This window comes from Thamnophis elegans, chromosome Z, assembly GCF_009769535.1.
Source record: "Thamnophis elegans isolate rThaEle1 chromosome Z, rThaEle1.pri, whole genome shotgun sequence".
Classification (NCBI taxonomy): Eukaryota; Metazoa; Chordata; class Lepidosauria; order Squamata; family Colubridae; genus Thamnophis; species Thamnophis elegans.
This window is the reverse complement of record NC_045558.1, coordinates 72,678,660-72,822,838: the sequence shown is the minus strand read 5'-3', so window position 1 is coordinate 72,822,838 and position 144,179 is coordinate 72,678,660.

Here is a 144,179-nt window from a genome sequence, read left to right as displayed (position 1 = left end):
GAGGCACTCACCGCTCCCATGGCCTTGTCCACTTCCTCAGGAGAGACAAGTTGAAATTCAATCCATGAAATATGCTCAAGACCTTCCCCCAGTACCTCGGCTGGTACCATGCAATTGGAGTCCAGCTCTGTCCGAATCCGAGCGACTTTATCCGTTAAATACTGAACAAATTCCCCAGCTCCTCCTTGTAAAGGGTCACCTGCATCCCTCCCTTTCAAGAGGGAGCGGGTTATTCTAAACAAGGCGGCTGGGCGCGATTCAGCAGATGCAATAAGGGCGGCAAAATGTGAACATTTCGCCGCCCGTATTGCCATGAGATAGGCTCTGATAAAGGCTCTCATCAGCGCTCGGTCTGGCTCAGATTTACTGGCCCTCCAGCGGCGCTCTAGGCGTCTCTTTTGGCGCTTCATCTCCCGGAGTTCCTCGGTAAACCGAGGGACCCTCCTGGAGCCGCTGCCTCGGAGAGGTCGCAAAGGCGCAATCCGGTTTAGAGCCCCTGCCGCCGCTGCATTCCAGGCAGCGACTAAGGACTCCACCCGATTGTGGACGAGAGTGTCAGGTATTTCTCCAAGCGCCGTCTGAAATCCCATAGGGTCCATCAGGCACCTGGGGCGGAACCACCTAATCGGCTCCCTCTCCCTACAGTGGGGGATTGGTTTCTGAAAGTCAAGCCTCAGTAGGAAGTGATCAGACCATAGCAAGGGCAAGGTCTTGATGCCCTTCAACTCTAGATCACGTCTACACTGCTCTGAGAGGAATATGAGGTCAAGCGTGTGACCCGCTGAATGAGTCGAACCCTGAATTACTTGGGTCAAGTCCATGGCTGTCATGGAAGCCATGAACTCCTGCGCTCCATCAGAGTGTTCACCAAGGGTAGGCAGGTTGAAATCCCCCAGAACCATAAGCCTGGGGAACTCTACCGCCAACTCGGCTACTGACTCGAGGAGCGAGGGGAGGGCTGTTGCAACGCTGTCGGGAGGTAGGTACATTAGCAACAAACCCACTTGACCTGCAAGGTCCAACTTCATCAGCAGGACTCACACCCGACAAGCTCTGGAGCAGGGATCCTACGAGGAACTAAAGAACTTCGGACGATGACCGCCACTCCCCCACCCCTTTTCTGGGGTCGAGGCTGATGAAGCACCTGAAATCCTTCTGGGCACATTTCAGTGAGGGGGACTCCTCCCTCCGGGCCCAGCCAGGTTTCAGTAATACATGCCAGGTCTGCCCCCACGTTTAAAATTAGGTCCCGGACGAGGGGAGCTTTGTGAACCACAGACCTGGCATTTAGCAACAACAGCTTGAGACCAGGGCCCTGACAGTTCTCGTCATCTGGCCCTGGAGTGGAACTAGCAGGGCCGGAAGGAGGGATCTCTGTGACGTAGCGAACCCTCCTTCGCCCGTAATGGCTAGCCCTGAAGTTCCCATTGTACCTGCCTCTCCCCATAGTGACTGTAATGCTCCGGCTCACCCCCACACCCATAGACCCCATATCCCCTCCCTCAGCCTCCGCTCCATCCAGCAGGCGATTTATGTCACTCATTCCGGGACGGGAGGTAGGCCTGGGCCCCCTACCACTTCTGCAATAGCACTCAGTGGAGGAGGCACCAGGCTATGCTCTCAGTCCTCTCATACATACACAGCCATTCATCCATGCATTCCCCACGTAAGTCAATTAAAACACAGAAAATACAGCAATAATGAAGTTTAAAAAAGTGGGTACAGACATCAACCAGACATACCATTCACACCACATTCCTAAAATTTGTGGAGCACTGCGCAAGTGTAATTTAAAATAGTCAATGGTGCGGGGAGGAAAGGGAGAGCTGCTCCGTCCCTCTCCCTTCCTCCAAGTCCCAACAAAGGCACCCAAGGCTGAAGGTAACCTGCAAATTCCACTTAAGATTACATTTGACCAATATCCCGACATGTTTGCTTTTTGTTGTTAGTTCTTTTGGCTTTTTCCTCATTTCCTGGTTTTCAGTGTGTTATTTTATTTATTTATTTGTACCTCACCTTTTTAAAAAATAAATAACTAGCTGGATACCCATGCTCTGCTGTGAAACTATGTGATTGGACTTGATAAATCTACACTTACAGCTTGAAATTTAATGAGTAGTTATAGATTGGCCTCTCCTCTCCCATTCTTTCTCTGAGGCTTGTCCCACAGAAGCCTCTCCTTTCCTATTCCCCTTCTCTCCCCCAGGCTAGCCCCACTGATCCTCTTCTATCCCCTTCTGTCCCTCAGGCTTGCCTCACAGAGGCCTCTCCTATCCTCTTCTCTCCCTCAGGCTCGCCCCACAGAGGCCTCTCTTACCTTAACTTCTTCTCTCCCTCAATTTAGGCCCATTGTCTAAACTCCCAGTCCACAGGCTGGATGAGTCACGCACTGGCTATGGCCATGCCCAAGTGGCAGTTGTAACATAATTCTTTTCATATGTGAGAGAAAGTAGAACATCTAATTCCTTAGCATCAGAGTGCTGAATGTATACATATATACTTACATACACACACACACACACAGACACACAGACACACACACACACACACACACACAAACACACACTATAAGAAATACTAATGATCTGATGGTCTTTAAAAAAAAATCCTTTCTTAGTCAGCACATAGAAGCCAAGAGAAAAATATGTGCCAAATTTCAAGTTTGTAGACTTTACAGTTCTGGAGATTTCATGATGAGTGAGTGGATTTTGCTGTTATTTATATATTTATATAATATCTATATCTATATCTATATCTATATCTATATCTATATCTATATCTATATCTATATCTATATCTATATCTATATCTATATCTATATCTATATCTATATCTATATCTATATCTATATCTATATCTATATCTATATCTATATCTATATCTATATCTATATCTATATCTATATCTATATCTATATCTATATCTATATCTATATCTATATCTATATCTATATCTATCTATCTATCTCTATATATATGTATGTATGTATGTATGTATGTATGTATGTGTGTATATATACATATACATACATACAAACATACATACATACATACATACATACATACATACATACATACATACATACATACATACATACATATATATATATATATATATATATATATATATATATATATATATATATATCTTTGGTTATTCGGGTTTTCCCCCGTGTAAAATTGGAGGTAGCTTGGCGACGTTTCGACAAAGTCTCATTCGTCATCTTCAGGCTTCGTGCTTCCAGGAGCAATGTGAGATCTCGGCTTCTGGTCCTTCTGAGTGTGGGCCTGGTGTCATTCATCATGTTAGGGACTCGTTTATCAATAAGGGCAGGCTTCCAAATGGCTGGCAGGCGGGAGGTATCATCCCGCCTCTTCATGTTGTGTGGGCATTTTTCTATCTCGATGGCTTCTCTGATTATTCTGTTGTTAAAATGTTCAGCCTTGGCAATAGTCCCTAACATGATGAATGACACCAGGCCCACACTCAGAAGGACCAGAAGCCAGACTGCAACTGCACCATCAGCCACTTTAAACCCCTCCTATCCTTACATGAAACACAAACCCCCAACCAATCAGAACACACCTCCACCCAATCAGAACACAGCCAAGCTCCCACCCAATCAGCTCAAACCCCCACTGGCAGTTAAAAGGAAGAAACAGCTGAGATCTCACATTGCTCCTGGAAGCACGAAGCCTGAAGATGACGATTGAGACTTCGTCGAAATGTCGCCAAAACACCTCCAATTTTACACGTGAGAAAACCCGAATAACCAAAGACCTACATACTAACACCCACGAAAACCTCAGAAAATATATATATATATATATATATATATATATATATATATATATATATATATATATATATATATATATATATATATATATATATATGATCAGCGAAAACCTCAGAAAACACACACACACACACATATAGATGGGTCATTGATGGGATTCCAGGGTGTTTCTCTGCCCTAATCCTGTCAGTTTCTATTGTTTATTCAAGGAGTGTGCCAGTTGCATTCCTGCAGTTTTGTTATCACAACTAAGTATTTGCCTGTTAAGTGGTTCTTGACTGTCTGCCCAGAGTTATTAACTAAAGGGAGAGAGAAGGGGGGAAAAAACCTCTCTTGCACTTTCTATTCATTCAGTTTGCCAAACTGCCCCAACAGTTCAACCAAACCAGTGAAAAGTGGCTGAATCCCACCACTGGTTATATCACCCATATTGGCAGGGATGTTTCTGAAGCTGCTGTGCTCATCAAACATGAGTAGACAAGTGGTATACAGTGGCATACCATCACACTTCTTAAGACAAGCCATGTATCCAGAGATTGTGAGGAAATGTGCATGCCTAGAGTTTATAAGGTTTTCATTTTGGAAGGCTAATTTAAACTTCTAAAAAAAAGTCCATTATTGTTAATGTCCCTTAATTAAAACAGAGTTAGTCAAATCTATGCAATATAAGTTTATGATTGCCAGTAAAATATAGAGGTTTATAGATACTACCTCTTAATTTTATGCTTATCACAAAGCTGTATTTCATCCATGGAAGATAATAAAAGGAGTTAATGCTTTTGTCCTTTCTTTAAAAGCGTGTGTGTGTTAGATGTTATGCATACCCACGTGTATATGTTTCCTAGATTTCCGAATTTACAGGGAATAAAACAGTTGTTAATATTCTATAGAATTATGTTTTACAGAATAAGGACCTTGGAGGTCTTCTAGTCTAACAATCTGTTCAAACAGAAGACATTTTGGACAAATGGCTAGTTTTGTTAAGCTGCATAGAAGCAAAACATTGTCATAGGGTTATTTTGATCTTACCTTGTTTATATACTTAAATGCAGATTTTCCAAATCCATTTATGAGAAACCATGATCACTTGCATCATGTCTATTTTATCTCTCTATCAAGGTTTCTGTTGTAAGTAGTGCATTTTATTTCACAGAGAATAACAGTTCTAGAAGTTTGCTTTTTCTATACTTGATAAAGTAATTTTTTACAGGGATAATTCAAATCAACAAGCTTTTAAGTAGCAAATGAAAAACATATTTACTTTACAGAATATTATAAAGTATTCTGATCTTTGACACCTAGAGCAGATTATTTTTTTCAAACACTCATCCTCTATTGCTGTGGCATCACATGCCCCAACCTCTAAACAGGTGATAATCAAGGAACAGATCTGCAAACATCTAGAAACAAGCAAAGTTATAACCAGAAGTCAACATGGATTTGTCAAAAAGAAATCATGCCAAACAAATCTTATTTCATTCTTTGACAAAATGGCTAAATTAGTGGACCAGTGAAATGGTGTGGACCTACTATATTTGGATTTCGGTAAAGCATTTAACAAAGTAGACCACAACCAACTTGTTGGTAAGGTAGAAAAATATGGAATAGACTGCAGGGAGCTGTGATGGCACAATGGTTAGAATGCAGTATTGGAGACTACTTCTATTGACTTCTGGCTGCCTGAAATTTGGCAGTTCACATCTCACCAGGTTTAGGGTTGATTCAGCTTTCCAGCCTTCCAAGGTTGGTAAAATGAGGGGCAATATGCTGACTCTATAAACCTCTTAGAGAGGGCTGTAAAGCTCTGTGAAGTGGTATATAAGTCTAAATGCTATTGCTATCATCCCCGGTTGAATTTGCAACTGGCTGACAAACCACCATTGGAATTACATATACATGGAGGGAAATAAGCACTGGGGTACCCCAAGGTTCTATTTTAGGCCTGGTATTCTTCAATATTTTCATGAATGATTTAGATGAGGGAATAGAAGGGAAATATGCAGATGACATCAAGCTGGCAGGAATAGCCAACAGAACAGGGGTGGGTTTCAGCTGGTACGGAGTGGTATGGGCACACTGGTTGGTGAAATTTAGCATGCCTTCCCGTACCCGTTCTTTTGGAGGCCTGGTTCTGGAATCCTTGCCTCCTCCTTTGGCTGTTGGACAAGCCACGTGGTGTGTGCTGCCCTCTTCTCTTTGACAGCCACCTAGTTAAAAAGCCATCCCCTCTTAAAAGTACCTGGCAGCTGTGTTTTTCCCTGGGGAGCTCCACGGAACATCCCAAGACCGATGCCATCACATCTGCCCTCTTCAGGGATAGGCCCTCTTTGGTGGGCCCTCTTCAGAAGGACAAAGCCCCCCTGGTCCCCCTTGAGTTCCTGATCTTCCCACAGACAGGCTCTGAGTCATCGCTGGCTGCGCAGAGCCTTGCCAGCTCCCTGCCATCAGTCCTGCAGTTCGGGCCAGCGGCTTTGTTCCCACTTTCTCCCTGCCCACTTCCTCTTTTTATGAAAGGTAGCTGCTAGTGGCCCAAAAGACGTCCGTGGCCCCACACCATAGAAAACAGGCACGTGCACACCCCACACAATTACAGCCTTGGAGACTCTCAGAGGGAAGCCTCTGCACAAGCCCAGGCGCCCAAGGCTCTGGGATGAGGGATGGAATCTTTGCCATGGGACAGTAAAGCCCCATCTGCCAGATGCAGTGGGGCAGCCAGGTCCCTCATCCTCAGAGGGAGGAAGGCCAGTTGGGAGAGGGGCTTTGGTCCTGCTGCCTTTGGTGGATGGGGCTTTACTGTTCTGCAATGAAGATTCTGTCCCTCATTCCAAATGTTCCGTGGAAACCCCCCCCCTCCCGGGAAAAACACCACTTCCAGGTACTTTTAAGTGGGGATGGCTTTTTAACCAGGTGGCTGTCAAAGAGAACAGGGCAGCACATGACATATGGGCTTGGCCAACAGCCAAAGAAGGAACAGGAGGTGAGGATTTGTTGGACAAGCCCACGGGCGTGCACTGCTCTCTTCTCTGTCAGCCACCTCATTTCCAATGAAAGTGGTGAGGAATCCATGAGATTTCCTCCCTCTGCATGGATTCCCCATCACCTTCATTGGAAATGAGGCAGCTGTCACACACACACACACACACACACACACACACACACACACACACACAAACAAACACACATACATCTGTAAGGGGGACTGGATCAGCTGGGAGTCTGGCAAAAAAGAAGCCTCTGTTTCTCCCAGCCAGCCACCACCATCCGGCAGGCCTCGGGTTGAATGTTAAAGGAAGAGAATGCCAGCCATCATCCTGGCCTCCTTCCTCTGTGAGCTGCTGCAGCGGAGAAACAGAAGCTTCTTTTTTGCCAGCCTCTTAGCTGATCTAGTCCTCCTTACATATGTGCCTTGCATTGCGGCAAGCACGATGTGTGTGGTGTGTGTGTGTGTGTGTGTGTGAGAGAGAGAGAGAGAGAGAGAGATAGAGAGAGATGTGTGTGCCTTCCGTAGCATGCCCAACACCCGCCGAGTGGCAGAGAAATCGGGCTTCAGCAAAAGGAAAAAAAGCCATTTGAAATTAGCCCTCTCTGCCATTCTGCTAAAAAGGTGGAAACCATGGCCAAGAGATAACAGGACGACTAACCATATTCAGTTAACCCACAGAGCTGTAAGAGGCTGAATTGGGAGCTCTGTGAATTGGCTTGTAGGACACAGAATGCCGTGATCATTGGATTTATTGGGCATCGGTTTTAGTTCATAGAATATATCTACAAATATAATTGGAAGGGATGTGTGTGTGTGAGAGAGAGAAGGGGGGAGAGAGAGAAAAAAAGAGAAAAAGAGAAAGGAAGGAAGGAAGGAAGTGGGAGAGATGCACACCCGAAAGGAAGGAAGGAATGGAAGGAGAGTGATAGAAAAATAGAGAGAAAGAAAGTTAGAAAGAGAGAGAGAGAGAAAGAAAGAGAAAGAAGGAAAGAGAAGGAAAGGACTAAAGAAAGAAAAAAGGAAAGGTAGAAAGAAAGAAAAAAGATAGAAAAAGAAAGTGGGAGAGAGATGAAAGAAAGAAAGAAAGAGGGAGAGACAAAAGGAAGGAAGGAAGGAAGGAAGGAAGGAAGGAATTTATGACCACAATTGAGCCCAAAATTTTGGTTGCTAAGCAAGAACGTTGTTAAGTGAGTTTCACCACATTTTCCAAGTTGGCCACACCCACCCAGTCACATGATCACTGAGCCACTCCCACAAACCAGGCCACATCTACAGAATAGGTTCTAAAAAAATTGAAACCCACCACTGCAAAAAAAAGATAGGTTCAAGATCCAGATGGGTCTCAACAAACTTCAACACTGAGCCCTATCTAACAAAACAAAATTTAATGGACAGAAAAATAAGGCTTTACATTTATGCAAGCAAATCCAAATGTACAGGCACAGATGAGGTGAAACCTGGCTCAATAGCAATAACTGTGAGAGCGATTTTGAGTCCCAGTCATTTAAATGTGAGCCAGTAGTATGTTGCAGCCATCAAAAAAGCCAAGGCAATCCTAGGCTGCATTAACAGAGAGATAGAATCAAAAAAGCCAAGGCAATCCTAGGCTGCATTAACAGAGAGATAGAATCAAGATCATATGATTTATAATGCCTTGGTAAGACCACACTTGGAATACTGCATCCACTGTTTGTCACCACCAGGGACGTGCAATCAGGGGAGGCAGGGGAGGCAGCGCCTCACCACTGTCATCATGAAAAGAAAAGAAAAATTTAAAAGGAAAAAGGCAAGAGCTGAGGTCAGGCTGAGCTAGTTGCTGCCAGAGTCACCGTGGATGACTCTGCTTAGTGCTTAACTGTTTAAAAAAACCTCTAAAAAGCACCCTCTACAGGAGGCGGCAGGAGAACAAAGTGCCTCATCTAGTCTGACTTTATGATCACTCAAGCAGAGCTAAGCAAGGGTTAAAAGCCAAAAAATTCCTGACGTAGCTGAGGCAGGTCATTCTCCCATCTCCTCTCCCGCCTTTTTAAACACTTAAGCACTAAGCAGAGACATCCATGATGACTCTGGCAGCAACTAGCTCAGCCTGACCTCAGCTCTTGCCTTTTTCCTTTTACATTTTTTTTCTTTTCATGATGGCAGGCAAGAGCAGAGTTGAAATCCTCTCTGAAACAGCTGGAAAAGGTACGTGTGGGTCGGAGGGAGGGAGGAGGAATTCAAACTCATCCTCCTGGTGCAACTTTGTGTGTGTGTGTGTGTGTGTGTTTGTGTGTTTGAGAGAGGGATATTGAGACAGTTCTTTAGTTTATGCACTATGTAACACTCTAATACTATGCCTTTGGGTCTTCTGAAATTTTAATTGTCCAATCATAAGCAAAAACAATGTTTTCAATAGAATGAATTTCCACTTCTACTTACACCTGCCAGCCAAAATGCTGCTAGTGGTATTGCTAACATGGGCTGAGGAGGAAAACCTAAATTTTCTGAATCCTGGTGCAACTTTGTGTGTGTGAGAGAGAGAGGGGGGAGGGAGAGATGGAGGGAGGAGGGGAAGGGAGAAGAAAAAGAAAAAGAAAGAAGGAAACATATTTAGCAAAGGAGAAAAACAAATGCTGTTGCTTTATATCGGAACTGAGCATGCCTGGCTGTGGAATTCTGGGAGTTGAAGTCCACAAGTCTAAAAAAATTGCTGCCTCACCAGCCATAAAATTCACCGCACGTCACTGGTCACCACAATATAAAAAATATGTTGAGAGTCTGGAAAGTGCAGAGAATAGCAACAAAATGAGCAGGAGATTGGAGGCTAAAATATATGAAGACGGTTGCAGGAACTGGATACATGTAGTCTAATGAAAAGAAGGATTAGGGGTGACATGTTAGCAGTGTTCTAATATTTGAGGAGCTGCCATAAAAAAGAGGGGGTCAACCTACTTTCCAAAGCAGCAGAAGGCAAGGCAAGGCAAGAAGCAATAGATTGAAAGTAATCAAGGAGAGAACCAATCTAGAACTAAGGAGAAATTTACTTACAATGGGAACAATAAACCAATGGAATGTCTTGACTTCACAAGTTGTGGATGCTCCATCATCGGAGGCTTTTAACAAGACAATGGACAGCCATTTATCTGAAATGGCATAAGGTCTCCTGCTTGAGCAGGGAGTTGGGCTAGGAGATTTTCAAGGTCCTTTTCATCAACTCTGTCTGTCTGTTATTCTGTTAAACTTTATGCCTCCTTAATGCCTGTTACAACCATTTACCTCTTTCCTCACGCATAAAGAACACATCTAACTGCATTCCTAAATCATCCCATTATCCAACAGTGATCCTGTAAATATATTTAACACCAATTAATTTTTCCAAAAAATTAATCATGGCCTTACATTATGATTCTACATGGATTGAAAGTCTCAAAACACATATATCAGTATATTAAATTCTATGAATGTGGCTATGAATGGCTAATAAACTAGCCAATGGCAACTTTAGATAGTGCTGAATTATAATAGCAATATGACACATTCCTGCATAAATTATCAGCAAGTCAAAAAAAAACATAAAATCTTGTTCCATGATTGAAATATTTTAATACTATTTAAATGCATTTCAAGCAGGTTTGTCATGTTTTATAGAAGTATATATTTTATTTATTGTAGCAGGCCTAAATGAATCTATTTATTGCTCTTGAGAACAGTTGACAAATAAGCATCTTCCACTCTAGTCACTTAATTTGTCATCATTGTTCTAGCCTTTATCTCTACAGATAGAGTATAGTGACAGCCATTATGTCACCAGCAAACTCTAAAAAACAGGAATGCTTATATCAGACTTCAAAATATCTCATTTGCTCTCCTTCTGGTTGTCACTTCTGTTTACTATGAGCTTTCCCAGACATGGTTAGAGTCAACTGAAGATAACAATGCAGATGTTATAAAAATCCAAATGGAAGTTATACTGCCACTGAGAGATCCTCATCTTTTTTTCAGATCCAAGAATATATCTCACAAATTATCTTAGAATTGGGATAGGAGTTTCATAATCATCTGGTCATATTTAGCAGGGTCCAAGCACAACCAGACATTTGATCCATGTCAGGGAAAGTACTAGAGATGCAGTAGAGAGACATCCATGCAATTTGATCAGTTTCTTCCAGCCACATGCATATTTTGCCTGTTTAGGACATACAGTATCAAATACTGTTTTTTTTAATCCAACCAATGTGATTGGCACAAATGAGCTGCATTCCACAGACATTGCTAATTTGGCTGTAGAGCCAAATTCATATGGTTATCGATTTATGTATTTCATTTAATCTTAACATCAAAAATGGGACTACTGGTACATATTTACAAACCTATCTTGTATGGCATATACATCCCATAATAGTATAATATAATCACAAGAACACCAGTAAACTAAAAACCAGTAAGCTTAACAATGGAACAGTCAAGCACTTGGTCAAAAAAAAGAGAAAGAAGCATACTTAAAATTTTGAGGCAAAGTTTTTAGGAGAGAAAATTCCAAAAATCTTGCCTGGCCAAAAAAGGTTAGATACCTGTAAATGTCTTAACATAGGCCAGAGAGTGCCTGGGTAACATCACTAGGGCATTTCTTCATTTGGATCTTATTGAACTGAGAACAGACTTCTTTTGATGGAAATGGAAAGGGATAAAGGATAAAACAAAGACAGAGGCACTATTCTGCATAAGACAAGAAATCGTCTACACCTGTTTTTAATGTTCTGAACTAATTTTTAATAGGCTGAACAATTAACATGTTTTTAAAATATATTTTCATCTCAGCATGGGCTGTAATTTACAACATAAAAAATGATGCAAGCAACCCAACTAATTTAGCTTCTTCTTTGCCCTTTCCCTCCAGTTATACCATCATGTAAAATCTTGACTATCATTAAGGGTTTTTTTTTTTTGTTTGTTTGTCTTGGCTGTTTTTTCTACTTGGTGCCTTCAGTGTATCCTATGGCCTGTTATTGGCGCAGCTAACTCTCTGTGCTTGGTTGAGAAGGAAAACAAAACTTGAACTAGAATAAAAAAGTGCATAACATTTGGTGTTTACATTTCTAAAAATGAGCAACTTAAAAACAACAAGTATTATGTTTTTACGAGAAGATTTACTGAAAGCAACTAAAGTTAACAGTTAATCCTAAATATGAGATTATATAAATAATATATTTGTTCAAATTTTTGTTTCAAGATTCCAGATTTAACCCAAGTACTAATAATATCACAATTATTGTCAATATGGTAGCTTCCAATTTTCTGCTTCTGCTTATTTACATCTTAAAATATGCCATTTCCTCCCCTAAAATGTTTGTTCATAATTCTAGCTTGCAATCAGAATAAAAATTTGTAAATTTCAGTTTTAGCTATTATTCCATTTCTTTCATTATTTTGTCCCATATAAGCTTGTGTAGGAACAGAGAAAATTAGTGCTGCTTGGAGATTTCTTAAAATCATAATAATTTTTGATATTTTAAGAAAGACAGAGAAAGAGAGAATTCAGATGGCAATAAAACAAAATAAAAGTTTTGATTGTTTTCTACTAGTCAAGTAATAAGGTTATAAAACATGGTGGGCAATCTACAGTATAGCCTATGGAGATGCATGTGATTCTCAACATCCAGTTTTACAGGTTAATGTAGACTCAATGATTTAATTCTCTTCTGATTCTAATATCTTGCTTCTGAAAATCACAATGTTGGGTTGCTATTAGGATTGAGAATCTTAAAAGCAAAAGAATCATGGTAAAAATAATTGTGCTTTACTATGAATCTTCTTTGAGTTGCATACAAATAACATAACCTGAATAACTTTATAAGATGCATCATTTTCTATTCTCATTTAGTAGCAATAGTGATTGGGAAATAGCAGATTGCTCTTCCCTTTTCTTCTATATCATCAGAGAAAGGGGATTTTATTGTGGTGCATGATGTTCTAAATATCCATTGCAGTGGACATTGAAGGATATTTATTCTGATGTAGGGTTGTTGTGGGAAAAACAGGAAGAGGAAAGAGTATTAGACATATTTACTGTCTCCAGTTATTTATAAAAAATAATAAAAGTGGAACAATTCCAAGAAGGTTCCACATCCATTTGCATTATTCAGGTGATCCTGAGGGTACAGATCAATCTTCAAGTGGCCTCAGAGACTCTCAGAAAGTGTACTAATGATCAGATGACTGCAAGGAATATAAATCCTTTCATTATTCATCAGTTCTTCAGTCAGAACTGAAGAAGCTTTTTGGAAGCAAAATGTCTTCAAGGAAAAACAAAGAAAGTCCAGTCCCTTTTGGGAAAAAAAAACCTCTGGGACAAAATGGAATAAAAATATATATTTCATTTGGATCATTATTATGTTATTTGATAACATTTTCTTATCCTATCATTCTATTGACATGCTATCCAACTCTGAGTATAAATGATGTCTGTGACTTTAAGCATCTAAGGCAAGGGTCCTCAAACTTTTTAAACAGGGGGCCTCAGATTGTTGAGGGACCGGACAAGTGGTGGGTTCCGGATCCTGTTGCAACTGGTACGGTGCAAATGGGCCCTGGCATCCTCCACATGAATGCGTGCAGCACGTACACACATGTGCGCATGCGTCGTTACCTCCTGTGACTCTCCAGCTGCTCAGCAAAGCATCGCGCAGGCGCCGTATGTGTCCCGATTTTCTGGCTTTATGTTGAAAGCCCAGTGGATTTGCTTAAGAAATCCTAACTGGGGCAAAACAAAAGACACCCTGTTTAATCCCTCTCTCTGTCTCAGTACTTTCATTGAAGATATTAAAACATTAAAGCAAGAAAACGGACCCCCCACGCCCCTTTTACCTCATTTTATAAGAAAAGATGACCCAGTACCATAGAGCTCCAGGAAATATTTGGCTAGAGAAGTTGTGAGTGTTCCTTCCTAGATTTTCCGGAGGGGAGGGGCACGGCGGTTGGAGGTCAGCTCGTGTGGAAAAAATGGTGGCAAAGTTTCTTTGAAAAATATTTCCCTGACTAATTTCACCATTTTAATTTGCTCAGTTCTTTGTATTAACATCTACATCATTCTGGATTGACTTGGAGTGCTCACTTGTGCCTGCTGGTAAGTGAGCTGGTTTTTTTTCTTTTATTTTTTAATGTATTTTAAAATAATATTTTATTTATTGTGCATAGGATTTTTTAAAAATAGTTTTATTCTGTGTGGATTCTTTTTTTTAAATTGTCTTAGACTATTTTAAAAAAAGATTCTATCCAAAATAAATTGAAGTGAAACCATATTTAAAAATTCTATGCACAATACTTTGAAATATATTGTGCATAGAATTTTTAAAAATAGTTTTACTTCAATTTATTCTGTGGGGAATAGTTTGAAATGTTTTACTTCAATTTATTCTGTGTGGATTCTTTTTTTAAATTGTCTTAGACTATTGGAAGAAAAGTTTCTATCCAAAATACAAAATACCAGCTGCAGTTATTCACTTAAGAATTGTGGCAAGAAAAGTGGTATAGTGACCAAAGTTACAATGGCATTGAAAAAAGTGACTGATGACCCTTTTTCTCACTTAGCGACCATTTTCACACTTAGCAACCGTTGCAGCATCCTCATGGTCACGCGATCAAAATTTTGATGTTTGTCAACATATTCATATTTATGATGGTTTCAGTGTCCTGGGGTCATGTAATTGCCTTTTGACAAAGTCAAATGGGGAAACCAGATTCACTTATGTTACTAACTTATCAGCTGCAGTTATTCACTTAAGAACTGTGGCAAGAAAGGTGGTATAGTGACCAAAGTTACAATGGCATTGAAAAAAGTGACTGATGACCATTTTTCATACTTAGCGACCATTTTGCTAAATTTTGATGTTTGGAAACAATTTATATTTGTAAATGGTAGTTATGTTGAAATAAAAAAAATATTACAATACTATTTTTGCGTTGTATGAAAATTTTTGTTGCTCCGTATAAAATTTTTAATCAAGCCCCCCCCCCCCCGTCAAAGGTGTCCCTCTTTATCAATCTGAAAATCTGGTCACCTTATGGGAGTGGCTAGGTCATGTGACTAGGTGGGCATTGCAGACACAGTTAATAGTCCATTAAACAATGCCCACAAATTAAACTTTAATTTGTTTTGCTCCTGGGGGTGCTTCTGCTCTTTTGATTGACTTTCCTTTTAGTAGATCATTTTTTCAGTTGTTTAGGAATTTTTTTCACCTCACCCTGTCTCCAGAAGCAATCTGCAGACCAAAATTGGGCCAAAATGGCCCTTTTTTTGGACAAAATGGGCTAAAATGAGCCATATTTTTCCTCCTGGGGTATCTGTGTGCCCTGTTTTTCACCTTCCCCAACCCCAGAACCTCTCTGTAAGCCAAAAGTGGGCTAAAATGGACCCTTTTTGGTCAAAAATGAGCTAAAGTGGCCCAGTTTTTGGCCTCACGGGGCATATGTACACTGCGTTTTTCACTTCCCCCACCTCCAGAACCTCTCTGCAAGTAAAAAATGGCCAAAAATGGACTAAAACAGCCTATTTTTCACTGCCAAAACTTTTCTGCACGCCAGGCCTTATCTTCCAGTTCCAGTCCATGGGGCTTGCAAAAATAAGTCTTGCACTCAGCTGAAGGGTGGGGGCTGGCAGGTGGGCAGGGTCCTGTTTGGGCTGGATTAATGACTTTTAATGCGGCCCACAAGCCATAGTTTGAGGACCCTTGGTCTAAGGTAATAGGTACTCTGCAATTGCATCTACAACCCCTATGTTTCCATCAGACATGGGGTCAAAAAATGGCCTGTTTTTCTTCTAACATGACAACATTTCATGCTTAATTAATATAAATTCTGCAATGAAGCAAGCAGTCTGGAAGATCTGATTATAGACAAATCCTTTATAATGTAGTAATGTGAAATCTATCTAGTCAGTGCTGGGGTATCAACAATGCACAACTCTAATAAATATAAAAGGCTAGGGAAAGTGTTTAAAATATACCATATGCATCTAAAACTGTGCTTGTAGAAGCATGCCACCTTTACTCCATAAAGTTTTTGTTCTGATAAGTTGTGACATGGTCACTAGCTTAATTGGGCTGAGATTGCTCCAAGGATAATTGACTACTATGCAGCCTGTGGCATATCTTTGTATTATATCCAAGCTGGTTTCACAGTCTTCAGAGTTCATGTGTAGTTCCATTCTTTATTTCAGGTCAGCAGGAAGACACTTGATCTGGATTTCCTCACCATTCTCTCCACTATATGGTATGCCAGAAATTAGTATATCATGACCAGAGTATAAACTCAGTTAACTGAAAACTAGGGAGTGGGAACAAATTACTAATCCTCCTGCTGCCTAGACAGATTTATTTTTTAAACTGACATGGCTTAACTTAGCATTATCTAGTATTACCATTATAGTCTGAAATGCCAGAATTTAAAATAGAGTCTATTTCTTGTTAAGTTTCATAGAAAATAGCAGAAGAAAGAAATCTGAAGTTTGTAAAAAGTTGAGTTTTAAATCAAAATAGGATTTTGTGGTTTGGAATGTTTTAGGCGTTGATGAAGTTGCAAGCTGTTTTCCATTCAGCTTTCTGGAACCAATGGCTTTACATAAGAAGCAGGGATGCTTGAATTTATGTCCTTATTATCATTCTATCTAAATAGCAACAGCACTTAGACTTATATACCACTTCACAGTGCTTACTAACCCTCTCTAAACAGTTTACAATGTGAGCATATTGTACCTAACAATCTGGGTCCTCATTTTACCAACCTCGGAAAGATGAAAGGCTGAGTCAATCTTGAGCTGATGAGACTTGAACTGTTGAACTACTACTACAGTACTGCATTCTAACCATTGTGCCACACAGTGGTAAATTGTCCCTTACTCATCCTAAAAATTATTTACAGGGTTGTAAGAATGAAATAAAGGGGAGGGACATTTTGGAAGTAGCATTATAATGGGTTGGAATCTAACTACTAATATAACATTACAATATGCACAAAGGAAAATGAGCCTGTTGAATATTGTGAACATTGGTGGTGGGTGGACACAAACTGAGGCGAGACAGATCTAAACACAACCATTTATTTTTAACAAGCAATATTGGCTAAAGCGCAATAACTACCAACTGGCAATGAATGAACTAACAGGTCTCCATCTGACAGCTCCTTAAATACCCCACTGTCATCCGACTCTGCCTGAGACTCCTCTGGACCTGCGATTGGCAGAGTTGGGCCCGATTCTAAAGGCCCGTCATCCCTATTTGTGGGCAGGTTCCCTCTCAGGTCTATGGCAGATGTCAAGGAGGCTCCGGTGGCCTCTAGGTAGGTGGGCGGTGTGTCCAGAGCATCCCACTCAGAGTGGGGAAAATTTTTAAACTTCCAAATTTGACCATCCATCAACACCACCATGTAAGAACAGGGTCCAATTACAGCCACCACCTTGCCAGGCAACCATAGGGGATGCCCAGTAAAATTCCTCACATAAATGGTGTCCCCCAACTTAAGTTCCCAGGCCAACTCCACAGAATCCAGAGGCTTTTCTGGAGCATAATTAGAAAGTGGTCTGTCTAAAGGGGTTCTAAGGCACCTTCCCATTAGGATCTTGGCAGGGCTTTTATTTGTATTTGGGCACGGGGTCATGTGCTGGGTTGATAGGAACTGATCCGCCTTCTCATGCCAATTCCCTGGACCCATTTTTTCCAGAGCCTCTTTGGATGTCTGGACCGTTCTGCCAAGTCATTACAGGCCAGGTGGAACAACGAGTCAGGGAATTCCCTGACTGCTCGAATACTGTAGAGGTTAGTTGGGGCCCATTGTCTGAGACAATTAGGTCTGGCGAACCATGGGTGCAAAAATCCTGTGCAGTGTTCTGACCACTGCCTCAGAAGTGGTGGATGTCATTAACACAATCTCCAGCCACTTCGAATATGCGTCAACTATCACTAAGAATACCTGGACCTCAAATGGCCCCACAAAATCTACATGGATGCGTACCCATGGGTGGAGGGAGTTTCCCACTTGTGCACCAGAGCTTTAGGGGGCAATGGCCATGTCCCCTGACACTTGTGGCAACCATTAACCCACTCCATTATGGAAGTGTCCAATTTGGGCCACCAGAGATAGCTGAGCCCGAGTGCCTTCATGTGCACTATGCCCAGGTGGCCAGAATGTAGCATGTCTAATACCTTGGTAATGAGGGGCAAAGGGGCCCCCACTCTCTGTCCCTACAACAAACACCCCTTCTGAACTGACAGTTCAGGTGAATGACAGGTGAAATACGAGAGGAATTCAGGGGCTACTGGATCCTGTGGCCACCTCCTAAGGGCCCAGTCCAATACCTGGACATCACCGGATCCCTAGATGAATGCCTGGCAATGTCAGCTGCTGTAATAGGGAGGTGGAGGTCTTCAATCAGGAGCACCTGTAACTCTGGGGCTGGGTCATGAAGGATCTCAGGTAGAGGGCAACAGCTCAATGCGTCCACATGACTGATGTGCTTGCCTAGCCTGTAGGAGAGTTGGTAGTCATATGCCCCGGGGAAAACTGTCCAATGGATCATGCATGGGGTCAGAATCTGTGGTGTTTGCTTATTACCAGCAAGAAACCCCAAAAGCAGCTGGTGATCTGTTATAATTTGGAACTTCTGCCCATAGAGGTAATTGTGAAACCTCTTAACACTAGCAACTATAGCCAGTGCTTCTTTGTCCAAGTGGCTATAGTTGTGTTTGGCTTTTGCTAATGTCCTCAAGAAAAATGTGATGGGTGTCTCGCAGCCGTCCAGCAACAGGTGGCTCAGCACCGCACCCACTCCATATGGAAATGCATCACAAGATAACACAAAGAGTAAAGTCTCACTGTATTGAGACAGGATGGTGTTGGAAACCAATAGCTGCTTCACGTTCCTGAAAGCTTGTGCTTCCCTTCATCTCCCCAACCATGGCATTTTCTGGTCGAGCAGCCGGTATAGTGACTGAGACTTTATGTGGAAGGAAAATTGCATAAAAGTTCAATAGCCCCAGGAAAGCCTGAAGCTCAGCTCTGTTTGCTGGCATGGGAAAGTCTAAAATAGCTTAATTTTGGCGGCGTTAGGATGTAGCCCCCCAGCGTCAACAAGGAATCCCAGGAACTCCCTTGGGAAACATCTATATGACACTTTCCCCTCTTCACTTTGAGCCCCATGCTCTGGAACTGCTGTAGGACAAAGCGGAGATTGGCCGTAAGCGTGGGACAATCAGACACAGCAATGAGAGTGTCATTGAAGTAGGGAATTACACTGGAGATTCCTTGTAAGAGCCTCTCCATCATGCTCTGGAGCAGGCGGGTGCCACACTAACCCCAAACTGGAGGAAATATCTGAATTCCCCTCTGTGAATGATAATCGTTTGGGCCTCAGCTGTTTCGTCGTCTACTAGCAGTTGCTGGTAGGCTTGGGCTAAGTCCAGCTTCACAAATATGTGATCCTTGCTCAAAGAGTGCAGCAGATGCTACACCACAGACAGCGGGTAGGCATTGGCTGACAAGGTCTGGTTAATTAGTGGGAAGGTGCGGTTAATGGTGCACTTATAGTCAGGGCACAGATGAATGGACCCATCTGGTTTGATGAGGGTTACAATGGGGGTCTCCCACTTTGAATGGTCCACTAGTTCAAGCAACTCCTGGACAATTAGCTTTTCTAACTCTGCATCGACTTTAGATTTAAGAGCAAAAGGAATGCACCATGGTTTCTGGTGACAAACATGCACATGAATGTGAAACGAGCACACTATTTGTTGTTAATAGAATGTGCAAAGTGTCATAGATTTGCTTTAATGGTTCAGGTCCTGAAGTGAAGTTATATGCATTTTTGGGGCCTATGTAAAAAGACTGCTTGAGAAGGCCATCCAGGATCATAATATTTGCTTTTTAAAGCAATTTTGAGATGATGCTTCATTCAAGCTTAGTCAGGCTGACACACTCCTTGAAAACTTAAAATTTCAGTCGTAAAGAAAATGCTTGTAATTTCAAGAACGTAGCAACAGCAGTTTGCTTTCTCTTGAAATTTAAGTCCATTTGAGACAAATCCTGTGCAATATCCAAAATTATTATGACAATCTCTTTATTTATTGAAAGGTTTCATTTTTCAAGACTTTTAAACAACCCAGCAATAAAGAGATAGTCTGGTGATTAAATCTCCCTCAAAAATCTTGGACAATTTGAGAACAGCTAGATCAGTGATGGCGAACTTTTTCAGCACTGAGTTCCCAAACTGGAATGTATGTGTGCGCCACAGCCCCATAAACTTGAAGACCACCTGGTCTTCTGGTTTCCTGCATTCACATACATGCCATCCAGCTGGTCTTCACATGCCCCAGAAACCTGAGGATCAGCTGGCAGGTCCGTATGTGAACGCCAGCCATCTTGTCTTTGGGTTTCTGACACATGCATACACACCAGCCAACTGGTCATCACATGTGCCAGAGCACTGGAAACCTGAATACCAGGCCAGCTGGTCTTCAGATTTCCAGGGCTCCTGCATGCATGAAGATCAGTTGGTGGGCATGCATGTGCGTGCCAAAGGAGCAGCTGGCAATGGCACATGTGTCCACAGAGAAGGCTCTGTGTGCCACCTCTGACACGTGTGCCATATGTTCGCCATCACGGAGATACCTCCTTTGCCACATCTATATATCAGCAGAAACTACCACATTCAAACATAGCTAGAAACCAGACCTCAAAACAGTACTGACTCTGGGATTTCTAAAGAAAACCACTCCTTATGCTGTTAGATTTGTCATCATTGCATAGCACACATAGGAATAAACAGATGCAACATGTTGCCATTTAAGACAAATTCCAGGAGAATGAAGTAGGCCTTGGATCTATTTTTATTTTACTTTTGGACAATGCTTCATCTAAGCAGGGCAGATTGAATTAATATATTTTATAAGTAACATATTGGTTAGAATGTTTATTGATTTCCAGACACAATTGGATTTTTCAATCTAGGAAACTTCCATGCAAAAATACTTCACCTCTATAATCTATTTACATATAGTTCAGGTATATATAGACTAAGGAATCAGTTGCCTTTGGAAATGTTAAGCTACATGATAATTTACTGTCTCTTTTTGCTCTCTAACTAAGATTCATGGAACATTCATTTCTATTCAAATAATATGTTCCCTATTAAGTATTAGATTTTAAGTGAAAGCCACTATATCTGTGTCCCAAATAAAGTAATAACCTCATCACATCCAACACTCCTCAGGTAAATGTTATATATATTTAACATTTTTCATTGCATTTATCTGATGAAAAATGGTTATCAGATACAAGGGACATTTCTCCCCAGAAATTCTTAAGTCCTTCCCCAATCTTCCCAAATATCAGGCTGATAGAGGATTATAAAAGCTTGAGGGTCTTTTATACCTTCAAGCTTGAGGGTATAAAACTTTTTATACTTTATAAAGTATATTTTATATACTTCATAAAATATATAGTATATATTCAGTGCTATAATTATTCTAATAATTAGAATATTATTCTAATAATTAGAATATTATTCTAATAATAGAATATTATTCTAATAATAGAATATTATTGGTGGTCGCTGATGCTTGGTGCTCGCTTGCTTGTTTTCTTGCAGATGTTTCATTACCCTAACTAGGTTACATCATCAGTGCTAGTAAGGAGTGATTTTTGCTGTAAGTTTATATTTTAGTTTAAGCTAACAATGTGCGAGAGCAGCCAAAAAAGCCAATGCAATTCTAAGTTGCATTAACAGAGGGATACAATCGTGTTTTGACAAAGCATGCAAAAATAATCTACACAGACATTGGTTAGAATTATAATTAACTTTATGATGTAAAGTACAAGTCAACATCAAGTTGTGCTTAAAACTTTTATTAGAATAATTATAGCACTGAATGAAGTAGATTGAGTGAATATTGGACAGAACATACAAGAAAGTGGAACCTGATGATCCAGAACTAACATACCTGGTCCTACTGTTCCTTGCAGGCAGCAATCTAACACTTAGCAGTGAAAATCTTGTGGTAGATTTCTCTGACAATACACTAGTGTGAAGCTGTTTTATGCAATAGGTTTACTGCATGTAAACATTCATTGGGAGGACACACCCTAATTCATTATTTGGTTTTCATAGATTAAGTGATCTTTGCTGTCTCTGGAACCTTCAATTGCTGTAATTATTGTCTAATGAGAATATACGTTGTAATTCTTTGTACAATAATAGAGTCAAAAGAAGTCTGTGAGGGCTCTTTTTAATCCCTAAAAAAGAACTATGTTCTCAAACAAGGAAGTCCATTAAATATTTTCAAAAGAAAAGTGGCATGAGACCCCCAGGCTTTAGAGGAGAAAAGGCAGCATGCACTACTGTGCTACCTGGGTTCCTGACACTTCTCTCATTTACACTTAATCAGCTTCAGTCCTGATAAACTATTTACCCTGGAGGAATGCAATGGGACGCCAGTTAGTCTATGCATGTATTTTAGCATTCTACTAGACTAAATAAGGAGGACTGCAAGGAAAAACGTTCTGATTGCCATCAGGGAGTCACTGTGACAACTCATATTCAGTTGCTCCAATAACATGCATTTTCTTTCACGGTGAAGTTCACCAATATGTTCTTGCATCAAGATGTACAGTATTAGACACTATAGGGCTTCAGATTAATAATCCAAAATTAATAAAGAGGAGACTGATAAAAAAGAAGTCAGATAAAATTGGCTTTTATTTATCTTGAGCATCTGAACTGTGCCCACAAAATCAGTATCATTGATAAAAATTGCACAATAACATGTCACTGTACTGCTGTAGTGTCTCCAATAACTTCTGCATCACAAAAAAAATGTTTAGGCTAATTTCTCACAAATTCTAGTTTTGTAAGTTCAGATATCAAATGCTAAAATTAAGAATGCCTTTTTAAAGATTCATTCAGTTTCAACAATTTAGACACATCAATTTTATATGTTGTTGAAAAAGGAGGGAGGGAGAGAAAGAGAGAAGGAGGAAGGAGTACATACATCAGTAATCAATTGTTATCTTTTAATAATTGTTTAAGTTTGTGTCATTTTTGCAATTAGACTTTTTTCTCCAGTTCTGATATTTCAATTTGGGTTCTGATATTTCAATTTTTCAAGAGGCTTAAAACACTTATTTCGGACCTGATTTATTTTGATTCAAATATACTAGGTTAAATCTAACGAATTGACCAATTCTTAGTTCAGTACTATTTAATTGATTATTTGATTCTATCTTGCTGTTTTAATCACATCTGCAAGAATTGTTTTATATGTATTGTTTATATATATTATATACATTGTATTTTATAAAAACTGAATATTTTGTTTCAAATTGATTGCTTTTAATTATATACACCACTGTATCACAATGTGTGCCTGTATTTCTAATCCCAAATATGGCAACATAAAATTAACAGAGTTATAATAATTAAACCTATCATTAAAACATTTTAAAATATCCTTTTTTCCTTCTTCTTCTTCTTCTTCTTCTTCCTCTCCTCCTCCTCCTCCTCCTCCTCCTCCTCCTCCTCCTCCTCCTCCTCCTCCTCCTCCTCCTTCTTCTTCTTCTTCTTCTTCTGTATTCCAAATTATTTTCCCATTCCTATAAGTATTTGTTTGCTAGTTTGCCTCTCTGGTTTTAATTAGTCAAATAAAATGTCAAGATATTTGGGATAGCCATGAAAAGAAAATGAAATGAATCTCGAGAGACAAAATAAAGAACACAAAATAATATAGATTTATTTTAATGTTACAATTGTTTATAACAACCAATCCAACAATCTATTAGAAAACAATTTCTTTGAAAGCAGGAATAAGGGAATATAACTGTGAGATTGTTCAGAGATTGCCATTTTACTTCTTCTCATTCTGAATGTTATGAAATAGATCAGAACAATACATAAATAATATTGCATGCTAAAAAAATTAATTAAGATGACAAGTACTGGGGATAGGGTGATTGGGAGATAGGCAGACAGATGAAATCAAAAACCAAAAATACGCTGATATTGAGATGTGGATTTTGCAGAAGGAAGTTGTTAAACAGAATACCTCAGAGCTATTGAATGAGTCAAAAACAGTAGCACCAGAAAGCAGGTGTTCCCTGAAATCATTTATTCCCAGAGGTCATTTAGGAGAATTATACACTATGGTTACCACATTAACTAGACAAAATTAATAATCTGAAAACCAATGCAATTCATTATTTCCATTATGCTTCCTGCTTGGTGGTTTCACTTTGGGCTACATTAATTGTTCTCATGCCAATTCCAAAAGTAGCCCATATACAGTGCAATACAAAAATCCATTCTTCAAGTTATCAGTTTCTGAATCTTAATGGCTCTCTTTGGAACAGAGACTGGTTTACTTTTAACATGTCATTGATTTGATTCCATAAGCATCTATGTGTGAGATTTTATGGATGAGGCTACACATATTTGACTATATAATCTTACCAATGCCACCGTTTACTTATTTACATTCTGCTACAAATGCATACATTATAAAATTTGCATGACTCATACATCTTCATTTTTGCACTATCATGGTTTGCTACCAATATGAAACAGCAATGTGTAGCAGTAGCCAAAAAAGCCAATGCAATCCTAAATTGCATTAACAGAGGGATTGAATCAAGATCACGTGATTCAATACTTCTTTATAAAGTCTAAATGCCACACCGAGAATACTGCATCCAGTTTTGGTCACCATACTATAAAAAAGATGTTGTGACTCTAGAAAGAGTGCAAAGAAGATAATTAGGGGCCTGGAGGCTAAACATATGAAGAATGATTATAAGAATTGGGCATCACTAGTCTAGTGAAGAGAAGGACCAGAGGTGACATGATAGCAGTGTTCCAAAATTTGAGGGCTATCACAGAGAAGAGGGGAATAATCTATTTTTCAAACCACCTGAAGGCCAGACAAGGAACAATGGATTGAAACTGATCAAGGAGAGAAATAACCTAGAAATAAGGAGAAATTTTCTGAAGTGAGAACTTTTGTGTATTCCATGTGAAGGAATAACTGATTGAGGCGAGTAGTCAATACAACGTGAACTGTTTAATTTAACACAGCTAAAATCAACAGATAGGAACTCTTCAATTTGACAGCTATTTATACAGCTGCTGTCAAACTGGCAACCAATTAGAACACACTCTTTTCCTGCCTGAACACTCCTCATTTCTCAGCCAATGGGAATCATCCTCAGTCCTGATTGACACATGACACAACACCACTTTCTCCCCATTCTGTGCATGCATAGTCTGAGAGGTAGGCAGATTGGTGCCGGCTCTTTTCAGAATGTTGTAGGGGTTGGCCTGGCGTCAGCAGAGTAGGCGTTGAGTCAGTTCCCGGAGCTGCAGGATGACGCCATCAGAACTTCTCAGAGTCTCCACCCCAGATTGGAACCGTGGTTCCCCAGGTGAGTTGCCTGTCGAGATGTTGTTGGGCAATAACGGCAGACTAGCAAGTGGTGTAGAAGAACTTGGCCGGCAGGTGGCGTGAAGTGTTTCTAGGTGTTCGCTAATTTGTTGCTTGATTATCTTTTCCAGAATTTTTCTTTACATCAGATGTTGCCTGGACAGAAAAGAAACACTTACAGGACCACCTTAAATCATTCTTTAACCAAAAATGCAGCCTATGAAATAGTATATAAAATGGTAATAATGATTGTGCATCATCTCTGAAATTTCATGTTACATTATTCTGAATATTATTTATACACAAAAATCACAATTACTTGTCTTACAATTATGTATGGCACTGCAGTCTCAGTGGTTATGACACTGGACTGGTTGGCTGGAAAATCAGCAGGCCAGGTTCAAGATCCAATTTCCACAGGAAGAAAGGTAAACAAAGCCAGATGTGTACCAGAAAACAAGGTAAAAGTTTGGAGCAAAAATTGAAAGTGAAAACAATGAGTTAAAAATTAGGAAAGATAAAAAAATAAATTTTGGTGATGAAAGACTTGAAGACTTGTGGTTACAGTCATGTGAAAAAGGAAGTACACTCTTAAAAGTCGGTAAATTCAGTCTCAGATAACATATTATACATTATTGTTTACTTTACAAAAAGAAAGCTAAAATGGAGAAACCATGTGAAAAACGAAGTACACCTTTCTTGCTTCCATAGGTACAAAGACACTAAGTAGCAGTCAAGTACTGGTATTGAGGTCAGGCTGATAGGTCTGTAGTTTCCTGGATCTGTTTTTTCCCCTTTTTTGAAGATGGGAACCACATCAGCTCTTTTCCAGTCCTCTGCAGTTCCCCGATGTTCCAGAATCTCTGAAAGATATAGTTCAGTAGTTCTGAGATCTAATCTGCCAGTTCCTTCAGAACCCTGGTGTGTAATCCGTCCGGTCCTGGTGATTTGAGCACGTCTAGGGTAGACAGGTGCTCACTTATCATTTTCTTCCCTATTTCAACTTGTGTTCCTAATCTGTTTTTTGTGGTGCTGTTTTTCGTAGGTTTTTTCCCTTTGTGTAGACAGATGCAAAAAATGAGTTAAATAGTTCTGCTTTCTCCCTGTTGCTTGTCACCCTCTTGCCATTTTCTCCCAGCAATGGACCAATTGTTTCCTTAACCTTTTTTCTTGTTTTTAACATGTTGGGAGAAGCTTTTTTTTTTTGTGGTTATTTTTTACTTTTGTGGCAAGCCTTTCTTTATTGTGAGCCTTAGCTTTCGTCACTTCATCTTTACAAGCTCGGGCTATTTGCTGATATTCTGCCTTAGCTATGTCCCCCTCTTTCCACTTTTTATATTTATCCTTTTTGTTTTTCAATTTTTCAGAGAGTTCTTTATGCAGCCATGCTGTTTTCTTATGGGAGCCTTCTAGAACATTGGATAGAGGAGACCAAAGTGGAGAAACATGACCATAATGTAGAATACCACGTTTCACAAAAGCCAAACATAGCATATCAGCACAAACATCACATACCAATGGTCAAGCACAGTGGTGAAGTGGTGATAATTTGGATTTATTTGGCATGCATGGCCCTTCCAAGCTCCATTTTTGGCTGCCACGGCCTCCTCCAGCATGCTGCCAGCCCCCACCAGGCTGTAGATAGAAAAAAATAGAACAGAGTTGGAAGGGACCTTAGAGGTCTTCTAGTCTAACCCCATGCCTAAACAGGAAACCCTATACCATTTCAGATAAATGGTTATCCAACATCTTCTTTAAAACTTCCAGTGTTGGAGCATTCACAACTTCTGGAGGCACGTTGTTCCACTAATTAATTGTTCTGCCAGGAAATTTCTCCTCAGTTTTAAATTGCTTCTCTCCTTGATTAGTTTCCACCCATTGCTTCTTCTTCTACCCCCAGGTGCTTTGGAGAATAGTTTGACTCTCTCTTTTTTGTGGCAACCCCTGAGATATTGGAACACTGCTATCATGTCTCCCCTACTTCTTCTTTTCATTAAACTAGACATACCCAATTCCTGCAACTGTTCATATGTTTTATCTTCCAGTCCCCTAATCATCTTTGTTGCTCTTCTCTGCACTCTTTCTAGAGTCTCCACATCTTTTCTACATCGTGGTGACCAAAACTGAATGCAGTATTCCAAATATGGCCTGCCAAGGCATTATAAAGTGGTATTAACACTTCACGTGATCTTGATTCTATCCCTCTGTTTATGTAGCCTAGAACTGTGTTGGCTTTTTTGGCAGCTGCTGCACACTGCTGGCTCATATTTAAATGGTTGTCCACTAGGACTTCAAGATCCCTTTCACAGTTACTACTGTTGAGCAAGGTATCACCTACACTGTACCTGTGCATTTTGTTTTCTTGCCTAAATGTAAAACCTTACTTTTTTCACCATTGGATAACATTTTGTTAGACAGTGCCCAATGTTCAAGTTTGTCAAGATCCTTCTGTATCTTTAGCCTATCTTCTGGAGTGTTGGCTATTCCTGCCAGCTTGGTGTCATCTGCAAATTTGATGAGTTCCCCATTTATCCCCTCATCCAAATCATTGATAAATATGTTGAAGAGTACTGTTGAAGAGATCAGTTCCCTTTCAACCTGGGCTGGGCCAAGACACTGCAGGGTGGTTCTTCACTGTTTCCAGGATGACCCTATGGATCAGAACTTTAGGATTTTAATATTTTTATCAATAGCTATACCTAGTAAGCCTTTAGGCTATTGGGTGAAATTGGCTTCTTGACTTTGAAAAACACAGGAATTGCTTCGAGTGAAATATTTTTTATTCATTAAGTTAATACAATATAATTGTGAATAGAAATATATTCCAAGAGTCTAGTCCTACTGATATCTGTGAGACCATTAATTTCGATCTTTTTACTCTAGATAGAATAAGTTCTTGATCTCATTCATCATCAAGTCTTAAAAGTCATGACTAATTTTTTCCCAATGATTTCAAGAGTACTTAATTGTGACTAATTTTAGTTGAACTGTAGCCAACATCTCTGTAAGTCTGGTATAAAAACAGAAGTGTAATACTTTTGGGATAGATCCAAGGTAGATTTAATTAAAAGCATAAGCAAGGATCCCCTGGGTCAATTAGGCTAATGAAAGGAAATCAAGCTCAAAATCTCCATAGTTAAATGCACACAGTTTCTAATCTCTCACATAAAAATAACAGTAATCTTCATTATATGATTAAACTGCTACAGAAATATCCAACACAAAAATAAATAGTGTGTAGCTGTCTTTTGATGTTGTCACACAGAATCAACTTTTATTTTTTTTAAATCAATTGTGATTTCCAAGAGACAAGAAGATGATAGTCTATTACATCACTATTTTAAAAAGCCATAAGTAGAAGAAAATGAAATTGCCAAACATTTTAAACATGCCAAAAGCAAATAGATACTTGTTCCTTGTTACAGTATGTACAGAATATGCCATTAAGAATATACCAAGAGGAAGAGGAGCACATAGCCAACAAATAACTTAGGAACTTAATTTTTAATCAATCAATCTATCTATCTATCTATCTATCTATCTATCTATCTTTCAATCTAGCTATCATTTATCATCTATCAATATCAACCCAACTTTTAAAAAACATCTATGTATATTCATATTTAGTTTGAAGTTTTGACAAAATTATGGTTTCTTTTATAGATGTTCAGAATGATTTTGACAATATTTCCAAAATACATGTTGCACCTGGAAGATAATAATAGAGACCATAGAACAGAGCAATAATAATTGTCATTTACAAACAGAGAAGTTCTCTCCCAATTCTCTGCTTCTACACTGAGTATGGAATACAAATAAAATCAAACAAGCCATAAGTTTGACTGTGTCATTTAGTTTCCTATTCTAACTTGAAAATTCTTTCAACAAAAATAGAAGATGTAAAACAATAAAATGCACTATTAAGAAACCATTTGAGTTTTTAAAACTCATTTTAATGATTTTTTTCATACTTTCTGGAGGCCTCACTGTAATACTATGTGAATCAGAATAGGTGATGTTGCGACCTACATGATTTCACACAAATAGAAAACATATGACATTATAACTCTAAGAAAATCTTGATCAGAATTTTTGGATGCTTTAAGAATGTACCAGTGCTAACATAATATAAAGGTATACAAAATACAGGACACCTGATAGCATAGAATAGAATATCCTAGCATGAAGCTAAACAGAAAGGAAAGAAGATCTGGACAGTATTATGAGAAACAGCTAAAGGGCATATCCTAAAACTCTTCCAATATTTGTTTATCCCCATTCCAAATATATACCTGGAAGACATGTATTATATCTCTTATCAATTCACAGATATAGTACACTATCTATGCTGTAATAGTGAAACAATTCCAGAACTCATTTAGATCAATCAAAGGATTATGCTCAGTTCAGTTAACCTTTTGCATACTTGCATGTTGTTGTGTATATCAATAATTGAAATGAATACTTTTATTTATACAAGAAACTTTTATCTGAAAGTGTTTTTACTTACATATATTGCTTGCCTGAAAAAAATAGTTAACTGATCCAAATAAAAATTCAGGTCAATATTTATTCTATCAGGCTAATTTGTTATTATGGAATGAAAGCTAGCGTAAAGAAATAATTAATAATAATTATAATACTCATTTTCATTCCGAACAGAATTAGCAATATAGATGCCACTATACAGAGCCTATTAATATTTAATGTAAGAACAGTTTAGTGTTGTGAGTGTATTTCAGTCTGCCAGTGCAGGGCCCATTTTTGGCCACAATGGACTCTTGCAGCCCTGTGCCAAAGAAAATAGTCCAGAGGCTGTCACAGATGAAAATTGGGCCCAGGGGGCAATGCTTGACTCCCGAGCTCCATTTTTGCTGGCAGAGGGCTGCAGGAGGCCATTGTTGCCAAAAATGGGGCCCGGGCGGTGCATACAGCCCTTCCAAGCTCCATTTTTTGCTAACAAAGGCACCATGGGTCAGTCCTTTGCTGTTCCAGAGCAGACCTGCAGGCCACATCTAAGCACCCAGGGGGTGGATGCAGTCCACTGATTTACAGAGTCTTGAATTAAGATTTGAATGGCATGGTTACTTATGGTATAATAAGGTTAAAGTAAATATCGATTTTAAGACATCTTAGACATGCCATTATAAGAGTTTCGAATAAATATAAAACAAGGTTTTCTACAAAGATGCCTCTTTGGGTGTCTCTTGAGGAAGCTTTTTTCATAAAAGAAATAGTGGCACAGCTGGACAGGTGGACTCATGGTAAAACAATATCATTTAATTTGGTGACCCTATCCTCAAGCTTAAGGAAGAGCTATAATCAGAAGGACATATGTGCCATCTTAAAAATATTTACTTGAAAATGAAGGGGCATCTTATACACGGGGGGTGGAGCTGAGAGGAGAAGGTGTGGCCCATCCCCATCCTCCAGCTCCACCATACATGCCGGACGACCCTCCCATAAGGTGACCAGATTTTAACATTGGTAAAGAGGGACATCATTGACTTAATTCAAGACCGGGGGGGGGGGGTTGAATATTTTTTTTAAAAAAAAACAGGACTTTTTAAAAACGCCGCAGGACGTGGGACAAATTGTTCAAAATTGGGACTGTCCCACCAAAAGCAGGACGTCTGGTCACTTTAGACTAGAGGTGCTGACTGAGGAGGAGGAGGAGGAGGAGGATGAAGATGTCTCCTTCAAATGGAAGCATGTGACTGACAATTCTATATATAACTGAATAATAGCTTGGGATGTGAGGTGGGAAGGTTCTTGGAGTGGGGCTGAAAATTTAAAAAAATGCTTTTCAAATACTTGAAATAGAGTGATGCTCTATTAAATACTGCTTGTAGGCATATAAACATCCATATGGGTGTTATATGTGCACTAAAGCAGTGCACCTGCTTTGTATAAATAGCAGTGCGCTCTGTTCTCACACTTTGCAATCTTGGATCAGTGTTGTGTGGAGTTTACCAGTGTGTTAGTGGATGGCTCAAAGTGGGCAAAACAGGCAAATGTAATACATGTGTCAGCTGAACATGGATTGTGTAAAACACCAAAGAAATGCTGTACTAGCATCTCATGGCAGGATCATAGCTGTTTCTCAAATTAATGTTGACCCAGGCAATTTTTCCCTCAGAATTATCACCTTTCCCACCCTCCTGCCTGTTGTATTTATTTGATCTCCACTTACATAGTATAAGGATTGAGTGAAAAATAATGGCTCCGAGGTTGTCAATTGCCATAAAAGGTAGTACTGACATGTTAGAAATGCTGAAACATTGTTTTGTTTTGATTGTTGAGAAGTAGTTTTGAAAAAACATTGGGTTGCTATTGTTTGTGAAATGGAAGGCTGTGACAGGTTCTCAAGCATGCTTTAAGCAACATGCCACAACTGAATTTTTGAGTGCTGAAGTTGCTTCAACTGAAATTCACTGCTGAAAGCAGCTTCTTTATGGTGATGATTATGTTGCCGTAAGTATAATTATTGCTGGGCCAAAAATATAAATATGGTGAACCAGAAAGAGCTGATTTGTATGATCAAAAATGAAGTGAATGTTGCAATAACATCATCAAGCTGATGAATTGATTCAGGGCAATTAAATCACTCAAACGGAGATGCTGCCAATCTTGGTATTTCATAGGAATATGCGAGACACAGTATTCTTCAATATCAGCAGTACAGTTGTGTGCACAGTGACAAAGTATTTTTACTGACAATGACAAACTGCTTTATGATGTCGTTTTATGATTTTCAAACATTTTGTACATTTTTCTGTGTACAACAATAATACTTATATATTTGTTTTTTAAAAGGGTCCTGTTAAGAGGGCTATGTCATTAATTTTGGAGGATGACTTGCTTTTAAATACTTCAAAATAGTGTTGTGACTTTCATTTGTAAATATTTAAAATTTCTATACAAGTCCCTCCACCAAAATATGTATTTTATATTCTAATGAGATACAAGTAACAAATCTAGTATTAATGTTTGCCATACCATGGGAATTAAATATGTTTTGTCTGATGAGATTAATTTCACATTACTTGTCACTTTAAATAAACAAAAATAAAAACATAATGCAGTATTATTGTTCTTATTGGAGTTCTAATAAAAAATTTCTCTAGTACTTCAATCCTGTGTATATTTTCTTAAAAATGGCACCAATTAGCAAAATGTTTACAGTTTACCAATAGACCTGTTTGCCATGATAGTGAAGCTATGAAGAAATAAAATGTAGTCATTTAACTACCAACTCACTCCAGATGCCTTTACCCAGTCATTAGGTCTCAAGTTAATCTACTTCCAAGGGAATGCTCCTGTGAAAGGGAGTATAGTACAAGTTCCTCTGCCTTGGTTTATAAGCATAATAATTAGTAAGATTTATCTCTATGTAAATAGTCATAAAATATAATTATATGAATTAAATGCAGTCTTATTCAAGGATATAATTATACAACAGTTCATTTAGTGACAGTTCAAAGTTACAACGGCACAGAAAAAGGACTTCTACTGTTTTTCATACTTATGACCATTGCAGCATCCCCATGGTCACGAGATTTACATTCGGATGCTTGGCAACTGACACAGATTTATGACAGTTGCAGTTTTCTGGAGTCATGTGATTCCCTTTCGCAGCCCTCTGACAAGCAAAGAATGGGGAAAGCAGATTCACTCAACAACCATGTTACTAATTTAACTGCAATGATTCACTTAACAAATGTGGCAAGAAAAATTGTAAAATGGGGCAAAACTCAATAAATTTCTCACTTAACAACATACATTTTGGGCTCAATTGTGTCGTGCATTGAGGACTACCTGCACTTATCTTCAGTGTTACTTCATTCTGCTGTAGCATTAAATTTCATATAGAACAAGCTTGTTCTTTCAGAATTGTGGAATTGTTATATAACTCTCTACCTTTAGAAAAGTTTCTCTTGAGTTAAACTCAGTTCCTATAATTTTATTGATGTGTCCTAATTTTCTTAGCAGTACTATTGAAATTGCTTAAGATTAGGAATAATTTAAACTGCTCAAAGTTTGTGCAACAGCAAGAAGCTGAGTTCAACACAGAGATGTTATTGACTTTCTTTTTTAAAAAAAATTCAATATATTTTAGACTGTGTTTGTTAAAAAGCTACACCGTGTACGGGCTCTGGGAAGTTGGTGGGGGAAGGGAGGTGGGGTCTTAGGGGGGAGGGGGGATATATAGTATGTGCTAGATTTTAAAGTAACACGATTGCACCTGTATACTGTTGCTCTTTAATTCCAGTGTAAAAATAGGACAAGCTGAATATATTAATAAATAGTAGAAATACACCGAAGGGAGGAGTAGAGGGATAGAAGAAAGAGGGGTAGAGAGGGTGGGAGAGAGGATTGGAGGGAGGGTGAGAAGGAAGGGAGGGAGTGTATTGGGGGAGAGGTGTGGTAGAGGGGGAGGGGAAGTAGGGTAGAGGGGAATGATGGTGGGAAGACGGAAAGTTGGAGGGGGACAAAAGAAAGGGTGTATGGAGGATCGAAGAGGTACATTGGGTTTCTATTTTGGGTGGTATTATTGACAAGAGGAATGGCTGTGTTTATTGTTTAATGTTATATGGCCCCGGTTCTGTACAGTATATGTGTGACTGTATGAAAATGGAAATGGAAAAATAAAACTATCTACACATGAAATTGTCATAGTTGCTTTTGGACAATTTTTAATATTTTCCTATTAAATATACAGTACTGAGATTCCCAGGTGGTTTCCCCTCCAATTATTAGCCAGGTTCAACCCTGCTCATCTTTTTGAGAGCAGGCAAAAACAGCCAGGTTACATCCCTACAAATTGAAAGGTCTCTCACTCCCTCTCTATCTATCTCTCTTCCCTCCCTTCCTCTCTCTCTGTCACTCTGTGTGTATATGTGTGTCTGTGTCTGTCTGTCTCTCACTCACTCACTCAATCACTCACTCTGTGTGTGTCTGTGTGTGTCTGTGTCTGTCTGTCTGTCTGTCTGTCTGTCTGTCTGTCTGTCTGTCTCTCCCTCCCTCCCTCCCAACCTGCAGATGGGCTCCAGACCAGCGGAGCCTCTTCCTTCTTTTTAACCAGGTGATCTTTCCTAAAACATAAAAAAGAACCTTAATTACAGGCTCAACAAAAGAAGCTGGAAAGAGATACTGAAGCCAAGAAGTTGAAACCTGGGACTGGAGAAAAACCTTTTCTATCCCCTTACCAGCCCATCCGGGAAGAAGAGTAACACGAGGGGGATCCCTACCCACACAGATGGGTTCCAGACCAGCGGAGCCCCCCTGGACGTCGCAGCAGCAGCAGCCCCAAGTGCGCCGATCATGGCGTTTTTTGCATCGGGGCGTGCTGCAAGAGGGAGGGAGTGAAGACCTTTTCTAGCCGGCGCAAAGGACTTCCCCGGACTTGCTTTGCTGAGCGGGGGTGATGGGCCGGCACCTCCACCACCAGCAATCCAGAAAAGGTCTTCACTCACTCCCTCTTGCAGCCCGCCCCGATGCAAAAAATGCCGAGATGTTAAGCAAGGGAAACATCTGTTGCTTCAGTAGAAAGGAAATCAACTTCAGAGCTACGACTGGCGTCAGGCCGGCAAAGGCTTCCTATTGACCTCCCCCCACACTTCCGAGTTCCTGACAGATCGAATTATTTCAGCAACATCTCCCCCCACCATGGCACCCCGTCTCCCCCTCGCACGTCACCTGTGCTCCATTCTCCAGCAAGCCTCATGGGTTTTTTTTGCCTTTAGGAATAAGAATGTTTAAAAGGCTTTTTTTTAATTTGGAAAAAAAAGATGATGCAGGTTCTGAAAGAGCTAATCTAAATCGCACAGCTACGCTTTTTCTTCCTCCAAATAATGGTCACCGCTTATTGTAGCAAGTCAGCCTCCTAACTTCAGTCCAGGCTCTGCAATTACCTTCTCTCCCCCCCCCAAACCCGCAGAAACAGGAGGGAATCGGTCATTATCATTAGCACTCTCTCCCATGCCTGGCCTCCCTTTTCTGAGCAACGGGGAGACAGAAGGGACAAAATACCGTCTGGCCATTTGCAAGCCAATCAAGAGTGTGGCTTTGAAAACCTGCGGCGTGATCATGCTGCGCGGGAGCGAGTGTCTCTCCTCGAATATGGAGGACGTAGTGGGCAACTTGTATGTATCCTAGAAAATCAGTAACACCCGCTGGCGGCCCATATCTGCCATGGCCTTGCAGCCTCTTTACATTGGTAAAGATAAAAATTTTAAAAAATGGAACTTTTTAAGAACGCCGCAGGACGCGGGACAAATTGTGCAAAATCATGACTGTCCCGCCAAAAGCAGAAAGTCTGGTCACCTTACCCTCCCATGATAGCCAATCTGGGTGAACCAATTGTTAAGTTATTCCCCCCCCCTCGGCTATCAAGGTGGATCCTTGATGCTTTGCTGCAATTGAGAAATGGGAAATGGAGCAGCTGACATGAGGGAAGGAGGAGCATGGAGAAGAAAGAGGGAAAGCAGCCTCTTCCTTCCCTCACATCAGCCATTCCATTTCCCATTTCTCCATTGCAGTGCAGCTCCATACTGCACCCCCACTGTTGTGTATTGAAGAAAGTCCTCGCTGTTACGAATGACAGCTCGGAAGCAGCCAGGCGCGTCTTAGCCAATCAGACGCGCCTGTCAGTTGCCGAGCTGTCATCCGCGCGAGCTGTAACACGAGCCAGGTGCTTGCAGTATAAAAGGCAAGCCGTTTAAACAGTTAACTGTCTTGTTAGAGCAACAACCTTGCTGATTGCTATATTGTTTCAGCTGTTCCTGCAGCCGCCTAGCCGGCTTTCATTTAATACATTGTTGCGAGTTTTGTTACACTCCTTCAGCTACTGAATAAAGGTTACAGTGTTTTAAAGGACCTGCTTGGTTTTTTCAGTTATAATACTGGCGACGAAGACTGGGGACCTGTAACCTGAAGAAAATCAACTGCAATTTTCTTCTCTCAGTTGTTTAGAGTTCTTCTCACCGTCATGGCTGGTATGCCTACTTTTGCACCTTTTGGAGTCGGAGGTGAGACTTGGGAAGCATTCCTGGAAAGGTTTGAGTGCTTTCTGATCGCAAATAACCGCCAGGGTTATTCTCAAGCGCGAAAGTGCGGATTTTTTCTTACAGCTTGCGGTCCGGAAATGTTTGCCACCGCAAGGTCTTTTGCTGCCCCAAGAGCGGTTTATGACCTCTCCTGGCAAGAGCTCACAGATGGGCTTCAGGCTTACTATGCCCCTACCCCCTACCAAATAGCAAGACGTTTTGCTTACCGCAGGCGCGTCCAAAAGCCTGCAGAGAATGTCAACCAGTTTTTGCAAGCGTTAAGAGTTGCTGCAGCACAGTGCGATTTTCCTGACTTAGAGGCTAATCTTGCAGAACAATTTGTCTGTGGATTAAAAGACATTTTCCTCAGACGCTGGCTTTTGGGCAAGCCTAAAGTCACGTTAGTTTATGCCATAGATGAGGCTCGTGCTGCGGAGTTGGCAGATTCGTCATCCAGCGAGATAGAATGTTACCTCGCGCAGATGACAGTTGCTGGCAGTTTACCAATGGGTCAAGCCTCAACTGCCTTGGTTCCTCCTCCACTACAACAGCCAACGTACATCACCAATTTAATTGATGAGCTTGCCCCTCTTCCAGACTATTTACTTAATTTACAGGTGGACAGGATTGGGGCACAGCCCCGCAGACAGCAACCGCGTCAGCAGCAGTCTATCAGCCGTCCACTTTCTAATTCAAATGCCTGTTTTAGCTGCGGTGGTCCGCATGCCAGGGCTTCCTGCCCCTTTAAGGCTGCAGAGTGCCGCCGTTGCGGAAAAAAAGGACATTTGGCCAAAGTTTGTAGAGCTGCTCAGCCTGCTACAGCTGCATCGTCTGCTCCTCCACCTCCTTATGGGACAGCTGCTTCAAACAGAAGTCCTCAGCCCCGCGCGTCTGCTCAGCGACAGGATAATTGCTTCAACGTCAAGCAAGCTGGCCTGCTGCTTCCTGATGTCTCCATCAATTCTTCCTCAGAGGGTACGAACAAGATAATTGTCACTCCATTGATCGAAGGTCAACCTTGCAACATGGAAGTAGACTCTGGAGCTTCCAAATCCTTGTTATCTTGGGACAAATTTTCTCTTTTGTGCCCCCATGTTAAACGCTGTCACCTTTCTCCTCCTGACTCTATCTTAAAGGACTATCAGGGGTCTAGCATTTCTATTGTTGGTTCCTATAATGTCAGAGTTTCTTATGGGCAGCATTGTACAACTTTGCCTGTTTTAATTGTGCTTAAGCCCTTGCCATCCATTCTAGGTTTGGATTGGTTCAGCCCACTGGGTCTCTCAATACATGGAATTCATTCCATGACAAACACTTCTGCTGATGTGGCATTAGTTTTGTCAGATTACGCTGACATTTTTGATGGCCAGCTGGGCCGGTACAAGGGTAACCCTATCTCTCTCAACTTGGATCCCCAGGTTGCTCCCATCAGACTGAAGGCCCTCAGGGTGCCTTTTGCTTTAAGGCCCAAGGTTGAAGCTGAGCTCGACAAGCTCGTGGCACAAGGCATACTGGAGCCAGTCGACCATTCACCGTGGGAGACCCCAATTGTCATTCCAGTGAAGCCCGACAGCTCCATTAGGGTCTGTGCCGACTACAAATCCACCATCAACCTCGCCTTGCAAGCAAACCCATATCCAGTCCCTGTTGTACAACATCTGCTCCATTCCCTGGGGCAGGGTTGTATTTTTGCCAAACTGGATATGGCGCAAGCCTACCAGCAGCTTCCTGTGGATGACGATGCGGCGGCTGCCCAAACCATCGTCACCCACCGGGGGGCTTTCCGTTGTCGCCGCCTACAATTTGGCGTATCCGTTGCCCCGGGGATTTTCCAGAGTCTCATGGAGCGGTTGCTCCATGGGCTTCCAGGAGTGGTACCATATTTTGATGACGTCCTGATCGCTGCAAACAGCCGATCAGACCTCATCAAAGTTCTAAGGAAAGTCCTCGACCGTTTCAGGGGCGCGGGACTTAAATTGAAACGCAGCAAGTGTTTCTTTGCTGTTCCCCAAGTGGAATTTCTGGGCTTCACAATTGACGCCCAGGGAATTCACCCTACCCCTTCAAAATTGGCAGCTATCAGGGACGCACCTGCTCCAACTTCCAAGGCGCAGCTACAATCGTTCCTGGGGCTTTTAAATTTTTATGCACCTTTCATTCCACACAAGGCATCACTGGCCGAGCCCCTGCATCGGTTGCTGGACCGATCAGCGCCTTGGCAATGGGGCAGCCGCGAAGCACAAGCGTTCGCAGCTGTCAAATCCCTGCTGATGTCAGATGCAGTCTTAGTCCAATACAGTGACAAGATGCCTCTGACTCTAGCATGTGATGCCTCGCCCGTGGGTTTGGGAGCCGTTCTGAGCCATGTCCTGCCCAATGGTTCAGAAGCTCCCATAGCTTTTTACTCCCGGACACTGTCATCAGCAGAAAGGAATTACAGCCAAATTGACAAGGAGGCTCTAGCTGCAGTGTCAGGAATTAAAAAATTCCACGATTACTTATACGGGCGGCATTTCACCTTGTTTACAGACCATAAGCCACTCCTTGGGCTTTTGGCAGGTGATAAGCCGACCCCTCCTATTCTATCCCCAAGAATGACACGATGGACGGAATTCTTAGCGGCGTACTCCTACGCCTTACGATACCGTCCGGGCAAGCAGATAGGGCATGCAGATGTCCTGAGTCTCTGCCCACTTCCATTGAAGGAAGTTAAACCAGTTCCTTGCCTTTCAGTTTTGGCAATTGCAGAGATAGAATTGCCTTTGTCTGCTACAGACATAGCAGCCCACTCTCGGTCTGACCCTACTTTGGCACAGCATTCCACACCTTGCCCTCTGACACAGAAGAGCCCCGCGGAGATGTTGATGGGCAGGCGCCTGCGGACCACCCTGGATAGATTGCATCCCGTCTATTCAGGAATTCAGTCTGGCAACCTGGGGCCTCCAACCCCATCCCGTTCTTTCCAACTGGGGGATCTAGTTTGGGCTAGAAATTATGGAGGGGACTTGAGATGGGTTCCAGCAGTTATATCACAAATAACAGGACCCGTTTCCTATAGGGTTGACTTATCCGATGGATCCTCATGGCGAAGACACCTGGATCAATTGAGGAAACGGAAGACAGCAGCCGTAGCTTCTCAAGCGGATGTTCAAGGGTTTCAACTGCAAGTTCAACAAAATCTAGCCGGTGTAAATGCTCCTCCCATTCCAAGGGTTCCAGATCCTTATATACATAGCCCAAACCCCTCAGAGGCAGACTACCAGCCTCATGCCCCTCCAGCATCATCTGCCACCATGTCTCATCCACACACTTCACCTTTTAGTTATGCAATTCCTCCACAATTACCACAAGGACATCGTTGCCAGGATCCGCCTGCAATAGAATTAAGGCGGTCTGAGCGAATCCGTCGTTCCCCTGCTTATTTAAAAGACTACGCGTGCTTGCGCACAGCTGGGGGGGAAGAAGTGTTGTGTATTGAAGAAAGTCCTCGCTGTTACGAATGACAGCTCGGAAGCAGCCAGGCGCGTCTTAGCCAATCAGACGCACCTGTCAGTTGCCGAGCTGTCATCCGCGCGAGCTGTAACACGAGCCAGGTGCTTGCAGTATAAAAGGCAAGCCGTTTAAACAGTTAACTGTCTTGTTAGAGCAACAACCTTGCTGATTGCTATATTGTTTCAGCTGTTCCTGCAGCCGCCTAGCCGGCTTTCATTTAATACATTGTTGCGAGTTTTGTTACACTACTTCAGCTACTGAATAAAGGTTACAGTGTTTTAAAGGACCTGCTTGGTTTTTTCAGTTATAATACCCACTACTACCCAGATGCTCTGTAACAGGATTACAGTTATTGGTATTTTTTTCTGTTGGTAATAGAAGATTGTTGCTCAGGTATTATAGGTTTTATACGGCCATTTGGAACACACCACACTGTGACCAAAAGGGGGCAGGGAAATTGCAAAATCAAGTTTCATAGATTACGGTTGCATAAATAGGAACTACTGCTGCCTACCTGTCTGCTTTAAAAATTAGGGGAGGAGGGAATGGGCATTTCTGTAAAAATGGTGGTGGTTTCGAAAGCAACTTGATCACCTGACTCTAAAGAGGTGATTGAACTTAGCCCTTACCATTTTCAGAGACAGTCAGAGCAGTCCAGCTAGCAACAGTCCTGAAAGCACAAGACCTCATGGGGGGAATTGACCTGTAGCAATCTCTCACACATGTGGACCCTCCATACAGATCTGCCCTTCCCAGCCCTCATTGCAGTCCCCAGGTTCCCTAGCAAGTGCTGCCCACTGAGACTGCTTCTGCCTATGTCCACTAGTGACCCACAGCCCCTGCACTTCAAAAACCGCAGGTTAGGCTGGCCTTGGAAATAATCATTTCACAGGCAGCCAGATCTTGGGTCCATGTCAGCCACGCCAGTAAAGGAGCTGGGCAGAGACCAACAGGACTCACAAGGGGGTGACAGCCGGCAGTAAAGGAGAGAAGGAAGGAAGGGGTGAGTGGGTTTGGGCATGGCAACCCTGACTCTGAGAGGGAACTGAGGGTGGAGGGAGGGGGATAACTCTGACTTCTCTCACACCAGCAGTTCCATTTCCCCATTGCAGCACAGCACTGCATCACAGAGCTTGCCCCACCCACCACTGCCCAAATGCCACTTGCTTCCCCCAAGCATTTCTTTGCCCACCTGATTTCCAGCTCCATTGCATTTCTCCATCATATTTCTCACCATCGTGTACAGGGAAAGAAGCCTATAGAACTAAAATAAAAAGTTCAATCAATCAATTCTAACTTTGTGAGATCTTTTTTTGTTAAATTTTTTTCTGTTGAATTTTTTGAGCACATTTTTTGAACACATTGAACACAGAGGTATTCTTATTTTATTTGTTCATTTCATGTGGTGTGTTTTATATATGTATTCTGCTTTTAGTGAAACTCCAATCAATCAATATAATAATTCATATAATAATTCATATAATGAATTATATGAACTTTCTTCATATAGTGAAGAAATTTTCATGATAGACTGAAAATAAATACCTATTTAATATATTATTTGTTCCTTTATGAAATTAACTGCCATTTTTGCCATAATTGTGACATTCTAAGGATTAGATAATTTGGAAAGGGGTTTAAAGGGATTTTGCTTAGTCCATAACTTTATTAATTAAAGGATTATTAATAGAGGTCATTAATTGCAGGATAAACAGCCATTTAGGCTAGTATGTTGGTGGTATATTCCTTATCCCATATATATCAGTGTTGGAAAGACTGGAAATGTTGGAAGGATTGCATCTGGGTTTGCCAATCTTTCCTCCTGCATTGCTAGCCCACACCAGAAGTTTGGAACCTGTGATGATATGACTCTCCCCCGCACCCCCGCCACATCTTCTTTCATTCTTCCTGGCTAGATACACAGCAAAAGCTGAAGTGATAAAAAGCTGTATTCCAACTCAAAGAACAAATCAGCTAGATGCTTAGGCATTCAGGTTTAAAGATGAGACTGGTAGGATGTGCTTATATTATTCATAGCATATAAAATTAATAATCTATTATAAGGATATGGATTTTTCAAGGAAAGCACTATAGGTAAAGAATTTTTTAGCTGAAATCTCAGGTTGGGTGGGTTTCAAAGAAAAGAATCAAATAGCAAGTGTTTAAAATCCCTTTCTTTATTTAAGACCATAGAGTCCTAGAAATGTGGAAGCTGTAGTCTTCATGGATAAAATATTCTGACTTGGTAACAGTGCCCCCAAATTCTAAGACATCTGATTCTATGGGGGATGGGGGTGGATTTTATATTCTCTGGGTTTTTTTTTTTTGCTACAGAGAAAGAGAGAATTCCCATAATGTGCATTGAGATTCAGCAGCCACGGGACTTCCTGGGGGCGTGGCCTGTTGCCAAGGAGGGCTCCATCGAGCTCCTCAGAGATCTGGTCTGTATATCTAAATAAGATCATAGATAGCACCCCTTTTTGGCTAAGAAAGGAGCAGGGAGGATAGTTCCGTAGGCTAGGGTCTATTCGTAAACCACAGCCTTTTTCTCTTTTTGGGCTGTGGAAAGAGATTAGATCCAGCCGGAGTGGAGCTTTTATCTCCAGCCAGTTCTTCTCAGCTGCCTTTTTTTTTTTTGGCAGCCCCAGACAGGCTAGCCCCCCCCAGGACAAAACAAAGTTTTTTCAAGCTAGAGTTGATACGGGCGGGTCCCACCCCTGTGAGATTTATGCTTTTATTACTACCTTAAATACCAGCACCATTTGTCTTAGAGACTTCTTTGTCTAAATGGACTTCAAAATGGCGATTTCTCTCCGTGGATGATTGATAGTGGATGTACTTAGCCGGTTTTATCTTCCTGCAGACCGCTCCTTAACAAAATAAACTCTTCTTCTTTGGAAATAGAGGGGAGCGAAGCGCTGCTTACTTGTTTATTTATTATGGCACCCAGGTCAAAGAAGCGTCTTGCTACAAATGTGTCTAAAGAATTTAAAGAATTTTTACTGGAACCACAGCCTTTGTCTCCTATGCCCTCTACTGGAGAATTTTTAACACAGGAATATCTCTTTAAAATGTTTAATGCCTTTAAACAAGAAATTAAGGAATTTGTATTGGAACTATATGATGATTTAAAGTCTAAAGTTAATCAAATGAAGGCGAATACGTTTGCAGCCGTGTCTGCCCTGTCAGATTACTCTGCTGAAATAGAGAACAAAGTGGAAAGTCTGGAGAAGGCTAATTTTAATTTGACTACCAATATTCAAATTTTACAACAAAAAATTAGAGACAATGAAGAACAGCTTATGATGATAAATTTTAATAGGAAGGCATTTGCAATAAGAGTCAGAGGACTCCGTGAAAAGGAGCAAGAGAATTTGAAACAGACCTTTGCTGAAGCCTTCAGCCATGCGCTGGGAAGCCCGGGACTTAACTTTGATTGGCAGATTCGGAAAATCTATCGCCAGAACTCATTGATAGCGGAACAGCGACAGCTCCCGAGGGACATAATTATACATTTCTCTACAAAAGAATCTAGAAATGCGATTGTACAAAAGTTTCATAATAACAGTCTCCGAGTTGACGGCCAGGACCTGATTGTTTTCAAAGATATTCCTTTTCAGATGCTGAAAGCAAGAAGGGACTACACCTTTTTAACTAAGGAGCTTAGGAGTCAACAGATTCGATACAGATGGGAGGCCCCTGCCGGTATCACGGTTACATTTGAGAATCAAAGATTTCGTCTTAACTCTGTTTCGGAGGCTCAAGATTTCTATTGTAGGACTCTGAAGGCGGGACTTCCTGACGCGCTTGGAAGAGAGGAGAGACAAGAGGAAGGAGAAGGCAAGCAGCCGGCCATGTGGCTGCAAGATGGAGGGGGTAGCCCCTCCTCCCTCGGAGAAGCAGAAAAACGGAGATCGAGAATTTAGACATTTCAAAATGCTTGCTAAAGTTGAGGACTGAATGGGGGTTTGAGACCTCTCTCCGGTAGAAAAAGCGGACTAATTTTTATCAGAAGGGAAAGCTGGGTGAAACTACTTTGAGCTAGATTTTAAATTAACGTTAGCATAAATTTGATAGTGGTAAACATCAGACAAGCAAGGGATGAGGGTAAAATTTACATTGTTTAAAGCTTATTAGAACAGAAAGCCGGTTGGGATTATCTTAAGATAAGTGTAAAAAGAATGCGGAATGATTTATGTTGTTTAAACTTTGTTAGAAGGGACTACTTTAAAATAGAAGGTTAACTGACTCTTGCTGAAAGTATTATTTGAATACAAGGAATGATCCATGCTATTTAACTTTTATTTGAAGGGAAAGTTGGTTGAAATCGCTCTGAGCTACATTTTAAACAAATGCTAGTATAAATTTGATAGTGGTAAATATCAGACAAGTAAGGGATGAGGGTAAAATGCATGTGGAATGAACTACGTTACTTAAATCCTATTAGAAGAGGAAGTCGGTTGGAATTATCTTAAGATAGAAATTGATTCCTGTGTAAAGTAATATTTGATCTACGCTGCTTAATTTTACTAAGAAGGGGAAGCTTGGCTAGATTATTTTGAATTACTGTTTGAAAATGGGGTTAAGAAAGATCATTTACGCTGTTTAAATTTTACTAGAAGGGAAAGTTTGATTACTCGTCTGTAAAGTTATATCTGAATATATGGCATGAACCACGTTGCTTAAATTTTATTGGAAGGGATCACGAGGTTTAGGAAGAGGAACGGGAGAATCTACAGAAGGTTGGGGTAAATAGCAAAGAAGTAAGAGACGAGAATAAAATACAGATAGAATGATTTATACTATTTAAGCATAGATAAAGATGGGGGGCTGAGATCAACACAAAGAGTGGTTTCTTTTTTTTTCCTTTTCTCTTTTCTTTTCTTTCTTCTTTTTTTTCTGTTTTTCTTTCTTTTGATATATTACTTTTATTTTTTTTAATCCATATGTATACAAGATATTTTAGACAGAAGGTAGTGCCAGGTGTGGGCCCTGGGAAGTCGGGAGGATTAGGGATGGGGATTTGTGGGGGGTGGGGTGGGGGGGTGTTAACATAGTCTTAATAAGAACAAGAATGTATTTATATACGGCGGTTCTTTTTTTTTCTTTTATTTTTCTTTTTTTTTCCTTGGTTCATTTTATCAGATCAAACAACACTCGAATAAAGGCATACACCAAGGAGGGAGGTAGAGGGAAAGAAGAGGGAGGAGTAAGGAAGGAGTAAGGGGAATGTAAGGAGGGTGTCCGGGGAGTAAGGGGAGAAGGAAGGTTTGAGGGGAAAGGGAAGTTGGAGGGGGTAGATGGGGTGTATGGAGGATGGAAGGGTTAGGTGGGGTTGTGAATGATGAGTTGTGTTTCCTTTTTATTTGTTTGTTTTATTCCCTTTTTCTTTTTTTTCTTTTCTTATAGTAAATACCCTGTATATAAGTGATTGCAAATGGAATGTGAAAAATGAATAAAATATATTTTAAAAAAAAGAGAGAGATTCAGCAGCCACCATTAGTTGGATATCTAGATTAGTGTCCTATCTAATTGCTTGTCCTATTTATAAATAGGTTTCTCTGAATCTGAACAATGTAGCACTTGTCTAGAAACAAGCTAAATAAATTATGTAAAGGGATTTAATTATTTGTTTAACAGGCAACCTTTGACTCCCCAAATGCCAGTATAAGTCCAATTGATGAAGATATAATAATATTTATCAAGCCTTGCTAAACTTATCATGAGAAACTAAGTTGCTGACCTTTGACTAGTGAAGAAGAAATGAAGGAATAAAATCAGTAAAGAGAGTGAAACAAAGCTAGATCTAAGAGGACTCTACTACACTTGGAAATGGTATTCATTTAAAAACACTTTGCTTGTCTTTTCATTCAGTACCCAATCTAACTCACAAAACCTCTTTAAAAAGAAAGCATTTTTCAATGTAGTATGAGCATTGACATATCTTGCTTTAAGCCCACCATCACTATTTGACATTTATAAAACACTGGTGTAATGTTATATTGGATCATGCCTAGTTGAATCACTGACGTGAGGGGTGGGCAACCTTAAAGAGTCACTTAGGCCCCTTTCCCACAGAAAACAAAACACTGGGAGTCACATAAACTGGGTGGCCATGGCCAACTCAATGTCACTCACCCCCACCCAGTCACATGACATTCCCCAGCCATGCCTAACCAGGTTTTGTGGTTCCCCGTTTTATTTTCTATGAGAAATAGGTATCTCCCTCTCTCTCTCCCTCCCTCTCATCTCTCTTTCTTCCTGACTATCTCCCTCTCTCTCATCTCATTCTCTCTCTCATCTCTCTTTCTCTTTTTCTCTATCTCCATCCCTCCCTCTCATCTTTCTTTCTCTCATCTTTGCCTTTCTCTTTTTTTTCTCTCTCTCTCTATCATCCTCTCCCTCTTGTCCCTCCCTCTCTCTCGTTTCTCTTTTTCTCTTTCTCTCTCTTTCTCTTTTTCTGTCTCCTCCCGCTCATTCTCTTTTCTTCCTCATCTCTCTCTCTCTCTCTCTCTCTCTCTCTCTCTCTTTATTTCTCTCTCTTCCTTGCTCTCTCCTTCCCACTCCCCACCTCCACTCCCCAACCCACATACCCAGGGAATAACTGTAAGGAAATTTGACCACGTTCTCTCTGTCTCTGGAATGATACAAAAATACCTTGCATTGCAAAAGGAGTGACTGTCAGTCTGTTACATCATAGCACTATGAGGTTGCAGCTTAGATCACCACACACACTTCTGAGAACACTCACACAAGCATGCATACACATCCTATAACTCAGTCCAAAGTGGCTGGAAAATATAGTCTCTGGGCATAGGAAAATAAAGCAAGCAGAAACATAGCTCTTGCTGGGGCAAAATTGCTGAAATTGGGAAAAGCACAGGCAGCAGAAAGGGGCACATTTCAAAGTTGGCAGCTTGAGTCTAGAGCTGCTGAATGGCATCCCATTGCGAGAGCCAGGCCACACCTCTCCTCCATTCAACTAGCCAATGGGGGCACTTCTTCCGGTCCATCTCCCCCTCCCGCTGGGATGAGGGAAGCGCTTCCCCATGCCACCCCTTCTTTCTCTTGGCTCTACTGACAAAGGAGGAGGAAGGCCAGGCTTGGGGATGGCCCACACCCTGCAAGATTTGCCTTGCAATTCTCTCCCAGCCCTCTTTGCTGGTGGCAAGAGCAAATGTACTGCAATGAAGGCAGAATGCTGATGTCGTGCAAAGGCAAGTGCAGAGGTACTTTGCTCCCACACTAAGGCTCCGATCATGCCATTGCTGTGACAGGGCAACAGCTCTTTTATCCCTCTGCCATGACAGGGTGACGGAGCAACAGCAGAGGACCCAATGAGCTGCATGCAGTCCAGAGCTGCATGTTGCCAACCCCCAATTGAGGCCAAATTGATGGGCAAGTTTCTTTTTCTTTGTTTACAAAGAGTCTGTTTTCAGTAATCAGATCAATCATTTAGTTTGCAGATTATTAAGATTTATAGGTAGGTTAATTCCAGAATCCAGAAGCAGATTATATAGTATGCAATTGCTACTTTACTTGTCTTCAAACTTTTCACAGCAAGAGAAGGAACTGTCAATAAGAAAAAAGAACACTATAGGTGAAAGTGAGTGATTGTTTTGACTATCAGGAAACAGGATCAAAGATATTCTACAGCAGTGTGCAATTAAATCAGAAGATATCCTGATTTATGCCACTCAAGCCTAATAATTCTGTACACTGAAATCAGTTCATGTCATTTTTGTAAACTCATTCATGATTTTATGAATGAGTTTACAAAAATGTAAACTCATTCATAAAATCATGTAAAGAAGTCCTTTCTGTGCAGAATGATTTCCAGAGCTTGGGGTATGAACTTAGTAGTATAGGTTGTAGGCTTATCTTCTCAGAGGGTTATACCAGTATATAAGGAACAAAAAGGGAAGGGCCAGCGTGTAGCAGAGTTTAATGTATAGCTAAAGGAGTGGTGTAAAAGGGAAGGCTTTGGTTTTATTAGTCATGATGCCTGCAGCTGGTCCAATGAAAAACTGTACAAAAGAGATGGTTTGCACCCATCCAAGAAAGGGACTGAGTTACTTGGCATTAAATTCACAGGTTTCCTGGATAAACATTTAAACTGAACAGCGGGGGACAGAGAATTAATTGATACAGAACATTTCTGTCCCTAGTAATCTAAAATTCATAGGGTTATCAGTACATGTAACATAGATGTTTGTGCGGGTAAGATTATCAGTCCTGCTGTCAAGCAAAACCAAGCATTTAATAGTGAGTGCCATACCATGTGCACAAATCATACAAGTGGCAAGAAAATAGGGGCAGTCAGGCATAACATGGGTTATGTAGACAGTAAACACAGGATCAATCAAAATTGGCTTAAATCTCTATATGCCAATGCACAGAGTATGAGGAATAAATAGGGTGAATTAGAAATTCAAGTAAATGAGGGCAGATATGATATTATTGTCATTACAGAAACTTGGTGGGATGAAACCCACAATTGGAACATACAACTAGAAGGATTTAAATTAGACCAAATAAAAGAGGAGGTAGAGGGATCAGCCCTATTGGACTTAATTCTCACTAACAGAGAGGAAATGATAGAAGGTGTTGAAGCTACAGAAACCTTGGGGCCAACCGGTCAGGCAATACTGGAATTCAACATTATACAAACACAAGTAGTAGAACAAATCAAACTAGAGTATTGGACTTAAAGAGAGCTAATTTCAATATACTTAGAGAGAGCTTGGGAAGAATTCCATGGATGAGAATCCTCAAGGAGAAAACAACTCAAGAAGCTTGGGAATTTTTGAAAACTGAGATTATAAAAGCCCAGTCTAGCACAATACCAATGAAGAAGAAAAATAACAGCTCCCAAAAGAAACCAGCATGGCTGCATAAAGAACTCTCTGACAAATTGAAAGACAAAAAGGATAAATATAAAAAGTGGAAAGAGGGGGATATAACTAAGGCAGAATATTAGCAAATAGCCCAAGTCTGTAAAGATGAAGTGAGGAAAGCTAACGCTCACAATGAAGAAAGGCTTGCCACAAAAGTAAAAAATAACAAAAAAAGCTTCTTCTAACATGTTAAAAACAAGTAAAAGGTTAAAGAAACAATTGGTCCATTACTGGGAGAAAATGCAAGAGGATGACAAGCAACAGGGAGAAAGCAGAACTATTTAACTCATTTTTTTTGCACAGAAAAAAACAATCCAACCTACCAAAAACAGCACCATAAAAATCAGATTAGGAACATAAGTTGAAATAGAAAAGAAAATGGTAAGTGAGCACCTATCTACCCTAGACATGTTCAAATCACCAGGACCAGATGGATTACACCCCAGGGTTCTGAAGGAACCGGCAGACAAGATCTCAGACCCACTAAACTATATCTTTCAGAGATCCTGGAGCACTGGGGAACTGCCAGAGAACTGGAAAAGAACTGATGTGGTTCCCATCTTCAAAAAAGGAAAAAAAATAGATCCAGGAAACTATAGACCTATCAGCCTGACCTCAATACCAGGGAAAATTCTGGAAAAGATAATCAAGCAACGAATTAGCGAACACCAAGAAGTAAACAAAGTAATAGACAAAAGCCAACATGAGTTTGTCAAAAACAGATCATGCCAGACTAATCTTATTGCATTCTTCGACAAAGTGACAAAATTAGTGGACCAGAGGAATGCCATCAATATAATTTACTTGGACTTCAGTAAGGCATTTGCTAAAGTATACCATAACCTACTACTAGATAAAGGAGGCAGCATCTGCACAAGATGGATTCATAAATGGCTGACCAACTGCACTCAATGTGTAGCCCTCAATAGAACTGCATCTCCATGGAGGGAGGTATGCAGTGGAGTATCCCAAGGCTCTGTTTTAGGCCCAGTACTCTTCAACATCTTCATCAATGATCTGGATGAGGGGATAAATAAATTTGCAGATGACACCAAGCTGGCAGGAATAGCCAACACTCCAGAAGATAGGCTTAAGATACAGAAGGATCTTGACAAACTTGAACATTGGGCACTATCTAACAAAATAAAATTCAATTGTGAAAAAAGCAAGGTTCTACATTTAGTCAAGAAAAAGAAAATGCACTGGTACAGTATAGGTGGTACCTTGCTCAATAGTAGTAACTGTTAGAGGGATCTTGGAATCCTAGTGGACAACCATTTAAATATGAGCCAACAATGGGCAGCAGCTGCCAAAAAAGCCAATACAGTTTTAGACTGCATAAACAGAGGGATAGAATCAAGATCACATGAAGTGTTAATACCACTTTATAATGCCTTGGCAAGGCCACACTTGGAATACTGCATTCAGTTTGATCGCCATGATGTAAAAAAGATGTGGAGACTTTAGAAAGAGTGCAGAGAAGAGCAACAAAGATGATTAGAGGACTGGAGGCTAAAACATACAAGGAACGGTTGCAGGAACTGGGTATGTCTAGTTTAATAGAAAGAAGGACTAGGGGAGACATGATAGCAGTGTTCCAATATCTCAGGGGTTGCCACAAACAAGAGGCAGTCAAACTATTCTCCAAAGCACCTGGAGGTAGAACAAGAAGCAATGGGTGGAAACTAATCAAGGAAAGAAGCAACTTAGAACTGAGGAGAAATTTCTTGACAGTTAGAACAATTAATAAATGGAACAGCTTGCCTCCAGAAGTTGTGAATGCCCCAACATTGGAAGTCCTTAAGAAGATGTTGGATAGCCATTTGTCTGAAATGGTATAGGGTTTCCTGCCTAGGCAGGGGGTTGGACTAGAAGACCTCCAAGGTACCTTCCAACTTTGCTATTGTATTGTATTTTATTGTATTGTATTGTATTGTATTGTATTTCTATAAATAATGGATCAAAGTTAAAGATCTGTTCCAAAGAAGGTAGTTCAATAGTAGGAGCAGTAGTGACACTATTTTGATAGTTTGATAGTTTGATTTAACCTGTCATGCAAAACATTCAAAGCTCTGAAAATTAAAATGGAAAACAAAAATGGTTCCAGACCCATTGGCTTGTTTAGAAATGTGCCCTTCTATCCACTCTCATAAAGGTTAATATCCATGAACTAAGACAAGGGAAACCCACCCTAGTAAGCACTCTTATGTTAGCCATTTTGTGATAGCATGAAAAACAGTGTGCAGAATAGCAATGAAATTCACCAAAGAAAATCTTACTTAAGGCTTTTCACAAATGATTTTAGTTTGAGAACACGCAAACTGGAAATTCAGGAACAGACTTCAGCTTTGCGCATTGGGCTGTTTTTCTCCCTCCGGAGACTTCAGGGAAGCCTCCTGAAGCCTTTGGAGGGCAAAAAACAGCCCTACACGCAACCTGGAACTCTGAACTTCCAGGTTGCCCCTAGGGCCATTTATCACCCTCCGAAGCCTTCAGGAGGCTTCCCTGAAGCCACCTGAGAGAGAAAAACAGCCCTATGGGCAACCCAAAAGTTCAAGAATGAACTTCCAGGTTGCCCAAATTGCTGGTTTTCTTTTTGCCATAGCATGCCAAAAGTGGGGGGGGAGTGCAGGTCCCCCCACCCTTCCCCTGCTTTTGGTGCATGATGGACCTGTTTTTGCCCCCCCCCCCAGCTCCAGAGGCTTTCTAGGAGCCTGGGGAGGGTGAAAACAGCCTCACCTGCCCCCCCCCCCGAGGCTTCCCTGAAGCCTCCAGCGGGCAAAAAATGGTCCTAAGGCCAACCCGGAGTCTGTTCCCGAATTTCCGGTTTGCACGTTGGGTTGTTTTTCACCCTCCAGAGACATCAGGGAAAACTCCTGAAGCCTCCAGGGGGACAAGGGAGGCCATTTCGCCCTTCCCAGGCTCCTAGAAAGCCTCTGGAGCTGGGTAGGGGGCAAAAACAATTGCCAAAAGCAGGGGAAGGGCGGGAGTTGCGCACGCATGCACATTGGGGTCACACATGCATGTACATGGCGGGGTCACACATAGAATTATGGGCTCCTCTGCTCCCCCCACTTTTGGCATGTGATGGCAAAAGGTTAGCCATCACTGGTCTAGATACTCTATATGCACAAAGGAACATGTAAAAACTACAAGGTTTCCATTGTGTGATCATTATTATTTTTTTACAATATCCTGAAGTTGTTGCAGACTATACAATGTGTCTTAAAATGTTCAATACCAAGGAACATAAAATATTTTTAAGGAGGAATGCCTCTTTTTTTAGTTATTTTATGTTAAAAATACAAAATGAAACATTAAAATAAGCTACATTTTAGTACTACACCATTTTTCTTATATTTAATATACTCAATTATAAAACTTTATAGGAATATAAAAAATTGCATGTCATGCTTATTTCATCAATATCTGAAGTAAGGTTTCTGTTAAAAAAATCTTAGAAACATATTTGTTTTCGCCATTATCAGAGCTAAAAATCCACTTTTTTCATAAAGAGAAAAGGTAGTATGATCTTCAATATCTTTTCAATTAAAGCTCACATTCTTCATGAATTTTCATTCAAATGTATATTAGTCATTTGTTTTCCTTCATTTCTTTTTCAGATGCTTCAATGTGAAATCTTAAAAAGTGTTTGGCAACATTTCTTCCTTAATTACTACAGTAGGGTCCGCAACCTAGGAGTCCTCCTGGATCCACAGCTGACTTTTGACCACCAGTTGTCGGCTGTGACCAGGGGGGCATTTGCCCAGGTTCGCCTGGTCTGTCAGTTGCGGCCCTACCTAAACCGGGAGGCTCTCGCAACAGTCACTCGAGCCCTTGTGATCTCTAGGCTGGAATACTGCAATGGGCTCTACATGGGGTTGCCCTTGAAGTGCATCCGGCGACTGCAGTTAGTCCAGAATGCAGCCGCGCGAGTGATAGTGGGCGCACCGCGGTTCGCCCACGTTACACCCATCCTCCGCGAGCTGCACTGGCTACCTGTCGATCTCCGGGTGCGCTTCAGGATACTGATGACCACCTTTAAAGCACTCCATGGTAGTGGATCTGGGTACTTGAGAGACCGCCTTCTGCCGATTACCTCCCTCCGACCGATTAGATCACACAGACTGGGCCTCCTCCGAACTCCATCTGCCAGTCAATGTCGACTGGTGACTACACGGAGGAGAGCCTTTTCTGTTGCAGCTCCGACCCTGTGGAACGACCTCCCCGTCGAGATCCGTACCCTCACCACCATCCAGACCTTCCGCACAGCCCTCAAGACCTGGCTCTCCCATCAGGCCTGGGGATAGGTTCCCAATTTACCCGCCCGAGTGTTGACTGTTGAATGAAAGTTGTGTTTTATTATTTTATTCTGTTCACATATTGTTTGTCTTTTGGTATTGCACCCCCTTCCCTGTGATTGTAAGCCGCCCTGAGTCCCCTCAGGGAAAAGGGCGGCCTATAAATCCTAATAAAATGTCAAAAATAAAAATAAAAATGAATATATCTAAATTTAGTTGTTCAGATAGACTTTCAGGTAATGACATCTTCAAATCATTTCAAAAGCACTGGTGCTTTCTGGGGCATAGTTTAATGGACTGCTATAAATGCTTATTGTTTCAATTTCACGAGTGAAAATATGTCTTAATTTTAGAACTACAGAAAATGTTAGTTTAAAAATACATAATAATTGCACATATATATCTAGGACATTTTACATTCATTTAAGAGAATAGAATTTTTTTTAGAAATAGCACATTTTATATAAAATGAATTGGTTTATTTACTAGGCTTTCCCTGAGGATGTATATTACCCTGTGAAAAATATCAGTACATCTGAAACCTGGGGGAACCAACTATAAATCTAAGATAATCCAAAATGTTTTGTCATTTTTCTGGTCACTCTTACTTTAGTCCAGGTTGTTCCACATTGCCCTTTTGTTTGACTTCCAATACGTGTTATCTTCTGGGAAGGTATGAACTAATCTGCAGTCAGGTTTGCAGCATACAAAGGAGCACTTTTTCCTATACAATCTACTTGTTTCCAAAGATACTTTGCTGGGAGACATCTAAACACATGTCTAGAATAAGATCATTAGAAAGTAACTATTTTTTATTCAACACTAGCACTAGAAATTGCTCAGCAGTTCTCTTTGTCAGTTTGTCTGCCTTTTACTTGTTTTGTCACTAAGCAAGAAATGTTCTAAACAATGCTGAACTAGAGTGCTTTTTAACTGTGTCACTATTTTTCATTTTTTAAAAACTATATTTTAGACTCTATTGAGTGTACGCTGTTCTGAAAAACTAGCTTGTACATCTTCCTCTACTTACTAGCAGCTTTGACAACAGAGTTTAAAAATGTCTAAGATTTGCAACTGTTTTGGGAACTTCCTACCATCTTCACTGTCACTATAGGCTATTTCTGGAATTGGTTTCCTTAGGAACAAGGAATACTCTAAATTATATCCAAAATTGATTGCTCAAAACTATGCTTTCAAACAATTGTATGAAAAGCAGAAAACTGGAGAAATGATGTTACACTGATATGATAGTAGAAATCTTGAAACTGGGAATGCCTTACATAGAGATTTATTGCCTATTGGTCCAGCTTATTTTCCAAAGGGATTTAGCCTGTTTGTCATCTTCTGACTATATCACAAGGCACTATTGTCACCATTTTTGTAGAATCAGGATTAGTATTAGTATTTTGAAAGTCACAAGGCTGAGGAACAGCTCCTAACCCATTGTGACTGTATGGTAAGATCCTTGAAATAAAGTCTCAAAAGAATAAAAGAATTATAATTTCCACCAAATATGATCATACCCATACCAAATACGGTTTTAATTGTACAAAAATATAAGGTTATTTCACATTGTGTCAGCTTCTATTCCATGTGTTAATTGTCCTGCAAATTATCAGAGGCTGAAATATAACCCTAATCTCTTAGAATAAATAAGAATAATAAAGATGACTGGAAAATTCTGCCATTTCATTTGTTCTGTAGATGAGCTAAATAAAAGAATCTTTTTCTAAAAGAGAATAATTGCTTTAAGACATTCAGATCCATAGCTTAGGAAAGCAAGTTTCTCTCTATGCTTCTGAAAATGGAGCACTAAAAGTCTCAAATTTAACATACTATCATATTGCCATCAATTTTACCCAAGTTAATGAGTTCTAAATTCTTAAATCCAGCTCTGGGTACAACTAGAATGGCCAGGCATGTCCTGTCTATCAGAGGTATGCCTATAATATATCACTGACAACTAAAAATAAAAGGATGCGGGTTATGAATTTAAGAAACAATGTCTAGTCCCACACAGATTTTGAATCTCTGATTCAGTGTTTTTCAATGAGTCCTTCAAAATACCGATGCTTTAACAATTTTAGCTCTTCAAGCATGATTATGAAACTATAAAAGAATCTGACTGGGATTAGGTTTATCTGCTAGTTTTTGCATTATATTTTATAACATATACTTCAGAAAAGAAAGCATTAATATCAGATACTGCATATATTCAGAATATTCTGACCCAGAAAATGTCCTGAAAGAAATTTGTTTGAGCATTAATTTTAATTTAGGTAATCCTGGATTTGTGATTCGATTCTGTGATGTGAAACTGTATTGATCAAAATGATCATGTATAGATAAAAAAGTAACATAGGCAATCTATTAGGATGAAGGAAGAGATTATGGTTCAGATATGCATAATAAGAAAAACTGTTGTCAAAGAGATAATTGACAGATTATTTCTCAAAGAGAAAAAACAGATATTTTTTCACTGAGACCGTAAACTGAATTTGTATTTCATCAGATGTAAAATATGTCTGTTAGAATGAATGACCTTTGGTTCATTAATTTAAATGATGTTTTTCAAATGCTTTAGGTTCTTACCTAAAGAACCACAGAACTCTTGCATATTCTAAAAGTGTACATACAGTTTAATAGGATGAGAGTCAAGCCTGTTGGAGCTCCTACTTGTCATGCCTGAAATGAAACTGACCAGGAATATACACAACATTCTTTCTCAATTTCTCAAGAAGATAGTTGAGGTCATACCATTTTTCAGGGAACTTTGTGTATCTTAATCAAGATCCCAGAAGAAAAACCTCTGATGAGATTCTGAAGAACCATAAAGTTCCCTTTGAAGTATATTTATTCGCTATAAGTTTATGCTATATCTTTTTGCATGATAGTGCCCACCAATGTGGTCTTTAGCAGAGGTTTCCCAGTATCAAGAGATAGATCTAGATGCCATTTTGAGTTCTAGAACTAAAGGTGAGATATCAGTCTCATGAACAAATAAATAAATAAATTTATGTTTGTTGGGTGTTGTGTATAAGGCACCATGCAAATGTATTTGTTATCTTTTATTAAAGTATATTATTACATCTTGCTATCCAGTTGAAAGCCTGGACCTCGGTATATACATAATATACGTGGTCAGGAGAACAAAACCAGCTGTGACACAAGCAACAACAAAACCAGTCACATACACAAACAAATATAAACAGATTCCCATCTCCAGGAGTTTTAGTGATGGTGTGGAAGGCTTAAAGTAATACAAAGGTGTCGCGGGAAAAGACCACCCCCATTTCAAACCTTTTATTCTTCACTTGATGGGAATGGTCTGTTACCGGGTAACCACTTAAAGACAGGTCCATTGATCTCTGACAGCATCCGCCACTTCTCCAAACACTTCTGTCAGATGGGTCCATTGATCTCTAATGGCATCCACCACTTCTCCAATCACTTCTGTCAGTCAGGTATGTTGGTCCCTAGCGGAATCTACCACTTGTTTGTTTGTTTGTTTGTTTGTTTGTTTGTTTGTTTTATTAGTTTTGTATGCTGCCCACTCCCGAAGGACTCCGGGTGGCTCACAATAAAACAGGGAAAGGGAAATAAATAAGACGATACAAAATTTTTTAAAATGCACAACATTCACAATTGAAGCGAGGCTGGATATTTCAACAGCCCCCAGCCTGTCGGAACAGCCAGGACTTCGTAGCTTTACGGAAGGCCGGGAGGGTAGTAAGGGTCTGGATCTCCACGGGGAGCTCGTTCCAGAGGGCCAGAGCAGCAACAGAGAAGGCTCTCCCACACTTCTCCAACCACTTCTGGCACACATGTTACCAAGCTGAAAGCCACACAGACAGTTACAGCAGAGACCTGTATAGTAATAAAGGAATGAAGGACAGAGAAAAATTCCTTCCATTTCCCCTTTCACAGCATAGGCAGTCACTTGACACCTATTTCCTGTTATACTCACAGCTTCACCAGGGAAACCTTGATTGTTTTGCCAATGACATACATTGGGAAAGACACAGGCCTGTCCACAAAGCAAGTCTGGTTGTGACCCTTCCCTTGCAGCCAAATTATGAGACAGGTCCCACCCTCTCTATCTAACTCACATGCCCTACCTAACTAACTGCAGTCCATCAAAGGACCAAATGGCTCACATTTGATCCAAAGTAAAGCCTGAGCGTTTGATTGAAAGCAGTCTGGTCACCTGAAACATTAAACATCAACTGAACAAGGAAGCACTGCAGGGCCAGGCCCCTGACCCTGGGTCCAGCCCACTGGAGTTTGCCATGCTGGGGGAGGAATGCAACTTCTTGGGCCATGGAGCACAGCTGCATGCAAATAGGACATCTGCTGTGCCTTTGTTTTCTTCAGCTCGGATGCAGCAGGCTGCTGGCAATGGCAGCTGCAGCAAGAGCCACCTGAGCACCCATGATCCACCCTCCCCAGCCAGCCAATCCTGTCTGACCTACTCCCTGCCTGGCTAGCCAGCTGGTGAAAAATCTCAATGTTTTGAGACCTCATTGCCCTATAGAGCACAACTGCATGCAAATGGGTTGTCTGCTGCACCTTTCTTTTCTACACCCAAGCTGCTGGTAGCAGCAGGAGCCACCTGAGCAATCATGATCTCCCCTCTCCCCAGCCAGCCAGCCAGAAACACCCCCCCCCCCGCCGATCTACTCCCTGCCTGGCCAGCCAACCAGTGCAAAGCCTCAATGTTCTTCTTTTCCTCCTCCTTATCCTTATCCCATTCAAGCAGCAGTGAGTTCTGCGGATCTCATTCCTCTCTCAGTGCGGTGAACTCCAGTGGCTGGATGTGTGGGTGAGAGGGGTGCACTCAAACAGTAAGGCCTGTGCATGCGAGTGAGCAGTGTACCCAGGCCATGGACAACATTAGTTCCTGTACCCGGCCGATTCCATGGCAATTTTCCCAGCACCAGCCACAGTGAGACTAAGTTGTCGCAGATGGAACTTTTCTTTTTGATTGGGCAAAGCAATAGTCAGGTTCTATTGAAGAGACTAACCAAAAATTTTGGTTATTTTTGTATTCTGTAAAACTGAGGATAGCATTGAAGAAAGAAGAGTAAGAAGGGCTTGTGTATCTATATCTATCAATGAATTTATTTATTGAGGCAATGACTAATTTTGATAGGCTGATTTTGCGGATTATTGAGAATTTTGTGTTATTAGCCTTTATGTTATACCAATTTTAAGTGGTTTTTCCATGTCTTGTTCTCCTGTAATATAGAGAGAGGTTTGGCTTCAATGACTTAATAAGGAAACTTTTCATTAAAACATTCCCATGTGAAAGACTGCAATTGCACAACTACCTTTCAAGATTGGGTCAAGATTGCATTTCCAGGTTTTGAATAGAACAATCCAACCTACCTTCATTTTTATTTGCCTAGAATTGGACTGAAAATTGTGGAATTGTGCAATTATCATAAAATTTTCCCTAATGAAGATTGTCTGACTGAACAATGGATGAAAAAATGTCAGGCCTAAAGAACATGTGGAGTTATTCCTGAATATTCACTTAGAAACATCTTACCAGACTAAAGCAATTATCTGCAATAACTATAAATAGACTCTGTGAATTGCTAAGGAGAGTCCAACCTTGCTCTTTTCCTGTCCACCAGACATTCCAAGCTCCACTGTCTTTTTGCTCTCTGGAAAAGAGCTCCTGCCTCCTGTGACTCCAGACTACATTCTATCAGAAAAGTAGGGTCCAAATCCAAGGCAGAGGATTAAGAGTTGATCTTTACTCAAATAATTGGGAATTATAGAGCTGTCATGAAGCATTTTAAAATTCCTCTGAACATAAAAGAACTAATAAAATAGTGTCCTTAAAGGCAACCCATGAATTCTGAATCCTGTCTTTCATCTAGGACTCAGTTTGTATCTTTCTGATGGTATTCATTTCATCTCTGATTGCATTTCCTCTCTATTGATCCCTATTGAGGGATCAATAGCTTCTGCCAATCAGTATTTTTTAATACTATCCAGAAGTGGGTTGCTTCCTGTTCAGCCTGGATCAGCCAAATCGGTACTAGCAGAGGCTGCCCACCCACCAGGACGCTTCTATGCATTCCCAGAAATGGCATGTGTGCCCGAGAACATGTCCAAGCCAGTAGTAAAAAAAATAGGCAACCACCACTGATACTATCCTATGGGTTCCTAATTCCTTTTCAGGAATTGGTTTTGTAATCCTAGTGATGACTCTGAATTATTTGACCACTCAAACAATGCATGAAAGGTAATATGATTTAAAGGTAAAGATAAAGGTAAAGGCAAAAGTTCCCTTCGCATGTATATGCTAGTTGTCCCTGACTCTAGGAATATATATGATAGAGATATAGTATGATTTGTGCAGTGAAAATAAATCATATTGCACTCCCTCGTATTTTATACTATATATTGCACTCCCTCGTATTTTATACTATAAATCCCATTAACTCCAGCCAATGTGAGCAAGGTCATGGATTCTGAGAATTGTAATCCAAAGCACTTGGAGTAAAACAAATTATCAAACTCTATGTTAAAGACATTAATCGGGTAAAACCAGTGTAGCTGTTCCAGTATTGGCAAAATGCACTTCTGGCCTAGTTAGCCTTACAGACATATTTTGATTTCACTGCAGATTCTAAATTAATTAATGTAATTTGGGAGCTCTACTACTTCAGCTCCAATCCTAAAAATGATGTATAGAGTAACGTCATATCAAATGTAGCCCAATAACCAGCCAGGAAAATAGAAGAAACTCACAAAGCAGTGACAAATTTTGAAAAACAAAAAACTTAGTACCTAGAAATCAGCAAGAAAGGAACTGAACCATGTACAGGAATCTGCTTCAAAGTTCTAGAGTGGTCAAAAAATACTCAGTCTCTAATCCTAACCCCAACCAGAGGTGTCATACTTGGATTGTCAAGTCATCATCATGTGATGCAGAGGTAGGTTCCTACCAGTTCGCACCTATTCAGTAGAACCAGTTCGTCAAATCTATCAAACCAGTTAGAAGAGGTTCCACCAGTGGACACGGAAAGCAGGCCACACCTACAGAAGAGGTTCCCAAAATTTTTGAAACCTACCACTGGTCCTTGGATATGATTATTTACACTATCATGCTCATATTTATAAAACTCAGTGCCTCTGTGAAAGGTAAGGATGACTACTGTGTTTGTGGTGCAATCAGAACATTGCGTGTGTTGTTTTAATGCAAACCAAAGATGCCTTTTCAAAAACAAGTTTATATCATATTCTTATGCATGCCAGAGCTGTGTGTGAGGTAATTTAAGGTGGTTCTGACAAGTGTCATCTGCATCTTCATATCTGGTCACATGGGCGGCAAACCACTCACATCCGGTCACATGGGTGGCAAGCCACTGCCACAAAGGAGGCCACACCCACAGAGTAGGTTCAAACATTTTTTGAAACCCACTAATGATGTGATGTATGGTGACTTTTTCCCCCTTCCCTAAACCAGGGGTGTGCATGGCCAGCTCGTGATGCATCCTGCCCGTAGGCCATGGGTTTGACAATAAACAGCCCTAACCCTTTTGGTATATCATTTTTTAAAAAGAATTATAAGGGTCATTAGGGCAGAGAACCGATTGTTAAATTATTTGAATCCCACCACTGATTATAATAATTATAAGTGTTTACTGTGTAAAAAAATGTTTTTAAGTTTGAGCTATTTCAATTATTTATTCCCCAATGGAGAAACAATACACGTTGAACTATAAGGAAACTTAAGGCATCCTGGGGGGAGGGGGAAATGAAAAGAAACATGTTCTCCATAATTGAAAAATTCCAGAAAGCTGACTCATAAGTCAGTTTGAGTTATTTATTTCATTGGAACAGATTATTTCCTTGGAATAGACAGTCTGACCTATATATTTGCTATCTAAAATTCTCCAGCCTAGCTGGCAGCTAGGTTTAATTTGTCCATTTCTAGACTAAGTAGGCCTCACAGGAAAAAATGGCTCCAGATTAGTTAGTAGTATAAGAATAAATATTCATAAAACAATTTATCTTGACCATAGTTTACATTTCTTCTACTAGCATTCTTTAATTTCCTATCTATTCATTTCATGTTATTCCATTTTTCTATTTCATTTAACCTTGTCAAACACAATAATTTTTAATATACTATCACCACTTTCACATCTTGCTATTATAGTAAGGTGACCAGATTTTCAGATTAGTAAAGAGGGACACCATTGATTGGGGGGGGGGGGGCGGTTTGATTAAAATTTTTATATTTTGTCAAAAGGTCACCCCAGGACACTGAAACCAGCATAAATACGAATCTGTTGCCAAACAAAATTTTGATCACGTGACCCTGAGGATGCTGCAACGGTCGCTAAGTGTGAAAAATGGTCATCAGTCACTTTTCAATGCCATTGTAACTTTGGTCACTAAATGTTTTCCCCCTCCTCGAGACACCTCACTTCTTCCTTCATTCCTCTTGCTTATCTACCTTCACCTTATCCGTCTTCTGCTCTTTCCCTCTCTTCCTTCCTTTCTCCTTCCATCCTCTCTTCTTTCCTCACTCACTCCCTTCCTCCTTTTCTCTTCCTTCCTCCTTCCATTCTTTCAGCTTCATTTCTTTTGCCTATCTACCTTCTCTGTCTTTCTGCTCTTTCCATTTCTCTCTTCCTCTTTGCTTCTGTTTCTTCCTCCTTCCATCCTTTCCTATTTCTTCCTTCTTCCTTCCTTCTGCCTATCTACCTTCACCTTTTCTGTCTTTCTGCTCTTTCCCTGTCTTCCCCTTTCCTCCCTCCCTCCCTTCTTTCCTTTCTAGTTCCATCTTTTCTTCTTTCCTCTCTCCCTCTCTTTTTCTTCCTTCCTTCCTCCTTCCTCTTGCCTATCAACTTCATCCTCTTTGTCTTTCTGCTCTTTCCCTCTCTTCCCTCTCTACCCCTTTTCTTCTTACCTCCTTCCCTCTTTTCTCTCTCCCTTCTTCTTTTTCTTCCTTTCTTCTTCCATCTTCCTCTTTCTCCTTCCATTCTTTCTCCTTCCATCCATCTTTTCTCCTTCCATCTTCTCCCCCCCTCCCTTCTTCTTTTCCTTTCCCCCTCCCTCCTTCCTTCCTCTCCTTCCCTTTCTCGCACACAGGAAGGGGACGGGGGCAGCTTTCTAGTCACTTTCACAGCATAATTTCTTTATCTAACTTTTAAAAAACAGTGTGCAAATCAAACTTGAGATTTTCATAACCTGCGAAGCACCAAGTTATTATCTTCTGTTACAAATTCGCAGCTACTCCATTCTTTCCAATAGGGAACTGCATTTCCCAAGATGCCTCAGGTCCTCAAAGCACTGAACTTGGTTTTGCAATTGACTCCAGCGAGGCCCGGTAGCCACTGGCAGGGGTGCGTGTCAGGGCGCTGACGGCGGAGCGGACGCGCCCAGTTTGTTACTGCTTCCAGGGATTGAGACGGACAAGGGAAGCAGTGGTGGCAGACGTCGGATGTCGGCAGCGACTGTAACGACCGCTCGGGCGAGGTGCAGAGGAAGAACGGAAGGTCCCTCCTGCCTGCGATGACGGCTCCAGCCATGGACGAGCAGGCTGCCCCCAGCGTCTTCTTCAACAACAACAACAACAACAACAATGTGCTGCTCTTGCCGCCACCTCCGGGTGGGAAGCAACCACGCCTTGCGGACTCGCTTCCCACTGCAGCACAGGCACCGCACAGGTCTGGTTGCTTCCCACCCAGAGGTGGCAGCAAGAGCAGCGTGTTGTTGTTGTTGGGGCCAGCCTGCTTGTCCATAGCTGGAGCCATCGTCGCGGGCGGAGGGACCTTCCGTTCTTCCTCCGCACCTCACACAAGCGGTCGTTACAGTCGCTGCCGACGTCCGCTGTCCACCACCGCCGCTTCCCTCATCCGTCTCGATCCCTGGAAGCAGTAACAAACTGGGCACGTCCGTTCCGCCGTCAACGCCCTGACAGCCACCCCGGGCTCTGGAAGAGGCGGAGGTAAAGAAGGTGGCGGCAGCAGCGGTGGGGGACCCGCAGCTCGCTTCCCACCACAGCACAGGTGCCGCCAGCGGGCTTGCTTTGCTGAACACGGGGGCAACTGACACTAGTTTGAGCGGCCGCAGCCGGCACAAACTACCGTCAGTCGCTCCGTGCTCATCAAAACAAGTCCCATTCCTGTTCTAAAAAAGCATCAAGGAGCAAGACCACATGGAGGTCCTGCTCAGCACACGCTCAGCCCCGCTAGCTAGTCCCAGCGAGTAACATTAGGCAAAGGGGCAGAATAGCCCGACTTTAACTTGCTTCTTTGACAACTCTTCTGTCCCGAAGAACAGGAGAAAAGAGTCTGGAATTTAGCCCGGCCATCATCCTTCTGCATTACAGACATACGAATCCGCAGGAAAGCAATAATAACGCACTGAGCATTAATCTCGTGGAGCCTCCAGAGAACACCAGGGCTACGGAAGGAGGCAAAAGACGCTCCGAAGCAAATCGCCTTTCTCCTCTCGGCACTCACCATTGCTGCGCTCAATATTAATCGATAAGCCAGGCTGAAGGCACTTGTAAATGTTGGAATCCATACTAAACTGCCAGAGAAATCTCAAGACGCCTACAAACTAGCCCACTACCACACAAAAGCACTCAACCAACTGCCGCCATTTTGAATGGGGCTCTCCGTCCAGAGACTTCGACGTATGCAGAACTACATCTCCCAGCATGCAGTGGGAGCTCCTCACATTGTCCACTTTAAAATTACATTTCCGAGAGGCTTGGGAGCAGAAGATGGTAAAATCGATTTAAACCTGATGCAGACAGTTCAGAAAGTGGTAGTCCTTCTCAGGGCGGCCTGCCCAACTCCACAAAGGGGGAGAAGGAGAGGAGGGCCGTCTCCTCCCCCCAGCCACCCTACTGTGGAGGAACAAAGGCTAGTTGAGGAGGCAGGGCGGGGGGAAGCCAGCCCGTGGTGGCTACTGCCAGCCCGTGGCCTCCCTAGGCGAGAGGTCTGTCTCCACATCCACATGTGGAATTTGCTTCGCCTGGGCAGCCGTGGAGGCGGAGCTGGCAGCTATGCACTGGGCCGGGCAGCAGAACTGGGAGGGGGTGGCAGGGGTTGCCGGCATTGCAGCGTGAGCAGCAGAGTCACTCGGCGCATCCCACTGCAACTGGTGGGGATGGCGATGAAAGCTCGGGCTCTGCTCCTCCATCTGGGGCTGTGGCTAACGGGGGCGGCCAAGCGCTTTCCTCAAAAATGGCACTTCCCACGACCTCCTGTCCCTCCCCGCAACTCCCCAGATTTTGGAAGCTGGGTGTGTGTGGAAGGCGGGGTTGCGGGGGGAGGAAGGAAAATGCAGAGACCGGCAGTGGAGAAACAACATTGCTCTAGCAAACAGAGCTGGCGACTGGGTTTTTGCTAGGGCAATGTTTCTCTGCATTTTCCTTCCTCCCCCTGCACCCCCGCCTTCCACACACACCCAGCTTCCAAAATCTGGGGAGTTGCGGGGAGGGACGATCTTCTTCCCCTCTCTCAGGTTGCCCGCCCCCCCCCGAGTTCCTCTCATTTCCTCTTGCTAAAAGCCACCGCCGCCCACCCGAAGCGGCGAAGCCTCCCGATTCCCACTGGCACCGCCGCAGTTACTCACCAGGGCAGTGGAGAAAAAGCAAATGGCGAAGGCGAAATGAAATGGAGACTCATGAGAGTCGCGACTCGCGCGGCATGCTTAAGCGAACTCCAGCCAATCAGTGAGCTGGCTGGGATGGAAAATTTTAAGCACGCCACGTGCATGCTTAAAGTTTTCCATCCCAGCCAGCTCACTGATTGGCTGGAGTCCAGGCCAATCAGTGAGCGGCAGGCTGGGCTGGCTTAGATTTTTAGTGTAGATAGAATAGATGGGGGAATGGAACAAGCGAGCTAGCGGCAGCTGATGGGCGGGGGAGCCAGCGAGCATCAAAATAAAGCAGGGGTTTTTGAGAATGGCCCGGGATGCAGGAAAAATTATGAAAAGGCGTGCCTGTCCCGACAGATGCGGGATGTCTGGTCACCCTATATTAAAGGTCTTCCTGTTTTTTTTTTAAACTCTCCAGCACACTGTGTATTTTTAGAATTTCTTAACCCTTCTCCCAAACCAAAGCTATCTACTACCCTTATTTTTATGCTACCAACAATAAGTTCACTAAGAATATACGTTGACCTTACTTTTGTCTCCATTTTACATTCACCTAGTTTTTTAGTTTCATAATTTTCACCTAAGGAATATATACATGATTAAAATTAATTTTTACATCTAATTTTGACAGCTGAATCTTTACCATTACTGCCATCCTTATAATACATTTTCTATTTTTTTAAAAAAATCTTTCATCGCTTTTTAATACAAGGGAAAACAAAACACAAAGATAAAATGTATATCGTTAAAGAAAAATAATAAAGATACATAGAAAGTGCTTTAAAAAGTAAAAAGAAAAATGCATAATATATCATTTTAGCAGTAAATAGTTGCAATTATATATTTAGTTATATAATGCAAGTATTATTCAAGTACATATATATTTCTAATACATTTGTATAACTACAATTTTAACCTACTGCATTTTGTATAAATGAGACTCATATTTCATTATATTTGAACATTCAAAGTCTATATCTACAGATAATTTGGTCATAGAGGGAAAATGCAAACAATGTTGTTAACAAATGCTATAACTAAGTATTGCCATTGGATTACATTTGGTAGAGGATATTCATTTCTTAACACAGAGCATTTTAAAAATTCATCTTTGTCATGTATTTGTTGGTCCAAAGTCAATATCCCCTGCCATCCAATTTTTCCGTATCATTAGTTTTCCTAATTTCTAAAGTTAGGCTTCTCCATAATTTACCATGGGAAAGAGAGTTGGATCTTTTTTTCTTAGACATTACATTCCATAGTTTCTAACTGATGTAATTGTTTCCATACTTATTAGAACTTTAGGCTATTTAGATCCCAATACTGTCCATCCAATCAAAACTGTTATATATAAATATTTCAAAGTTGCCAGAATCAGAAAAATTAATACCAATTCAGTATTTAATATCTGACAATAGGTAAACATATAATCCCTCATTATTTCACAGTTATAGCTTCTGTAATGTTATTGTTGGAATTGAAGAACTGCATAGAAATTTTCTAAATGAAGAATTTATTTTATGAAAACATTTTCCAGCTATATAAATTGCAATTGCTTTCAGATAAATTAATCTGGGAATACTATTGATTTGGAGAGCATTCACCTTTTCTCGAAATATAAGATCTGATATCTCCCATTATCAATATCTAAGTAACCTATCCATATATTTTATTTATATTACATTTTATTGAATATCTTGCTATTTTACTAAAAATCAGATATTTTGTTTATGTATGTGTTCATTTTTATAGCATCTTTATTATTTTATAAATAACTGAAAGTGGCAAACTTACTTAATATTGCAAGATCAAAACTGTGTCGGTCATTGGAACCAGAGATTTACTCTTCTGAGCTTTCGGACTCATGCTGGAGCCCATGTTCAGGAAGCTTCTCTTTCTACTGGAACATGGTATTACCTAATATTACCTTATATTACCAAATATTACCTAATATTACTCCCTTCTTCCCTATTCCCCACAATAACAACCATGTGAAGTGAGATGGGTTAAGAGAATGACTGGTCCAAAATCATGCAACTTGGCTTTCATGCTTAAACAAGGACTAGAATTCAGCCTATGGTTTCCAGCCTGGACCTTAACCATCAGACCAAACTGCCTGTTCCATTACATTTAAATAAAAATGGAAGGTTGGATAGAACAGATTTATCTCACAAATACTTTGATCAAAGCCAAAGGTGTGGAAAGGATTCCTAATTAAGTACAAATTATAAGTGATATAAATGTGCATTATTTATTTATGTGTAAAAATCACAAAGTTTGGCAATAGTCATAGTTAATATTTATGGATCAAATTTAGAATCTCCTATTATTTTTTGCTGCACTTGAGGTTGTATTTATGATAAAATGATAACATAAATATTTTAATGAAATATTGAATTTTGAGTTTGATAGAAATACAGCACAAAAAAAAAATCTGAAAAATTAAAACAGCCATTACTGAAAGAAAAAAATAAGATTTATTTTATGTTATATTGATGCTTGTTAATAACTGATAATAGTGCAACCCCTTTAAAATATATATTTTAAAATGGTTAAAGTATTGACAAATTAATATTTCATTGTTTACCTACAATGATACATTCCTTAGAAGAAATGCAGAGTGAGACTTCACAATATGCTGACTTGAATTCAGAAACATAAACTGCATATAAAGCACATAGATAGAATTAAAATAAAAATAAGATAAAAGGTAAGTGGGACAATAAATTGACAGATTAATTGAAAGATGAGCACAGATGACCATTTATAGTTTTGTACTGGAAAAAAAAAACAGAAAAAAATATGAATTCACTACTATGCTATCACAACACTCAGAATATATGTTACCAAGTATACATGATATACTGGAAGAAAGCAAAAGACCTAATTAGATCTTGGTAAATTGTTTAAAACAAGATAGGAAATGATTCCAATTCTTACAGGTTGAAGAGAAATAGATACAATTTTTAAAATGTTATTAAAATCATATAGTAAATCAAAAAAAGTATCAAAAGAATATATAGATCATGGGGCCTTTGGGTTTCCCACTCCCTGACCAGTACTGTGGGGAGGGGGCGCCTGTGACTGTTGGCATTTCTGGCAGCCTGCAACCCAGTTGGTGATTGCCTGGTCTAGCCCAGGCCACCAGACATAACTCCTTCCCAGAGTCTTCATCCTGACAATGCCAGGATGACCCTCATGTAAATAATGCAGTATAAGCTCCTGTAATTTGGGGGGTACTGCCACCTTGTTGCCCCAAAGCAAACATCCACCCTGCACTGACAGCTCATCCTGCCTGTTTCTGTATGGGAGGAACTCCACAGGAACTGGCTCCTCATCCAGTTAAGCACTTGTGCCAACACCCTGACCAAAGAGGAGTGACTGGCAATGTCGGACACTGAAATGGGGACCAAAAGGTTCTCAACCAGCAATACAGCAGGTGTAGGGGCTGGATCTTTCAGACCCAATGGGAGGGGGCAACAGCTAAAGGCCTATACATGACCTAATTGTTTCCATGGGCGGTGTGTCAATATATAATTATAGGAGGCCAAAAAAGAGGTTCACTGTGACATGCATGGTGAGAGAATTCGAGATGTTGTCTGTCCCCAGCTAGAAGATCCAATAGGGGCTTGTCATCTGTGATTAATTCAAAGAAGTAGCCATAGAGGCAATCATGAAACCTCTTGGTGCTGGCTACAGCGGCCAGGGTTTCTTTGTCAATTTGACTATAATTCCTTTCTGGGGCAGAAAGTGTTCATGAAAAATAGAGGTGCCTCAGTACCATTGGACAGCCAATGGCTTAGTACAGCACTAATACCAAATGGCAATGCATCACAAACTAAGATTAGGGGGAGGTGGTCACTGTATTGGACCAGCACCGCATTTGATGTTAGGAGGTCTTTTACAGCCACAAAAGCGGCTGCTTCTCTGCTGCCCCATTTCCAAGCTGCTTTATTGTCCAAAAGCCTATGAAGTGGCTCAGCTACAGAGGCTTTATGGGGCAAGAAAACATCATAGAAATTCAAGAGCTCTAGGAATGCTGGCAACTGGGATTTGTTAGACAGAGTGGGCGCCTTCTTAATTACCTCTAATTTAGATGGAGTTGAGTGAAGGCCATCAGCATCTATAAAATAGCCAAGGAATTCAATCCTGGGCACTCCTATGTGACATTTGGATTTTTTCAGTTTGAGGCCAACCTGCTGGAAATGGGTGAGCATGGCTCTCAACTTGTTAAGGAGGTCAGTGTGATTTCTAGAGGAAATCAGGACATCAACAAAATATGGGACAACTCCAGAGATGCCGTGGAGCAACTGCTTCATGAGATTCTGGAAAATATCCGGGGCCATGCTCTCTCCAAATTGGAGGCAGCAAATTTAAAAGCACCCTGATGTATGAAGATTGTCTGTACTTCAGCAGACAATCCATGGCATCATCCATGAGGAGCTGCTGATATGCCTGACCTAGATCTAATTTAGCAAAAGTGGCACCCTGATCTAAGGTATGGAGCAAGTGCTGGACAACCGGAACAGGGTAGGGGTTAGCCTGTAAGGCTTTATTTATTGTGCATTTATAATCTGCACATATTCTAACAGCTGTCAGGATTTATGGGAATCATGATGGGTGTTTTCCATTTAGAGTAATAAACAGGCTCCAAAATGCCCTGGGCAATTAATTTGTCTAACTCAGTGTCCACTTTAGGATGGAGAGCCAGGGGGACACTTCTAGGCTTGAGTCATATTGGTGCAACCTGAGGGTGCAAGTTAAAGACAATGAGGTCCCCTTATATTTACCTAATGGCTCATTGAAGACCTCCATGAACTCTTCAGTCAGGCCACTGAAGACATCAGAGGTGGTTGCATTGATGCCAGAGATGCTGAATCCCAGGATTTCAAAACAGGCTAATACCAAAAGACTTGGGAGGATGCCATGGACCACAATCAGGGGAAGGTGGCCACTAAAGTTCGAGGTGGGCCACCTTGAATGTGCCACTGCTCACTATGGGGATGGTACTCCCCTGATAATCTCACAGCTTCACGAAACAAGATGACAGGCGCTTCTTTGACAGTGAAGGCATGAGGTGCTTGAGAGTGCTCCAGGAAACAATTCACTTGGAGGAACCTGTGTCCACCTCAATGTGACATGGTGCTCCCACAATGTGGACACTGAGGTAAATTTTGCTGTTGGTTTCAGAGTTTGCTTGACTGACAGATACCTCTGGTTGAAAACGGTCACGTGAGATTGCAAAGCAGTTTTCCTTGGGCTGGGGTGCCCTTTTGGTCAGCCTTTGAGTGAATGGACGGTCAGATGGCTAGTCATTTGAGGGAGTGGAAAGTGTGCATTGCACACTTTAGCCAAGTGGCCATTCTTTCCGCATCTGTGGCAATTGGCAGTTTTAAACCTGCAAAAGGCTCGGGAATGGTTCCCACCACATCTGGCACAGGAGGTCTGAGAATTTTTTTTTCAGTCTTCCCCTTCTGTCAGAGATTGATATGAGGCAATTCATGTTGTTGACATCTTCTGACGAATTGTCCTGGTCAACCTCATTGCTACAGTCACAGCTACAGTCTTGCTTGAAAGCACTGTCACAGCCTGAAATCATTGAATTTCAGCTGTGAATTTGTCAGACATCTCAGACTCCCGAGTCTTGTCCAAGGCTGACTGGAGGTTCAGCTCAGTGGAGGCTAACAAATGATGTTGTAACCTCAAGTCCTTCATCCCACAGACTAACTGGTCAAGGAAGACATCTTCTAAATTTCCAAATTTGTAGTACAGTGCGGTTGTCCTGAGGGAAACCATGTACTGATTAATAGACTCCTCTTCTTTTTGCATCCTTTGCCGAAATGTGTGGTGCCTGGCAATGCAGGATGGAGTAATGATCCAAAGTAATGATTTTTAAGTCTTTTGAGCAGAGTCTCCCATGGCACATTATGGACTGGCTAAGGAGAAGCTAAAGCCCTAGTCAAACATTTTGTGGCCACAGGAACTTAAAAAATAGGCTCACTTTTGCCCTCTGGACAAATTTGTAAAATCATTTGCCTCAAGGAAGCATTCAAAGCTTTCCAGGTAGACATCCCATGTTTTGGTTGCTGGACAGAAAGCTGCAAAAGTGACTAGGGTAGCCATCTTTAAAAGGACGAGTGGCTGAGGAGAGTGACGTACCATCGCTTGTGACTGGAAGGCAGGGTTCAATGTGCCTCAGCTCTAAGCGATGACTTAGCTTACTCTGTCACCTCAGCCTTACATCTCACCTTCATCGCCAGTATTCTGTATGGAGAATCAGGCAGGCAAGAACCGAGGTGAGGCAGAGTTCATTAACAATAGCCTTTAATAGGCAAATAGCTAACAGTAACAATGAAACAACTCCAGAACAGGCAACAAGGAACTTCCTGTTTTGACAGCTCTTTATATACGAGCTGTCAAGTGGGTCAGCCAATCGCAACACTTCATTTTCCCGCTCTGGCTGTCAATAATTTAGCCAATCAAGGAAGACTGTGCGTGGGCATGTTCTTGAAGCCACGGACATAACACTTTGGCATTGTCCTTCTTTGGAATTGGAATGTAAGCTGACTTTTTCCAATCCTGTGGCTGCTTTTGCTGGAAAATTGAATGTAGCATTTTTACTGCATAGTCTTTTAAGATTTTGAATAACTCAGTTGGAATACTGTCACCTCCACTAGTTTTGTTGTTGCTCAGATTTTGTAAGGCCCATTTGACTTCACATTCTAGGATGTCTGGTTCAAGATCAGTGACCACTCCATCTTGGTTACCAGGGACCTTATGCTCGTTCTTGTATAGTTCTTCTGTGTAATTTTCCCATCTCTTCTTAATCTCTTCTGCCTCTGTTAGGTCCCTGCCATTTTGATCGTTTATCATGCCCACCTTTGCATGAAACGTTCCCTTCATATCTCCAATTTTCTTGAAGAGATCTCTGGTTCTTCCTATTCTATTGTTTTCTTCTATTTCTTTGCACTCTTTATTTAAGAAGGCATTCTTATCTTTTCTAGCTATTCTCTGGAATTCTGCATTCAATGGGGTGTATCTTTCTCTTTGCCTTTCACTTCTCTTCTTTCCTCAGCTACTTGTAAAGCTTCCTCAAGCAGTCATTTTGCTTTCTTGTATTTCTTTTTCTTTGGGATGGTTTTAGTTGCTAGCTCTTGTACAAGGTTGCGAACCTCCATAGTTCTTCAGGCACTCAGAGTATCAGATCTAATTCCTTAAATCTAATTGTCATCTCTACTGTATATTTACCAGGGATATGATTTAGCTTATTTATTTATTTATTTATTTATTTATTTATTTATTTATTTATTTGTCTTGTATGCCGCCCACTCCCGGAGGACTCCAGACGGCTCACAAAAGACAAGGGAAAGGGGGGAATGAGACAAAGACAACATATTAAAAACAAAACCAACATTCACAATTTCTGTGGAGGTAGATGCTTCTCAGCTCCCCCCAGCCTGCTGGAACAGCCAGGACTTGGTGGCTTTGCGGAAGGCCGGGAGGGTAGTAAGGATCCGGATCTCAACAGGGAGCTCGTTCCAGAGGGCCGGAGCTGCAACAGAGAAGGCTCTCCCCCGGGGAGTCGCCAGCTGACATTGGCTGGCAGATGGAATCCGGAGGAGACCCAACCTGTGCGATCTAATTGGTCTGAGAGAGGTAATCGGCAGGAGGCGGTCTCTCAGGTACCCAGGTCCGATGCCATGTAGGGCTTTATAGGTAGCGACCAGCACCTTGAAGCGGATTCGGAGACTGATAGGTAGCCAGTGCAGCTCGCGGAGGATAGGTGTAACGTGGGTGTACCTTAGTGCACCCACAATCGCTCGCGCGGCTGCATTCTGGACTAATTGGAGTCTTCGAACACTCTTCAAGGGCAGCCCCATGTAGAGTGCATTACAATAATCCAGTCTTGAGGTCACGAGGGCGTGAGTGACTGTCTGAAGGGCCTCCCGATCCAGGTAGGGTCGCAATTGGTGCACCAGGCGAACCTGGGCAAAGGTCCCCCTGGTCACAGCTGACAGATGGTGTTCTAGAGTCAGCTGTGGGTCCAGGAGGACTCCCAAATTGCGAACCCTCTCTGAGGGGCGTATAATTTCGCCCCCCAGCCTGAGAGATGGAACAGTTGGACAATCTTTGGGAGGGAACATCAGAAGCCACTCGGTCTTGTCTGGATTGAGTGCCAACTTGTTTGCTCCCATCCAGACTCTAACAGCCTCCAGGCACTGGCACATCACTTCTACTGCTTCGCTGAGTTGGCACGGGGCAGACAGATACAGCTGCGTATCATCTTCATATTGGTGATATTTAATCCCGTGCCGGCGTATGATCTCACCCAGCGGGTTCATGTAGATGTTAAATAGGAGGGGGGACAGGACCAAACCCTGCGGCACCCCATACTTGAGGGGCCTTGGGGTCGATCTCTGCCCTCCGACCAACACCGACTGCGAGCTGTCCGAGAGGTAGGAGGAGAACCACCGCAAAACGGTGCCTCTCACCCCCACCTCTCGCAACCGTCGCAGAAGGATACCATGGTCAATGGTATCAAAGGCCGCTGAGAGGTCAAGAAGCACAAGGATAGAGGGGTGACCCCCTATCCCTGGCCCGCCAGAGATCATCGATCAGCGCGACCAAAGCAGTTTCCATGCTGTAACCAGGCCTGAAACCCGACTGAAAAGAGTCTAGATAATCGGCTTCATCCAAGGACCGTCGGAGTTGCGAGGCCACCACTTTCTCAACAACCTTCCCTACAAAGGGAAGGTTGGAGACTGGACGATAGTTGCTCAAAATGGCTGGGTCCAAAGATGATTTCTTCAGGAGGGGTCTCACCACCGCATCCTTTAGGAGGGGTGGGAAGATTCCCTCCCGGAGAGAGGTGTTCACAATCATCTGGATCCAGCCCCGTGTCACCTCCCTGCTGGTTGAGACCAGCCAGGAGGGGCACGGGTCCAGTATACAAGTGGAGGCACTCACCGCTCCCATGGCCTTGTCCACTTCATCAGGAGAAGTGAAACTCAATCCATAAAGCATGCTCAAGACCCTCCCCCGGTACCTCGGCTGGTATCGTGCAATTGGAGTCCAGCTCTGTCCGAATCCGAGCGACTTTATCCGTCAAATACTGAACAAATTCCTCAGCTCTACCCTGTAGAGGGTCACCCGCATCCCTCCCTTTCAGGAGGGAGCGGGTTATTCTAAACAAGGCGGCTGGGCGCCATTTGGCGGATGCAATAAGGGCGGCAAAATGCTAACATTTCGCCGCCCGTATTGCCATGAGATAGGCTCTCCTAAAGGCTCTCATCAGTGCTCAGTCTGACTCAGATTTACTGGCCCTCCAGCGGCGCTCTAGGCGTCTCTTTTGGCGTTTCATCTCCTGGAGTTCCTCAATTCTTGCCCATAGTAGTATACCTGATGGTCATCTGAATTAAATTACCCATTCCTGTTCATTTTAGTTTGCTGATTTCTAAGATGTCGATGTTCAGTCTTGTCATCTCTTGTTTGACCATTTCCCGCTTGCCTTGATTCCTAAGGAGTATAGGTCTTTACAGCATTGGACTTTCTTTTCACCACCAGATACATCCACAGCTGAGCATCCTTTCAACTTTGGCCCAGCCACTTCACTCTTTCTGGTGCTATTAGTACTAGTCCTCTGCTCTTGCCCCGTAGCATATTGGACACCTTCCAACCTGAGGGGCTCATCTTCCAATGCTATATCTTTTTGCCTTTTGGTACTGTCCATGGGGTTTTCATGGCAAAGATATTGGAGTGGGTTGCCATTTCCTTCTCCAGTGGACCACATTTTGTCAGAATTCTCTGCTATGACCTATCCATCTTGGGTGGTCCTGCACGACATAGTTCATAGGTTCATTGAGCTATGCAAGCTCCTTTGCCACGACAAGGCAGTAATCCATGAAGTGGAAATTTGGCTGTACAGTTTCCTTAAAATTCAGCTAATTATAAATGAATGTTGGAAATGCATGTTGAATGAATGAATGTTGGAAATGCAAATGTAAAAAAGAATGTAAAGAAAATTAAAATTGAGAATGACAGCCAACCCCAACTCACAGAAATATATGCTTATAATATATCCCTATACACCTTTTTATCAAATTAATATGTAAATGCTACCAAATAACAATATGACCTCCTTAGAACTCAGTTTAGTATGTTGTATTTAAAGAATACCTGACCTTAATGGTCATCTTGAAAACAATGATGTCTAACTTGTAATAGTTCTCACAACTGAAACCTGTGGAGTTACATTTTATTAGGCACTACACGTTTATAAAATAAAACATGTTTTACACATACTGGATAATACTATTCCATCCACCAGTTGAACTGCACAATGGCACTCCAACTTCCTTTGGGGGAAAAACCCCATGAAATAGTATTAAATATATTTCCCTAACCAGCTTTAAATAATATTGTTAAAATAAGGGCACAGATGGTTTTGATTCAATGTGGAAATGGTTCTAAATTAGAGCCTTTCCAGGTATTATTCCCACTGAAAAACCCAAACATTTTTCAGCAATTCAACATATTTATGCCAGTTTATGGAAAATAGTAAAGCAAAAGAAGTTATGCAGAGAAGACATAAAGTGTTTTTTATTGTTTATGTCTTCTTTACCTTACCAAAGAGGTTTGCACTGATTTAGCAATTGTGCTTCAACATGGATTGTATAGAGGAAATCATGATCTATGGCCATTTGAATCATTCTTTAATATCACTAAGGTACCATTTGATATGAATATGCCAGCAACAATTTTTAATCCTTAAACCTCACTCCATAGGCTCATATTCACTTCTTTGGGAAGAGAAAATAGCTTAAATATGAAGATCAGTGATTTGCTGAAAACTGATTTTACTCCACAGCTGTTTTTAAGTGAAAAGAGCTCTCTGATTTTAAAACAATTACTTCAAAAAGTCATATTACTTCCACATCAGATCAGAATATTACTCCAACATACTTACAAATTAGGAAAGTTGGAGTCAGAAACCCAGAAATAAGAATTCAGGAGGAAGTCAATTTAATTAATCTAGATCCTAAAATAAATTATAAAAAATAAATAATCTAGAACCTAATCTACTAAAGTAATTAAAAAGGAGAAGTATTTAATCAAATTTTAGAATCTCATGTTGGTCAGATAAGCCCTTGTAGGAAATGTGAATTGCTACCGTCTGAAAAAAAAAGTATTTGGGGAGATTTTTTTTAAAGCAGTTATGACATTATTAGCACAGAATGTTTACGACTTCACACTTTATCTTCAATAATATAACTTCTTCAGGAACAGTTATTGTCCTTATAATATGCTAATTTGATTGCTACTGTAATAAGGTTTTACATCAATGCTCTAAGATTATAGGTTAGTGTTTACAGGAGATGGAGGTTTGGAAATAGATATGTAAATTTTTAAAGATATTAACCGCCTCAATTCAACTGAACTTCATTGCTTAGTTGTGAAACCACTTGTGCAGAATATAATCATTTTCTTTTCTTTTTATAAGTAATTAGTTTCTGGATATTTGCCATAGCAATATGACACCATATTTTTATAGCCTTTTTACTTTTATGGTAATCTTTGGTGTGACCCAAATTACAATTAGAAATTGAATGAATGTTCTTCTGCTTTCAGAATAATAACAAAGCCAAAGAGAAATACTAGAAGGTGGAAAGAGATGGGATTGGATACAGATGAATGGGAAGTGCATATGTTCATGAGAATGGATGGAAGTGTTGGAAATTCAGTGGAAGGGAAATAGGAGATGACAACTGACCTTCCCCTGATTGCAAGTTACAAGGCCAAAATCAGGCTTAATGAAACTATATTCTTTTGACAAAATACTTCAATTCTTCTGAACCCACTCTGAGCTTACCAGAGGGAGTTTTCTCATCCATTCTTAATTATGAGTTTTATGAAAATTAGTTGAATTGTCTTCCAGATAAATGCATTCAAAATGAGGATGCATTTTGAAATGCATTCAAAATGAGACGAGGAAACAGTGGTCTGTGAATAAAGAAGCAAAAAAGTTGGCCAGGCATAAGAAAATTGCATGCAAATGTAATATCAGCTTCTGGCTCATCTTGAGGGAAATACTTCATGATGCAAAGAGCCTCTTTACTAGAGCATAGGGCGAAATGGCAAGGAAGGCTTTAAAGACTGCTATAGCTTTAAACAGCCCCACAAGAGAATTAGCTTTCCATGGCACAGAAAGAAGAATATAAAGAGAGACAACTGGGAGGTGAATGATGAATAAAGCAGTAAAATAAATTTCTAGAAAGTTTGGCTCATTTTATTCAATTCATATTCTAAAATTGGAACCAGACCACACTAAAATCGCTAGGGTCATCATAAAATTGCATTTATTGTTTAAATTTTTCCATGAAGCATAACTTAACTTTCTAAACCTGACTTATTATAGCAGAGGAAAACTTTCCTTCCTTTCTTCCTTCCTTCTCCCTCCCTTCCCCCTCCCTCTTAACTTCCTACTATCTCCCCAAAAAAGTTCAGCAGTACTTAAAGATTAGGTTTCTCTTTCTGGAATAGATTTTGTACGCATTGTTCAGGGATAGGATGGGCTAATAACTACTGTGAAAATAGCTTCAAGGCCACTTGGAAAACAAATGGTCCAGGATGATTAGATCTAACTGCTAAATCATGAAGGAGTGCATCACTGCTTCCTTCAAAGATGAGGAGACTACCTGCTTCTCCACAAAAGCAATCACCACTGAATGGTTCAACTCAGGTGTCCTAATAGAAAGGCCTTTACTATCCAGAAGAGGACTGGTGGAACAAACAGGTGGCTCAGCTTACAGACTGGAAAATCTTGCCCAATTCCTCAGGAGTCACATAATCAAACTTATTCTAGATATCCCTTTAAAGCAGTACCTTATACACCTTACCTGCAGTTGCCCCATGAGAATCAAAGTCAGAGGAAATCCACACGATCTTATCTTCCTGGAATGTTTGTTTCCAAATCTGGCATTCTCCAAATGTTTTGAAATCCAAATCTACAATTCTTGTCTAATGTTACTTACAGGCAAGGAAGATCAGATTATTGCAGATTGCAGATGCAATGTTGTGGAAAGCTGCTCTAAATTCCAAAGTGGTGTTTTTGGAAACATAATACTGGTGAATGTGGGCTGTCATATAGGCTTATAAGCCTGGTCTAAAATTGGGCTCTACAACCAATACACAAATAATAATTTCTCATCTGTTCCCCACTTTACAAGTAGGGTTCAATAATATTTGAACACTCTGAGGTAGTATATAAATGTTAAGTATCATATTATAAACCCACAATAGAAGTTGCCAGAAAAAAGAGAGGGAAAAATAAGGAAGGAAGGAAGGAAGGAAGGAAGGAAGGAAGGAAGGAAGGAAGGAAGGAAGGAAGGAAGGAAATTCTGTATTAGGTTACAGAAACAGACATCTGTTTCTCTATGGAGGAAAGACTTTCAGAAGGAAATTATGATTGCTGCAGAAAAGGTGATCAAGAAATTACAGTGTCTAAAACTGAAGCTGACATGATTCTTGAGTCCAAAGCAGATTTCTTTTTGAATTCAGATAGCAGACAGCATGACTGGAGCACCTTTAGGCAGGATATATAAGTCAGACTTTTTGTTTTCTTGAATAAGGGTAATATTGATGATCTTGGAATAGGTCAATAAAGTTTCTAGAGTATTTATTTGGAATGTAAGGAAGAGGTAAGATTTTGTAGATCATGGACAGGCAATTATTCTCTCACTATACTCAAGAGGGCTGTATGAAAGTATAATATTCCTTGCAGACAAACTAATTACTGGAAAATATTAAAAATGAAAGGATAATCAGATTTAGGAAACAGCTGTATCTGATTTACACAGAGCACATCCAGTCAATGTTTGGAATTCACACTAAAATTCTATAGGGAAGGATGACAAACTACTCATAAAAGAATATGTTTTTACTTTTTAAGAAACAAAATAAAAACTAAGATGTTTTAAAAAGCAAATTATATATTTTTTATTTATGTTTCACATTTCCGAACATAATCCACAAAGAGATTATGAAAAAAAAGCTGCAGAACAGCATGAGATAATTTTTCCTACTATATCATTTTATCTGTTTTTTTTAAAAAATATATCTATCATGACTTCTTTTCTTCTAGAATTAAAAAGTATATGGATCTATATCTATATCTATCTTTTGGTACAATGGCTCAGTGGTTAAGATGACAGCCCAGGTTCGAAACCTGAACTCCATACGAGGGGTGAGCTCCTGTCCTCACCTAGCCCCTGCTAACTTAGCAGTCTGAAAACATGCAAATGCAAGTAGATAAATAGGTACCACTTTAATGGCAAGGTAATAGTGCTCCATGACATCATAAGGTCCGCATAACCACAGAAATGTCTTTGGACAATACTAACTCAATGGCATCCCAGGGACAACATCAGAGCTTTTTGTCCTATGTTTTCATGCATAGGCGAGTTGCTTAGCCTTGTTTCCATGTTGGACTTATGGCTTTTTGGACACAGTTCTTCCATGAAGACTACTTCTGGCCAGACTTCTCAGGATAATAGTCAGATGTAACTGGGTGTCACGAGTTTTTGCCAGTTCTGTACTGATGGCACTGATAGATATCTTCCATTGTCAAAGGAAAAGTAAGCAAGATGTGTGTTTCATCTTATGTATTGTTGCCTCTTTCTTTGTGCTTCCTCAAAAGACACTGAATAGCACATCTTGAAACCCCAGTCTGTTTTGAAATATTTGCCTGAAATAGACCTTGCTGACACAGTATAACTATCATTTGTCTTGTTTCTGTGCTCAATTTTGCTATGGGGTATGACCTGTGACATGAATCTACCTGGCATAACTTCAGCTCAACAGCAGAATTTGACTGTTCCTTACCCAATTTTAGCCTCCTACATATATGCTTCTGTTTCAGTTAATGACTATATTTCAACCTACGTATGAAATTGATTATCATTAGCACCTGCTTGGTATAATGGTTAATCATACATCTGACTCTAATCCTATAGAATCCCTGATTCAAGAATTGCAAGAATTGATGCTGTTTTGAAGGCAAAGGGTGGTCACGTCAAATATTGATTTGATTTGAATTTCTTTTCTGTTCATTTACTTTCCATTTTGTTAATTGATAAAAACAAACTATTAACACTTGTATTTCTGAAAGCAATTCACAACATTGATGCTGTTTTGAAGGCAAAGGGTGGTCACGTCAAATATTGATTTGATTTGAATTTCTTTTCTGTTCATTTACTTTCCATTTTGTTAATTGATAAAAACAAACTATTAACACTTGTATTTCTGAAAGCAATTCACAACATTTTTGCACAACTGCCTAACACTTTTCACAGTATTTTATAGACACACACACACACACACTTTTTTCTACTTTCTATTTGTTATTTGATAGCAGCTGAATAGTGTAGTGGTCTGAGCATCACTTTCGAATTCTGGCTAGTATCTCCCTTACCAGTTGGGGTTCTTGGACAAAGAACTCCTAATCCTTCATCTGCCTACCTCAAAATAAGACAGTGACACAAACTATGACAGCAATGCTGGCTCAGATGTTGCCCAGATTAACAAGATCTATATCAGATGTTGATGAACCAGGACAATTGATAATAAGTGGGCCACTGGAACATACATGGATGAGATAAGTATCTGGAACTAATGGAGTGCCAATACAACAGCAAACCTAATGAGAGGGGATATATAGTCTGAAGCATATGAGAGAACTATGGATGGATAGATGACCTGTATCTACACTGAGAAACAGCTTGTTATCTATTAATTCAACCTTGTGAAGAGTAAGCTGCTATCACAACTGGAGAAACCAACTACACATCCCATCCCATGTGCAAGAGGATCTGGAGAAACAACTAAATGTGCAGCCATCACCTGAAGCTGAAACATCATTGCCAAATTTTCCATTACAGAGCATAGCTACTGATGTGAGGCATAAGATCATGGACAAATGAGCTACAATTAGTTCTCAACACCAATCATAAAGGCTCAGGAAAACATCTAAAAGATGCCAAAAAAAGCTTCACCACAATCAATACTACCATGATAATCAAACCAATGAACTGATATATACTACAGTTACTATAATCCTGGAGATGCTTGGCTATGCAAGCAAGAAGAACATCAAATGACATTAAAAGCTAAGATCAAGGTCTAGACAGATCAATCAGAATGTAACCTGGATTGACTACAGGAAAGCTTATGATGGTGCCATACACATGGATCTTTGAATGCCTGATACTACACAAAGTTAATCAATGGTAGAATGAAATTACAGAAAGGTCTGGACATTAGGGCTAAGACTCCACTACTGAAAATATACAAAGGCCTGATTCCATCTGAAGTCTTCAAAACTGATAGCCAAAGACTCACAGCACTGGCTACCAAGCTAAGGAAATTCAAATGGACGAGCAGACATCAAGAAGATAAATGCTCTGTTCTCCAAAGAACTACTCAAGATATGATCCCAAATGCAGTGTAACAGGGAAGCCACCAACAGCAGAAATTGAACAGTACTAGAAGGACATATGAAAGAATGAGAAAACACATGCTTGGCTGCAGGACCTCAGAGCAGACCACAGCAATCTCCCAGAACAAGAACCAATCACCCTAACAGTAAGAGCTATATAACAGAAGGTTAAGAAAATAAGAGCTAGAAGCAGGGAAGAAGGTATATATTTAGTGTATAATGCAGCACAGGTTCGAATCCCAGTAAGGGTATGGCTAGCTGATGAGAGCTAAATAGCTTGAAATAGATCTATACTAGTCTCCCTTTATTTATTTATCAGCACAAATAAAAACACAAATATAACAAAGGCAACAGTAAAAATATTGGGTTTCTGTCGTGATGGACTCTTGTGACAAGCCGATTGACAGATGATGGAAGCAGTTAGCTTCCTCCCATAATTGGGGCTTACCAGGGGTTGTGACAGTAAATATATACCTTCTTCCCTGGCTTCAGCTGATAAGGAGGAGACCTGTGGCATAATGGCTAAGACGTTTGCCTGAGATGCAATACAGCACAGGTTCGAATCCCAGTAAGGGTATGGCTAGCTGATGAGAGCTAAATAGCTTGAAATAGATCTATACTAGTCTCCCTTTATTTATTTATCAGCACAAATAAACACACACACACACACACACACACATACACACACACACACACACACACACACACACACACACACACACACATATATATATATATATATATATATATATATATATATATTGTTACATAGACAACACATACCCACAACAATGAAAAAACAAAACAAAAAACAAAACAAAAAAAACCATCATCACATATAGCATGTCATTTGGTTACAAGTGTTTTAACATTTATCATTCTTATACATTTATTATTGCATTTAATAGGTTATAATATACAGTTTGGATTGCTTTGTTTACCATCCCTTCCTCCTGTTATAACACTACCTTATTTTCCCTTTCTTTTCTCCCTCCCTCCCTTCTCTACTTTCCTCCTTCCTCCTCTCCTTCCCCTTCCTTCTTCCCATACCTTTCTCCTACTCCTGCTCTTCCTCTTCCCCTTTCTACCCTCTCTCCTCCTCTTTCTCTCCTTTCCATCCTCCTCTCCTTACCTCTTTCTTCTTTCCCCCATCTTCCTTTCATTCTCTCCTCCTTTCTCCCTTTCTTTTTCTATTATTGTTGGTGTGTCTATTTTAAATTTCAGTTTATGTTTCCTTGGGATGGTACTTCCGCCGACCCAGATATAATTTAGTGTCATTTCTTATCCCCTTACCTTTGCTAATCTATCCTAACTATATTTCCCCCCACAGACACACTTTGTATCTCTCTATTGTATATATACTTATATATTTGATACACACAGCAATAAAAAAAAACACAAAAAACCCCACAACAAACATATGTTATAAAAAAGTATATCAGCTGGTTACAAAAAGTTTTTGTGCATCTCTTCCATTAATTCATATTAATTCGAATGTCTTAACTCAAATATTTACTATATTAACATCATCATACCTCCACTTTTAGTTGACTACAGTTATTTAAACATCCTTCATCCTTAACTGTACCAAAAATTCAATCCATAACCACATGCTGGCATTTCATTTACTTATTTATAAAATTCTCCATTAACATTAAGTCCTCATATCCTGTTTTAGCTGCACATCCATAATATTTAATACCAAAGATTTCTAATCCTTCTTGTATATAATTTATTATCATTCTCCTTTCTTTCTTTATTTAATTGTATCCTATATCATAGCATTTCCCCCCTGTTAGTTAAGATTTAACTGTATATAGTTTTATTTTATTTTTTTATAATAATTATTATTGTTATTAATAATCTTTATATATTTCTAACCTTCCCTTCTCATATCCAATTATTACTTATCATATCAACTCAACATTGTATACATTACTATCATTATCAATTTTTATTCAACTATACCTATTGCAAATGGATTTAACTAAGTTTAGCTAATTTTGAATTATACTCTTCCATCTATCAACCTGTATCTCTCCAATAACAGAACAATCTTATATCTGCTGCCATTTGTGGGTCCAATTCCCCAAACATCTTTATGAACAAGTCCATACGAAGAAATCTTTGCACCTTCTTGTCTGTAGTGCCTCTCATATAATGTTGCCGCCCTCTTTTTATTTCCTTTATCAGCGTGTCTTTAATTCTCAGTAGTGGTATCAAATGTTTTGCAGATGGTATTTCATAAACTATGAATTCTTTGATGTTTCCTCCTCCTCCTGCACCCTGTCTTTTGAAGTAAATTTTCTGTCTGTTTAACTCCTCTTCAAACATTCCATTCTTTCCTCCCTCAGAAGTAAACCAATTGTCACGAATATCAACAAGTTCAGATTCTTTATCTCTGACATTTGTATTTTGTATTTGAAAAACATCCTCAGTTTTTTCTTCATACTTGGTTGCCAAAAACACCAAATAATCCAATTTTCTCTGAATTCTATCTTCTGTGTCAGACAGCATCTGTAGTGCTGAAAAAAAATCACTTGAAGAGACGCTTGAATAGATGCCATGTTTATACGCAGTTAGTCTTTTTTCTTAAGAGCTCTGAAGTATATGCAAGTAAAAGCAGACTGAAAGCTGTACAATCTTATCAGATATTAAGCCAATACAGCCAAGCAATAAAAGTGTCAAGATGTAAACAGCCAAATTATAGTAGATTGGTTTACAGCCCGCTTTCAGAAGAGCAGAGGAGATGTTGGAGTAATCTATCCATTATCCGTGTGAATAACATTTAAAAGGTAGGATAACCACCATCCAAAACCATTAAAAGGATCAAAATCGCCGCTAGATTCTTCTGTTCTTTAATTTAAATTAGTTTGAATTTTTAGGCAGTCCATTTCTCTCTAAACAATAAAATGTTCTTACCAGCTGGAAACACTTTCTCTTTCTTTAGGGCTGTCTGCAGTTTCAATAGCCTTGTGGCTAATCCGGAAGTCACTGGCAAAGAGGGTTTTTCCTGGGTCCCCAGAGACTTTGCAAATGTCTCTGGGACCACTGGGTCTCCCCCTACCTTTCACTGTCTCTTCGGGACAGCTTGGGTCCAAAAAGGAACCGTCCAGATGCTCCGGTATAGATGGAGATTCAGGAACAGCCTGAAAGTCCATCTTCACACTGCTAAGCCCCGCCTTCTTCCATAAATAATTGATTGAGACAATCTTCAGATCATGATCAGCCTCTTACTGTGAAGATAGAATGTCTATTTTTCAAGATCCGTTTTCTCTGTGATTAGTTGTTCTTTCTCTCATGGAATTGGATGGAATTGAAATATATCCAGAAGTTTGAATGGAACTGAAATCATTACTTGATAATTGCACATTTCTCTTTGAACTTTACAGTAAATTTGCTTTAACGCTTAGTTTTCTGTTTTTGTTTGCTTTAAAGTTTGTGGTTTTTGCATCAGTTTTGCTAATAGTTTTGAGTTCCTCTTTGTTTTCAGGAGGAACACAAACCAAAATGGAATACTCCAAACTATGTTATTGAAAGATAAAGATTAAATATTTAAATAGATCCAAATTGGAAGCAAATGAAAGTATTGTTTCAAATTAGCACAAAGAAGAAACAAGAAATACAACTTTACTTTTTTTTACTAAGTTATTCTTTTCTTTAAAAAAAAATAAGTTAATTAAATTCAAAGCCATTGTGACTTTTATAGTAATTTGTGGGATTTGCATAACCTTGAAAAAATGCCAAACTGTGTAAGAGGAGATTAGTTTAGTAAGACTACTTAGATGCATCTCTGTGAAAAAACTTCACAAAAATCTTTTAATAAGTAAGATTTAAATGTCTCTATCCTAAAATAGCTTTAGCATATGCACCATTTTAATAATTATTATTATTTTCTTTTATATCTACAGGATTCTATATCTATATTCTTTTATATATTATTTCCTTTTGAATTTAAAATGCAAAGAAAGTAGAAATTTAAAACGTAAAAGATTCATGAATTAGGATATTAAAAGACACAAATTCAAAAATATTAGTTACTCTACTATTGTATCATGTTATTATCAATCAAAACAATAAGGTAGACTGCCACTGGCATAGCTGCTTAAATGTCATCTATCTGGTTGGTGAATTCAGAAAAAAACAAAACCCTGGGACATTACTTTACCAAGAATTTAAACTTTACTGAATAAATTCATATTGGCACAGAAGAAGCAAAACTAACTCTGGGCTTCCTGTGCAAATGCATGCATAGTTCATTTGCCTTTTCCCCATGGGCCACCCACAGCCTATTATGTCTAACAGTCACTTCTGTTCATTTTGTTTTGGGAACCAGCCAATCATACTGTGGCATCTGCTCTGGGTGTCCTTGAGTGGGGAGCAATGTCTCACAGGAACCAATAGTGCTTGCAGGCTGTTCCAGCCACCCTTGCATTCCAATTCATCACCCCACCAATCTTTGTCAAGCTGCAAGCAAAGCAGAATATAGGTGAAAGTTTGAGTCAGTCTTGACAGGCTGGCTTTTTCTGAGATGCTTCCTTCCCAACATATTAGCATGGAGGGGGAGAGGAAACAACAGTCCTTTTTCTTCTCAAAGGTTAACATGAATAGCAACTAAGTTTGGAAGAGCATCAGTGAGTATGAAATGTGGGAGACCTGGCTTGGTTGTAGTCAGGGGTGGGTTTCAAAACATTTTACTACCTATTCTGTGGGTATGGCCTATTTTGTGGCCATGGCTTGGCAGTGGGTATGGCCAACTTGACGTCACTCACCAGAAGATGTCATGGATTAGGTAAAATGTGGTGAACCTCATTTAACAATGCTCTTGCTTAGCAACCAAAATTTTGGGCTCAATTGTAGTCATAAGTCAAGGAATATCTCTGCCTTCCTCTGCATGGCAGTCTGGTCCTTGTAAACACCTTCTCCTTTCTGGCAATTTTCCTCTCAGTTAGAGGCACCAAAATAATCCAGACAATGTAAGGTTTCCTGCTGCAGCAGGGTGTTAGACTAGATGATCTCTAAGTAGCCTTCTAGCCCTAAATTGCTGTGCTGTTTTTTCTTTCTTTCTTTCTTTTTTCCTTCCTTCCTTCCTTCCTTTTTTCTTTCTTTCTTTCATCCTTTCTTTCTTCCCTCTGTGGGAAGCAAACCCACCCATATAACTGCTAAATGTCACTTTGCAAACCTGAGCAGCTTTTCAATTTAAAGCAGGACTCCAAAGTTTGCAGCTTTAAGACTTGTGGACTTCAATCCAGAATTCCACAGCCAGCCATGCTCAGTGTGAAATTCCCAGAAGATGACCTAATTAATTTACGAGCTTCGAGACAAAGTTCAAAAGAAATCCATTCATTTATTAGGAGCAACATTCTGGCATGTACTCCTGCGGAGCCAAAACTGATTTACACTTAATCGCATCTGAACTTTACTCCTGTGTCCCCTCCCCTCTGCCTTGGTCATAACTCACATTCACCAACAAGATGCTACAAATGGTTATGGGCATGCATATTCACATGCTAGTTACAAGAATATGAGACCTGACTCTAGCCAAAAGTATGCATGGAATTTTCCTCCCTTCTCTATGCCACTTGATAGTAGTCATGGCAACACTTTACAAGTTGACATCCTGCTCCCCTCACTTCCCAAAAGCAACATGTGTAAAACAAAGCAATTTGAGTACAGGTGTACAATTTAGGGATGCATTCCTCCCCCAGACTTGCCTGGATTTTCTGCATGGAATTTTGCTATAATGTGATCAGCCTGGATATTCGTACTTTTTACCCATGATGCCTCTGATAAGGGGTAGCCTTTCCACTTGATTATGTATTGGAGTTGTCTCCTGTGCCACTTCGAATCAAGGACTCATTGAACTTCATAATCAGTTTAGTCCCCTATGACTACAGGACCAGGGGGCTCCCGGGTAGTGGTATCAGAGTGGATCCGATCACAGGATCTGATCACGCAGAGTGTTTCTTCCCCAGCAATCGAGGCAGTTTCAATTGCACTGTGATTGGGTGGGTTGATGATCTTTACTAGGGGGAATGGTCTCAGTTTCTTGCTAGGCAGTTTTAATCTCAAATATTTTGTGTAGACGTAAACCTTCTCTCCCACCCAGAATGGCCGTTGCGGAGCCCGGTGTTTATCTGTGTTTATAAGTTTGTGCCACTTTAGCCAGTGCTTTTTTGACATTTTCTCAGGTTGTTTTCAGCATCGACATCCAATCAGTCAGGCTGACTGAGGATGGGGGATCCCTTCGATACTCAGGCATTGGGACGAAGCCCATACCGCTCACTATTTTGAATGGCATGAGTCCTGTGCTATTGTGAACAGCATTATTGTATGCAACCTCAGCAAAAGATAAAAGGTCTGCCCAATTGGACTGCTAATAGTTCATGTAGCACCTCAGGCACTGCTCTACCATGGCATTCAGTCTCTCTGCTGCCCCATTGGTGCTCGAATGAAAAGCTGAATTAAGACCCTGAGATGACCCAATGGACAGCAGGAACTCCCTCCAGAACTTAGCCTTGAACTGGACCCCTCTGTCTGAAATAATTCTTCGAGGTACTCCATCCCGTCAGTAGATATGCTTCATGAACAGTTTAGTCAGCTTGTGAGCCAAGGGTAGTCTGCTGCAGGGTATGAAGCGCGCCTGTTTGGAAAACAGATTTATCACAGTCCAAATCCCTGTGTTTTCCCCACTTTTCAGCAACTCTACTATAAAGTCCATTTCAATCTCTTTCCATAGCTTCGTTGGCTCTACTACTGTTTGCAGCAGTCTGGGGGGTTTTCCCTGTCATCTCTTCATTGTGGCACAGATGGTGCAACTTTTCACATAACTATCCACATCTTTCTTTATGCCAGGCCACCAGAATTGCCTTTGGGCTAAGTATAAAGTCTTTAGGAACCCAAAGTGGCCTGCCGGTTTGGCGTTGTGGCTCCTCTGGAGAATTAGGGTGCGTAGGGATTCTGGGACATAGAGTTTCATCCCCTTCCATGCAAAGTCATCTCTTTTTGTCAAGATGTCTTGGTTTTTTTGGAACCAGGGGTCTGCTAGCAGTTTGGTTTTTAGCCTCATGGTTAGATCGCTTGTGGGTTGGTTTTGCCAGTCACAGCGTTACTGCCTGGTGGTCACTTGGGCTTCTGTTTGAATAGAGGGAATGATGGCATTCACTACGTACTCCCATTCCATTTGTACTGAGGCATGCTGGAGAGCGCATCAGCTAGAAAGTTCCTCCCCTTCCCAAATGTGCTTTAACACAAAATCAAAACGGTTGAAGTATTGAGCCCATCAGACTTGTTTGTGTGATCATTTCTGTGGGGTCCTAAGCACCTCCAGATTTTTGTGATCAGTCCAGACTTCGAACGGTTTCTGGCCCCCTTCCAACAGGTGTCTCCAGGTCAGCAGTGCCTATCTCACTACGAAAGCCTCCTTTTCCCACGTGGCCCACCGTCTCTCTGTGAGCTTGCGGGAGGTGTAGGCACAGAGTTGTAAATTTCCTTGGTTGTTTCTTTGGAGTAGCACCGCTCCTACTGCCATGTCGCTGGCATCTGCCTGGATCAGAAAGGGTTGCTCGGAGTCAGGATGCTTCAGCATTATCTCCTATGCAAATATTTCTTTTAGTGTTTCGAACGCCTCTTGGCAGGTTAGGTCCCACTGTAGGGGTTGTTCCAGACAAGGTTTCATTCCTGGGCTCCTTGTCTTCAAGAGGTCTGTCAGGATGGGATGAATTGCTTGTAGAGGTTTGCAAACCCTAGGAAGCTTTGTAGCTGCCTGAGGGTATGAGGGAGTTGGGTAGATGAGGACCCTCTTGTAGAGGTGCTCGTGCAGCACCTCCTTTATTAACTGCATGAATACCACCGGGGGCCCCTGCAGTCCAAAAGGCATCACTTTGAATTGAAAGCTCCCTAGGGGACAGTTGAACGTTGTAGTATGCTTCTCTGAGGTCTAGTTTGGTGAAGACTTTTCCTTTGGCCAGATGACATAGCATGTCCTTCATGAGGGGGAGAAGGTATAGGTTATGTACACACACCCCATTTATCCCTCGAAAGTCCACTCACAGTATCATAGTTCCATCTTTTTTCTCCTTGAAGATGACTGGTGCCACGATCTGTGGCTTGGCTGGCTCAATGAACCCTCTTGCTAGGTTTTTGTCTAGGTATTTGCGAATTTCTTGCATTTCCCGGGGCATCATGGTGTACGGTTTGGGCTTGGGTAGTTTGGCCCCTTGGATGATTTCGATGGCACAGTCTTTCTCATGGTACGGGGGCAGAACATCGCACTCGCCCTTGCTGAATTACCTCTGCGAGGTCCTGATATTCCATCGGAATCAGTTTGGCCTCTGGGGTTTTGTCGGATGTGGTTGCCAGTTGTTCTTGTGGGCGCTTTTGGGGGGGTTCCTTTGTGGGTGGTGTTTCTACTAGCTGGTGTGGGAGGGGTTGGGGGCCCCTTGATATCCTAAGTCTGCGGATATACCATTTCCACCAGATAGTCGGTCCCCACTAGTCTAGCCAGGAAAGTCCCAGTATGACCGTGTCTGTTATTTTGGGGGCTATTATGAATCAAATTACTTCCCAGTGATCCACTAGCTCTAGCCTCATTGGTTCAGTCAGGTAGGTGGCATAGGCTCCTCCCATTAGGGACCCGTCAACCTGCTCGAACTGGATCAGGAGGGCCAGTCTTTTTGCTCTGATCCCCAGTTTCAGGACTTTGGTTAGGTTGACCTTGTGCAGCCTGAGTCTATTAGGGCTTGAAAATCCCCCTGGTTTCCTGTTTTTGGGGCTGTGAGGTTTATTGGGAAAAGGAAAGGGTAAATTGGTTCACTCACCATTCGGTCATTTTCTCCCTCGTCCTCGCTGACATATGATTTGGGTGCCTGGTGTCATTGCTTGGAATTCCATCACTTTCACTTGAGGGGGAAGAGGCCTCTGCAGCCTGGAGGGCTTTCCCAGGCATGTTGGTGGTCCATTTGGAGCTTTGTTCTGGTCGTGCCCTGGGCAGTGGGTCTGGCTTTGATTTTGGGGCTGGGGTTGGGCATGCAGCTGCCATGTGGCCCATCCCCCCACATCAGTGGCATTTCAGTGGACTTTGAGGGAGGGCTGGTCTCAGGGCCTGCTATGGTGCTATGGTTCCCTGTTGGTTGGGTGGTTTCAGGTCAGGTTGACCTCTCTCTTTTGTGTCTGGTTGCTTTCTCATGTCATTGGCATACAGCCTGTTGCTGACTTTGGTTACTACTTGGAACCACTCAGAGAGTTGATTTGGGATGTCGCAGTATGCGGTTACCTGGGCAATTTGCTTGTCCAGGCTTATTCTGAAAAAATTCACCAGCAGCCGCTCTGGTAAAGGGGTAGCTTTCCTATGACCTTCCTGAATTCATGGATGTGCTCTTTGATGGGGCAGCCTCTCTGCTTTAGGTTGCTGAGTTCCTCTTCTGCATATGGGTCCTCCTCCACATCTTCAAATCTGGCCTCTAGCAGTTGCAAGAAGTCATCTATGTCTTGCATTTGGAGGGCTCTCCTGTTGTGGAGGGCTGCTAACCATTCCCTTGCTTCTCCCTCTAACCTCTGTGATGGTATTCACCATGGCCCTGGGGGTTGGGTAGAGGTGCCCATAGCATTTTATGTGGATATCAGCTGAATCAAAGAATAGAGCTAGCTGGTTTGAATCCCCATCAAACTTTTCCCTGAATTGGGGTGGGTCATTCAGCCCCAGTCCTCCAACTCCTGTCAGCCTCTGTATCCTTGTGCCTGATATGGCTGGCTGTCTTCCTCACCTCTAGTTCAGAGATAGGGAGGGGTTTGTCTGCCCTGGGCAGCCTGCCTGCTGCGTGGGAGATGCACTGGTTGCAGTTTTGGGCTCCTTCTCCTTCTATGGGGTAGCAGAGGGGAGCTGCGCTCCAATCTGTGTCTCTTCCCCTCAACAGGATCAGATGTCCCTCCCCTCTCTATTGGGCAGCATGATGGCCCCTCATCAGCAAGGGCGGTCTGGTCAAGATCCTCCCTCTGTTGCTCTATTGCACTCTCCAGAGATTCCAACTGGGCTTTAGGAGCCTTGCTTGTACCCAGTTCCACCACCAGTCCACCCTTGCCAGCTTGCTTGAGACCCTTCCCTGTATCTGGGGACTAGGGTAAGCGAACTCTACTTCAGCTACCTTAGGGGCTAATTTCCACCAGTTCTCATTCTTTCTTGCTTCTGCAGCTGGGAAAGGCATCACTGCTTGGCATTGCCGCATACCTCCTGTTCCCTGATTTTCCCTTCAAGCACCCCAAATATTAAGGGAATGCTTGGAGAGCCCGGGATTCAGAAAACCCAGAAATCTTGATAGATTTTTAAAAGTCAGTTTTGGCTCACTGTGAAATTCCCAGAAGATGGCCTAATTAATTTACAAGCCTCGAGACAATGTTCAAAAGAAATCCATTCATTTATTAGGAGCAACATTCTGGCATGTACTCCTGTGGAGCTAAAACTGATTTATACTTAATGGCATCTGAACTTTACCCCGTGTCCCCTCCCCTCTGCCTTGGTCATAACTCACATTCACCAACAAGATGCTACGGCAGGTTATGGGCATGCACATTCACATGCTAGTTACAAGAATATGAGACCTGGCTCTAGCCAAAAGTATGCATGGAAGTCTCCTCCCTTCTCTATGCCACTTGATAGTAGTCATGGCAACACAAGTTGACACTCAGTTCCAATTTAAAGCAACGGCATTTGTTTTTCTCCTTTGCTGAATCTCCGGTCAGAAAAGTGACTTTCTTTCCTTCTTTCTATCTCTTTCTTTCTCCCTTCCCTCCTGCCCTCCCTCTCTCCCTCTCCCTCCCTCTCTTACTTTTTAAAGCTTTTTTAAAAGCTTCTGATGGAAGAACAGGTTTGGGGGCATGGGCAAGCCACCATTTTTACTACCGGTCCTATCCAGTATGCCACATTTTCACTATCTCTTCTGGCACACCGGACCATGCAGGGAGGAACCCACCTCTGGTTGTAGTGCAAGAGAAAAGCCAGCAAAATAAGGCATTTGCTTAAAACATTTAGGATACATTAACATATGTATAGCCCAGATAATAGGAAGCATTGTTCCTCATTATTCTGCCCTGATCAGGCTATTCTTGGAATATTGCACCTATTTCTAGGTACCATTGTTCAACAAACAACAGTGACAAATTGTATTATGTTCAAAATGTTATAGAGTCTAGAAACTTGCTATCATATGAGAAACCTTAAAAGAATCTGGGTATACCATGCCAACAAGGAACATAAGTGGGGTGGTGAGAGATGTGATAGTAATCATCAAAAATCTAAAGGTGACATATATTTCAGAAGTAAGGATCATAAGTAATGGATGAAAATATAAGAAAATAGATTCAGGATACATACCAGGATAAATTTCCTCAAACTATGGCCCATGGTGTGCATGCGGCCCGCTGAAGCCATTAATGCCATTTGCGCAGGACCACAAGGTTGCCCCACCCATATCGCCCCACCCACCCTTTGGCCTAGTGCAGGACTTACATTCAGGAGCCCCATGGGCTGGAACTGAAAGGTAAGGTCAACAATTTTGGCCTGAAAAGACCAAAAAGGAGCCATTTTGCCTGTTTTTGGCCATCTGGAGGTAGGGTGGGGGTAAAAAACAGAGTTCACAGATACCCCAGGAGGCCAAAAAATGGGCGGAAATGCCCATTTTTCACCTCCGCCATCTCCAGAAGATAGGTAGAGAGAGGGGGGGGAGAAAGAGGGGAGGAGAGAGAGAGGGACAGGGAGAGAAAGTGAGAGGATGGAGAGAGAAAAAGAGAGAAGGAGAGAGAAAGAGAGGGGGAGAGGAAAAGAGACAAAGAGAGGGGGGAGAGAGGGAGGAAGCTCCTTGGGGCTTAGAAGAATTGCTGCAAAACTGTGTTTCCTGAAGTCAACCACTAGACTCCTAAACAACTGAAAAAACAATCTAGTAAAAAGAAAAGGCAACCAAAAGAACAACATGCAAACAAAAACAAATAAAACACCCCCAGGAGCAAAACAAATGTGTACATTGTTCAATGGACTGTTAAATTGGCCACACCAACCTAGTCACATGATCTAGCCACACCCACCCAATCACATGACCATCTAGCTATGCACACCCAGCTGGTCCAGCTCCCAACAGTCCAAAGGACTGTGAATTGGCCCCCTGTTTAAAAAGTTTGAGGACCCCTGGCATAAACAATCAGCCAGTGGAACAGACTGCCATAAACAGTGATGAGTTGTCCTTTAATGGAAGTCTTCAAAGACAGACCATATTACTGAATGTTCATCTGTTAGAGATGACTTCTATGATCCCCTTCCTGCTCTATGATTTTATTATCCTTTCCCTTAAGATTTGTCTTCTACATTCGACATTTTTGAAAAGAGAATACATGAACTCCAGATGACTCCTGGTTCATAGTTATCATAAGGGAGGTATAAATCCAATAGTTATGCTTTCTTTTCTTTTGAACTTTTTAGTTCTTAACTCATTTTCATTCCATTCATGAAATGAACCTACCAAATACTGTACAAAGTGATTTAAGGAAGGAGTTAATGTTGCTAAAAAAAAAGACATAACTTAGTATGTAGGTTCTAAATGGCAGATTTTTAATAAATGACTGCGGAGAAGATAATTTGTAAAAATAAAATATAAATGGAGACTGCAGTAAAGAATGCAAAATTCAGTTTTGTTATGGAGTTGAGCTAAAAGAAACCTAAGAGGAAAAAGGATTGCAAAATAATGTAACCCATTGAGAATGCTATGCTTTCAGTGTGAGCTAGGATTCCATGACCAGCTCAAATGAAAAGATGTAAATTGTAACAAGTACAAGAAAAGGCACACCTAATACAAGTAATATAGAAACATTCACACCATCAGTATTGAAATTGCACTGAGAGCTAGAGTCTCCCAGGTAGAATATCATTGTGCCAACATATACCAGAGAAACACAAAATATGATGTCTGTTAAGTTGTGGGAAAGATAAAAAATACCTGTTTTGGATTTCAACAGTAGTGGGTGTAGAGGGAACTGTACTGTCCTATAGCAGAATGTATATTCACTGCCCAAGTGGGTTCATTCTATTGTGCAATAAAGATCTCAAGATCTGCATGTGCCAAGTCAGGAATCTGGGTAAATTACGCCAAGCTAGAACAAACGCAAGGACAAAAATATAAAGATAAACCATGAAAATTAGTTTGTAATCCTGGAAACATATCATATAATGAAGAATTTGACAACAACAGTCTATTGGATCTACATATCCTGAAAGAGTTATGAATCAGCAATGTGGAGGCATGACTTGGAAAAAGTCTTCTACCCTGGAATTCTATATGAATACTAAAGTCACTTTAAAAAACCTGGGTTGCAAAATCTAAGGAAAACTTGCAAGGCACTTTAAATGAAATTGTTGAGTTATTCAGTGAAGGATCTTGACCCTGAAATATAAAAGTAACATTACTCCTTGATGTCTATGAAGAGTCTCAATTATCAAGGATATGGTTGTCCCAAAGATTTTTTTCCCCATGAAAACATTTTGCTTCTCATCCAAGAAGCTTCTTCATAACTGAACTTCTTCATAACTGAAGCTTCTTGAATGAGAAGTAAAATATTTTTAAGGAATAAAAAAAAAACCAAGAAAGTTCAATTGCCTTTTGAAAGCACTTTTGGGATTATTATTTGACAATAAGTAACTTAATATCTACATGGTAAATTTTATTCTTATTTACTCATTATAGCTTTCACTAAAGCTGCACACCAAACTGGATAGCTTGGTAAAGGACAACATGCTAAAATGAATTTACTAGAAAAAAACTACAACATTCTTTATGACAAATGCTTTCATTCTAAAAATCTTTATATATATATATATATATATACATACATATATATATATATATATATATATATATATATATATATATATATATACATACATACACACACACACACAGACACACTATATATATATATATATATATATATATATATATATATATATATATATATATATATATATATATATATTCTAAATACTTGCAAAGTACTAATTATAAACACACCATTTGCCATGTAGAGTTTTATCCACAAAAAATTATATTTTCACCTCAATATTTTTCCTGCTGCAGCAGAGCGAAAAATGAAAACACTAGCATACATTTGTACTGTAAACCAAAGCATCATAATTTAGTTCCAAGCTCCAAAATAATGGAAACAATGCAATTAAACCTAAGTCATATAGAGATATTACAATTTCATTATTTAACTTTTTCTGTATGCACAAAATTTTCCAGAGGGTATCATCCACATTATAATAAAGATCCTCTTCAGAATGCTTCCCACTAAAAATGTAAAAACAATGTATATTTCCAAGATGGAAAACATATCATTCAAATTAAGTAAAAATGCATTCACGAAATTGGATTTGTATTTGATATATTTTTCTATAAATGTTATAATGATTTCTTGTAATGGATTCCATTTAAAGTTTACTTGATACTTACGGAATTCATTGCATGTTTATTTAATTTATATGTATATATTTAAACATTACATATTTATGGGCTAATCAATAGAAACTACAAATCCAAAGCAGAAAACGTGCTTCAGAATGTGTGTGAGAGAAATCATTGTATCTCTTCTCATTGTATCTCTTTTCTGAAAAAAGTCGTCTTTTCTTGAATTTACCATGTAACCCATATAATCCCAGAAAAATATGAAAGGGGTGGCAGCCCTTGAAGAGCATTTGGAGACTTCAGCTTGTCCAGAATGCAGCCGCGCGAGCAATTGTGGGTGCACCTCAGTACACCCATGTTACACCTATCCTCCGCGAGCTGCACTGGCTGCCTATTGGTCTTCGGATACGCTTCAAGGCACTAGTTGTCACTTATAAAGCCCTTCATGGTATTGGACCTGGGTACTTGAGAGACTGCCTGCTGCCAATTACCTCCAATAGACCGATTAGATCCCACAGATTAGGCCTCCTCTGAATTCCACCCACTGGCCAATGCCGACTGGTGACCACCCGGAGGAGAGCCTTCTCTGTGGCTGCTCTGGCCCTCTAGAACGAGCTCCCCATGGAGATTCGGACCCTCACCACCCTCCAGGCTTTCTGCAAAGCCCTTAAAACCTGGCTGTTTCGACAGGCCTGGGGCTGATGAGTTCCTGTCCCCGCTCGAATGGTGTGCCTGTTGAGTTGTTTTTAAAAATTGTGGTATTGTTTGTCTATGTCTTTTTTTCCCTATTTGTATCCCCTATCCCCTCCCCTGACTTGGGTTATGAGCCGCCTTGAGTCCCTTCTGGGAAAAGGGCGGCATAGAAATATAATAAATTCAATTCAATTCAATTCAATATAGTACCTTTAATGAGCTGCTAACAGGTGAATTCAAGTGAGCATACCTATACCAAATTCAATGCATTTTTAAAACTTTCTGTCCAGATATTGCATTCCTGGCATTTCAAATGAAGGTTTTTACTCAGAGTTCATGTTTTTTCTTCTGTTTCTCTAGTATTTTTATCAAACATTAAAGAAGTTATATAAACAAACATTGAAAAAGTGTTTGAATGGAGTAAGCAGTTAAAAATGTCATTGGTTATAATTTATCAGTATAACAAATTGTAAATAACTGAAAGTGTTCAATTATTTTAACAGACTAAAATCAATATTTAAATTAAGATTGAATGCCAAGAAATATGATTATGAGAAAAAAATACTGAATAAAATTAGAGGCTATAATAAATTAAAATCAAATTAGTAAAAATCTCTTCTATTATTCTATGGAATTAAAATATAGGCTTTTTATACATATGTGTGCTTTGAGTTAGCATTAATTGCCCTTAACTATCTGGAATTAATGCTAACTCGAAGATACAAAGCAAACTGGCCTTGAGATTCTTTATTTGAAGAAAAGCAAATTTGGAGCATGGTGCAAATGCACTGCATGTATTAAATTGATTAAATTGGAACTGGAATTCTGTGTCAGCTTTTAAGATGTGATATTATTCTAGACATTGAAAAATATTGCTAAAATTTAATAATTCTTCCACTGAGTTCAAACTTTTCAGTAAGAAGCATATGTTAACATATACAAAGCTAATTCAGTCTACTACGAATGCATATATAGCTTAGTAAATTTTATTGTAATATTGTAAATTGAAATGTAGACTCACTTTTAAAGATTTGTTTCATTCTAGAATAGTTCATTTTCTAGAACTGTTGAATTTTACAGAATTGCCACCAAATAAGGAAAATGATCCAACATACAATAATGTAATCTTTGGCTTATTCAGTAGTATTTTAAAAAGTTGTCAAATTAGTTTCAGTTACTCAATGTTCTCCCTTACTTATTTTATTACCCTACCTATCATTATACTACTAGATTTCACCATTATGAAGTAAATCTCAAAATATTTTAACTTTCTAATAACTAAATATTGCAATCTACACATATTACTAACAGCAAATTTCTAAGCTCTGTTCCTTTCATAAAAATAAAGATTTAATAGTGAAACAAGAGCGTGGAAATCCTGGCCTTTTTAATTTATCTCATTCATTCATGAGTACTTAATATTGCATGATCTCTTATATTTCTTTTTGTTTCAGCCCAGTGATTTTTAGGCAGACTGTATATATTTTAGACCTTTTCTCCTCCACCACCACCACCTCCTCCTCCTCCTCCTCCTCCTCCTCCTCCTCCTCCTCCTCTGCCTTGAGATTTATATAAAAATTGGAATGTTAAATGCATCTTGCCATCTGGTCAAAAAAAATCTCAGCTTTCAGTCTGTAATGGCACCAGTTTCAAATTCCATTATATTTCAGTATTCCTGAGAGATGTGTCTATCTTTCTAATGTTTGTTTATTTATATAGAAAGACATTGATATACAAATATATCATTTTCTTGTAAATATGATCATGATTACAACCTCATACCTGACACAAGTTGAGTGTGATTTTTCTCTGAATAGTACATTCTCATGGTCCCTTTTACCATGTAAACAGATCTATAAACACCTGTTACAGCTTTACAATTAATAAAGTTAGCTCTCTTCTAATCTTCAGGTTAATTGATGGAGGAAATTTAAATGTCATTGGGTTCAACTCAGAAAATGGTTAATAAAGCAAACAAGTACTTCTATTTTCAAAAAGATTGATTAACTAGGACAACTAGTTACAGAAAATAGCTATTTAATATACAACTATAGAATTCCAACATTTTACAAAGAAAGATCACAATCTACAGAATCAAAATAGTAAAGATGGCCATAGGTATAATCTTTATATACCAATTGTAGTTTATAAACAAAATCATGCTCAAATAGATACTCAAACCAAAGATCCTCAGAATGGAAATTCAGTTGGTTGATGGTTTCTTGTTTTCTTACTTACGGTTGACAACAATAAGATTGTTTCTCTAGTCCAATAAACCCCTCCCCAAAACTCTTTTCCTTTCTGATAATATAATATTACCTTTGTGATGATATCCAATTCTAAAATTTATCATAAATAGCATATTGGCAGGAAATTCTGGGAATACTAATTCTATCTTGCAGGCATTATATCATTGGGTTGAATTTATTCTTGAGCTGTTTCAGCTTGGGTTTTTTCCTGGTTGAATATATGGAAGCTATAGCCAGAAGTATCTATTCATTGCTACATTTTGAGCCCAGCTACATCAGGAGTCTCTGCTGACAGACATCCATGACCTAATCACATCCAAATTAGATTATTGCTTTACATAGATATGCCTTTGAAAAGTGGTTATAAGCAACAAGTCATATAAAATGCAGTGACCTGGAAGTATATATATGGCATAATACCCTTGGTTGTCAGTGGCTTTGCATGTAAATCAAGGTGCTAGCTGTCATACGTGGTTTTTGTTAAGTTCTGGGCGATGAATGGAGGTGAGGCCTGAGTGACTTCTAATAGCTCTTTATTTACTGCCTGTGAGGCAACTGTTGCTCCCTGGCTGACACAGCTCCTTTTATAGGGAAGCTGATCAGCCCACAACCAATCAGGAGTGAGGACCCTTCCTCTCCAACAGAGGACCAGACTGAGAACTTCAACAGACAACTATATACAATAAATAACAGTTTTGGACCAGGTTATCTGTGAGACAATTTTCTCTCTGTGTCCACTCTCTATCCTTGAATAGGTCAATTCCCACTGGGAACTACCTATATGGAAATGTAATCTGGTGAGACCTTACAATTAGGGATTTTCAATTGCCACCCCATGTTTTGGAACACCCTCTCCCTGGAAGTCTCATCACTTCTTCCCTTTTCAATTTCAGGAAAGTTGTAAAATCATTTGATTACAAGGCAAAGAGGCATTAAGAAATATTTGCTCTTTTGCATTTGAGCATCCAAGAAGGGACAGGAAAGGGGGAAGGGAAAGAAGAAAGAAAAAGAAGAAAAGAGGGGAGGAAGAAGAAAGGAAAATGAAGAGGGAAGGAAAAAGAAGAGAGAGAGGAAAGAAGGAAGGAAGATTATAATGCAAGGGAGGGAGGGTGTAAGGGAAATCCTGCCTTAACATTTGACCACCAGCAGCCCTGTTGCCCTTTCACCATTCCATTATCTTCTCCTCCTGACATCTCCTGTTGGTTTGCCATCCTATCAGTAAGGATACTTTGGTTACAAAGCTGGGTTTTCTTATGTGGAAAGGGAGTGTGCCTCCCTCTGACCCACACACTTTTGCTTCCTGCACACACTATGAGCAACCTGGCCAAGGAGAGCAAGCATAACAGCAGCAGTCTCGAGGAGGACATAAACGCACCCAGGCTTGGGGAAGAGGGATAGAGCTGGGCTGTGAGGTTCCAGTGCCCTGGGAGCTCAATGCTGGGTGCTTGCCCTCTGCTACCTAGGACTCTGGACCACCTTCAATGCTGTCCAGGGGTCCTCTGTGGGGCCTGAGTAGGAAAGAGAGGCTTCTCTGGAGGAGAAGGGTTTGGCCCTCTCCCTGGTCTTGTCTTCCTCCACTGGAGACAATGGATCCCCCCCCAGCCCTGCATTGACTTGCACAGGTGCCCCTGACATGTGTGATGTTGAGCTGGCAATTTTCACCCTGCCCACCCCCACCTGGTCCCCTGAGATCAACCATGATGTGGCCCTCAATGAAATTGAGTTTGACACCCCTGTCCTACAGACTGTGTGAGTATTCTCACTTAACATGCAGAAATGGTTTAGTTACAAATGGACTAGGTTTTTGCAAAGCAAGAACATTTATTTCATGATTTTCATGATTGCCTTTAATATAAAATATAACAATTATTTATCTCTCTGAGTCCTCTTTCAGCTGGTGGCATGGCCACTGGCAGTGCTGCCAAACTCTTCCCCGGCACATGGGGTTTCTCTGGAAACAGTGAAGGACCAACCTACCTCACCTTAGCCTGGCCCTGATCTACAACTTGTGGCAGCCATCCAGGCCTCAACATGATCAGCCTCTGACATGCACAGCTGCCCTGGAGCCATTGAGATACTGCCCCTCTGCCTTGCCCCCATCCACTGGGCATGCACACAGAAAGCAGTGAGCAATGGCATCCTGGGTGAAAGAGAAGAGTTCAGAACATGGTAAGCCTATGGGGCAAGATGGTCCCCAGGGATGCCAAGCCCCATCTGTGCTCACTGCCTCCTGTGTGTGTGTATCTAGGGTGTGGGGTGGGGATTGGGTAGCCTTTCGCTGACTCCAGGCCAGCGTCACAGATCTAAGGCTGACCACATTCCAGCCCGGAAGGCTGCCACCAGATTATAGATCGGAGCCCAGTCAGCCTGGGCCAGGCAGAGCCACTGCAGGACAATCCTTTGCTGTTTCCAGGCCAGTTCTGTGGGCCAGATCTAACCACATCATGGGCTGGATCTGGCCCACAGGCCTTGACTTTGACACCCCTATTCTAGGTCCTCTTCTCAGGCACACAATCATCTAAGGGTCATCTTGAGTCTTTTAGTTCTTTTATTTTTAGTTCTTTTTCTTTTTCCTCTTTACTGGTAGGCAAACTTTCAGCTTGATGGTGTGGGGTTCTGATTACTCCCATTTTGTGCTTCAGTGATAGTGAGAATCCAAATGTAACTTTTGTAACAAACAGATGTAACAAATGTAACAAACTGATATTCATCAACATAAAATAAAATGTTTAGGGATAGCCACATGCAGGTTTATAGGGCTGGTCTTCTTAATATAAAATTGAGATTCATGGTTAATTTTCATTAAACAATATACAGTAAATAGTAATGCACTAAATTATTTAAAAAAATAATTTTAGGCTGCCAGTAACTATTATGTAGTATACATTTTCAGACACATTTGTCAATTTATCTGTAACATGTAAACAGTTTATATAAAATTCTTGTTACTGGTTATTTGTAAATCTATAATGTGTTGATTAATGAAAATGTATTATATAATGGCCAACCGCTTATTTCAATGTTGAATATTTAGACAGTTCCAAATTTTGATAGCCATGTCATAAAGAACTAAGCAAATTATTTCATGTTGATTCATGAATAGAATAGAATAGAATTATTTTTTATTAGCCAATAAAGCCTTGGATACATAAGGCATTTGTTTCTGATGCATAAACTGTCAATGTACATATAAAGAATAAAGTGATAAATCATAAATCAAAAGATACCAACATAAATCATAATATACAGACAAATAAATAATAATTCATAAGATACCAATAGGAGAAGGTAATAGGAAAGATGAGAATGATAATAGTAATATTATCAACCCTATTATATGGGTTAATATCCTTAGATATTAACAGTGTTGTAGGAACTAGGTATTTAACAGAGTGATGGCGTGGGGGGAAACTTTGTGTCTAGTTGTTTTATAATTGTATTTTTATGATAGTGAATGTTTGATATCACAAACAGATACAGGCAAGAACCTTGTATTTCTGAAACCTTTTGTAAAAAATAACAGTGAATGAATCAGTGTATTACGCTGTATACTAGTTTTCTATTTTTTAATAGAAAGTTCAACTCTAGGCCATATCTTAACCTCATCATTTATATCAGATATCATTTGAACTCAAAGCCAATTTAAATTCTCAACATAATTTAAAACATATTTATACTCTTCATCTCTGCATTCTACGAACATATCAACGAATGTAACTCATCTACAATAATCTTGAACTGTTTTTAGCCAGCAATAAAATTCCATTCCAAAGCAAGAGCTTTTATATTTTGCCTAAACATGATCCCTATATGATATTTTGCCTAAACATGGTCACTCTGCCAGCTTAAGCAATTGATCTATATCTTTGAAAAAAATTGTTTCAACCATCCAGCTATATGCCCCTCTTTAATACTTAAATTAGAAAGAATTTGGAGGAAGGGATGAGGTATGAATTTCTCCCCTATTAATCTTCTGTGTTCATTTCCCACTTAGGATAAAACTATCTAATGGTCCCTAGAAATCCAAATTTTTTAAAGATCCAAGATCTTTAGGAAGACTTTGCCTTTTTCCCATATTTTTCATGCACTCCATTTAAATTGGATATAAATAGATGACACAATGAATCTATATCTACAAAGACCAGAGTTGTGCAAGTCACAATATTCCTTGTGACTATGGAAGCAAAAGTTGGTTTTTGAAGAAGCAAAGTATTGACACTTTTGGACTTTGATATCAATGAATATACTGAGAATACTATGGACAGTCAAACAAAAATAAAACAAATGGATCATTGAATAAATCAACTGAGAATTTATACTTGATGCTGAAATGATCTGGTTCAAATTACCACATTTTGGACACGTTATCAAAGATCTAGCTCTCTAGAGAAAGCTCTAATTCTGGAAAAGATGGAAGAAAAGAAAAGAAAATGAGATGAGCTGCAAGGTGGATAGATGCTACAATGAGTTAGAGTTACAATGCTGAGGGTACACACCATTGGAAAACTTAAAGGATCAGGTTGGAGAACACATTTTTCTGAAGATAATTTCTTTTTGTATTTTCTAATAATGAACAAGTTGCTGGAACATAGTGAAACATTGCTTCATGAGAAATTGCAGATAGTCTTGATGGCAATAGCGATTATCTAATTAATTATCTAGAGAATAAAATTTGGCTGAATGAGTAGGCATAGATTTTCCATTTAATATCTAAGATGAGAACCGTATACAATGTCTCAAATATATCCTAGTACTGTGATGGCAAACCTATGCCACGTGTGCCACAGGTGGCACACAGAGGCCTCTTGGCTGGCACATGAGCCGTCGCCCCAGCTGATCTCCACTATGCATACTTGCTGCAGGCCAGCTAATTTTTGGGTCTCTGCAGTGTTGTTTAATCAAAATGCAGTTAAAACATTATACAAGGCATCGTGAAGATAACTATATACATCCAACAGAAACAGGAAATGGGGATTTTGCAGTATCCTTCCCCTGCCATGCCCACCAAACCACACCCACCAAACCATGCCATGCCCACCAAGCCACGCCCACAGAACCAGTAGTAAAAAAAAATTAATCCCACCACTGGTAAGCATGCATGTGCGGGGGAGCATGGAGGGGCACACTTCCCGCGCCCTCCTCTCCGTTTTTGGTCCCAAGAGACTTCAGGGAGGCCTGTTATGCCCAAAATGGGGTGCGAGTTGTGGTCATGCCTGCATGTGCAGGGAGGGTCCATGTTGTATTATGGGTATGGGCAATCACACACTGTCGTGCACATGCTTGTGTGCTTTTGGCATGCGAGGACAAAAAGATTAGCCATCACTGTCCTAGTATAATAAAGTTGTGATCATACTTTGCTAAACTACAATTCACATTATAGATACACGCACAGTATTAGCCAACTTGATTATGGAAATTGTGATTCAGCAATATCTGCAAAATCATAGATACTTCACTGCTGCAGTAGAATTTTAGTTACTGCTTTGAAACAAAAAAGGAAAGTTGGGATATAGTATACAGGAAATAATATATTTACATTACATCTCACAATTCAGCCTGGAATTTTAGTCATAAATCTTTGTGGTCTTAAATTGGGTAATCACTTGACTGCACTCGATTTTATGACAATTTTTATGATGGTCATTAGGCAAATGACATGGTTGTAAATTCAAATTCAGCTGACCCAATGGGAGTGTTTTTGCTAATTTCTGCTGGATGTGTAGCTGCCTGTAGCTGCCTGTTTATCATAGAAATTTCAGATTCCAGTAACAATTGTGTTAAAATTTTCAGATGATCTAAACACCTCAGATATGTTACCTAAATAACAATAATAAAATCATATTTAAAATTGTTTTTCATTTTTTTATCAAAGGAAGGGAGGAAGGTCAATAGTCTCTCTTCTCCAGTTATGAATAATTGCCCAGAAAATCATCTCCTTCGGTGTCTTCTGGAATCAAACTGGTTTTAATTTTTTGCAACTCAACAATAATTTAAATTTTACATGTACTGTATTTATTGTTCCTATTAAAAGCTAATACCTAATCCCCTCATTTATCTCACTCATTTAAGTGGGGAAGCAATTAACCTCTAATCACATAAGAATTAAGTTGTGTAAAGCTAACAAAAATATTTCTACTTAAATATATTTAAATATTTAAAGACTTGTTTACCTTAAACAAATAGCTGGCCTGCATTGCAATGTACTTTTTTGAATATGACATAATCCTTTTCCTTTAGATTTAGCAATAAGCTCCATGAAGTTTTCCAGAACTTTCACCCTAGTGGTTTTATCATGTCTGTCTTAGACACACCTAAGAATTTAAACAGACATTACATCAAATTAATCAAGTCCAATTACCTAGGTCTTCCCATTCAATAGGCTTTTCCTTCTTATTACCTGCTAAATTTCTTACTTTTGCTCAAAGTTATGCCCGATGTTCTATCTCCTTAAGCACTAGATTGTTAATACCTGTCTCTGCCCTGGGGTGTTTTGTTTTTAATTTGGATCTGCCAGTGGAGCTGGCTAATTTTTAAAGATCCAAACTCTTCTATCTTGATCTCCCAGCCCACACTGGCATATTTTTAAAGATCAAGATGTATGGAGACTTTCATTAACATATCATTTACACCTGGGTGGGGCTCTTGATTCATCTGATGGTGGCCAAAATCTGAGGCCCTACAGAAAGGCACCCCAAATCTTGGCACAATGTCTTTTAGTACACACAAAACCAAGAGATCTCAAAATCCCAATTTCTGGGAATATTGTGGGGAAATCACCTGGGAGCCCTGTAGAAGGACTTCCAAAGGAAGTTTCCATCCTGTCTTTGGGTTGTTTTTTTTCACAACTGAGACAGGCTGCAACAACCTGATTAACAACAGCATATGTGTCTCTAACTACCGATCCCTGCAAACAACCTCCTTGAGGCTTGTACAATGGGGGTGAAGATAATTTCTCTGCCAGAGACTTTACTAAAACTTTCTGAAAGAATTTTTCAACATGTATTGGAGGGGCATTCGAGGAACGTTCCCCACTCTCCCATGTTCTATTTCTAACACACTTTCTGCTAACCTGCAGTCATGGAGCTCACAGTCACCAACAGGAACTGCAGCAGATTAACCTCCCACACAAATCTAGAGCCTCATTAGGATAAGCCGGTTCCATTTGGAAGGGATGCTATCCTGGGCTCCAGGGGGTGATTCCACTCCTAACCGAGTGGGTTTACAATTCATCACCAGAATTGTTGCAGAAAATGACAGGCTTTAGACTTCTCAGGATACAGGAAAAGTTTATTTGGCAGCCAGGTTCAGAAAGCTAGCCCATGGCTAGCATTGCAAGTTCTGAACAACCTTCATTATCGAAGCATGCGTTCTTGAGGCTTCTGGGGGAGGAGGCTGTCGCCGACGGGAGCTCAACGGAGCTCCTCTCAGAGTTCTGGTCTGTATATCTTATAAGATCTATAGATATCTCCCCTTTCTGGCAGAAAGGGGCAGGGAGAAGGTCAGTCGTTAGGATCTCTTTGTAATTCACAGCCTTTTTTTTCGCTGTGAATGGAGAAGAGGTTCAACATTAGCTGAGCTTTTACTCCAGCCAGTTCTTCGCAGCTGCTTTTTTGCAGCCCTAGGCAGGTTGCCCCCCCCCCCAGGACAAAGCTAAGCTATTTAAAAATTAATCCGGGCGGGGACCATTCCTGAGGAATTTCTTCTATCATTATCCAAAATACCAGCTTCAATTTTGTAAAAGGCTCCCTTTTCTAGCTGCGTCACAAGATGGCGATCTTATAGCTTTTGTGTTTGATGTGACGTACTTAGTCAGCCCTACTCTCCTGAAGGCTTCTCCGTATTAACTGTTAAAAGATTAACTGAGGGGAGCAGAGACTTTGATTGTTGGCTTGCTTGATTGCTTGTTTTTATTTTTTATTTTTTTTGGAATGGCTCCCAAATCTAAGCAGAAGCGCTTCCTTAATAACACATCTCAAAAAATTGCTATGAAGTCGCTGCCCTTGCCTCCTACGCCCTCCACTGGAGATTTGTTAACACAAGAATTTCTTCTCAAAACGCTTAATAATTTCAGACAGGAAATTAATCAACTGATATCGGATTTATATGATCAATTTGATGCTAAAATTGCTCAAGCAAAGGAGGATATGATCGGAGTAATGACAGTTATGACAGATTATATTGCTGAAACGGAGGATAAATTGGAACTTTTGGAAGAAACCAACTCTAATTTGACATCCAAAATCCAAACGTTACAACAGGAAATTGAAAATGCTCAAAAACAACTTGTCATGATAAATTATAATAAGACTGCATTTGCAATAAGAGTTAGAGGACTGCGTGAAAAGGAACAGGAGAATTTGAAACAGATCTTCTTTGAGGCTCTTAGCCGCTCGGTGAGAAGTCCGGGACTTAACTTTGATTGGCAGATCCAAAAAATTTACCGCCAGAATTCGTGGGTAGCAAAACAGCGACAGCTTCCGAGGGACATAATTATATATTTCACCACAAGGGAATCCAGAAATGTGATAATACAGAGGCTTTACAACAAGAGGCTGAGAATTGATGGACAGGACTTGATTGTTTTTAAAGAAATACCATCTCAAATATTAAGAGCAAGGAGAGACTACATTTTCTTAACTGAAGAACTCAGAAATTCTCAGATTCCATACAAATGGGAAGTCCCGGCTGGCATTACAGTTACATTTGAGAATCAAAAACATCGCTTTAACTCTGTCTGTGAAGCCCGAGAATTTTATTACAAGACTCTGAAGGCGGGACTTCCTGATTCATCCGGACCTGGAGAGAGACAAGGAGAAGGAGAAGACAAGCAGCGGGACACGTGGCCACAAGGCGGAGGGTGTTGCTTTCCTCTTCCGGAAGGGCAGAAGAGTAAAGAATAAAGACTTAGCGATGCTTTTAAAACTTCATGATTTCTGCCTGGTATAAAATGGAAAAGTTGTACATCGATGATGAGATATGGAGGCTGAAAGAAGCGCTGCTGATTGTGGACATATATTGTATATAAGATTTGTTTGAACTCTAAATCAAATTGCGCATGAATTATTTTCCTAGGCGAGGAGAGCGGAGATCGCGATCTTCTTGAGTTGTGGTTTGGGACGAACGGAGTTGGGAGCTGCGTGGGAGATGGAAGGGTAGCGAAAGCTTAACTAGACTACTTGGGGCTAGAATGCAAGCTGATGTTTGTATGAATTGCTATTTCAATATAAGGTTAAGAAAGATTAGTCAGAGAGTCTCCAGGAAGGTGGAGTAAATATGTGAGGAGCAATGGACGCGGATAAAATATATATGTGGACATGGGTAAAGGCAGGGTGGAAGGTAAAAAATTTACACGTGGATGTGGGTAAGGACAGAATGGGAGGTGTTGGAAATGAAAAATGAAAGAAGTACTTGAGCTTAATGGTTTTATAGAAAGGTTTGGATATTTGGATAAAAAAAAGAGATAAATTAAAGGTCTGAATAGATAGATAAAGCAATGAGACCTTTAGTTGGAGAACCCCAATTGATTAACTTACCTGGCTTTAATAGAGTCTGAAACCCTGCAAGTAATAAAATAACCAAAATTTGGAATGAAGCACATTGTTTAAGATTTACAGATGATGGGAAGCTGTGTTAATGTAGCGGGTTTATTGATCTTTTTTGTGTGTGTCTTTTTCCTTCTATTTTTTACTATTTCCCCCCTTTTTTTTTCTTTTTTTTTATCTTTTAACTTTAAAGTTAGTTGGTCTTATTACACTCCAGTGTTTGTTAAAGAACTATGCCGGGTATGGGACCTGGGAAGCCGTAAGGGGGTTAGGGAGGGGGGATTATAGGGGGGAGGGGGGAGGGTGGAAATACAGTTTCAATTCTTAGAACAATAAGAATGCACTTGTATACTGTTGCTCGCTTTTCTTTTCTTTTTCTTTCATTTTCTAAAAAATAAACTGAATAGATTAATTGTAGGGATACACCAAAGTGAGGAGTAGAGGGAAAGAAGAGGGAGAAGTAAAGAGGGAGTGAGAGGGGAATGTAAGGAGGGTGAGATGGAGGGAGGGGGAGATGTCTGAGGGGGAAGGGAAGTAGAAGAGGGGAATGTTGGAGGGGAGAAATGAAAGTTGGAGGGGGAGAAGAAAGGGTGTATGGGGGATTGAAGTGTTATGTTGGTTTTTTTATGGTGGATTTTTTTTCCTTTTTTTTGTTTTTTTGTTACGCACAGTATATAAGTGATTGTATAAAATGAAAATGAAAATGAAATAAAAAATATGGTAATATTATCGAAGCATGCGTTCTTATACATTCTCAAAGGCAGCGTAAAATGGAAAGACTTAACTCATTTCTTAGTGGTTACCTTGAGGAGAAAGCCTTATAAAAGATGGGGTCTTACTTCTCCTTTTGTTACGGGTATGGACTACGTGTCATTAATGAACTTTATCTGAACCTTGTGGTTTGGACTTTTGACATAGAGATGTTGGCTGGAACATCTTGTAGTTAGGCACTTGCTTCCTATTCTTTTGCAAGCTGCAACTCTGCCTATGTAGCTTTTTAATATAGAAGTAGAGGCTGGCCAGCCTGACCCAATAGATTTCACACTTAATGTCCAAATATCACTTTACGTCCTACTTTATCTCCATGAACTATTTTGAGATATAAGGAATTTCCATTAAAATGTGTTTGTATATATGCATGTGTGTGTATAATTATATTGTATTCATATTACAATTGAATAATATGTAATAATATTTTAAGTATATTTTCAATTATAAAATGGAATGATTTGCTATTGAATCTGTACAGAATTAGATTTAAAGAATTCAAGTTTGTTAATATTAATAAACCTAATTTTGTTGAGTATAGCACATCTTATTTGGAATTAGAAAATAAAATGAAACAGGACAGCCATTAAAACTAATCTAGGCAATACATGACCTTTCATGTATTCAAATAAAAATTGCTAATGAAATTAGATATTTCATTTCATTCAATAATAATAGGAGAAATGTTTTGAAATATACTTTTATGGCTATTTATAGTTTGATTTTTCAAAGCTTGTGCACACTCAGAAATTCGTTTAATTACCAGAACTGGGATTTCTTTTTTACCAGAGAATTTCTAAGGGAGTTTCAGTAATTTGTAACAAAGCCAATATTTGGAACAATTGATCTAAGCATATGATTTTTACATGGAAAAAGGCAACTTTAATTTTGGCAACTATTGGATTAATATATAAGGATTCAAAAAAAGTTAATATCATTATAATTTTATACTGTGGACAGATATGATGTATATGATATGACCCTCAAGGTAATTGAAACTAAGATGTCTCCAATCCAAAAGGACATGAGAAAAGTTTCATCTTTGTAGTTATTGTTTGTTTAAATGATTTTACCTGTTCATTTTGTTCCTGAAGTATGTGAACCCATACTTCACAGCTCAGGTGACACAAACTGTTTCCTAGGCTTTTGGAATTAAGTGGAAACCATGCTATCTATTCCTCACAGACTAGTGGTGTTGAAAAATTTAATGATTTGATTTAACAATAAAACCAACTAATAAGAGACAATTATGAGGGTTTTGGGTTGTAACAGGGTATTGTAGAATATGGATACCGAATTTTGCCCTTCTAGCCAAACCATCGTATGAATCCACAAAAGAGACATAGATAAGAAAAAAAAGAAAGAAAAAGAGAGTCTCAACAAAACATTTAGTTCCTGTGCTGTTTTAGCTTGCATGTTTGTCTTTGTTGATGTGTTTAAGTGTTTAAAAAGAGAAAGAGAGAGTGTGTCTCTGACATCAGTGCCCTCCACCTGTGTAGCCTTAACATGAAGTGGTTGACACTGAAGGGGTAGGAGACCCAGGGAGGGGCCAGGAGGAAGGAAACCAAAAAGGTTACCAAAGGGACAGATCAAGTGGATCACAAACCTGGTCCAAGGGAGCAGTTGAGATAAAAACTCAAATTGCCCCTAAGGGAAATTTTATTGCCAGAAGCTGGGGGGGGGGGGGGCGCTACGTAAGGTGTGGATATATGCTCCATTCTCAATGGCTGATTTATATAATTGGAAAAATCAAATTCCTGCTTATAGAGAAAATCCAGATGAGATGCATGTCCTATTTGCATCCATTTTTCTGAACTCACCGGTCTGCTTGAGCTAACATACAAAGTCTGATGGAAATTTTATTAACCCCAGAGAAAAGAAGGCTGGTGAAGGTAACCATGAATAAGCCTTTGCAGAAGGATCATGAAAAAATCCAGACTGGATATTGTTACTGAAGGAACCAGATTGGGAAAAGTAGTCCATTCAGCTGCAAAACTATTGGACCTTAGTTTTGTTAGGATACAACAAAAGTTAAGAATTTAGAGAAGGTCTATTAAATTCAACAGAAACAGGAGGAAAATCCAGGGGAAATCCTACAATGCATTTATCAAATCTTTAGGCAAAATACCACATTAGATCTTGAGCTTGAAGAAAGTAAGAGAATGGTCAATATGATCTTCATTGGTCACTCTACAGATGACATTAGGGTAAATAAATAAATAAACAAATAAATAAATAAATAAATAAATAAATAAATAAATAAATAAATAAATAAATAAATAAATACAGAAGACAAAAAGGGGGCCCAGGAAAGGCATCTCTGAACTTGTGGAATGAGCATACAAAACGTATGTTAATTGGGCTCAAATTTCAGAGAAGAAGGACAGAAAGAGCCCTCCAGTTAGCAACTTGCCAGAAGAATTGCCAAGGAGGGGCCAATAAATAGAATCCCATGCCCAGTCAGAGAAAGAGCCCTCCAGTTAGCAAAAAATAAAATAAAAAGGAAGCCATGAAGGTCTGTGTGGCTTGAATAAATGAAAATTGCATGAAAGGTCTTTGTGAAGAAAGAAAGAAAAAGGTCAGGATGCAACGTAAAGCTGAATTGCTGACACTTGCATTGTCAAATAATTCCAAAGCCCAAAGCAGAGGTTGATGTATTTGGTGAAAGAAAAAAAAGGGGGCCACTGGCTACAAGAATGTCCCAAGACATGCCTGAATGCCCAGTTCCTCTTTTGGGTTGTGATTCTATGCCAAATGGGAGTTACACTGTCCTTTGAGAAAGATAAAATGGTCCTAATGATGAGGCACACCCCCCCCCCCAGATGAGATATAGTGAGTAATGGTGGTTCAAGAATTTAATCCACCAGGCTATGCATCTCATCATGCACCAATAATTATACAAGTAAAGCCTCTAGCCATGCCTGTCTGCCTATGTCTGCCTATGACTTCTTCACCATCTCAAATACATAGAGACGGCCAAAAACTGTTTGCTTTTGGGAAAACCTAGTAACAGGTCACAAGTGTGCTGAGGTTTATGACTGGTGAGGCAAAAAGAAAGAAAGCGGCTATTGCCGCCCCACAAGGCAAAAACCGAAAGAAAGCGCCCTGCAGCTTCTGTCTAACATAGAGGCGTCCTGAGCCCTGCAGCTATGTCTGACCCAGCTGTGGGGCATAGGATGCCTCTGTATCAGACAGAAGTGGTGGAGCACTTTCTTTCGGCTTTTGCCCTGTGGACATTTGCCCTCTAATGTCGGACATAGTGCCAGAGTGGCCAAAAGCCTCTTTCTTGGCAGCAGCCAAAAGCCGCTTTCAAGAAAGAAGATTTTGGCCGCTCCGGTGCTATGTCCGCCATAGAGGCAGGACGCATCCTGCCTCTAATGGCGGACACAGCGCCGGGGCCTTTGTATGTCCAAAAGCCCCTGCGCTGTGTCCACCATAGAGAAAAAACTTCCTTAGACCAATGGAAGACTTTAAAAGCAGAGATGACCTATGGAAAACTTCAAAGAATCAATGCTAGATGGAACCAAAGCCGCTCTGCCACCCCGGTGCTAGAGGCAAAAGCCCTGGTCTGCTGCTATGTCCAAAAGCCCTGCTGCTATGTCCAAAAGCCCTGCTGCTATGTCCAAAAGCCCTGCTGCTATGTCCAAAAGCCCTGCTGCTATGTCCAAAAGCCCTGCTGCTATGTCTGACATAAAAAAAGTGCCAGCCCACACGCCAGCAGAGGCGGGTAAACACACACACACACACACACACACACACACACACACACACACACAAATTACTTATAATACAATTACTTACAAATTACATTAATTTTGAATTCCTCCCTCCTCTCTCCTACCCACATACCTTTTCCAGCTGTTTCACAGAGGATTTCAACTCTGCTCGTCTGCCATGATGAAAATGTAAAAGGAAAAAGGCAAGAGCTGCTGAGGTCAGGCTAGATTAGCTGCTGCCAGAGTCCCCAGTGGATGACTGCTTAACTGTTTAAAAAAGCCTCTAAAAAAAAGTGCCCTCTACAGGAGGTGGCGAGAGAATCAAGTGCCTCATCTACATAAGAATTTTTTTGGCTTTTAACCCTTGCTTAACTCTGCTCGAGTGATCATAAAGATAGACTAAATGAGGCACGTGGTTCTCCCGCCTCCTCCTGTAGAGGGCACTTTTTAGAGGCTTTTTTAAACAGTTAAGCACTAAGCAGAATCATCCACTGTGACTCTGGCAGCAACTACCTCAGCCTTTTTCCTTTTAATTTTTTTTCTTTTCATGATGACAGTGGTGAGGCCCTGCCTTCCCTGCCTCCCCTGACTGCACGTCACTGGTCACAAGAGGCAGCTTGCTTGGACTAGGTTTCCCCAAGGATTTTAAAAATAATCACCTACCTTTTTGCAGAAGATGGGGATGTGCTACACCAATATGTAGATATCTCAGTAACTGGACAAACGAAGGAGATTTGTTGAAAAGAATACCAATCAAGTGCTCCATTTGTTAATGGACAAGGGACATCATGCCTCAACGCAAAAAGCTCAACTGGAAAAGCCCCAAGTTAAATACTTAAGGTGCACCATAAGTTGAGGATAGAGGGCAATAGGACATGAGTGAAAAAAATCTGTGTGCCAAATTGCTGAACCAACAGGTAGGAAAAAAGTTACAGAGGCTTTTTGGCGTAGCAGGATATTGCAGGATGAGGATTTCAAATTTCGCGCTTCTAGCCAAGCCTCCTTACACATCTATGAAGGGGGGGTGAAAAAGAACACTTTGTTTGGGGTTTAAAGCAGAAACAAGTGTAAAAAGCCCTCAAGTCAGAATTATCTCAGGCTCTGATAAGAAAAGGGAAGTTGGCAACAACTTGTGGCTTATCTATACAAACAGTTAATGGAGGAAGTTAAAAAATTACACAAGCCACACAATTCAAAGAATTTTAGAAATGAAGGAACATTTATGGTTAACAAACCCTAGAATTTACAAATATCAGGCACTAGTGCCGAAGTAGCAAAATTATGGGCTTTAATCCATGTATTAAAAGAGGACATGAATGAAAGGGTGAACTTCTGAACTGACTCTATATGCCTTCCTTACTTTGCATATCAATACTGCTGATTATGGGGAAAAGGTCTTTTAACGGCCTCAGGAAAGAAATTGATCAAATGAGTGAATTGCACTGTTAAGGAAAAGATAAGATGTGTTTGAAACCCACCTTAAATGGGTAGACACCTTACCCTTAGCTCTCTGGTCTGTAAGATGTACCCCATGTAAGGACTCTAAATAGCTCTTTAATCTCTCCAAACTGGATGGTTGGATCCAGTAGAAAAGGGAAAAGCAACTGACAGAGAAGCAAGGCTGTCAGCAACCCGAGATGATCAGAGCCACCCTGACATGACAGCTTATGCAGCATTGGAAATGCGAAAGGGGACTGAGCCCCAGATATTCCAAAGCAGAAGAACTCCATCTTACAGTGACCGCTTACACACACTGTGTGCCTATGCAAAGGAAAGGTGTAGCATGTGTGCTCAAGTAAACCCAAGGCAGGGACCTAGACTCCCTCCTGGAAGTCAACCTAAAGGATATTATCCCATGGATTCATTAGTTATTGATTTCACAGACATGCCCAAGTGTGGGCTATATAAGGCAATTCTAGTCATAAATGGGTGAATGCATTACCACTGGCACTTTAGTCTGTGTGATACTCTACACGAAAGGGAATTGGGTTATCTCCTTTTGAAGTGATGTTTGGGAGACCCCCAGTTATAAGTGCTAACTTGAAAAATCATAAAGGGCACCTAGGTAAAATAGGGGCCTCATGGGTGAACCAAATGGTGAGAGAACTGAATAAGCAAATACAAGAAATCCAACAATACTGTGTATCCCTCAGTCCACCATTTCTGACCACCCTTAGTCATAATATTCAGGTGGGAGAAAAGTATAAGTAAAACACTGGAAAGGAGAAGAATTTGAAACCTAGATGGAAGGGCCTGTATGCTGGGTCATGTAAGTAAAAGTGTTGGAATCCAAGTTTTCACTGGACTCAAGTTAAGCCAGCTGCTGATGAGTATTGGGAGGCAGACCAAGATGAAGCCCATCCTCTAGTGATATGCTTAAAGAAACGCCTCCTATAAGCTTCCCTACCAGCAACGGGAATCTCTTATGGGGCAGAAGAAGTCCTACTGAAGTCACCTCCTGGAAGCTGACATCTCAACGGTTCACCAACAAAACCGTGCTCGACTAAACCGCGCCCGACTAAACCGCATCGCTGACGTCATCAACAGGACGACAACAGCACGGAGACAGAAGCACACTGTAAACCCTAAACCTAAAATTAACCCCTAAACCTAAATCTAACCCCCCTAAACCTAATCATAAACCTAACCCTAAACCTAACCCTTAACCTAACCCTAAACCTAACCCTAAACCTAACCCTAAACCTAACCCTTAACCTAACTCTAAACCTAATCCTAACCCTTAACCTAACCCTAAACCTAACCCAAACCCTTAACCTAACCCTAAACCTAACCCTAAACCTAACCCTTACCTTAAGTTGAATTGGCTTGCTTTCAAAGCGCTATTTAAAGCGCCCTTCTTTCTCCGCGCTGGCTGTTGTCGCCCTGTTGATGATGTCAGCGATGCAGTTTAGTTGGGCGCGGTTTAGTCGAGTGTGGTTTTGACGGGTCACACATCTCAATGTATGGCTGAAGATATGGAGGAGGAAGACAACGTTCTATTTATTAGATATAAGATGTATTAAAAAGTTTGAGCACCTGTCAGGAAATGGCAAACCAAGTATTCAAAGTCATAACAACTTTATCTCTTGCTTTAGTGAATGTATTTAATTGTTGTATTGCATATTCATCCCCCAGGAATTGCCCCCTCCAGAGGAAGACAGTTGCTGAGGCTAAAATCATTGACTGTGACAAAGAGGAGTGTGAATCTGCTGATGACACTTACGTTTGAGGAACCGTGGGAATGGGTTCTTTGCAATATAATAGGAGTTTGTGGATTGTGGGTGATATGTTTAGGAAATAAGATTTGGTTTTATAGATTGCCCAAAGCTGATATTGCCCTTCCTCAAACTATACATATCCCCTGCCTTCTCCCTGACATGGTGATTCAGTAGGCTAAAAGAATTGTGTTAGGAGACGTTTTGTGTGAGGGACAATTATGAGCCTTTTGTGGCTCTGGCTGTTATTGGCAAAGAGCTTGCTAAGTGATAATGTCTTGAATAGTAGTTCCCAATGTTGCGAAAATACCCCAGCAACCCACTAGCTCTTAAAGAAAGATCCGAGGATGTCAAAAATCCAGGAGAACAGAGTGGAATCAAGTTACAGGATGTGGAACAGGTCCACTCCCACCAACAGTGCATTATTTATGCTTGGGGATGGAACCATAAGCCAATCCCAACACCTAAAGTCAACCATCTGACTAACCCTGTAAGAAAAAGGGCAAAGCATAGGGAAAACAGGCCCCTGCAACAATTGAGAAAAGGGAACTATATGTTAAAAGTGCTGGAGTTAGGTCAAAGCCTAATTCATCAAACAGTCTGACCCTGACCTAGGCCAAAAATGCTGGTTGTGCTTGTCTTCAACCTCTTAATCTTACAATGCTGTTCCAGTTGAGTCAGATTTTGGGGAAATGACCAGAGTTACAATTGTCTTTGACAAGGGAGGTAGATGGGGAACTAAAATGCTAGAAGCCCAGCTACATGGCGAAAAGACTGGGGATGAGCCGTCTCCACATCGTTGGCCCCATAGCAGTTGGCGTACAAATTATAGAGTCACCCTCCTTGTGCATCAAACGATATCAGGAGCCTGGCATTCCTGTGGGGTCACTATCAGAGGAACAATGCCCATCTGAAATATACCTTGCCCCCAGGAAAACCCTTGTAAACGTAAAATTGACTCGCAGCATGTCTCCCTCTGTTCACAAGATCTTCCAACAGAAAGTCACTTTCTCACTCCCACCTCCATTTGTTTTTAACCGATAGGAAGGGAATCTGACTACTGGAAGCTTCCCAAGCCCATTCCAACCACCCCGACTTCCTGTTTGGCTTTCAATACAATCTATTATGGGAGTTTGTGTTTACTTTTGCAATATCTCTTTGAAGGACCAGACCTCAGGAATAAGTTAATGGATCCTAATCAAGAAGTTCCATTACAGCCCCTGACTGGTATGTTCCTAGCAGGAATCTTACAAGTCTGGACTAATGAAAGGAACCTCTGAGCCCATGCCTTCTCCATGAACATCGGCGTATGTGTAGGAGAAAATGGAGTTTTCTTTCTATGTGGGAGAAATGCATATCTATGTTTACCCACCAATTGGACTGGCACATGCACTCTAATACATCTCCTCCCTAAAATGGATGGTAAGTGGGGAACAGACCCTCCCTATACCCCCCATGGGACATGTCTAGAAAAGAGCGCTGCTCCTAATTCCACTATTAGCAATCTTGAGAATAGGGACTGCAGTTGGAACGGGTGTAGGTGGAATGACCCACTCCATTACACAGTTCAGGCAGCTGTCAGAAGAATTCCAAGAAAGCCTGAACCAAATTGCTGAACTGGCATGCCATAGATCTTTTAACTGCTGAAAAAGGTGGGCTATGTGTATTCCTGGGAGAAGATTGCTGTTTCTATGAATAAATCAGGAGCGGTCTGGGGGGGGGGGGGGGTTATTTAAAGAACTACGAAACCCAGCTTCCTCAATTGGTTAAAGACCACAAGGTTCCGAATGGTTTTCTTGGCTACCGGGAACAAGTTCGATTAAACAAATGCTATTGCTTTTATAATGTGGAATTGTAAGTTTAGCATTCCTCCCTTGCATAATATCCTTGCTTAAACAGCTCATTATGAGGTCTGTAAAAGAAAATATGGCTGAAAAGGAGTTAATGTTAATGGAAAGCCTAATCCCACATACTCTCAAGGAAGATGAAGCTTCAGATGCTAGCTCCTATATTCAAATTGCACTCTTAGAAGTAATGAAAGTGATTCAAGAAGATAAGCCCTAAGATATGTATTGCTTGTATGCTTGCCTTTTTGCTATTCTGTATTCTGCGTGCTTATATTTTTAATCTAACAGGCTAGACTCAATTGTGGGTATTAATAGAGTCTAGAAGGGGGGAATAACGTAGGACGTAAAGTGAGATTTGGACATTAAGTGTGAAACCTACTGGGTCAAGCTGGACAGCCTCTTGGGGTCCCTTTACCTTTATATTAAAAAGCCACATAGGCAGAGTTGCAGCTTGCAAAAGAATAGGAAGCAAGTGCCTAACCATAACCTGTTCCAGCCAAATTCCCTATGTCAAAAGTCCAAACCACAAGGTTCAGATAAAGTTCATTAATGACACGTAGTCCATACCTGTAACAAAAGGAGAAGATAGATCCCATCTCCTTATAAGGCTTTCTCCTCAAGGTAACCACTAAGAAATGAGTTAAGTGTTTCCATGTTACACTGCCTTTGAGAATGTATAAGAACACGTGTTTCAATAATGAAGGTTGTTCAGAACCAGCAATGCTAGCCATGGGCTAGCTTTCTGAACCTGGCTGCCAAATAAACTTTTCCTGTATCCTGAGAAGTCTAAAGCCTGTCATTTTCTGCAACAGAGATATACATAATGAAATACATATATTAGTTATATAATCCCAAATGTTTAAGCGATTGTAGAACACATATTTTTGTTTGCAGAAGATATCCTATATTGCCAATACATAGAATTTAATGAAGAATTTAATGAGGAGAAAAAAGGGCTATTTGAGAAGGGCAGAGTTTTCTTTTTCAGAATAACAGATTTCCTGATATACTTCATATGTATACAATACTTGTCTTCATTTTAATGAGTAGATTAAGAAAGAATGGCATGCCTGTAGACATTTTTGAATGGCTTCAGAGGTATTGCAAAAAGTTTACATTGAATTTTCTGAATACATCAAACATGCCAGCAATGATGATAGCAGAAAGTACATGTTTGCTGGAATGGATATATTTAACATGGTTTAAATGAGGGAGAGGAAAGGGAATTCTGAAACATTTTCCAGCACTCTATGCCTGTTTGTTCATGCCAATTTTCACCACTGCCTGTTAATTTTGAAAGGACAGATCCCTGGAAATTAAGGATAAATGTCACTAACCATAATTACACATGCTGAGAGCACAAAACTCCCAGCTGCATATTGCTTTAGCTTGCCAGCTCTGTGGCAAGCCCATCCTTACTTAGCCTTTATAGTGAGGGATCATGGTTCCTTTTTGGCCTTTTCTGTATGTTATTAACCTCTTCAGGAGATCCTAAGATATTTTATGCTTCAAGTTAAGTAGACCATCTCATTCCCCTTGCACCGAACTTGACTGATAAAAGGGGCTGTTCTACCTGTAAAAATAAATGAAAAAATATAGATCTAATATAAATAAAAATGTAAATGTTTGTTTGTTCAAAATCTTAAATCTCTGAAAGTGCTTCGCTAATTGCTTTGAAATTTTGATACAACGTTGCATTCGAATACATGCATGTTTTTATATACCTATATTATATAGATGTCACACCTGTGACTGGTAAAAATATGCTTTTTTGAAAACCAGCACCATCTGTTGGACGTAAAAGCAACACATGCTATACTAAATATTTCACAATTCCATTTCAATGTTTCCGATTGCATTGTTATATTGAATTTTCATAGGTTTTGATTTATTTTCATTTTGATTTCATGTGACATTGCATTGGAATTGAGCTGTGTCGTTTACCATAGTGTTCATTTTGTGAGTATAGTATATTCGGAACAGTTCGGACTCTCTCCAGCTTCATCCTGATGATCCCTTTATATGTGTGGCTGGGCTGTGGCAGCACCCTTTCCCCTTTCTGCCCCTCCTCTCAGGAGCTTTGGCCATTTCCGCCAAGGGAAGCCGAAGCCCTCTGGCATCCCCCTCCCCTCTCTCCCCTTCCCTCCCACTGAGCCTTTGCTGTCTGTGATGGGGTGGCACCTGCGCCATCCCTTGGCTGCCTCCCCCTGCCCTTAAGCTGGCCTCTCTCTGTCCAGCTCAGCAGAGCACCAGAGGAGGTGGAGGCGGAGCATCTACTTAGCATGCCTGGCCATACGCACTCTCCACCCCCCCTCACAGCAAGCCAGCTACAGCCTTGCCAAGGTGGCTCTGACGGGGCAGCGGCAGTGTCAGCCTGAGGCACAGTGGTACTGGGGCAGCCGCTGGGTGCCCCGAGAGGCGGTGGCTGCAGGGGTGGCACCATCTCTGGGATGGGGCCATGGCCGGTGGGGGCTGCCTCTCATCTACATCACCAGGGGTGGCTCCTTCCTCCTCCTCCTGTTCCGAAGAGGATGCCAGCCACCTCCTTTCACTGTCACCACTGAGGGAAGCCGGGTCGGGGGTGGTGGCCGCCTCCTTCTCCTCTCCTCCTCAGCCTGGCCAAGCCAGTGCCTGAGGGAGGTGGTGGCGGCATTGGTGGTGGCATCGGCCCTTCCTCCTGCCAGCCCCAATGCAGCAGCAGCAGCAGCCTGACTCAGCAGCAGAGGTACAGGAGAGGAATAAGATGGCACAGCCCGCGATGCTGCCTCGACAGGCCAGCAGCAGCAGCAGCAGCAGTGCCAGCTTGGAGGACTTCCTGCTCGGCCTCCTGGCCCAGCCGCCACCACCTCCCCCGGCATCCGCCTCTGCCTCCTCCTACCCTCCCAGGGCACCTCCACCACAGAGCCTGGCACTGCTTTCACAGGGAGGAGGAGGCCTCGGGGTTCCGGTGGCCGCCCAGTTGAAGAAAAAGAATGGCTCCCAGATCACCAGTGTGACCCCGGTGCAGATCTCGACCAGCCTCAGCTCCAACAACAGCATCACCAAACACCCAGAGAGCTACGATGATCTGGATGAGTCGCACACCAAGGACTTCTCCTCCTCCAAGATCCTGGATGTCTCAATCTCCTGGGCCACCAACTTGGGGAAGCCCAGGTGCAGATCCTCTGAGGAGACGCTCAATAACTTCCATGAGGCCGACAGCCCCGGCGCCGTTTCCCTCAATCATCCTCGCCCAGTCCAGCAGCCCCGAGGCCTGACCAATGGCAGTGCCCACCTGCCACCCCACTATGCCCACAGGGGAAGCCCCAGCCTCCCTCCCACACTGGGGTCCCCGGGCCCATGTCCGGAGGGGTTCCATCCAACCCGTCGTTCCGAAGGCTGCCTGTTGCAGGGAGCTTGGAGGGTGCCAGGCTGGGGCCTGCAGGAGCGTCCTCTGCGGCAGCTCTTTCAGGGGCCACCGTGGCTCACTTCATGCGGGAACCGCCTGTGCCGGGGGAGCCGTGGCTGGTGCAGCAAGTGACAGGGCCCACCAGGTGGGCAAGACCCTCACAAACCTTGCTGCTGCTGGCAACTCCATGACCCTGCCCGGAGGGAATCACCCTGGAAATGTTTCTTTCTTCGCATGCTGTTGGTAAATGTACCGGGTCCAATGTCTTTCCAGCAATTGAAAATTGTTTCTCATATGGACAATTATGTGTTGCGGGTTCTAGAGTCAGCAAACCAGATAATCTCTATATCTGCACAGACAATGGAACAACAAAAAATATTTTATACCCACAAGCATTGTGAAATTAAACATATTAGAAACTTGCGCTTTCTCCTTTCTTTTCCGTTTAACCAGACTGGGCCACAACAACGCATGGCTGGGTACAGCTAGTATATAATAAGGATGGTACCTAAAAGTATTGGAACCACCTCTTCACTTTCATAAATGTACCCTTCAAGGAAAGATTGAAGCCACAAAGTCCTTTAAGAAACAGCATCTATTATTAAAAGTAAAGGAAAGTTATTCAATTATATCTGACTCTAAGGATGATGCTTATCTCCATTTCTTAGCTGAGGAAGCCAGTGCTGTCCAACAACCTTTCCATAGTCATATGGCCAGCATGACTATACACCGAGGCACATGGAACACTATTATCTTCTGACTGAAATGGTACCTATTTATCTACTTGCATTTGCATGCTTTCAAATTGCTAGTAATGGAAGCTCACCCTGTTGCATGAACTCAGGTCTCGAACCAGGGTTGTCATCCTTCCAGCCAATAAGCATAGCATCTTTAACTGCTGAGTCATTGTGTCCCTCCCCAGTTATTATTACAACTAGTGTTTTTTAATTAATCCATAAAATGTTTCCAAGAAATACAATTTTGAAAAATTTATTAAAGTGATTGAGTACAGATAGTCCTCAACTTACAGCAGTTTATTTAATGTCCATTCAAAGTTACAATGGCACTGAAAAAAGTTACATGATTATTTTTCAAACTTATGATATAGCAGCTCCATGATCACTTGATCAAAATTCAGATGCTTGACAATTGAGTCATACATATGACTGTTCCTATGTCTCAAGGTCATGTGATTACTTTTTGGAATCTTTTGACAAGCAAAATTGATGGGGAAGCTAGATTCACTTAACAACCATGTTACTAACCTATTAATTGCAATGATTCACTTAACAACTATGGCAAAAAGTCATAAAATGGGACAAAACTCACTTAACAAATGTCTCATTGAACAACATTAATTTTGGGCTCAATTGTGGTTACAAGTTGAGGAATACTTGTAGCTTAGTAAATTGTATGCCATATCATATCGGAAGACTGCTAAGAAATTATATGTATCAGCAACTATCAGATCATAGCTCCAGTACTAAACTCGGAATAAGTTCAACTCTTTGAAATTGTATTTTATTTTTTTTATAACTAAGAATTTAGATCTGCAAACTTTTTTTCTTTTCCAATCTGACAATTCAGGAAGCTGTTGCAGATCAAATTTCCCTTAAGTTGTTAAATATATATATTTTTAAAGGAAAATATATTTGAATTCTCTCTATTCTCAGATTTCTTAATATCAAATTGAAAGGTGTGTAAAGATAGCTTTCTTTAAATAGAAATGTGCCAAAGCTCAAACACTACTCCATTGATTCCAAATTGATTCTTCTGTTTCAGAACATTGAATTTCACACTTTCTGGAGTCAATCTTTTTATTTGTATTTATTTGTATTTATTAGCTTGTCAAACATGTACAAGATAGCAGGTATAAATATAAACATGGATATGAAAGAAATGAATACAAATAGATGAAGACAGGACAGCATACTATATTCTTATGCATGCTCCCTTTACAGACCTCTTAGGAATGCGGTAAGGTCCACTGTAGACAGTTTAAGGTTGAAGCTGTGAGGGTTAGAGGAGGTAACAAAGGAGTCAGGTAGAACATTCCTGGCATTGGCCACTATGTTGGTGAAGTCATATTTGGAGTGGTTTACTTTGAGTTTGTATCAATTGTTTGCCTGTGTATTATTGAGGTTGAAGCTGAAGAAGTCATTGGCAGGTAAGACAGAGCAGACAATTTTGTGTACTGTGCTTAGATCATACTGCAGGCTGTATGATCTAATATGATCAGGTATCCAAGATTATGGTATTGTTTTCTCAGATTGTACATGAACCTTCTTTGTGGAATAGGCAACTGTGGTTGCTGACTAATCTTTTTCATCCATTGTTCTCAAGAAAAGTTCAGCTCTATTTCTAGTCTAAAACTGGCATAGGTTGCAATGATAGTAAAGGAGACCTTCATATAATTTCTCTCAAAATACTAGCTATTCATTTTGATATTGCTTAACTTGAGACTTCAAATAATTATAGTAAGAGAGAACTACCCTTTGTGCATCCTCTTTGCCAAATGCAGACAAGAGTGAAATAGATATTTTCTTAGCATTTTCAGCCTTGATTTGGAAAATCACTCCTCCCCCACCCACCCTTACCATACCCCCAGAAAACCTACTCATTGCCCTATAGTTTAAATCTTTTTCTTATTGCACTTACACTTTCTTACACAAAGTGTAAGCCTATTGAAAGTATTTAAAGCAGATAGGCCAAAATTAGAGTGAGATGTTGCCATTTTTAATATGAAAAATAATATGGCATCACATAAAAAAAATGGAACTCGACCTTTGACAAATATTACTACTGAACTATAACTGTAGTGCACTCAAAGCTGCATGTTCCTATTTTATATATACCAGAATATACATCTTATTCCCATAATGGAAGGATTTGCTGCCAACCAGTTTTTAGATAACTGAACCCATCAACTTGATATCATTCCTCTTCCTGGAAAATATTTCCTCCTTCCTGTTTTATTTAAAAGTTACACAAGGAGAAACCTTCTGAAAATCAAAGAACCTTGCTGCTTCTGTTTTACAGAGATTGTGCTTGACAGTTTGTTTCTGACACAAAAACCTTTTAATTTTTACTGCCTGGAATAGCAGGCACTGAAAATCTAAAAAAACTCAATTTGTTTCAGGATGTCTGAGACTGTAGATCCAATGGGAAACTTGGGTCTTTTTACCAGAGATCTAAGGTTACTGGATTGTGTGTGTGCATACAGGTAGTTATGGTTTTATAAAACAGTTTTCCTATTATAATTTTGTATGAATTGCTTTCAAATAATATACTGAATGTGGTTCCTCCAAGGAGAAATGAATAATGTTTTCAAGGAGGATAATTATTATTATTAGATTCTTTTTGCATTTTATACATAACTATTTAACTCAAGGTAGTGAATATAATACTCCTGTTTTCTTTGTCTCCAGAATAACAAACTTGTGAGATGGATTGGGCTGAGAAAGAATGCCTACCCCAGAGTCAAGAAACTAAGTTTCATGCTGAAGACAAGCCTAGAACTCACAATCTCTTGATTTTTAGGTAGCACCTCAACCATTACTGTATATCAATATGACTCTACATAACATATTGATCTTGAATGATATGTTAGAGATCTCACTTCAAAAAATAACCAAAACAATAAAATAGATGTGATAAAACAAAAAATAAAATGTAATTTAATTTCTATTAATTCACCACTTATGGACACCCCCTTTACGGACCTCTTAAGAATGGGATGAGGTCCATGATAGACAGTTTGAGGTTGAAGTTATGAGGGTTTGAGGCTGTAACAATGGAGACAGGTAGAGCATTCCAGGCATTGACCACTCGGTTACTGTAGTCGTATTTTCTGCAATCAAGTTTGGAACAGTTTACCTTGATTTGTATCAATTGTTTGCCTGTATATTATTGTGGTTGAAGCTGAAAAAGTCATTGACAGACAAGACATTGCAGACAATTTTGTGTACTATGCTTAGATCGGACCATAGGTGACACAGTTCCAGATTGTCCAAGCCCAAAATTTCAAGCTTTGTGGCATAGGGAATTCTATTGTGAGTAGAGGAGTGAAGTACCCTTCTTGTGAAATACCTCTGAACCTGCTCAATTGTGTGAATATCCAGTATACAGTGTGGGTTCCAGACAGATGAGCTGTTTTCAAGAATTGGTCTGGCAAAGGTTTTGTATGCCCCAGTTAGCAATGCAATGTTGCCGGAGAAGAAGCTTAACCTAAAATTAAGTTAACAACTCTTAATTCCTTTTTGGCAATGCTGTTGCAGTGAGCTCTGAGGCTTAGATGATTTGAAGTGAGTACTCCTAGAGTGAGCATCATCTACGAAATCATTTCCACCCAACTTGTATTTGGTGTTCTGATTTTTATTGCCAATGTGTAGGACAGAGTATTTATTAGTTAACATTTGGAGTTGCCAATTGCACAACCATTCTGACAATAGTCAAGGTTGTATTACAGGGCAGCTGCATTGTTAGTGGTGTTAAATAATTTTACGTCATCAGTGAAGAGGATGCATCTGCTTTTAATATGATCGCATAGATCGTTGATGTAAAGCAGAAAGAGTGTGGGTCCTAGAACTTGCCTTGGGGGACGCCACTGTTAACTGGTGCTGGATTTCATAGGATGATTCCTATTTTGACTACTTGTTGCCTGTTTGACAGGAAAGTGGCTATCCACTTGTGTAGGGATCCGGAGATGGCATAAGAACTTAGTTTCAACAGTAGTTTGTCATGCACCACTGAATCAAAGGCTTTGCAGAAGTTTATATAAATTGCATCTATTGCTTTACCCTGGTCAGGATGTGTGGTCCAAATGTTTCAGCAGTGTAGGAATTGCAGATTACAGGACATTTTTTTCCTGAAACCAAACTGCTTGTTAGAAAGCAGATTGTTTGCTTCTAAGTGGAGAGTGATGGATTGGTTTATAATTGTTTCCATGACTTTACATTGAGATTGATCTGTAATTTTCTACTAGACTAGAGTCTCCCTTTTTAAAAATAGATATGATTGTGGCTAATGACTATAAGTCAGGTAAGGAGCTGGTTCTGAAAGATACCTTATAGATTGTGCCTAGAGGTTTGGCTAGGGTAGTGGCAAGCTTTTACAAGAAGTAGGGACATAATCCATCAGGGTCTATAGATAAAGATGGCTTAAGTAACATAATACAGTTTCAACATTATGTACTGTAAAATCAATATGTAGTAAATCATTACAATTTGTTATGGTATAACTAGAAAATGGAGGGCAGCAACCATTGCTGTCAACAAAGACTGAACTGAAGAAAGTATTGAAGAGGTTGGCCTTAACAGCTTCATCATTATAGTCTTCCCCATTAGGCCTTTTTATGTGTGGGATAATTTTTGAGTCTTTAAGTTTGGCATTTACAAAATTATAAAAGGCTCAGGTGGGTTTTGAGTTCCTTCTTCCTTTCCCTTCTCTTCCCTTCCCTTCCCTTCAGGCAGATAAATGGTTGCTGCTAAATGTGTGGGTGGGAAGGTGGAAACAAACTGTCATGGAACTTTGAAAAAGATTGAAAAAGAAGATGCAGCAGCAGTCCAACAGTCCAGCAACAACTAGTTGGCTTTGATGCACTACTTAACTTAGATAAAGATCATTATGTAGATTTGTTACAGGAGCCCAATTTATGCAAATGAAAGAATGAAGAAATATGCTCTACCACAGGGATGTCAAACTAACAGGCTGGATGTGTCATGTGCTGGCCATGACTTCTCCCTGTTTAGCGAAGGGGGAGAAGTTCCGATACATCACATGATGATGCTGTGACGACGTGAGTTTGACACCCTGCTCTACCACTTTCATATCCCAGAGAATATAAATAAGAAAGATACTACTGGTTTACCTACCTTATAAAGGAAATGGTAAAATAGAAAAGTGAGTTCATGTAAGGAGGAATGAGATCTATTATTTCTTTTATGAAATGAAGAAGAAACAAAAATATTTTTATTTCTTTTTAAATAAGTGAAGTGACCACTTATGCAGTGGGAACAGACAGTGGAAATTTAAAACATCCCATAAAAGGATATTGATTACAAGTATTCAATTTCTACTTTTGTATCTACTAATATCCAATGAAATTGTTTACAATGAGCTCTACTTGCAAGTAAAACCTGAATTACAGCCTGAACATGTGCCTTTTGCTTGACTGAATTCCTGCTATGTCCTGTCTTGGTTCCACTTATCCTGGCAATTGTTTTCCATAAGGCTTCAAATATTTCTCTATTGGAGCAGAAGAAAAAAGGCTTTAAAATCAAGACATCTCATTTGAAGAAAGAGGACTGTGTGATACTTTATATTTCTATCCTAAAAGTTTGCCACATCAGTGATCTACTTGACTAAACATCCTGACAGCAAAAATGAAACCAACTCTTTCAAAGCAGTGAGCTGAGTAGAATGACACAAATTGTTCTGTTATATCTTATTTGAAAACAAGAGAAGAGAAACTAAGGGAAGGAGGGTGGGAAGGAATCTGCCATTCAATCTTTGCTTGTTCTTTATCTTCCAACTTCTATTTCCAGAACAAAAGATAACAAACTAACTGCATTACTAAGGTAGGCAGCCTCATGCCCTCATCCCATTATCTTTCTTGGTGACCTCAATTTATCTCTTATTAATTTGACCTTAAATGAATGCCCAATCAAAACCATACATACCACCCTGTATAATGCTGTCACTACTTTGGGACTGGATAAATTGATAAATAACAACACTAGACTCAACAACTGCTTCGATCTCATCTTCTGCAACTGTTTAAACTCAATTTATAACCTACAAATCAAAGAGCGTTTTCCAACAACAACCATAGTATGATTGACTTCTGTCTAAATTTACATCCATACAAAGAATCTCATAATAGGACTCCTAAATATAACTTCAAAAAAGCAAACTACGATCTCATAGCTGCTGACCTCTCATCTCTAGTTTGGCAAATCCTATCAATGATTGCAATATTGCAGAAGACCATTGTAACACTTTCTTACTCGAAGTCCAAAGAGTCATTAAACTATATGTACCTTTTGTAACACCCCAAGCCAAAAAGAACAAATTACCCATATCAATAAGGAAACTCCAATCTAAAAAAAAAATCCCTTTGGTGGAAAAATAAAACTGGCTATGTAGCTAACTTCAAAAACCAAGACAAAACCCTATGCCACCAAATAAAAGCAGAATGTACCAATTACCATTGCAAACAGGAGGAAGAGCTGTTACACACAAAATCCACCTGAGCCTTCTACAATTCGTAAACACCAAACTTAAAGATCCCAAAACTATCCCATCTCTAAAAGAGCATAACGGGGAAGACTGCAACGATGAAGCCATTAACGCCAATCTCTTCAATACATTTTTCAGTTCAGTCTTTGTCAACAGCAATGGCATCTCCCCCTCATTTCCTAGTCATACCTCAACCAATTGCAACAATCTAACACACATTGATTTTACTGAAGACACTGTCAAAAGGGCACTACACAACCTAAAACCATCTCTATCTATTGGTCCTGATGAAATATGTGCCTACTTTCTGAAAAAGCTCTCCACTGCCATAGCCGAACCTCTAAGCATATCTATAAAGTATCTTTTAGGACCAGCTCCTTGCCTGACCAACGGTCATTCCTATCTTCTAAAAAGGAAATCCCAGGCTAGTTGAGAATTGCCGACCAATCTCCCTTTGCTGCATCTCCTGTAAAGTCATGGAATCCATCATAAACCAATTCATCACCATTCACCAATTCATAAACCATTCATTCACTTAGAGACAAACAACCTACACTCGAACAAGCAAATTGGTTTCAGAAAAAAATTGTCCTTTAATCTGCAGTTCCTACACTGCAAAAACATTTGGACCATACAACTCAACCAGGGTATAGCAATAGATGCAATCTACATAGATTAACTGCCCACCATGGAACTCACATGTTTCCTAAGAGGTCTCTAAAGGGGCATGCCTACCATCCCTGTCCTACCGTCCCCATTGATATAACACATTTTATGTGTTCATGGCCATGTTATACTTATTTATATCCATCTATTTATACCAATCTCATGTGAAAATGTCCATGTCTATACTAATACCTGTTACCTTGTACATGTTGACAAATAAATAAAAATTAAAATAAATGAATAAATGAATAGACAGAGGTTGAAATTGGCCAAATGTGGTAGCCCATTTTTTTTCATGATAAATACAAGATCCTAACCATCAAGCACCCTCTTTTGGCCATCCAGCTAATTACAGTTTCCAATAATTCCTAGTGGGTGGGTTCTGATTCTGAGGGGAACAAATATATAAAGGTAATGATTTGATAACTGTAACTCTGTTGCAACCTTTAATTGTTGTACTTCAAATAAACCCTCTCAAATAAATGTTGCCTCTGCTCCAAATGATTTGTCTTATGTATTCCTTGGATGATCTGGTTTCAAGCCAAGGAAAGGAAAGTTGGTTTTGTAAATTCATACTCTGGATTCTACAATATTTGTTTTATAATACACCTTAATTTATTGAACCAATAGTGACTTACTGGCATGAAGACATCACAACAAATTATGCACAATGAGAACAGTTATTCAAATTCTATGCATTCCTGAAATAAAAGAATGAGAACCAAAGTGTTCAGGCTCTGAATTCTGCAGAAATAATACTGTTTATGATAACAAGAATGAATCAATTGTCATCCAGATTAACAGGGAGTGTCCCAAGTGCTATGGCTTCTGGAGATCAATCAATCGATGGATCACAGAGGGAGGAGGAGGGGATGGAGAATTAAATTCTTATATACAAGCAAGCAAAGTGAAAGTATTTGTAAAAATATACATGGGGAAACTGGAATCTAAAGATTGTTATAATGATGAATTGTTAGAAAATTTTCAAAATTTGTTATTTTCCAGTGATAATTGCGAGAGGGCCTACACGTGGGTATTGCCAAAGCCTGAGGTCCAAAGACTGGGGGATATTTCTTTAATACTCCTCCTTTCCCTTCTGGCCTCAGTTTCCTCTCAGTCTTTGGTCCAACCACTGCTAATTGGCTCCGTTAGAGGAAAATTAATGATATTCGATCAATTGGCTTATTACTAAAATTTACCTAAATTCAACATTGAGCTGCCACCATCAGAGACCGACTTGTCCGTCTCACACCAAGGTAGGGGTGCTGATCTGGCATTCCCCTCCTACCTTGGGGCCCTTAGAGTTCTGTTCTGTCCCTGGCCACACAGGGGTGATAGGCTCTGTCCCATGCAGCTCTCCGGGAGTGGCTACGGAGGCTCAGTGATTAGCATGGAGGCACTTCCAGCAGAGCGTTCGATGAGGCTGTTTGCAGTGCCAGAGAGGTGAGGCTTGCCGATTAGCACAGAAGCGCATCTGTTGGAGCTTTGCGCAGCGATTGGCACCATGAGCGTTGGCTGGTGGCCATTTTGTCTTTACCATGTGAAGGCTGCCATTTGCTGAGCCTCGTGACTAGATCATTGGACCTGCATCACAACCACTGTTCGGGGCTGACAGGACATAGTATGAAGAAGCCAAAGATGCTTCCGAGGGCCGCAACATCGGCAGGTGCTACGAGTCACATTTTTTTCCATATCCCATTGATGTGTGAGTGATTGCGATGGCCGAGTCTAGGTCCGAGATCGCAGGGGTCTCACCAGAGGCTCAACTAGGCCCCAGAGAGGGGGAAATGGGTAGACCCCGGACAAGGTTGGCGGCCTTGAACACTTTGGCCAACCAGTGTCCCTCCAGGGCCGCAGTGCAAGATGAGCTTTGCAGGCAGCAGGTCCTGGAGAAACTGATTGCCAGGGCCGAGAAGCAGGCCCAAATCAATAGGCCCAGTTCTCCAAGTTGATCTAGGTCGCCCATCAAGTCTAGTTCTCACCAGTCCAGCTCTCCTTCCAGGGGCTTCAGTCCTTCTTCCCTCTCTGTCTCCTCTGTTAGCCTTGCAGACAAGCCAGACAGGAGATCTCAAAAATTATTGCAGCCACACAGTTCTCTGTGAATGCCACTTTAGATTCTATTAAATATGCATTCCAGGCCCTTTCCAGCTCGGTGACTTCCAGATGGCTACTTTGGCTGCACAGCTGGCAAGTGGACAATAAGTCTATGTAGAACCTGGCATCTTCCCCCTACATGGGCACCAATCTCTTTGGGGAATCATTAGATATGATTCTCATAGAGAACAAAGACAAGAAGAAGGTCCTACCTTCCAATGTTAAGAAACCTGACACTTGCCCGGCCTCATATCATAGACCCTCCTATAGGGCTCCCAAACCTTATAGCAACATAGGTGTTATTCCAATAGGCCAGACAGGCAGTCCCCATGCACTTATTACCAAGACAGGGGTAGGTACCAAGGGCAGTCCAGGTGGCCCTTTCAGGGGAGGGGGCTGTCCCTTCCACAAAGGAAAATAACTCAACCCTAGTCTTCCCATCGGCGACTGCCTGGAACAATTTGCAGATCAGTGGGACCAGATAACCACAGACGTCTGGGTCAGGTCAATGGTGTGGAACAGCCTCCATTTGGAGTTACTCTTCCTGCCCCTGACTCTCTTCGGGACCTTCCCATCATCACAGGATCCGGCCTGCCACTACCTGATGGACCTAGCCATCCAACATCTGCTGGAAATTTGGGTGGTGGAGCTGGTCCTGGCAATGGAACAGGGGTTGGACTACTACTCCAACCTTTTTTTTGTCGTGAGTTCGGGGGGATGGAGGGCAATTCTGGACCTCAAATGCCTGAACTCTTTCCTGATCTACAGGTGATTCAAGATGTCCTCCCTCAGATCAATTCTCCAAGGGATCAGGTGGTGGTGGGGACTATCTAGCATCTGTGGATCTTATGGAGGCATATCTGGTATTGATATTGGTATTTGGTATTTATTTGATTTGTAAGCCGCCCTATTCCCCGAAGGGACTCAGGGTGGCTGAACAAAAACCTCCCGGTTCAGGTAGGGACGCAATTGGTGCCTGGCCCCTGTCTCTGGCTTTCCAGAGATCATCAGTCAGTGCGACCAAAGCAGTTTCCGTGCTGTAGCCAGGCCTGAAACCAGATTGGAAGGCGTCTAGATAATCGGCTTTTCTGCTGTTCGCAACCAGCCAGGAGGGACATGGGTCCAGTACACATGTGGAGGCACTCACTGCTCCGATGGCCTTGTCCACTTCCTCAGGAGTAACAGACTGGAAATCAATCCAACAATGTCACTCAAGACCTTCCCCCGGTACCTCGGCTGGCTCTGCGCAATTGGAGTCCAGGTTTGCCCAAAGCCGAGCCACTTTATCCACGAGAAATTGGACGAACTCCTCAGCCTTACCTTGTAAAGGAGTGCCCGAATCCCTCCCTTTAAGGAGGGAACGGGCTATCCTAAACAAGGCGGCTGGGCGTGACTCAGCGGAAGCTATCAGAGTGGCAATATGAGTTCTTTTTGACATCCGAATTGCCCGGAGGTAGGCTCTGATGCAGAATTTTAATAGTGCTCAGTCTGACTCGGACTTACTGGATCTCCAGCAGCGCTCTAGGTGTCTCTTTTGGCGCTTCATCTCCCAGAGTTCCTCAGTAAACCAAGGAGCCCTCCTGGATCCACTGCCTCGGATCGGCCGTAAAGGCGCAATCTGGTTAAGGGCCCCTGCCGCCGCCAAGTTCCAAGCAGCGACCAGCGTCCCAACCGAATCGCCGGCGAGAGTATCAGGTATAATACCAAGCTCTGTCTGAAAGCCTATAGGGTCCATAAGGCACCTGGGGTGGAACCACCTAATCGGTTCCGCCTCCCTACAGTGGGGGATCGGCCTCCGAAAGTCCAGCCTCAGTAGGCAGTGGTCTGACCACGACAGGGGCAAGATCTCAATACCCCTCAGACCAAGATCGCAATTCCACTGCTCCGAGAGGAATACGAGGTCAAGTGTGTAACCCGCCGAGTGAGTTGGATCCCGAATTACATAGGTCAAGCCCATGGCTGTCATGGAAGCCATGAAATCCTGTGCCCCATCAGAGTGCTCGCCGAGCGAAGGCAAGTTGAAATCCCCCAGCACCATAAGCCTGGGGAACTCAACTGCCAGCTTGGCTACTGACTCGAGGAGCGAGGGGAGAGCTGCTGCAATGCTGTTGGGAGGCAGGTACGTTAGCAGCAAGCCCACTTGACCCCCAGGGTCCAACCTCACCAGCAAGGACTCACACCCGACAAGCTCCGGAGCAGGGATCCTAACGAGGAACTAAAGACTCTTGGATAACCACGGCCACTCCCCCACCCCTTTCTGGGGTCGCGGCTGGTGAAGCACCTGAAAACCCTCTGGGCACAACTCGGTGAGGGGGACTCCTCCCTCCGGGCCCAGCCAGGTTTCAGTAATACATGCCATTCATATATACATTCAGTAATACATGTCTGCCCCCTCATCTAAAATTAAGTCCCAGATGAGGGGAGCCTTGTGAACCACAGACCTGGCATTTAGCAACAGCAGCCTGAGACCAGGGCCCTGACTACTCGTGCCATCTGGCCTTGGAGTGGGACTAATAGGGCCAGAAGGAGGGATCTCTGTAACATAGCGAACCCTCCTTCCCCGGTAATGGCTTGCCCTAAGGTCTCCACCATATCTGCCCCTCCCAGTTAAGACCGTAATGCTCCGGCCCACTCCTGTGTCCATAGGCCCCCACCCTCCCCCAGGGCTATCGACATCCCTGGCAAGCCCTTCGAACCATACATTCTAAGGCTGGGGATTAAACCAGCCCCCCCCCTAACACTTCTGCAAAGCACTCAGTGTAGGAGGTACTTGGTTGTAGTCCCAGCCTTCTCAAACGTACTCACTCATCCAAACAAACACTCCCCCACGACAATTTTAAAAACACAAATACAGCTATATGATAAAAGTGGGTATATACATACATCACAGTCACACCTCAAGCACTCACCATACGTTAAAATGCATGGAGCACTGCGATAGTGCGATATCAAACAATTATGTAAAAGTGGAGAGAGAACTGCTCCGCTCTTCTCTCTCCTCTATGTCCCGGAGAGACGTCCACTGCTACCAGACCAAAAGTCTCTAGTGTACAGGGTAGCCGTACATGAGAAAGGGTAAGGCATGAAAGTCTGATGTTCACAAGTAGCAACTGGTCAGTCTCACCCCTCTTAGAGTCCAAAAGAAGGTCAGCGCACTGCATGCACAAAAGTTTCTTTCCTGATATTAAGTCTGGGGGGCCAAAGTCTGAAACTGGCCTGAGCCACTCTAGGCGGGGGGGAGAGCGCTGACCTTTCCGAAACCAAGTCCTCGCCCTTGCAGCCGCCATCCTCTATCGCTCCTAATCCCATCCCACCCCCAACCCTACTCCTAAACCTAATCACTAATCTAAACTAATCTAACACTAACCTAACACTAACCTACACCCTAACCCCACCCAATCTTAGCCCAACACCAGCCTAACTAATACTAATCCTACATTAATCCAGCCCTAGCCCAGCCCTAACTCCATCTCAAGCCCTGACCCTAGTCCTAATCCCTGCCATTCAGTCCTTCCCGCCCCCCCCCCAGGTGCAACCAGCCGTTGCCCTCGTAACTATTTCTAAACTATATCTAACTATCTAACTATACCTATACCTATAACTAACTATATCTATCTCTTATCTAAGCCTATCTAACTAACCTATCTGCACATCCTGGTTCTGCGAGATCATTGCAGATACCTCAGATTCTCCCACAAGGGGCTTAATTACAATATAGGACCTTACCCTTTGGCCTGGCCTCAGCCCCACGCACATTCACGAAGGTCCTGGTGGCATTGGTGGCTCACCTATATCCCACCCCAGTGAGACTCCAATGCTATCTCAATGATGTGTTAGTTCAGGCTCGATTACACACACAGGCGGTACACGACCTTCACTTAATCATCAGAACATTACAGTCCCTGGGATTTTCTGTCAACTTTCCCAAAAGTCATCTCTAGCCCACGACAAAGATTCTTCATCTGGGGGTGGTGATAGACTCAGTCGTGGGACTGGTCTGACTTTCTCCAGAGTGATGCATCAGCCTTCAATCATTGGCCCGGCTGGTACGAGCAAGTCAGTCAGTTTCCATCTTGAACGAGTCCCGGCTACTAGGCATGATGGTGTCATGCATAGGCATAGGGCCCTGGGTCTGTCTACATTCCAGGGTGCTACAATGAACACTCATTCTGTACCAGTGAAAACACACGAGCAACTCGTTACGAACTATTCCCCTACAGGCGGAAGTGCACCTGTCTCTGCGGTGGTGGCTGTCTCTGGATCTGCGCCACGGGTCTGAGTTCTGGGAGCTGGTTCAAACCACAGTCACAACAGACATGAGCTTGTTCGGTTGGGGGGGCCTGATGCGCTCCAAGTTGGCACAAGGTCGATGGACAGTCTCTGACCTGCACTACAACATAAACTAGCTAGAGTTGAAGGCAACTCGCCTTGCCCTCCACCACTTCAAGGACTCAATTATCGGCCATCACATGCTTCTTCTGATGAACAATGTTGCCATAAAGGCACACATAAACCATCATGGGGGCACACACTCCAAGAATCTCTGACTAGAGGTTCTGAAGCTCAGCTCCTGGGCAGAGAGATACTTATCAGTAGTAGCGGAGCACATCTCGGGCACCGCCAATCATCGGGCCAACTGGCTCAGCCGAGTGATAGTAGATCATGGTGAGTGGCAGCTCCACCCTGCTCTGTTCTGCAAAATTTGTCAATGCTTTGGCACACCACTGAGGGACTTGTTTGTACCCCAATGAACGCATAGCTTCCATGATTTTTCTCGCACCTCCCTGCCCCGAATGCAGAAGGGACAGATGCCCTCAGGAGCAGATGGCCACCAAGCCTACTCTACGCCCTTACCCCTCTTCCTCTAATCCTGGGGACTCTAAGAAAGGTAGAGGTAGAGAGGGAAGACATCATTCTAATAGCACCACATTGGCCCAGATGACCTTGGTTTGCGAACCTTCTCCAGCTGTCCATCTCCCCCCAATGGAGGATTCCTCAGGAGGAGATTTCCTTGTGCCAGGGGATCCTAATCCACCCAGATCCTCAGTGGCTCCACTTTTCCAAAATGGGGGCCCTGTCATCAAAAGAGGATCTCTGTCAATTTCACCCAGGTAGGATTGTCCTTCGGTTGGATTCCACCTTCCTCCCTAAAGTTAACTCCCCCTTCCACAGGGCACAGGAGATCATCCTCCCAAATTTTTGTCTGGCACCTTCCCACGAGAGGGAACACCTTTGGCACTGACTAGATGTCTGCCGTGCCCTCCCTATTTATCTTCAATGCACAGAGCCAACCCGCAGGTCCTCGGCCCTCTTTGTCTCCTTTCAGCCCAGCTCCTAGGGTGCCAGGATCTCCTCCACCATGATTGGCAGGTGGCTGAGACAGGCTATTGTCACTTATAAAGCCTTGGGACAGACTCCTCCCTCGGGGATCACAGATAACTGATAATATTTTCCACTGATTGCTTTAAACAGTTTAAGATAAGTACCTGATTATTAAGCGATTAAATTACTAGTATAAATAATTGGATAAACTAGCTGAAAAACTAAAGACTTGAGGATCGATGAGAAATATTGATTTTGCGAGTAGGGTGTAACAAGTTGTTATATTTAGTAAAATTTCAGATTTCAATTTTCAGATAGCTGTGACTATGTTTTCATTCTTTAACATCTCATAAAATGATGTATTTTTATGTTAATATACTGTATAAAAAATATGAATAATTTTCTTCAATTTATTCACTTCCCGGAGTGGTTTGAGATGGATAGTTATACAAACCAAATAAACATAAAAATAACAAACAAAAATCACAGACAAGAATAAGTATTACAAAGATGATGAAATCAAAGATTCAGCTTGCATGAAACAGTTGTAAATATAGAATTTCTAAAAACATGGAATTGACTATCAAACAAGATGGAAGCCCCACCCCCTTTAAAAGACTTTAATCCCATTCTCACAAATGTCATCTTGACTTTTTAAAGACTTCTCCCACAAAGGTGCCCTATTAAAAATAATGCTGGAATTATAATAGCAAAAGAAAAAATATTTTCAAATCAGGGAACAGAATTTCTGTCATCAAAATTATGTGACGTCATGGGGAACAAAATATTCGCTGTCCAAAGAATTAAATGAAGATGAAGCTAGTCAGAATATGCATCATGTAGTTTTCAACCTTTTAGATGACCTCATGCAACATATATTGCAATAACCTCTAAGGGAGGTAATTAAGAAAAAACATTCTTAAAACCACTTCTACTGTCTACAATAGTTTGTTCATATTTGGCAATTTTAAGATGTGCAAATTTCAAGATGGATGACTGGGCGATTCAGGGAGATGAAGTCCAGATATTTTAAAGTTGCAAAGTTTGAGAAATGCTGGTCTATAGGAAGTATGCAACTACACACCAGGCCAAGCAGGCCGGCAACAATAGCTGATCTTCCAAGAAAAGGATTAACTTTGTTTAGATAAGAAAAAATTATCTAATAATGTCAATGTAGAATTTCCCTTTTTACAGTTATGAACAGTATACTGGATTGTTGATTTCATAAAGCTGCTTACTATAACTATATGGTCTCTTTATAGACGTCTCTTTTTTTGGCCCAGTGGTGGGTTATATCTTTTGGTTTGATGTTCATCACTTCCTATACATAATATTTCTTTTTCAATTGGTTAGAAAATCCTTTTTTCAACATTGTCATTTTTCTCAGCAGAATTTTTGGGAATTGGAATTTGGAGTACTTATTCATTAAAACTGAAGCCTATAAATAGACTCCCACCCACAGGTACAGCAATCTAGTGGTCTGGATGACAACATTTTAATGGCTAGCTAAATGATAAGTTAAATAGCACCACAGACTGACATGAGGAATGTTATCTTGCAACAGTCCAGCCATTCCCTGTAGAATCTAAAGTAACCAGTTTGACTTTAAATCATTGCACAGACATGCTTCCTTTAATTAAAAGGATGGTATGATTTCAGTGTTGCTTTCATTATTTTCATGCAAAAATCTAACACCAAAACACCCTTCATAATGATAGAAGAGTCTTGCTTGTGACATTATGGATCTTTCTAGTTATTTGCTACTTCACTTTTGGTCTTGGGCATATATCAAGCATAATGTTTCACTGCCACAGTAGAATGATCAAGATGATTTTATTTTCCTATACATATCTAAATATTGTTTAAAAGAGAAAATTTTGTGAGCTAGCTAATCTAAGTGTGTTAATGTATTTAATCTGTTTATTTGCATTTATTATATTTGTGGGCTTTTTTTGCTGCACGTAAAAAATTTAATGAGGGTGAAGGTTTGTCTTCAACCTTGTGGATTGGTTTCCAAATGTTTCATTACCAGGCTAGGTAACATCTTCAGCAGTGTTTAGAGGATGTCAGTGTCAGCGTTCTTCTGTTTAGAGACAGCACTTACCCTTAACTAACCCATGAAAGCCCCCACCACCACCACTTCATCTCCCAATGACCTTCACCTGATATAATTTACCCATCATAAGACTCCTGCTGATGACTCACGCCTGATCCATCATAAGACCCATTATAAGACCCTCACTTGATATACCCACACCTGTCTCATCACAAAACCTGCTGATCACGCAAAGTCCTTATAAACAGAAGAACACTGACATCACCTAAACTCTGTTGAAGATATTAGCTAGCTTGGTTCAGAAACCAAGCCACAAACTTGGAAAATGAACCTTCAATCTCATCCTATACCCAAGCTACACTTCCCCCATGAATATAATTTTTAATTAAAATATCAAACTGATGAAAATCTATTATAATTCCAATTGACTTATTTAAGTCACTCCTTCTGTATCCGCTGCTGGAATACTTTTGCTGTGAGATGATTGTCAACCCATGAACAACTACACTTCCTCCATGAAGGCCTCCACAAACAAACAACCCCCAAATGCATATACTACTGACCAGTGATCAACCACCCACAAGCATGGAAACTGGCTTTCCAAAATGCAAAATGCTTTGACTCATGATCACCAATACCCACAACTACCTGGAAAAATATAAACACATCACCAATGAACAAAAAACTGCATGCCTCAACTCCATCAGACAAGACTTGACAGACAGAATGCACAATTCACAGGAATGCCAACAAAATACAAACTCAAAAACACAACTCACTACAAGACAAACTCAATACAATCACCCCAAAACCACAAGATGACAACTCAGAACTATGGATCAGAAATCTATCCAGAAGATAGATAGACCACATAGACCACCTCTATCCGATGACGAAAAGACTCTTCTCATACACAGCCTCAGTGTCAACCACAAAGATGCTGACCTCATTAAATTCCAAATCCATTCTAAAAATGCACCATCTGGACCAAGAAACACAAGAAGACATCAGACAAAGAATCATCCCCAATGTTAATGCAATAGACAAAATGAAACATCCACCTCCCAATGATCCTGACCTGATGTAATCTCCTTATCACACGACCCATCACAAGACCTATTGATGACTCACATGTGACCCATCATAAGACCTTACTTGATACATCCACATCTGAAGCCCTTAAAAACAAAATAACACTGACACTGACATCTTCTAAACTCTGCTGAAGATGTTACCTACCTAGCCTGGTAATGAAACATTCAGAAATCAACCCACAAACTTGGAGAATGAATCTTCACCCTCATCCTATATGCAAGCTACACATATTCGCCACTAGTGCAAACATACTAGGAGTGGCTTCCTGCCAGTTCTAACCTCTTCTATAGAAGAGATTCCACAAATCTACAGTGCCGTTTAGAACCGGTTCCAGCTCCCCCACCCCGCCCGTCCACACATCATCAAGATGAAGATCGAGAGGAGGAATTCTGGGAGTTGAAGTCCACAAGTCTTAAAGCTGTCAAGTTTGAACACCCCCGGGTTTTTTTTTTCTAAAGAGTTAGGAGTGCAAGGATCTTGTAACTTGACAGCTTTAAGACTTGTGTGCTTCAAATGCCAGAGTTTCTGAGCCAACATTTTGGTTGCTAAGCAAGAGTTTTACCACGTTTTACAAGTTGGCCATGCCCACCCAGTCACATGGCTGGCAAGCCACTCCCACAAAGCAGGCCACACCTACGGAAGAGGTTCTAAAAAATTTGAAACCCACCATTGAAACATACGTGGGTGTGCAACAATTAAAATTATCTACCACTGTAATGCTTTTGCTGTGTGATGATCATTAATCTGTGAACATCTACATTTCCTCTGAATATAAAATTTTAATTACACAAATATCAAACTGGTAAAAATCCATTTTAATTCCAATCGACTTATAAGTTTAAGTCACTCCTTCTAACTTGTTTTCATGGAATGATATCTCTTTCTTCTCTGGAATGTTTGTCAAGTAGTTATAGACTTCGCTTTAGGGTTCTCTCTTCTCTTTATACTAGCACATAACCTGTACTATCATCCTTCAATTCTAAACTTTCTCATAGTTCTGCCATATGTTGTATCATCTTAACATCTGTTTTTACTATTTCCACCCTCTTATTTCTACCTCTATTTTAGTCCTTTTCACCCTTTCCCTATCATTCTAATATTCAAAGACATGATCCTTCCTTTTTTCCTTATTCAATATTTCAATATGCACCTCTAACATCAATCATGATCTTTCAAGCATTTAATGTATATTCATTGTTAATCACATTTTTACATATTTAATATTTTTCCAGCCCTTTAATCCTTATGATTCTACTATTAATACTGTTGTTTTTATTGAAATATGTTCTTTCTTTGTCTAATCTCAATTACTTACTTCTAGTGTTTCATTGTTAATCATATTTTCAACCTATATAATTCTAATAATAATATACATTATATTACTACCTGACTAATATATATTCAGAAATGATTTTTATCTCTTACACCACACACTAAGCAGTTATCCAACTTATATAGTTCTAATATTCATACTCATTTTTAAAATACTTCCATAAAATGTTTTGCTTTGCATCCCTTTTCTTTCCCTTTATCCTACATCTTTTACCTTCATCTATTTTTTTTTTAAAGTTAATTGGTAACTTTCTACACATATTTGTATCTCTGAAGTAGTTTGAGCAGTCTTTTTAACACTCTTGGAGCATAGCTGTCCTATGAACTGATGGATTTTATTTAAAGATTTTTCAAATATGTCTCTAATAATTTGCTCCTCCATTTTCTTAACTTCCTCTTTAGTCAAAGAGTAGCTTTTTTTGTAAGTCACTTAGAAATTGCTGACCAATCAGAAATCATAAAAATCAGATTTTTTTAGTTTTATCCACCCACAGCAAAGCAGACCAAGCTACAAATTACTAAAAATAATAAACTAGAACCACAACTTTCTGCCCTTATAGATCTCCATCAACTTTTTAAAGATAGTTAAAGACACTTCCTTATTTTAGCTTGCCTTAACAGCTGTTTAACAAGAATAACCCTCCAAAATGATGCAGATCTTCAAAAAGGAATAACAGACTGTAGCTAAAGTATTGGAAAATGGACCAAAAGAGAGGTGTCAGACTCGTTGAGGTAACTTTAACAACTTTATTAGAACAGAACAGCAAGCAACAGCAAGGTAGCACCCCGCTCTGCTTGGCAGCTAGCTATACCACACCTGTCAGGCAGAGTGGCCAATGGCAACAGAGTAAAAAGCCTGCTTCCAGCCAGGCACATCTTAACCAATAGGCCTTTGGTTGCCGGGCTGTTAATCATAATCAAGGACTTGCAGTTGTAAGTTGAGGACTTTAGACCAGTCACAAGTCAAGGACTTTAAACTCTTTCCCCCCAAGCGGGCGCATGCACGGTAATTGCGCATGCATAATTTGATAGATAGGGAGGGCTCTGCCCAAAGTGCCTCAGTCCAGGGGTGTCGGCTGAAGAGGTAAGTTGCACCAGCTCCGGCTCCTCCCCAGCTAGGGATGGGCTTCAAATGATGTCATGTGGCTCCACCTGCATAGGCTGGCCCAGCTCTCCAGGTAAAGTCTCCAGTGAGATTGTGGCAATTTGAGGCATAGTATGTGTAGGCTGGCTGGGGTCTGCTGAGGAGAGGTCTGACTGGGGGAAGGCCTCAGTTGGAGGGCAGTGCCTTAATTGATCAATGTGGCATTGCCATTCTCATCGATCTTGCACGAGGACCCAATAGGAACAGGGTCATGTTAGGTGTGTAACAATGGCTTGCACCCACCTAGGTTCCCCCGTGAAGTTTCTTGCAAAAACTGCATCCCCCTGCAGGAACTGCCATGTGTGTGATCCTTGGCTTTCTGTACTTTGGTCTGTGTATTGGGGGTGCAGTCTGTCTAGGGTTGTGCAAAGGCACCAGCCCATCAGCAGCTCCATGGGGCTTTTGTTGGTAATGGGGCAAGGTGTGGTATGTTGGTTTAATAGATAGGAAGCCACCTTGTTGGGCCAACCTCCCTGACCCATGTGCCCTAGTGCTTCTTTGGCCAAGCGGACAGCCTGTTCCACCCAGCCGTTGCAAGATGGGTGATATGGGGCTGTCAGGGCATGCCGGATTCCTAGGCTGGCTCAGAATGCCTGGAACCTTGGAGTGGTGAATTGTGGCCCATTGTCAGACACGAGGGTGTCTGGCAGGCCATAGGTGGTGAAGATTCTCTGCAATCCCTTAATTGTTGCCTCGGTGGTGGTGGATGTCATAAGCAGTAGCTCCACCCATTTGGAGAAGACATCCACCACCACCAGGAAGTTCTGGCTGTGGAATGGGCCAGAAAAATCTATGTGGAGCCTGGACCAGTGTCCACTGGGTAGCTCCCATTCACAGATCAGTTTGGCAGGAGGTACAAGCTGAGACTTGGCAGTCATGCCATGATGGCCTCATCCATCTTGGGCCACAAGACATAGCTATGGGTGAGCACCTTCATCTGAGCTATGCCAGGGTGGCCCAAGTGTTCAGGACATGGGGACACAGGGTGGGGGGAACCACCACCCGGTCTCCCCATAGCAAACAACCCCCTTGGGCCAAGAGTCCCAGATGGCATTGCTTAAATGGTTGGAACTCTGCGGCCACCTTACCCAGGGGCCATCCCCTGTGCACCCAGGCTACAACTTGGGCAGGAATGGGATCAGTTCTGGAGTGGTGAGCAACGTCCGAGACAGAGGTGGGGAGGCTGAGGTCCTCTATAGAGAGGACAGAGAAGGACAGGGCTGGGTCATTTTTGATATGAGGGAGGGAGCAGCGGTCAGTGCAACTGCATGGCCTAGCTGCTTTCTGGGGCGGTATTGCAGGGTATAGGTGTAGGTGGCCAAGAATTCTGTCCATGCTCAGGGACAGAATGGGGTGTGTGGGGCAGTCACCGGCCAGAAGCCCAAAGAGAGACTTATGGTCAGTGATCAAGGTGGAGTGCCTCCCATAGAGGTACTTATGGAATGTTCTAATCCCGGAAACTGCAGCAAAAAGCATCCTTGTTGATCTGGCTGTAGTTTCTCTCCATTACAGAGAGAGTCTGGGAATAGAAGGTGATGGGGGCCTCCAAGCCAGTGGGAAAGACATGGCTGAAGACCACCCCCATGCTGAAAGGAGAGTCAGAATATGCTAATGTCATCCGCAACCTGTCATTGTACTGTACAAGGACAGCTGCTGACATCAGCATGGATTTGACAGCCACAAGCGCATGTGCCTCATGGCTGGTCTAGCACCAGACTGCCACTCTGTTGAAAAGTCAATGGAGCAGCTCGGCTAGTGATGCCTTATGATGCATGAAGGGGGCATAGAAATTTAAAAGGCTGAGGAACTCCTGTAGTTCGGTTTTGTTGGTTGGAGTAGGGGAGTTCCTCACTGCCTTAATTTTAGAAGGGGTGGGGTGGAGTTCTTGAGTGTCGATGAGAAATCTCAAGAACTCCACCTGGAACACCCCGAAACAGCATTTGCTGTGTTTTAATTTTAAGACAGCTTCCCTGAAATGAGACAGGACCGTCCGGAGCCTTTTGATGAGTTCTGATCAGCTGCCAGCAGCAATCAGAACATCATTGAAATATGGAATTACCTCTGGGAGGCCACTGCTTCATAAGGCTCTGGAAGATCCCAGTGTAATCTTCGGCAGTGGAAAGCATCCCAGTGGGTGACGGTGGTCTGCTCAGCCATTGCCTCATCATCCACGGGAGCTGCTGGTAGGCCTGAGCCATATCCAGTTTCGTGAATATGCAGCCCTGCCCCAAAGAGTGGAGCAAGTGCTGCACAATGGAAACTGTATATGGGTTTGCCTGGAGGCCC